The following is a 144,179-nucleotide window of genomic DNA, read 5'->3' on the forward strand; positions in this document are numbered from 1 at the left end:
CTTAAGCCGTTTTTACGATTTTTATTTTTAGTTAATTAAAGGAACACCCTGTATATGCATTCAGGCAACCAATAAATTGCTAACCTCTTAAAACAAATCATTTTTCTACCACTAGCGGACCTCCGTGTGTTTATTTAAGTACTAAATTATTTTATCAAAATTTCACCATATTATAAGTTTCCAGGCAATGGCCCTATTACCCCTACCCCAAGCTCTGCAGCTTACGCCCTGTTATACCAAGTCGGAACACATCGGCAACAGGATTTGGTATTTATTACCGGAGTGGTACTGATGCGGGTTCTGGCTTGTTGGGACACATAATCTGCAGATCTATGCCAATTTTGAACTGCTTAAATATTGGGGGTCCTTCCCTGTTAGTTTTACAGCGATGTTGAGTTGAAATGAGTTTTTTGCTGAATTACACCTGAAAATTTGACAATTTTGGACAAGTCGGGATTTTAAGTAATTAAGAGAACTGATAATTATTTTTTTTAATTCAAAGCTGAACAGCACATACCAAAACAGCGTACATGTCACATGCTTAAGTTGTCAAACCCTACGATTTTAGTTCATTGATCAGAATTGTTACTTTGTCCTTGTTCATAGATATATCATATATATATACTTCTTATCTAGTATTTACCTATGGGTGAGTATCCGAATGCTTTTCTGTTTTTATAGTAAACTTGTGTGCGATTAGGCAAGCCGTAAGTACAGGTCGTCCAACTGGTATTCGGGAAAACTGTCGGCAGCACGATTCTGCACCATTACGATAAGTAAGTTGCATATTAATATGTTAACGCTTTGTACAATTTTTATATTTAAAAAACTTAGTTTTCGAATTAGGGTTTTCAGACATTTTTTCCAATAATTTTTGAAAGTACACGTTCAATTTTGAATGCAATTGCTATTTTGATGATGATTTTTTAATTGAGAATTTGAATTTTTGATGTCCATATTGACTTGCTATTCTCGCAGTGGGTACCTATGTACGTATTACCTATATTTGTTTTAACTTGTTTTTGAAAGAATAGAACTATTTCGTCGTACTGCTATTTTTAAACTACTGGAGGTGTAAACCATACATTTACCACCTTATTTTAGCGTAAACAACACTGTCTTTTGGTCAATTATTACATTTTCCGTTATTTTTACCGTAGATATTTCCTTGGTTAAAATGCTCACGAAGGCAACGGGCAAGCCGTCTCATATATTTTAGAATCGCTCTCACAGCTAATGTCCTTGTTTTGCAGAAAAATAAAAAATACAAAAAAAAAAAAAAAAAAAAAAAAAAACTTTTTATTTTTTCTTTAAATTAAAAAAAAAAAATTTTTTTCTTCGAAAAACTGATGATATAATTTAAACAGTTTTGTGTTAAACTTTGGCACAAAAACATTTCAAATTTATGACGTCAGTCCAATAACTATTATTTAGTAAACATGTTCAATTTTTGCCAATAAAATGAAAAATAAAAAAAAAAACTTTTTTAATTAATTATTTTTACTTTCAGTTACTATTCTGTTTATATAATTACTTTTAATTTTACAAAAAAAAAAAAAAAAAAAAATTGTATTTTAAATTGCAGTGATATTTTTTAGTTTTTTAAAATGATTTTGTATATGTATCAGTCCGTAAGAACAGTTCTTACGACAAATTTTATTCGTGTTTTCTAAAACCGATATTATACAATGTTTTTATACGACCATTTTACCTTACCGAACAAATTTTATTTTATAATAACATTATGTACCGCTGTTACCATCGCCACATTAAAGGTCATTTCGTTTGACGGACATATATCAAACTTTTGTTTTATTAAAGTTTTTTTTTTTTTTTTTAAACATTATTTTTTAATTGAAGTTTCTTTCTGATATTCTTGCCGCAAACGATATTTTACTCAAGGACATACCTTTTAAACAAACAATGGTTATTATTATTAACTTAAAATAAAAAAAAAACGTTAAACCTGAAATATTATAAACAAAAACATTCTATGACAAACAAGCATTTTGATAATAAATTTACTTTATAAACACGTATAGGAATTTTTGCACGGCCGTATACTTTACTCCTTAATTATTTTTGTCAAAATAAACATAATACTTAAACACAGCACATTTTTTCTAAGTAAAAAAAAAAAATAATTAAATACATAAAAATAAAAGGAAGATAGGTTGCGTTTTTACAGAGAGCGCGCAAAAAAGTGTTACCAGAATATCCTAGCTACCGAAGTTCGTAAAACAGTTGATCTCTCTGTAAAGGAAGAAGACTAAAGTCAACAAAAGGTTTTCTCCTCAATTGCTGATGAACCAAGTAGTTCCACTGAAAACGATGCTTTTATTAACGAGGTTCAGAAGAGAGATATCGAAGAGAAATAAAAATACCTGGGAATTTAGGGCTAGATGAAAATTAGTGAGGTATGAAGGAACAACTTTCTGAGGGCTAGTAGTCAATGCGAAAGGAACCCACTGAACCTGTAAAACAACCTATTTAGAAGTAAGGGGCTGTGTCCTTATTTACATTAAATCATGTTGGACGCTAGGGCCTTTATTATAAAAAATGATAATACTAATGATCGCTTCCTAATATGCTTCCACCGACCATGAACTTTTTAAGCTTGCAATGCTTTCCTTAAATTCCTAATGTATATAAGGTTTTCGGTCTTCGACAGTATGTTGACTAAAACACAATTTAGTTTCTTGTATGTCGCATTCTACGACATATTTATATAACGGTTACAACCGGAGCCATTAATCAACATAAATACTAACCGTTTTGTTAATGTTTTATAAGTGTTTTATATAAAACAATTAATTTGAATATGCGTCATATGGGCGACTATTTACTCCCGGGCTTATGCGCCACCTAAAGGGACGCGGACGTATGAAAACGAAAGCAAAAACCTATTGAGAGATATCAGCGCTGGAGTTAGGTAAATTTCTTTTACCCTTGACCACTATGTATATCTAAAATAGACAAAAACACAGGATATTAAGATGCAGTAAATTACGTACATACACGGTGTCCCATATAAGAATGCGCAGTGTGCATTGCACACTACAGGGATCTCATAAACCAGAAGAGTTACAAAGATGGTTAAATTAGAGAAAAGTTGCGCCTTGCTGAATCCTGCAATATGATGTTTTAAAATTTATAAAATTCCGAAGATATTTGGGAAACACCGAATTTTCCCGATTTCAATCTTATTTTTTGTTTCATTTTATTTGAAAAGATATGCGTCAATGCAAATTTCACATTCCCATTGCTACTTTTCCTGTTCTACAAGTTGATGTTATTAGATTTTCAATCTGACGTTTTGTTTTTTTCTTAGCAACCATCAAGGTTTGTTTCTTAGCAACCATTCAAAATAGACCTATCAACCCTTATGTCATTAAATTCGTCTCAACGAGCTCTATCGATATTCATCAAAATATACAGGGCTTTCTATTTAAAAAATTGAAGTATCACGTGATATCTTTTTTAATCTATCCGTTACTTTCCGGACACAGTGCATATTATGTACCTACTGTAATCAAATCACACCGAAAACTGTGCGATTTTTTATTCGTACGTTAAAAGGTAAAGAAAATGCCCGCATTTTTATATGTAATTATTAGCGATTTCAAAAACATATGCGAAATTTGTGGACTTTTAATTACGAAAAACAAACATTGATATTACATCAAAAACTTATTGGCATTTAGGACAAAAATAAGCATTACCATAGGAACATAGGAAATTTTTATTTCATTTTGTGAGTACGTTATCATTATTAGTACTGCCAATATTGCAACACGAAAATTGACACATGTCAAGCATTAAAAAAGTTTAATGATGTTAGTGCAAAGGCCCAATAAGAAAGTTTGTGAAATATTATTTTGAAAGTGGCGGCACGCTGTATGTCATGACAGATTCCTTCATTTTGTATCTTATCAGTATCAGTAAGGCCAAGACTTCAACTCGAAATTTGACAAATGCATAGAGTTAGTGCGAATATTACATAAGCTCTTTTATCTACACGTATATAATATGGTTATTTTTTTCTGAAATACGCCCCTGTTTAACTAAAACATTGCTTATAATTTAAATATTTTATAAAAATTTCTTAAAGATCAAAAACATTTTATACGAACACCGAAGGTGATAAAGGTATTTTATAACATGGAAGCCATTGTTTTCGTTGTTTCCACTTCACCTTCCGACGGCCATTTTTAAACGCATTAAAAAAAATCATTTTCCAAGAATAAAACGCCACAACTCTCTAGTCTAAGTATTTATATAGTGGTCTAGGATGGATCCTTTAGGGTATTTTATTACAGTACGGGCCAAATGAAAGAAAAACACGAAATAGTATTTTTGATTATTTCTCTTTAAACTCAAAAAGAGATAACATATTTAAGGCGCTTGAAAATTTTGCTATTTAAATACCATACATTATACAGAAAAATTTTCCTCGCAGTAAAATATCAATCCTCAGATGGCATACCGAATTTCTTAGCTAAGATTGGCTAAAATAAAAACACTAAATCACCACAATACACCAAAACACTTTTACTTTTACACTGGACGCGCGTTTCGCTAACCATGTTAGCATCATCAGCAGATGATTATAAACTTATTATATTATATTATTATAAACAGATATATATATATAGATTATAAACTAGTTTATAATCATCTGCTGATGATGCTAACATGGTTAGCGAAACGCGCGTCCAGTGTAAAAGTAAAAGTGTTTTGGTGTATTGTGGTGATTTAGTGTTTTTATTTTGCTGTGTAACACCAAAGGTTCCAACCCTCAACTGTAAGATTGGCTATTTATGGTCAGAGCTAAATGCAATATGGCTGGTGTACATTCAGACATAACTATATATTATGTTTTTAAAATTGTGACAGAAGACGCGATATTTAGCTTTTTTGTTCTCAGAACGATGATTAAAAAATAAATTATGCTCTGTGGGAACAACAAAAGCATCCTTTCATAGTGTTCTTCGAAGCAAAATCGGAACCGCTGGTATAACAAAACAACTTTTATAAAAGTGTTTTATTCTAGTTCGATAATTGTTGTATAATTGTCATAATTTTGTTAAACTGTTTAACTCTGTAACTGTTTTCAATAAAAGTGTTTGGTAATTGTTCCAAATAATATTTTATAATAATTTTGTTAATGTTTATGTAATTGTCCGGTAAAAGCTATGGAAACTATAATAAAACAAATGAAAGAACTAAATTGCTGCACAAAAGTGCGCCCTTTTTGGATTTATAAGCATTGTATAAACGTTGTTGAAATGTTTATCGCAATACTGTTATTTTATAAAAATAGTTCTGTAAACGTTCTTACGACATTTTTAAAACAGAAATTGTTAGTTGGGCAGGTATTGATAATTTTGAAACCAAATATCTTGAGAACTATTACTCGTAGCGATTTTTATAAAGAGACCTTTTTTTACGTAAAAAACGTCGTAAATGCATATTTTTTTACTCAATAGTTTTATACAGGTACAGAGGGGAAAGTTATTACTATTCATAGCAGTTAAAAAATATGTAGGTGGCGCTCTCTACAAGTAGGGGGGAGCATTAGCGTAACTAATGTTAACTAATAGCCCCCCCCCAATTTAACCTGGGGGGGGGGCCTGGGATTGACCCCGGGGGTCCTAGAGCTTTTGTTTTTTTTAAATAATTTTAAAAAACACATTTTTTAAATATAACACTTACATGAATTTCTCTATCAATAAATTTTATAGACTTGGTTATCAAACCGTGTTCCCGTAAATTAATTAAATACCTACAAATTTTCTAAAAAAATGAAAATTAACACATTTTTTGAACACAACAAAATAATATTAACTAAACAAAACTAGAAAACGTCATTTTTACTGCATCACAAGCAAATAAAAATTAATACGTAGCCAAGAGTCATAATTCAGGATTTCTCTGGGGGGTGCCCAGCAGCACCTGGGAGGGGGGCGGCGGCACCCCTGTAGTTACGCCAATGCCAGTTAGTAACCCACTACAGCTTTGACTGTCTTTCTGTCCTTGCTTATACTACCTTGCTAGGTCTACCGTAAATTTTGGCGAATGTTCTACTATGAACTTCTTCGCCTGTCTCTGCCGTGGTGAGTTTGTCCACCAGTCTAAAGATTTGTTGGATACCCGTCGTTCCGTGGCTATTCCCGTGATTCCTTTTGCAACGTCCTATGAATGGCATGGCTGTATAACCCGTAGCGCAAGAAAGAAAGGTCTTCAAAATTACTTTCAACATGAGAAGGACCTTATACAGGGTGCTACAAATTCGAGGTACGAGCATTAGTATCTCGGAAACCGAAATATATACAAAGATAGTTAAATTGGGGCAAAGTTGCGCCTTGAGATATTCACCGAGATGCCATCAAAAAAGTTTTAAAAATTTCAAGGATTGCTGAGTTTTTTGGTAAAAACGGATTTTTTGAAAATCAATTTTATTTTTTCATGTCGTTACTTTTTAGAAAATCAAAAAAAATAATTGCACATTCTCATAGCCACTTTATTAGGGCTATCTGATAGTATTTTTAGATTTTCAAATTAGGTGATAATTTGTGAGATACAGAGGCCAACTTAATTTTTTTAAATACGGAACTGCATTTTTTCTTTCGGGTTTTGAAAGAACTCGATCTCCTGAGTACAACGACATGCCACACTTTTTTAATTTTTTTTATTGTGAATTTGAAATCTCAGTGTACGATCTAATAATATGCATAATATTAATCGTCGTTATTATAAATAAATCAACTTCTACAAACTACTTTTTAATGCTCTACATGTTTGAAAGGGTTACCACCCTTCCTATTGCACAAATTTATTATTCGTTCAATTTTTTTTATAGCTCTTTGAACCTATCTTCTTCTTATACTTCCGAATGCATTTTGTACTCTTTATTGTAAATGTTGAAAACTATTGATTTGGTTTGAATTTTTTATTGCATTTGATTTTCCGTATTCAATGTTTTACTCCACGACATTGTAAAGTTTGAAGGCTTATCAATATTGTAACAATGAATAGATTAAATATTTAAAAAAAAACAGAACCGGACTTGAAATTAGTTTAAATAAATTGTGTTCAAATGTCCGAAACAAAAAAAAGTATAAAGTGTGGCATATCATTGTACTCAGGAGACTGAGTTCTTTCAAAACTGAAATAAAAAATGCAGGTCCGTAGTTAAAAAAAATCAGTCGGCCTCTGTATCTCACAAATTGTCAGCTAATTTGAAAATCTAAAAATACCATCAGATAGCCCTAATAAAGTAGCTATGAGAATGTGCAATTAGTTTTTTTATTTTCTAAAAAGTAACGACAGGAAAAAATAAAATTTATTTTGAAAAAACTCAGCAATCGTTGAAATTTTGAAAACTTTTTTGATGACATCTTAGTAAACATCCCAAAGCGAAACTTTGCCCCAATTTAATCATGCTCGTACCTCGAATTTCTAGTACTCTGTATAGCCATGAAGAGAATAAATGATGTTGCGTGCCGGTTTCACAAGGCAGCCCTAGAAGAAAGTAGTTTATCTGGACCGTAATTTCGATCGAGACGATCAAAATTAAGAAGGGACCAATGTTAGCAAGAGAAAAGCGACATCTTTCGGTGGAATGAGGAAGTGCGCCAGTTCATAGCAAAGTGAGAAACCCCAGACGAATAATAAAGAGAATGACATACAAATTTTAATTGTAAACGAATTTTAAAGGTCATAATTACTTATCTCCATCCTCGCTGATAATAAAGTTTGTTTAGCACTATTATTAACACATAAACGAATCAGATGAAAGATTTCTGTGACACTCCTGTGATTTTTTTATTGTTTTTTCAGAGTCAATCAAAGAATGTAGCAGAAATACAAAAGTTATATAATACATAAAACACCTAAAAGGGGAAAATAATGGTTCACCAGATAACCACAGTGGCGCTAACAAGATACATAAAGTGAAGGTAGTCAAAAAAGAGTGATAATACGCGCCTTCAGAAATCGCATATTACATATCATATACCGGGTGCGTCTCAAAGTGGCTCACCCCTATAACTTTTTTATTTTTATTTTAGATAAAAAAACGAGATTTGGTATGTTAGTATATGACATAAATTAGGATTGATTGACTTATTAAATTGTTTTCAGTCACTTCCGGTTTCACCGGAAATGACTACAACTATTGATTTTTAAATGCTGTTTATGATTTTTAAATGCTGTGATTTTTAAATGCTCGGTATTTTGTTAATTTATTCCATAGAAAATGGCACTCAGAATCGAATGACATATCCACATGTCAACTTTTGGCATATTCGCTCAAATAAAAATTGTATTTTGATTTTCAATCTAGAGTGCCATGGCTGGGTTAAAAACACTAATTTTTAATCAAGGAGCCTTGGAAAAATAGATTTAATCGTCTAATGTTTGAGTGTCTTATCCTGGCCAGTTAAAAGATGTAATCGTAATTTTAATCATATCTCAATTTTTTCAAATGGAACATTTTTAAATGCTGTTTATGATTTTTAAATGCTGTGATTTTTAAATGCTCGGTATTTTGTTAATTTATTCCATAGAAAATGGCACTCAGAATCGAATGACATATCCATATGTCAACTTTTGGCATATTCGCTCAAATAAAATTGTATTTTGATTTTCAATCTAGAGTGCCATGGCTGGGTTAAAAACACTAATTTTTAATCAAGGAGCCTTGGAAAAATAGATTTAATCGTCTAATGTTTGAGTGTCTTATCCTGGCCGGTTAAAAGATGTAATCGTAATTTTAATCATATCTCAATTTTTTCAAATGGAACATTTTTAAATGCTGTTTATGATTTTTAAATGCTGTGATTTTTAAATGCTCGGTATTTTGTTAATTTATTCCATAGAAAATGGCACTCAGAATCGAATGACATATCCATATGTCAACTTTTGGCATATTCGCTCAAATAAAATTGTATTTTGATTTTCAATCTAGAGTGCCATGGCTGGGTTAAAAACACTAATTTTTAATCAAGGAGCCTTGGAAAAATAGATTTAATCGTCTAATGTTTGAGTGTCTTATCCTGGCCGGTTAAAAGATGTAATCGTAATTTTAATCATATCTCAATTTTTTCAAATGGAACATTTTTAAATGCTGTTTATGATTTTTAAATGCTGTGATTTTTAAATGCTCGGTATTTTGTTAATTTATTCCATAGAAAATGGCACTCAGAATCGAATGACATATCCATATGTCAACTTTTGGCATATTCGCTCAAATAAAATTGTATTTTGATTTTCAATCTTGAGTGCCATGGCTGGGTTAAAAACACTAATTTTTAATCAAGGAGCCTTGGAAAAATAGATTTAATCATCTAATGTTTGAGTGTCTTATCCTGGCCGGTTAAAAGATGTAATCGTAATTTTAATCATATCTCAATTTTTTCAAATGGAACGAGGGTGGCTCATTAGCATATTGAGAAAAAGCATTTTTTACAAATAATTTGGTACCACACACGTGGTATTTCGAATTTCGAGTCAAATTGTCGGTATGAACCGCACGTTAGAATTTCAAACAAACCATATGCGAAAATGTTGAAAGTTGACATATGATATGTCATTCTATTCGGAGTGTCATTTTCTATCGGATAAAGTAAAAAAATACCGAAGGTGCCATTTAAAAATTAAAAGTTGTAGTCATTTCGTGGAAAAACCGGAAGTGACAGAAAACAACTGAATACGTCAATCAATCCTAATTTATGTCATACACTAACATACTAAATCTCGTTGTTTTTTCTGCAAAATAAAAAAGTTATAGGGGTGAGTCACTTTTGAGATGCACCCGGTATAGTTCTTCTCCAAAAAGTATTTACTTCCAAATATTACCTCTACATTTTACGCCATATTACCTCTACATTTGCTTTATATTTGAATATAAATCAGTGTATATGTAATCTATATTTATTTGATATTATGTTATTTGATTAAACTACTAATTATACGATTCTTAATAAGACAATGATAAGGTTGCCATTCATTCAGTAGTACATTATCTTTTAGAATAGGTAGTGTGAAGTTAGAACAATATTTTTGTGGACAATTATGGACAGTTATAAAATTGGAACAGGGAAACCTTTTAAAAACCATCCATTTAATGAAGCAAACTTTATATCGAAAATATTTTTCCTGTAAGTTGTATTCCAAGCTTAAGAGGTCATTTCTTAGTGTTGTAAATGTACAAGTACTTATACGGAGCAATTCAAAATGATTAAAATAATTAGTTCAACATTTGGTTGGTAATAAATTTAAAAAATTCAAATATTTATCAGCTGTTATCACAAGTGGCAAAACAAAGGAAAAAGTAAATAATACGATTATTTTTAAATGATATTAAATTAGTTTTCCATGAGAGTGAGTCAAGACGAGATTAAAAATAAATGGATTTAATCTAAAGGTTTTCTAATTTAATTTTTGAATAAAATGTCTCAAAATAAATGAAAAATATAGGTTATATAAATTATAAAGTTTTATAAATCATAAAATTTTATAAATTGGTTTTAGTCCAAAAAAATGTTTGTTAGAAAGTATCCAATATAATAATCTGATAAATCTGAATTTAGTAATAAAAAAGTTCTACATATTTTTTTGGAATTTATAAGGTAAAAAGGTACATTTGGCCGTCGATATTTTATGTCCCATGAATACTATAAATAATTATTTTTTAATTTAAAATAATAACTATTATAGGACTAAGATCCGACTGCATAATTATTATTTAATAGCTAATCGTATTTTTTTTGGTCACTTCCGGTTTTACCGGAAATGATTACAACTTTTGATTTTTAAATGCCACCCTCGGTATTTTTTTACTCTATTCGATAGAAAATTACATTCTGACAAGAATGACATATCATATGTCAACTTTTGACATTCCCGCTTAATAAAAAATCGTATTTTAAATTTCAATCTAGAGTGCCATGGCTATGCTAAAAACACTCAATCTTAATCAAGGAGCCTAGCCTTGGAGAAATAGATTTGATCGTCTAATGTTTTTAGTTTCTTGTCCTGGCCGGTTAAAAAATGCCCAAATCGTATTTTTAATCATATCTCAATTTTTTTCAAATAGAATCAGGGTGGGTCACTAGCATATTTGGAAAAAGCATTTTTTATGAATAATTTGATACCACACACTTGGTATTTCGAGTCAAATTTTCGTTAGGAACGGTTAAGAAAAATATTCCATAAGTTATAATTTCAAATATTTGTCAGAAAATATGCTCACTGATAGTTCATTTTAGGTAGAATTGACTGCCGCAAACCGTTTTTCGATATCTGTAATAGATCTTGGGTTATTTGAGAAAATCTTCAAAAGAAATATACCTATTTATGAATAGGGAGAATACACAGGGTGCCCATTTTAGGAATTTTATATAAGTGCCAACCTAAAGTATGTTAGGATGTATTTCAGGAGAATATTTTAACTTCTACAGGCTGGCTCAAAAAAGTATGGGTGGATCGGGATGAGATTTTTTTTAAATGGAACACTCTGTATACTATTCCTTTGTTACATGGAGAATTAAAAAATGAACATTTTTTATATTTAAAGTATTTCAAAATTTGTATCTTGTGTCAATATCAGTCTGGTATTTATCATTGAAAGAGCTATATACCGGGTGCGTCTCAAAAGTGGCTCACCCCTATAACTTTTTTTATTTTTTCAGATAAAACAACGAGATTTGGTATGTTAGTATATAACATAAATCTGGATTGATTGACATATTCAATTGTTTTCGTTCACTTCCGGTTTCACCGGAAATGACTACAACTTTTTTTGATTTTTAAATGGCACCCTCGGTATTTTTTTACTTTATTCGATAGAAAATGACACTCTGAATAGAATGACATATATTATCATATGTTAGCTTTTGACATTTTCGCATATGGTTTATTTGGCATTGTAACCTACGGTTCATAACGAAAATTTGACTCGAAATACCAAGTGTGTGGTATCAAATTATTCGTAAATAAATGCTTTTTCCATATATGCTAATGAGCCACCCTCGTTCCCTTTGAAAAAATTGAGATATGATTAAAAATACGATTTGGGCATCTTTTAACCGGCCAGGACAAGACACTAAAAACATTAGATGATCGAATCTATTTTTCCAAGGCTCCTTGATTAAAAATTAGTGTTTTTAACACAGCCATGGCACTCTAGATTGAGATTTAAAATGCAATTTGTTTTTGAGCGAATATGTCAAAAGTTGACATGATATGTCATTCGATTCAGAATGTCATTTTCTATCGAATAAAGTAAAAAAAATCATAATTCATAGTCATTTCCGGTGAAACAGGAAGTGACCGAAAACAATTGAATACGTCAATCAATCCTAATTTATGTCATATACTAACATACCAAGTCTCGTTTTTTTTATCTAAAAAAATAAAAAAGTTATAGGGGTGAGCCACCTTTTGAGACGCACCCGGTATATGTAATTAAAACTTGAATATTTGCGAAACCGTTAAAAATTTTCAAATACCTTAAATATTAAAAATATTCATTTTTTAAATCTCCATGTAACAAAGGAATAATATACAGGGTGTTCCATATAAAAAAATCATCCCGATCCACACGTGCTTTTTTGAACCACCCTGTAGAAGTATGTACAGGGACATCATTTTAAGTGTCTCACTCGATTTATAATTTTCCTGTTTGGTATTTAAAGATAGTAGAAAGATTTTCTAATGTAATTTTTCGCGAGGATGCCGATTCTCTATACCAAAATTTTTTAAAACGTCAATTTTGACCGATATGACGCCATCTTGATTTTTTTTAAATGGAAACCCCTACATATTTTAGCATGGTCCGGTAGACATGTTTCAGCTAATTTCAAAAATATATAGTTTAGTATACTTTGCACTTACCGTTTTCGATATACAGTGGATTTAAAAATGAATTGTTCCAGAATCATTTTAAGTGTCTCACCCATATTAAAATTTTCCTCTTTTCTATTTTAAAATAGTAAAAAGATATTTTAATGTAATTTTTCGCGGGGATGCCGATTTTCTACATTAAAATTTTTTAAAACGTCAATTTTGACAGATACGACGCCATCTTGATTTTTTTTAAATGGAAACCCCTACATATTTTAGCATGGTCCGGTAGACATATTTCAGCTAATTTCAAAAATATATAGTTCAGTATACTTTGCACTTACCGTTTTCGATATACAGTGGATTTAAAAATGAATTGTTCCAGAATCATTTTAAGTGTCTCACCCATATTAAAATTTTCCTCTTTTCTATTTTAAAATAGTAAAAAGATTACTAAATGTAATTTTTCGCGAGGATGCCGATTTTCTACATTAAAATTTTTTAAAACGTCAATTTTGACAGATACGACGCCATCTTGATTTTTTTTAAATGGAAACCCCTACATATTTTAGCATGGTCCGGTAGACATATTTCAGCTAATTTCAAAAATATATAGTTTAGTATACTTTGCACTTACCGTTTTCGACATACAGTGGATTTAAAAATGAATTGTTCCAGAATCATTTTAAGTGTCTCACCCATATTAAAATTTTCCTCTTTTCTATTTTAAAATAGTAAAAAGATCATTAAATGTAATTTTTCGCGAGAATGCCGATTTTCTACATTAAAATTTTTTACAACGTCAATTTTGACAGATATGACGCCATCTTGATTTTTTTTTAAATGGAAACCCCTACATATTTTAGCATGGTCCGGTAGACATATTTCAGCTAATTTCAAAAATATATAGTTTAGTATACTTTGCACTTACCGTTTTCGATATACAGTGGATTTAAAAATGAATTGTTCCAGAATCATTTTAAGTGTCTCACCCATATTAAAATTTTCCTCTTTTCTATTTTAAAATAGTAAAAAGATTATTAAATGTAATTTTTCGCGTGGATGCCGATTTTCTACATTAAAATTTTGTAAAACGTCAATTTTGACAGATACGACGCCATCTTGATTTTTTTTAAATGGAAACCCCATCATATTTTAGCATGGTCCAGTAGACACATTTTAGCTAATTTCAAAAATATATAGTTTAGTATACTCTGCGCCTACAGTTTTCGAGATATACAGTGCATTTAAAAATGAAATGTTTAGCATTATTTTAAGCTACTCATCCAGTTTACAATTTTCGAATTTTAAAATTCTTGAAAATGTCAAATTTGACAATTACGACGCTTAAAATTTTTTATTTATTTATACTTTGATTCTTCTTCAATATGACCTTTATATACGGATTGATTTGATGTCAATATAGCTCTAATTTCTAAGGGGCGCCACATATATGTGTTTTAACTGTTTTGAAGAGTAATAACTTTTCGTCCGTACGTGTATAAAACTACTGAGTAAAAAAATATTCATTTATAACGATTTTTACGTAAAAAAGGTCTCTTGTAAAAATTGTTACGAGTAATGGTTAGCTTAGGTTAGGTTAAATCGAAATTATCAATACCTGCCATCATTGACATAAATTAAACATGTGGACTAAATAGTTACTAGACTGAAATCATAAATTTGAATTTTTTTTTGTCAAAAGTTCAACAGAAACTGTTTTATCATCATTTTTCCGCAGAAAAATTTAAGATTAATTTAAAAAAATAAAAATTTCCCACCATTTATTTCAGCCAAATATCTATCTACTCAACATGTTTATTTTTTTGTCAATAATGACATGTATTGTCTATTTCCATTCGAAATATCTGGAGAAAGGTTGCTCGTACCGATTTTTACCAAGAGACATCTTTTACGTAAAATATCAAGAAAATGTATATTTTTTACTCAGTAGTTTTATACAGGTATGGGCGAAAAGTTATTACTTTTCAAAACAGTTAAAACACATGTAGGTGGCGCCCCCTACAAATAAGAGTCATATTGACATCAAAATCACATTTTTCATGTCAAAAAACTCCCAGATATGAATTTTCAGCCAAATATTGACGTTACTTCAGAAATTAATTGGAAAAAATCGAAATAAAAATGAAACTTCTACACCCTGTATCTCCGAAACTAAGCAGTGTAGGACATATATTTATACGAACTTTTTTACTTATTTTTGTCTGCAGAATATGCTGCCGAAGTTTCCGGAATACAGTTTGGACCACCCTGTATATAAAAAATCTTTTTTGAAAATTTAGTTTTAAACTGCTAGTCATTTATCATAAGATTTTAAGCTCAATTATTTTTTTTTAAGCTCAAATATTTCAGCTCAATTTATGTAAATTTCGATCATTTCAATACGAATGCCACTCAGTTGTACCGGGCGGTGTTAAAATTTTTTGGGTTTCCATTTAAAAAAAATCAAGATGGCGTCGTATCTGTCAAAATTGATGTTTTAAAAAATTTTAACGTAGAAAATCGGCATGCTCGCGAAAAATTACATTAAAATATCTTTTTACTATTTTAAAATAGAAAAGAGGAAAATTTTAAATTGGGTGAGACACTTAAAATGATTCTGGAACAATTAATTTTTAATCCACTGTATATTGAAGATGGTAAATGCAAAGTATACTAAACTATATATTTTTGAAATCAGCTAAAATATGTCTACCGGACTATGTTAAAATATAATGGGGTTTCCATTTAAAAAAAATCAAGATGGCGTCGTATCTGTCAAAATTGACGTTTTAAAAAAAATTAATGTAGAAAATCGGCATCCTCGCGAAAAATTACATTAAAATATCTTTTTACTATTTTAAAATAAAAAAGAGGAAAATTTTAAATTGGGTGAGACACTTAAAATGATTCTGGAACAATTCATTTTTAAATTCACTGTATATCGAAAATGGTAAATGCAAAGTATACTAAACTATATATTTTTGAAATTAGCTAAAATATGTCTACCGGATCATGTTAAAATATAATGGGGTTTCCATTTAAAAAAAATCAAGATGGCGTCGTATCTGTCAAAATTGACGTTTTAAAAAAAATTAATGTAGAAAATCGGCATCCTCGCGAAAAATTACATTAAAATATCTTTTTACTATTTTAAAATAAAAAAGAGGAAAATTTTAAATTGGGTGAGACACTTAAAATGATTCTGGAACAATTCATTTTTAAATCCACTGTATATCGAAAATGGTAAATGCAAAGTATACTAAACTATATATTTTTGAAATTAGCTAAAATATGTCTACCGGACCATGTTAAAATATGATGGGGTTTCCATTTAAAAAAAATTAAGATGGAGTCGTATCTGTCAAAATTGACGTTTAAAAAAAATTTAATATAGAAAATCGGCATCCTCGCGAAAAATTACATTAGAAAATCTCTCTACTATCTTTAAATACCAAACAGGAAAATTATAAATCGAGTGAGACACTTAAAATGATGTCCCTGTACACGCTGTAGTATACACGTACCCTAAATTATGTAAATACCGTATGATCGAAAAAAAACGGCGTCAAATACTGCTGGAAAATGAAAATCCATGATAATTTTGGCGAGGTCAGTCTCTAAACATAATTTACTAAAAATTGACACAAAACTTGTCGAAAATTAACATAAGTACAGAAAGATTACAGAAAAAAGGATAAAACGTTTCTTACAAATCTATTTCCAAAAAAATATTTTTTCTCGAATTCTAAACTACACCATTTAATAATAATTTTTACTCAATATAAAAATAAATTACAACCTTCTTAGAGCCAACTGGCACTAATAAATGGTGCCTAGGGTTTGACCTGGCCAAAATTAACGATTGTCATTCTCCCGTCGTCTTTGACGCTATTTTGTTTCGATGCGTAGAAATGATAAATTTTATTGAAATGTCACTTCTAAACGCGCGCTGGGAATAAAAATTCAGGCGGTAATACGACACGCGACACACCCCCCAGGCGAGGGGAAAAGTGGTAAGGACAGCCAGGGCTTTTTTTCAATATCAAGGGGCCGTCCTCTGCCGGAAACACTGCGACCTGTGAGCCTATTATGTTTGTCCCCTTTCTTATATCTGCACTCATTCTCCTATCCCTGTACCCTACACTATCAGCCCACGGCCACACAGAAAGCGTTTTTAGCGTTTTGCGTCTCAAGCGCTTTTTGCGATTTTACCGTTTTAAGGTTTTTTTTTCGATTTGTGTCCATTAAAAACACGCAAAAGACGCGGCAGGTCTGCAGTTTCTATCAAGATGTCAATTAGTAACGTCGCAAGCTCGTGGATTCCCGACCCATTCAACAATCAATCCTGTGAAAAAGAGAGGGGCGAGATCGGCGCGGTTAGCGTTGAAGAGACGAAGATAAAAGATGCTGGGATTGAATTGTGGACGGGCCGGGGCATATATTCGGCGACAAACACAATCTACTGCTAATGCCAGTGGTGTGTGTAAAAATATTAAATAGTATTTGCCATTTATTTTACGAATTTTAGTTTATATGTGTATAGTTTTTTTATATTGTAGTGTTGTGGTTACTTGTTATAATTATAATATAATATAATAAAGAGAATTTTATAATTATATAACAGAATAGTAAATATATACTACTAGTTGCTAACGCAATTTTAGTACATGATTTATGAAACTTTTTGGAGTGAAACTTCTTTACGCGCGCTGGGAGTAAACATTCAAGGCCGTGACATACGAGCTATTGAGACGGCCCTGACACACGAGCTAGTTGTAACGAAACGTGTTAACGGCTTAGAACTACGTAGTTACGCGACGTGTATTTGTGCGCAGTCCTCGTGTTTATCAAAAATATTGATATTTTAATACAAATTTTGTAAAAGTGAATCAAATTATTACGTTTAAAAAACCATTACACATAAAAAAACTATTTTTATTATTTAGGCGAATAAAACTGTTATACGTATAAAACTATTTTTTACGCGTATAAAACTATTTGTTACTGGTAGAAAACTATTTTTTACGCGTATAAAACTATTTGTTACGTGTAAAAATCGATTTGTTAAACGTAAAAAACAATTTTTTTACACGTCAAAACCTTATTGTTTCTGGTAAAAAACCTTTTTTACGCAAAAAGAAAGATTTTTTGTGTAAAAAACTATTTGTTAGACGTAAAAAAATTTTTTTTTCGCGTCAAAAACTTATTGTTTCTGATAAAAAAACTTATTTAGGTACACAAAAAAATATTTTTTACGTGTAAAAAACTATTTGTTACGCGTAAAAAAACTATTTTTTTACGCGTCAAAAACTTATTATTTCTGGTAAAAAACTTTTTTACACAAAAAAAATATTTTTTACGTGAAAAAAACTATTTGTTACGTGTAAAAATCTATTTGTTACACCTAAAAAACTATTTTTTACGCGTCAAAAACTTATTGTTTCTGGTAAAAAAAACTTTTTTACGCAAAAAAAAATATTTTTTACGTGTAAAGAACTATTTGTTACACGAAAAAATTAATTTTTACGCGTCAAAAACTTATTGTTTCTGGTAAAAAAAACTTTTACGCAAAAAAAATATTTTTTACGTGTAAAGAACTATTTCTTACACGTAAAAACCTAATTTTTACTCGTCAAAAACTTATTGTTTCTGGTAAAAAACTTTTTTACAGAAAAAAAATTACGTGTAAAAAAATTATTTGTTACACGTAAAAAACTATTTTTACGCGTCAAAAACTATTTGTTTCTGTTAAAAAACCTTTTTTACGCAGAAAAAAACACTTTTTACGAATAAAAAACTATTTTTTACGCGTAAGAAAATATTCCTTTAATTTATGACTTTTTCAACATTTCAAACTACATTTTTTCAAACATTTCCTTGAAATTTTTGAATTTAAGACAATCTTCCTAAACAGTAGATGTTCTCTATAAAAATATTTTTAGATAATATCCTAAAATGAAAAATGCTATTAGTAATTACTATTTAATTTATTTTTATTGTATTAATAAATATTACGTTCGTCTATGACGGGGTCTCATAGAAAACGCTAAAGACTACAGAAAACAAATTGATTTGTTTTCATTTGCGTTTTTTGCGAGACCCGCCGAGCGCTAGATGCTTTCGATGGGGCCACTCCTATATAATCCTATTATTTTGTTTTAGGCGCAAAAGTCGCTTCACGCTAAAAACGCAAAAAACGATTTCTGTGTGTCCGTGCACTTATGCAGATCATTGATAGAATGGGAGCATAGTTCCTCCGGTTCTAGCCTAGCTGTTACAAATAAAAAGTGTCGCTTGCGTTCTAGAGCCTCGCATTTAGATCTTGATCGCAATGTCTGCAGGAAAGACTTCCTTGATACAGGTTGAGCTTGTTCAGGTAACACTTGACAGCCATGTGCCCTGTCGAGGGGCCTGTTGTAATGCGCACTTTATTCCTGGTAAGCATTAGCAGTTCTTCTGTAGTTTTAGAGCTAGGTACTTGGATAAAGGCCTTGCTGTGCCTGTGCTCCTGTCTGTTTCTTCAGTGGACATTCTGCTTTTCATTTATTCTTTCCCTGATCCAGAGTTTTATACGGCTTAAAAAAAATCTTCTTCTTCTATGGAAAGGATCAATAGCAAACAGATTCCGTCTGCTGAATACAGCCTATGACTCTGGAAACTTCCCAATCCGGTCCAGATATGGCCACTTGCCCTTACGGCATTCAGCCAGCACTACATTAGAAAAAATCCGCCGATTTAAATGCAATTTCGTATGTCGATAGATTGGACCAAGGCCAACTTGACCGTGTAAGAAAAGTGTCACTATGACAGTTAGTTTTGACGTAAGAAATGTTAAAAATTGACGTCGTCCGATCGCGACCAAATTTAGTGGGTAGGCTAGGTGAGCGACGACGGTGCACACGGCCCCACTCTGCAAAAGTTCGATACGATAGCTTCTTTCGTTTTCCTGTTATTACCGATTCTGAACCATCCTAGAACTGTGATGCGTATGCGCAGAAGGAAATATGAAGACATTATTTCATTTGCGCATGTCCTGCAGAATTCTAGGACGGTTCAGAATCGGCAATAACAGGAAAACGAAAAAAGCTGATGTTTCGTTTACTTTTGATTTCGGCATAATTGGGGACTGGCTACAGGATGGCGCCCTCAACGTATCGAACTGATGCCTCCAAATAGACGAAATTATCCGATTTTTTTTTTTTAATTATGGGTCGATAGAAACAAAACTCGGCACGTGGATAGATGTACCCGAATGGAGTCCTTAGACGGACAGACTGAGACAGACGATCATTTTAATACAAATTTTGTGGAAATGTATCAAATTACCTATTTATTAATTTTTAATTTTTTTACAATTCCAAACTTCAAATCCTTCAATTTAATAGTTGTTCGTAAGAAGTTTCACTTCAAATATGCATAGTGCACACACAATTTTTTTCAGATGGACATTTCCCCTATTTATCAAAGGTTTCAAGAAAGACCTCCTTGAAGATGATCTTTATCCATCTTTGAAGGAGCACGATTCAAAAATTCTTGGAGACAAACTGGAAAGGGAATGGCATACAGAACTGAAGAAGAAACCGAATAATCCATCGTTATGGAAAGCCTTGGCAAAGGTTTTCGGAAAAGTTCTATCTATTTTAGGCTTTTGCTGTTTGTGCATGGAAATATTTGTAAGGTAAGAAAATTATACAATTAAAAAAGTAGGAAATTTACGATTGATTTTGGTACACCCACTGTTCTTAGTTTGGTTAAAAATGATCTCCATAGTGCTATATGCAGAGATGTACAAGGTGGGCCTAATTGGACACTTTTAAATGGAAACACTCAATTTTCTATAGGAAATAGAAGAAAACTAATATCGATGGCTGGAGCTCAATTTTTATCAAAAACTGTGATGGTAAAAACCGCACATCGATATCTCATCATAAATCGCTGTAACTTTTTTGCTATGGAAAATTCTGTATTTTTATGGAAACATTTCCAAAGCACCTTTTTACGTAGAATTTAATGGTTTAAATCTATTTTTTTTTAAATTAATAATTTAAGAGTTATCAACCGAAATTTTTTTTTTATTTGGGACACCCTGTATATATTTTTTATTCACTGGAAAGAGATCAAAATTACATTTCGAAAAAATTTAGCACACTTGATATTTTGTTCGAGTCCCCTTCGAAATACCGAATTTTTACAACTTCACGACTTTTAACTAGTAGGCTTTGGATCTGCCCCTAATGGAACTATATTTTCCAGGAAGACAAGGCACCGCCTCACAATGCTGAAATAATTGAATACCTAACCAAGGCCCCTACCGTTGGCCGGCAAAGCCGCAGGACTTAGCGCCTATGAATTTTTATCTTTGAGGAAGCCCCAATTTTTTTTAAATAGCCTGTATACTCTAGACAAGAATTAGAAGTACTTAGCGGTTATGCGAGGGTATCTTTCACCCCTACTAAGTTAATGAGTTCCGCGAGAAATGTTCAGAAACGGTCCTGTCTTTGCATGAGAAGGCAGTCGACATCTCGAACACCTCCTGTAGCAAAATCTAATATTATATTATGTCTCTTAAAATCCCTATATTTCGAAGGTGAATCGAGCAAAATATCAAAGTATGCTATATTTTTGGATAGGTAATTTTAAATTCTTTTCAATGAATTAAAAATATACGGGATGTGCCATATAAACAAACGAATTTTCTGTTGATAACTCTTAAATTATTAATGTAAAAAAATATATGCTTAAACCATTAAATTCTCAAAATTCTTCAAAAGCCGATGTAGCCCGTCTCTTCGCCTTGCGTACCCTGCTACGCCAGAGAATGTTATGGAGCGGTTGGCAGTACAGGCATTCTCCGACGGCTTACGTGATAACGAGACAAGACAAGCACTTCTCCTAGCCCACCCAACGCACTTGGTGGATGCTTAGCACGTGCCCTAGAATTCGAGGCCGCGAAACAAAGTTCTCGGTCTTTAGGAAGAGTACGGGCCATCGACGAATGTTCCGACGAATCCGTGGAAGGGATTGTTCGGAAAGTAATGGACCAGTACATGGGCAAGAAGGGACTGATTCATTGCTGGAACTGCGGACAGGTAGGACACGTGCGAAGCCGTTGTAAGGAGAAGAACGAAGAACCGGCTTCGTCGAGGTCGGAAAACTACTAAGGGTCGAAATGAAGGGGCACACGTCGACCTGTACCCAACATGCCCCAACGAAAACTGCTCGAGTCGCCTCGCTACAACACAAATTCAACAGCATGTTTGTGGATGGTTTTGTTGATGGAGAGTTCCGGACTATGCTGTTGGATACAGGAGCGACGAAAACTATTATCAGACCGGACATTCTTAAAACATCGAAGAAGGTTAAAACAACACAATGGCGACTACGTACTGCTACGGGGGGCTCCGCTGCTGTCCATGGAGAAGTAAACCTTAATTTTGTTATTGGGAGCACCAGTTTTGAACATCCAGTGTTAGTAGCAGATATCGAAGATGATCTTATTCTCGGAATGGACATCATGACCACTAGAGGTTTTGAACTAAACTTCAAACAGGGAATTTTGAAAATAAATGAAGAAGAAGTGGTTCTACATCGAAAATGTGAGGAGACGCTTCGCGTGGTGGTAGCAGAAGATGTTTCGATCCCTGAGCGCTGTGAGATATTTTTGGATGGTTGCCTGGAAGGTAAAATGAATAATGGGAGTATTATTCTGTTGGAGCCAAGGAACCATGACAGCGAAATAGGACGGGGGATCGCTGTTGGAAAAGCCCTGCTACGAGCGAAGAAAACTGTACTGGTGAGAGTAATGAACACGAATTATTATTCTGTATCCTTGAAGAAGGGAACCCTTTTAGGGTACTGTAGGTAGCTAGATGGATGTAGGTAGCTGTAGGTAGCTAGATGGATCGAACGACTACAAGAATTTGACTTCGACACGGAACATCGAGCTGGGGCAATCCATCGAAATGCCGACGCACTTTCCAGAAGACCTTGCGATAAGGACTGTAAGCATTGTTCCCGAGCAGAAGAGAAAGAAGCGAAATTCATAAGAACAACGGTGATTAATGATACTTGGCAACCCGAAGATCTTGCAAATGACCAAATCAGTGACCCAGAATTAGGCTTAGTAATTAACTGGAAAAACGCGGACCAAAGACCAACGTGGGAGGAAGTTTGCAGATATTCGCCGAACGTGAAGTCGTACTGGGCTCAGTGGAACTCCTTGGTAATAGATAACGGATTACTTCGCCGTGTGATCGAGAGACCGGAGGGACAAGAAGAGAGAAGGCAGATCGTCATTCCAAAGAAGAGGGTCCCGGAAGTCTTGGAGGAAGTTCACAGTGGAACCAGCGGTGGACATCTTAGTGTTACCAAGACACTTGGCAAGCTGCGTGAACGGTTCTATTGGGTGAACTGCAAAGAAGATGTGAGGGCCTGGTGTAAGAAATGTGATATTTGCGCAGCCATCAATGGGCCACAAAAGCGTGGTAAAGCCCCTATGCGCCAGTACAATGTAGGCAGTCCTTTCGAACGAATAGCGATCGACGTGGCTGGTCCTTTCTCGGAGACGAACGATGGCAACAAATACATTGTGGTAGTTATGGATTACTTCAGCAAATGGGTCGAGGCCTACGCGTTGCCAAATCAAGAAGCGTCCACCATTGCTGATGCCCTTGTTAAAGAATGGATCTGCAGGTTTGGTGTTCCCATGGAGCTTCATTCAGATTAGGGAAGAAACTTTGAGTCCAATCTGTTCCAAGGCGTCTGTGAAGTCCTTAACATCCGCAAGACCAGGACGACTGCTCTGCATCCACAATCCGATGGGATGATTGAACGCATAAACAGAACTATCAATCGTTATCTGGCCAAAGTAGTCTCTGACCACCAAAGAGACTGGGACAAATTCCTTCACCTGTTCCTGTTGGCCTACAGCTCATCCGTCCAAGAATCCACAGGGCAAACTCCAGCCAGCATCGTTATGGGACGGGAAGTGCGCCTACCTTGTGATCTGAAATTTGGTTGCCGACCGGAAGAAGAAGTCGCCGGAGAAGATTATGTCCATAGACTACGCCAAAGGATGGACGACATCCGTCAGCGAGTCCGCCTAAATATTCAAAGCGCTAGTGACCGAATGAAGGAGCACTACGACATTCAAGCAGAGCATGGGGAATACCAACCAGGGAATTTGGTGTGGCTGTACAACCCGCAGAGACGTCGTGGATTATCTTCGAAGCTACAATACTGGTGGGAAGGCCCACACGAAGTCATGGATAGGATAAATGACGTCGTATACCGTATCAAAAAATTGCCAAAAGAAAAACCAAGGATAGTTCATTTCAACCGTTTGAGCCCTTACCAAGGCGAAATAGAAGATCGTGCTGGAACCGTGAGAACCTGCAGCTTTGATCCCCCTGATTCGGAGATGTCCTTTGATGATTTCATAGCCCGATACAACAGCAGTGAGAAGGCTCGCTATGGTGTAACCAAAGAAGAACAACGAGACCTCTTTTCCGTGCCTCCTGATTATTCGCTCGCTCACTGTGTGGCCCGAGATTTGCGGATGTCCAGAGGAATCGCTGCGATGTTCAATGAGAAGTTTGGGCGTGTCGGAGAACTACGCCGACAAGATCCAGAGGTTGGAAGCGTCTTGAGGCTAACCTGCACATGGTCAAGCAAGACAATGCACATGGTCAAGCAAGACACATCTTCTACCTGGTCACCAAGGAATGGTCCCCGAGTAAGCCGACCTATCTCAATCTATGGAAGACCCTGATTAAACTGAGAGAAGCCCTGCTAAACAATAACATTACACGATTAGCCATTCCGAAGCTGGCGTGTGGACTGGATTGAAGTCTTGTTTAGATTTACGGGAATCGAGATCCTCGTTTGCTGCTATAACCCAAAGCTGAGATCGGGCGAGAAAAATGTAGACTGCTTTTTCTACCAAACTTCTCAATGCACCAGGGGCCAGCTTTGCAAATACCTTCATTCACCGTGTACATCTCGGAACGAGCATGGACCTAAGAAGGGGGCAGTGTAGCGGACCCGTACCGTGTGAACTCGGCCTTAGACTTGGCCACTCGACTATGACTCATACGCCCACCGACGTTCGAAGAACGCCGCTAAGAATTTTCGAGGTAAGTCTGGATTGTCTGTTTCTCACATATATAAGCCGATGCCCGAAACCTGAAGAAGATAGAGAGAAAATAACCGATCGACGCGTACAGTTACAATCGCCGCGCTAATTCAAAATAAATTGCTGTTAGATAAATAATTAGATAAATTGTAAATAAGTTATAAATAGTTCTTTAAGTTTTCTTTTAATCGTTATTGTTTGTTAATTAGTGTTAAATAAATTGTGTTTAAATAAATTGTGACTTTCTATCCACACGGAACCGACGAAAAACGTAACAATATCAAAGTATGCTATATTTTTGGACAGGTAATTTTAAATTCTTTTCAATGAATTAAAAATATACTGGATGTGCCATATAAACAAACGAATTTTCTGTTGATAACTCTTAAATTATTAATGTAAAAAAATATATGCTTAAACCATTAAATTCTCAAAATTCTTCAAAATTTTCCATAGTAAAGAAGTTAAAGCGGCTTGTTAAAAATGCACATTTTTAAAAACGCCCCGTAGCACCGAATCGTTAACAGCTATCCATGTGCGTTCAGACACCGATATTAGTTTTTGCCTATCTCCTATAGAAAAGGGTGTTTCCTTTTAAAATATTCCAATTTTCGTGTGTTTTACAGGATTTCTCGCTTATAAGTAGAGGTATAAAGGTACGGTTTTTACTTACTGCGCTACCTTTTGTGACCTTTTGCTACCTTTTGTGGCCTGAAATACAGGGAGAATTTGAAAATTTTGCATTTTCGTATTCCGGATATCCTATAACATATCGAAAAGGTGAAAACTGAGTTCCATAGGGTTTTTCACGTGGAATTCAGGGGCGTAACTTGTTTTTCGTTGGGAGCTGTCATTTTTGAAATATTACCCAAACATATTTTTAATGGGATGGCCTATATATTATTTTTTTTATTTTATTTACATTACTATGAGTTTTCTAAAAATAAAATATTCCTTATACTTAATTTTATAAGCAAGTGTAAAAATGCATTATTCAACTTTTCAACATAGGCGGCTGGTTTAAATTAGGCAATGAAAACAATCGAATAATTTATTCGACGTCAAATTTTGGTTATTGACTATTCCACACTAGTTTCTGCGTGTGAAATTATTGCACAAGTGCATCGAAATATCAATAACTCTGATTTACGCGTCTTATCTAAAAACAGAACAAGTTCATTTTCAGTACCCTTTATTGAGATAACACGATGTTTTCTGGTTAAATTAAATAAAATAAAATAGTACCGTTGATTGATGAAATAAGAAGATGCGCAACCTTATAGGCGATTTCGTGACATAAAACATGTCCGAGATGTAGCTGGCGTTACCGTTACATGTCCAAGATTTAGTCTAGCTCTGCGCCGCGCCGCCGCTGCGCTCTGATAGTCGTTTACAGCCCAGCGGATAAAGAATACTGTACCGTAGTTCTGCTTTCAGTCGACAGAGTGGATATTTGCCGGAAATGGTGTTGCCAGAACTACGGATCGATCCGTAGGTTTACGGATTTTGAGTACATCACGTTAATAATACAGATTTTCTCTCATTAAACAATTTAATATAATATTATACGATTAAACAAAGATCGGCGCGGCGAGTTGGGTTGGAAATGAAGATCGCTGTTATTTCATATGGAAAATATTATAGTAAATATAAATAGTCGTCATTTCCAAGCCAACTAAACAACTTTTTTGGATGATACGAAATACTCAGTACGTATAAAAGAATTTTTATTTTTGTGGTTTATTGTATATTTTAAAGGTGCTATAACTTTTAAAGGTACCCGGTGGCGTAGAGGTACAGCTCTCGTCTAAGTTGTGGGTTCGAATCATACAGCCGGCATTTCACCAGCCGACTATTTTTAATAAATAAATATAGTTTGGGTACCTAGGTCAACTCAGCCTTAAAATGAGTACTTGAGATTTACAAACCTGAGGTAATAATAGGCGGTTGAAGCGTAATGCTAGCCACATTACCTTCCTTGTATATACCGAACGGCTCTAGTATGGCAAATTGTACCTTGCTACTCCCAAGGCGTTAAACGCTATATACGGGAGCTATTATTATTATTATTATATTGTATATTTAACACGAATAAATTTTCAATACATAAACACGGATTTTTCATCCAAAGATATTTTCATCAAACGTATTACAGACACATTTTAATATGGCAACACTGTCGCTTTCAGTTCCTCACCGTCTTCGATATGTCTTCGCTAGCCGGATTAGAGAAAATGAGTGTTTTATGCGTTGACCGCAGAACGAGTAGAGGCTCGACCGTTCCACCGTACAGCACTTGAAACGTAAGGAGAAATCAAATCAGCCTTGTCATGAATTTGCCCATTAGCTCCCAGAGAAAAACTAGTTACGCCACTGGATTCTACGTGAAAAACTCTATATGTATAGTGATGTTGGAAACTTTTTAGATTAAACTCTAGATTCTGCAAAAATCGGGACATTGTAACTATCCGAACAAAAATAAAAGCAACGGAAGTCCTAAATCAACATTTTATTAGTTATATTTATTACTTTATCAGCTTTCAAACGGCATAATTAATAATTTTAGACTGTCACAACCACTGCTTCTTTCCCAACTTCTTTTATACTACCATCCAAACTCTACGATGACCAAACGAGAAGCTTATTATTACGCAGCTGGTATTTGTTTAACATCGTTTCTATCAGCTGCATTTGAACACACTTATATGTTTCATATTTTTCATTTAGGTAAGTGTATAGTGTGAATCCACTATTAAGCAAATATATAACTGTACTGGCTCAACAATCGCTGGCGGTATTGTTAGTGCATACCAAAAAACGTATCGCTTACGGAGGTATGCACTTATCCTGGCTGATAAAAGCCGTCCAACGGCGCCGGCGGCATACTGTATTTTAAAAGTCAAATACCGCCGAAGCTTTGCGCCGAAGTGATAACATAACCTAATATCTTTGCATTCTTAATTTTTGACTTGATTTGAACTGTTATTGATATTTAATAATTATTATAAAAATTGTAAAATATTTAATTTTAAAATTGCAATATCCAAAGCAATCGGAAAAAACAGAGAGAAATGACACAGGGAAAAACGAATAAAAAATTGTGAAATCAAGCAATAAAAACACGCTTACAGCGTGTTTTGTTTGCTAGAGTTATAGATGTATAGCTCTATAGGACCGCCCAATCATTACGGTTTTGAGTTTTCTTGGGGTCCCTCCATTATGACAAACTCATTAATGAATTATCATTATTTTTGCATTTCAATTAGATAATAAAAAAGTTTAGTGTTTTCGTGGTTCTTATTCTGCATCTAACAGTTCAGAAATGTTTATTTTTGTATGCAATAAAATGTAGTTTTATTTTTACAACAGTACCTAATCGCGGAACTTAGACTGGTAAAGACAATTAGTATTATATAAAATTTGGTAATACACAAAATTTGGTAAAATACAGGCGTTGTTTCTGTACTTAAAAAAGTGTACCGCTGAATGACGGTATTCTTTATACAGGGTGGCCCATTAGTGCGAGGAAGTCCAATATCGTCGTCGTTGTTGAAGATATGAAAAAAGTTGTATACAAATGTTGCATGTTTATAAAAGGGCATATGCTAAAAAAAATTGTATATTGTGTGCCAAAAATGTTATATTTTAAACGTTTTATTTTTTTTAATTACGCTCACTATTTTTCTGTAGAGATTTGGATTCGGCATAAAATTCTGCATACAGGGTGGCCCATCGAAAACGTTCCGCAAGGCATAACGGCCAAGGTATTTTTTTTTCAAAAAATTCAAAAACACGTCAATTTTGCTTGTGAGAGGGACAACTTTTACCCCCAAAATGATTGCAAAATCTTCAACCCTCTAAGCGGGGCTGTCATCCCCCAACTTTTTTCAAATGGGAAGGGGGTCAAGTGGCGCCGCAATAAAAAGAGCTTTCTATTCTCTATATTTCCCCGCTTCGTTTTTGAAAATCGATGGAGTCATTGAGAAAATATGAAGGATTGAAGTTTGAAAAGTTTATTTAAACATTTATCAGAGTAAATGATGAGGATAAATTCTTTCGACCAATTTGCTGTTTTTTCTTATTATTTCTAGATGTTTACGCATTTTTTCACTTGCCACAAGTAACGATTAGGTGTGGTAGTTGCTAGATAGCTGTTCTATGACTTGTGCGTTGAAGTTCTTCTCAATATCGTTAAACTGACCTACAATAGAAATTCCAAAAATACCAGCCCACACGTTCAATTTCTGAGGGTTTTGTGTGCACACCTCGTGAAAAACCCTGGGGTTGTCCTCAGCCCAGTACCGACAGTTGTGCCGATTAACTATACCGTTCAAAAAGAAAGTACACTCATCCAAAAAACACACATTAAATAGGAAATTATTATCATTCGCCACTCGTTCACTCATAGTTTCACAAAATTGCAAGCGACGATCAAAATCGTCTTCGTTGCGTTCTTGAACCAACTGAATTTTGTACGGGTGGAATTTGTGTTTTTTTAATATCCTTTGGACACTTGTACGATTCACGCCGGTCTCATTGGCTAATTTTCTTGTACTCAGTGTACTATCCATGGCAACTTAGCCCAATACGATTACCTCCATAGCTTCATTTATTACAGGATTTTCCCTCTGCCTCTTTTTATTCATAACGGAACCAGTTTCGCGAAATTTTGCTACTAACTAGCGAACAATTTTGCCATAAAGGTGTTTGTCAGGATGGCATTCATTGAATATCTGCGCAACCCGATACATTCATTATTTTTAAAATAAAGTTCGATTATTTCCACTTTTTATGCCAGTGAGTACACCATAATTGTTAAAAAGTTTAACGATATTTAGAAGAACTTCAACGCACAAGTCACAGAACAGCTATCTAGCAACTACCGCACCTGATCGTTCAACCTTGTGGCAAGTGAAAAAATGCGTAAACATCTAGAAATAATAAAAAAAAAACAGCAAATTGGTCGAAGGAATTTATCCTTATCATTTACTCTGATAAATGCTTAAATACACGTACTTTTCAAATTTCAATCCTTCATATTTTCTCAATAACTCGACCGATTTTCAAAAACGAAACGAGAAAGTATAGAGAATAGAAAGCCCTTTTCATTGCAGTACCACTTGACCCGCATTCCCATTTGAAAAAAATTGGGGGATAACAACCCCGCTTAGAGGGTTGAAGATTTTGCAATCATTTTTGGGGCAAAAGTTGTCCCCCCCACAAACAAAATTGAAGTGTTTATGAATTTTCTGAAAAAAAAAATTACCCTGGCCGTTATGCCTTGCGGAACGTTTTCGATGGGCCACCCTGTATAGTATGATATTTTTATTTCCAGCAATATGCAGTGTTCCCATAGTAAAAGGAAAAGAGTAGTTGCACTCTCCCAAATATTTTCTGTCAGTTTTTACAATCTGTCGAATATCGGCAGATTGCAGAGCGTTTCAGTTGAGTTCTGTCCGTCGACCAGCGAGGTTCGAGCGTTGCGTCCCAGCACAGAGACGGGTTTACAAAAAATGAGTGCCTTACTGTGTGCTGCTATCAATTGTAGTAATTATTAAAAAAATTGTGCTTTGAGTTTTTTTAGTCATTTGTGATCATCTTTGTGTTCAGGTTAATTTTCTCATGACTGATTATCACTTAATAATTTGATATTATTTTCATTTAAACCTCAATTTTTTATCGATTTTACTTTTGACAACCATCCCTTGCTAGCTGATTAACGAACTGCACCATCATTGAATAAAAATTTACTAGTACCGAAAAAAAACTGGAAATCCCGGTTCCTTAGAGGCATGGTACCGAAATTACCGGTTCCGAAAAACGGCTCCGGTTCCGGAAACGCTATAACGTACCATAACCGTGAATAGCCCTATACAGGGTGAGTCTTAAATTGGTGCAAATATTTTTAGAGGTAATATATTTTGACCCTAGAAATATGAGGATTTTTCTGCGCATTTTTTTTTGAAAAAAACCTGGACATTTTTTTAGTTTTTAGTTAAAAAACATAATTTCTTGATAATATGGTAACTAGGGTTCAGAACCGGAAATTCCCGGTTCTTTTGAGATATCAAAGAACCGGAAATCGAAATTATTAATTCCCGGATCTTTCGGTACCTTCGGGACTCTGTAACAATAACTAAAAAAATATTCTTTTATTATGTGAGAAAGTAGTGATGCTATTTTTCATTGTTCTTGCTTCTTTTCTCTTTTGAAATTTCTGTAACGTTTATTAGCAATTATTGAAGTTTAAATATGTTATTTTATTATTTAGTACAATGTGTTGTTCAATGTATTAGTTATCCAATGAAAATCACCTAACCAATATATTCCTACAAAACAAACACCTTAATGTTAAAATTAAACTTGTAAATTAAAAAAAAGTTGCAGAAAATCTTTGAAATAGATAATAATATAAAAATATGTCATTATATATTTTTTCAGCATTTCTTCCCATCAGAAGATTTTCAGATACAGTAGAATTTTTACTTACACGAAATGTGAAAATATCCTATTTTCAAGCAAATTTTTACTCGATGATCAATTTTTTTTATTTTATTTTATTGTGAACTCATATTTTCCTAAATACATCTCTGTGAAACTATGGCGAGTGCCACGACTATACTTTGTTGTACTAGTTATAGAACACGACTATACAGCTACGTAGTGGTCAAGGTACGCGAGAACAAGGTCATATAAAGTGGCAGAAAAAAAACAAAGGATTTGACAAGGAGTAATTCTACTATTTTCCTTATATTATGGTGTTGCCATTCTATTGATAATTTACTGAAATTTTGGTTAAAAACATTATATCCGAAAAGTGTTTAAAAACTAGAGTGAATTTAACTTTTATTAATAATTAGCTATATTTTCCTAGACATCAAGGGTAACAAAATTATCTCGCGAAGGAAAATTTACATTAATCTTATACAATGTAATTTTTATGGTGTCATTAACATCGCAATATTTAAAATGCATATCTCCAATTTTTTCTATATAATATAACCTATATTATTTTCATTTTAGATGCAGAATTAAAAAGTAGACATTTTTTGTATTTAATGTGTTCAAAACTTTTAACGGTTTTTCAGAGAGAGAGATATTCGATTATTATTATTAAATATGGCTCTTCCAACAGTAAATATAATACAGAGAATATCTGCAAAACAGCTAAAAATTTAGGAACAATTTAAGTACAAAACATGTTCATTTCTTAATTCGGTATATAAACGAAAAATAATATACAGGGTGCTGCATTTAAAAAAAATCGAGATATAGCGTTTTAAATATTCCGATTTTGGTGACGCCATAAAAATTACCCTGTATAAGATCATTTAATTTTTCTTCGCGGATTTATTCTGTTTGGTTAGATTTATTCTGTTATTCTACTTGGTGTTTAGAAAATATATCTAAACTTTTTGATTATAGTTTTTTAACCAAAGTTTTAGTAAATAGGAAATGAAATGGCGACACCGCATAGTGCCTCAAATAAAAATAGAGTAGAAAATGTAGAATTTTATGCTGAATCCATTTATATACAGAAAAATGCGGGGTGCAATTTAAAAAACTTAAAACATTATCATAACTTTTCTTGGGGCACCCTGTATACAACACAATATATTTTTAGCTTATACCCTTTTATAAACTATGTAACATCTGTATAAATCGTTTTTTCATATCTTCGACAGCAATGACGATATTGGACTTCCTCACACTAATGGACCGCCCTGTATATTCAGCAGGACCCGCCGTACTTTATAAATTTACCCCGTTGTTCGGCGGTATTCAATGCTAATAAACATGCAAAATCGTCTACGCGGCGGTCTTTCTTTAGTCAACGGTAGTCCTTTTTTTACTATAACGCTAGCGATAATTTAGCCAGGGCCCGAAATCTGGAACTTAGACACGTTACGCTTTCAAAGCGGTAAGCGAAAGTATTCGATTAGCGGAACGCCAAGCAGTCGATTTTGGTATTCTCGTTATATTAAAAAATGTTTGTCGACTGCCTATTATTGACTTGAATTATTGTGTACGGTGCTTTTGGTTGCTAATTTCTAAGTCTAACAAGGAGGAGATATGGATAAGTATTAATTTCGGTTAAAATTTGGAACAATTAATTCTGATTTTCAATATGGATAATCTTAATCATACAATTTATGCGACGTATAAATACATTCATACCATTTACAAGTACTTCGGTTGAGAGACATTTTTCATGTTTGAAACGCATTAAAAATTACACTAGAAATTCAATGAAAAATAAAAGTTTATCGTCACTTGCCTTACTTTGAATAGAAAAAGATATTTCCATAGCCCTTCAACAATCTGATAACTTTACAAATATAATAATAAATAAATTTTCTTTATTAAGAAATCGGCAAATCAATTTAATATATAAAAAGTAATTATTCTTTCCCTTTGTTTATGAGTCTCGAAATATGTATATGAATAAGATAATCTGTTTTTCTTTGTAAATTTATTTGTCTATATATTTACCTATTGTTAAGTTACGTAAATAAATAAAAATAAAATAAAATCCTATGATGAACTGCATGGTACTATCATCTACTTTATTTATCAACCCAACCAGCATTTGGACGTCGGGACAACGTTGTGTCACGCGACCAAACGTCGGGGCGCAACATCGGCACAACCTCGTGCCAACCCTAGTCTGCACTAGTTTGGAGAATAATTTTTGGGTCGAAACGACGTTGGATACCGACGTTGGCTAGAAGCCTAATTTAGTACAAACTGCAACGTTGTTTAAAATCCTAATTCACAGAAATACAAAACTAATATGGCGTCTAAGTCGCGTTTTATCCTAAATTGGGATAATTATAGTAAAAATATTATATTTATAATTTAGTTAGAGACATATGTCAGATGGCAGTGAAGGAAAACAAAACAAAAGTATTTAAGTGTGGAGGATGTTTGAAGATCATAATTATTGAAACACTTTAACCGACTCTGTAACTCGTTACCCAAGGTAAAAAGTTAAACGCAAACAACTTTATTGATAAATGTATTGTTTCTACTTTAAAAAATACTAATGGGCCTTGAAATTAAAGAAGTTTTAAAAATTTTCTTGAATTTTTTTTTTAGTAAAATGAGAATAATTTATTCGCATTCGAAAAAATTGTTTCCGCGTATTTTTTAGGGTCAAATATTTCAAGTTAATGTATTCAAAAAGCAGGAATTGCTATTTTAAGAACGAAACATTTTCTTATTTAACAACATGGCGGCTTTAACTTTGTTGTTTTGGAGATTAAGATGGAGTAGTTCGAGTAGTCGCATACTGGACTAATAAAGTCGCAGTTCGGCCTTAACAGGTAGTATACTAGTCGCAAGATTGCCTAATTTAGTCATTCTAGAGTCTAGCTTGTGCCGCCCTCTATAATCTAAATAAACGAGGAAGTGTCGGTAATATATGTCGATGTATATTTAAATTTAGTTTTATATGTACCTTTCTTATGTCCCATTTTAATTAAGTTTTTTTTTTATAAAAACAAAAACAGCACTGAACTGTCTGACTGAACAGAACAATGAATTGAAAATTTAAGATTTAAGGTTATGGTTCAATACAGTTGCAAAAAGGTAGTGACTCTACGTCCTACCAACGTAAGAATAAGGAAATCTAAACAACGTTGGAATTAGTAAAACAGACGACGTTTGCATAACGTTGGAATAGGTCCTGAAACTGACGTCGGAAAACTCTATATTATCCAACGTTGTAACTACGTTGTCCAAATCACCTAAAGATCACTTAAGCAAAAAAGGTTACAAGACAACGTTTATTCGACGTCGCAGAAGCTTCTACTTTGCTGTAGTACTAGTCCAACGTCGGCACAACGTTATAAAAACGTTTAAATTTATTTTAATACCCATGGTAGGGAGCTAACTATTTTTTGTAACTAATCCAACGTTGTGTTTAGTAAACATGTGGTCGCAAGTCGTGAAAATGCTACTTGGGAAGATATAAAGGAAAAAATCAAGGTATAAAGGAAATAAATAAAACACACATATACATTATGTTAATCTCATTATGTTGAATGCTGTTAGTTTAGTTTTATCCTAAATATTCTTAAGCTAAGTTTTTAACCCATAAGCTAACATATTGGTTTTTACGAACTGGGTTAGGATATTATGTATATTTTGGGGGAAAAATAGACGCAATTAAAATTTTGTCGCCTACCCAGTCCCACAGGCCACGAGCCGCCACTGTAAGGTAGTCGTTTTCAAATCGCTTAGCTCAATGGGTAAAGACGCTAAGCGCGTCAGATGGGAATACCCAAATCGGTAGTTAAGTGCCCAATAAACGAAAACTAACGTCAGATAGGTACGCCGAGCGTCTAAAAGCGCTTAGCGTTTTCTAAGTTACAGAATTCGGGCCCTTGTTTGATTAAAAAATGTAAAGATTGAAATGTTATTAAGTAATTTTTTAAGAATATTTTTTGCTGGTAAAAATATGTAGGGCAAGCAAATAGTGCAAGTATATAACGCGTTCGAAAAGATGGCAATAAAATGTGACAAGGGAGTTTTAAAGTTTTTTAATATACATTTAATGTATTTTTTCCGCGTCTTCTTCCGCATAAAATTCGAATCTCTTACTCATTCCCATTATTCTCAGAACAAAATAACAGGCATTCCGAATTTCATGCCTTCTTACTGTAAATTTAAAAAATGAACAACGTTTATTTTAATCTGGAAAATCGTAACTTAATCTATTGGCGTTGCTAGGTATATTCAATTAGTTTCAATCACTTTCTCTTTCACTGGAAATGACTACAAGTTTTAATTTTTAATTGGTACCCTCGGAATTTTACTTTATTTCAACTTTTGACCTACCAATTTAAAAACATAACATTCTAAATATCAATCTAAAGTGCCATGGCTGTATTAGAACCATCAATTTTTAATTAAGGGGCTCTGGAAAAATAGATTTGATCGTCTAATGTTTTTAATATCTTTTCCTGCACGGTTAATAAATACTCAATTTTTTATGGAATGAGGATGGCTCATTAGCATATTTCGAAAACGCATTTTTTACCAATAATTTGGTACCACAATTTGTTATTTCGACTCATAAAAAACTTCAAACTACCATTAACATACTATTTTTTAAGTAAAAATGTCAAACGTTGACATATACGATATGTCATTCTATTCAGAATGTAATTTTCTACGAAATAACCATTACCATGAAATGGTACCATTTAAAAATCAAAAGTTGTAGGTAGTAATTTTCTGTGAAAGAGGATGTGACCGAAACTAATTCAATATAATAACTAATTAATCATATATCCAGGTCAAAAAATACGTGTGGCGACGTCAACTTTAGTCTACAGGAAGGCCTTGAAACTAAGTAAAAGTGCATTGGCTGATACAACCGTCGGCCAAATGGTGAATCTGATATCAAACGACGTTGAAAAATTTGAACTTGCAATCACACATATACATAACTTATGGCTGGCACCAGTTGAAACTATGGTTGTTTTGATATTGATGTATTTTTATGTTGGCTTAAGTGGAGTAGCTGGCATTGTATTCATGTTATTATTTATTCCAATTCAAAGTAAGTTTTCGATAATATAATGGAACGTTTATTGAATGCTCAAGTTACTGTTAATTTAAGTTCTTACACAATTGTAAGAACTTAAATTAACAGTAACACTATTGCGATTTGTCGAAAAGTTCTTTAAAATAGTTGGTTGTGTAGCTTTTCACTGGTGACTATATAATATACAAACGTGTAGTACACCGATCACTTATGAAATTCACTTAATAATTAGTGTGAAATTTAATGTAATTCACTTAATAAATAATTAAAATTATCCCAACTTTTTCAAGTCCGGAAAATAAAGAAAATTATCCTTCGCGTTCATTTTCCCCTTAGACGCGCTTAAGGAAACTTTCTCCGCAGCACGGCGCGAAAAGTTTTCCACTCTGTGCGCAAGCGCGGGGCAAATCAGTTTTACCAAGTTTTTCCGAGGAATTTCCTGCTTCGGCTTTAAACCGCAGTTAAGTCAGCGGTTTCAGAGATATATTTTAAGCATAATTTATTTAAATATGATTTGCCTTTCTTTAATTAAAATTCACTTCCTCAAGATTTTCATTGGATGGCGTATTTTATTAGAGAAATCTATGTATATGTTTTCTTTCAAGAAATTACAAAAATCTATCGCCAATACCCCCAAAAACATTACTGAATGTTGTGTACATAATTATATTAACCATGAGTCGCATTTCTTTCATTTCAATGAATTTTTTGTAAAGTTTTCAATGGATGAATTATAACATACATGAAAAGAAATTAAACGCCATTAACTGATAATTATATATTTTTCTTGCTTTTTTACGTCAATGCAAGATACATTAATTTGACTTACCTGTTTCAGTAGCTCTTATCCGATGTTTGTGTTATTAAAAATTTATTATAACTTCTCTATACAGGGTGAGTTTTCTACGATGTTCTATATGGTTATCTCGGAAACCACTGAAGATAGAGAGTCGATTAAATGGGGAAAGAATTACAGTTTTGTGGGGTCATAAATATGCGCCTTTCAGATTTATGAAAAAGTTCATGGCATATTTTAAAAATTGTCCCTAATTCCATTATAATCTATTTTAGACAAAAAGTTTTCAGATAAAAGTTGTAGATAATCACATCCTTAATGAGATTGCGTCCTCAGTTTTTTTCTAAAGTCTGTCATTTTTGACATATGACACAAACATATGTTATTTTTTTTAATTGAAATCATATAGTTGGTCATGACATCATAAAAAGCGCCATTTTTTAAGCTTTTCAGCAATATAAGTTATAATATGTTTTTTTTTAGAAAAATTACTGAGTTATAGCTAATTCATATCATTTTGAACAATTTCACTTAATTAGCCATGGAAACAAGCTCAATCGTCGTTGCCTTCAGAAATGCAAAACTGTCACATCCAAACTTTGTAAATTAAAATGAACAAAAATTTTAAATATGAATTTTTTAAATGAAGAAAAGCGTGTAGAATTATTGGTTCAACTTTTTTTGACCATACATTTTTGAGGATACGTTGGCCGGTGAACGTTACTTACGTTTTTTAGAGAACGGTTTTCAAGACATATTAGAAAAAGTTAAATTTAGATAGTCGCGCATCAATAGAATGGTTCGAACATGACTTTCATTATGACACCTCCCCCTCCTAATGAAAGAAATGTTAGAAATTATTTATATCATAATTACGCCAATTCAGGGATCGGAAGAGGTGGACCGATAATTGCATGGGCCTCCTCGATGAAATAAGAGAGGCACTCGAAGAGGCGGTACGGGAGAACATTTTCTAAAATAAATTAAAATAGTAGTGATATTATTTTTTTAAGTTATAAATCATAACAGAATAAGAATACCATACCAACTAAGTGAAATAGACAAGAAAGATAAGAATTGGCTATAACTCTCAGTAATTGTTCAAAATAAACATACTATACCTTATGTCGCTGAAAAGCATAAAAAATGGCGATTTTTATAATGTCATGTCCAACTATGATTTCTATTTAAAAAACATATGTTTGTGTCATATATCAAAAATGACAGGCTTTAGAAAAAATCAGAAAACACAAACTAATTAGGTATGTGATTATCTACAACTTTTATTTGAAAACTTTTTGTCTAAATTAGATTATAATGGAATTAGGGACAAATTTTAAAATTGCCAAAATTTGTTTTTTTCAAAATATCTAGTAAGCCATGAACTTTTTCAAAAATCCGAAAGGCGCATATTTATGACCCCACAAAACTGCAATTCTTTCCCCAATTATCCGACTTGAACTAGTAGAGGTAGTAAGTAAGGACATCGTAGGAAACTCACCCTGTATCTTTTTATTAGAATTATATATTTTTATAACAACTTTAATAACTACCAACATAATTTATTGACAAGTTAAAATAAAACAACAAATTATCGAGTCTACCCTACATTATATTTTAACACGTTTTGAATAAAATTAGAACGGCACTAATAAACCGGAATTTAAATCGGCCATTTTAGGTCCCCAGAAGTTTTTTGATGTGCTCCTTCTTTAATATTTTTATTCACAGGCTGCACGAAACATCTTAAATTAATAGAAATATATATTTTTAAGTGTGGATGGGCAAGAAGACTTCTAAATATCGTTTAGCTACAGCCATTGAAACTGATGAAAGAATTAGGTTGATGAATGAAATCATATCTGGAATTCAAGTGATTAAAATGTATACTTGGGAAATTCCCTTTGCCAAGCTTGTTGAACTCAGTAGAAGGTGAGTTGAGTAAATTTTGCATCAAATGAACCTAGGTCTAGCATGATATACAGGGTGTTACAAATTCGAGGTACGAGCATTGGTATCTCGGAAACCGTAATAGATACGAAGATGATTAAATTGGGGCAAAGTTGCGCCTTGGAATGTTCACCAAGATGCCATCAAAAAAGATTTAAAAATTTCAGGGATTGCTGAGTTTTTTGGAAAAAACGAATTTTTTTAAATCAATTTTATTTTTTCCTGTCGTTACTTTTTAGAAAATGAAAAAACTAATTCACACACAACATATTCTCATAGCCATCATATTAGGGCCATCTGATAGTATTTTTAGATTTTTAAATTAGCTGATAATTTCTGAGATACAGAGGCCAACTTATTTTTTTTTAAAAACGGACCTGCATTTTTTGTTTGAAGTTTTGAAAGAACTCGGTTTCCTGAGTAAAATGGTATGCCACACTTGATACTTTTTTTTTTGTTTTGGGTACCTTAACATGTGATGAGACCTTGTGGTGACACACATCAAAAGTACATGCCAGAGGTAGCCGACGGTCTATATAGAGTATGGTACCGTAAGAAGAACTCCCACTCTGTTTTTTTAAATTATTTAATCTGATTATATTCATCGAAATAATATTGACCAGCGCTAATTAACATTAAATAAGGAAAATGATACAGAGGCCAACTTATGTTTTTTTTAATACGGACCTACATTTTTTATTTGAAGTTTTGAAAGAACGCGGTCTCCTGAATAAAATGGTATGCCACACTTGATACTTTTTGTTTGTTTTGTGTACCTTAACATGTGATGAGATCTTGTGGTGACACACATCACAAGTACATGCCAGAGGTAGCCGACGCTCTATATAGAGTATGGCACCGTAAGAAGAATTCAGACTCTGTTTTTTTAAATTATTTAATCTGATTATATTCATCGCAATAATATTGACCAGCGCTAATTAACATTAAATAAGGAAAATCGAGCCTGATAGATAATAATATCCAGGTCAGCAATTTAAAGATATAATTTTTAACTTTTCTTATTATGAAATTGAAATCTCATTATACGATCTATTAGATCGTATAATGAGATTAATAAAAATATTAATCGTAGTAAATAAATGAATATTAATCGTAGTTATTATAAATAAATCAACTTCTACAAACTAGTTTCTAATGCTCTAAACGTTCGAAAGGGTTACAACCCTCCCTAATGTACAAATTTATTTTTCGTTCAATCTTATTTATAGCTCTTTGAATATATCTTCTTATGAACGGCAAGAACCTCGCAGGCCATTATGATGTTCTATATACCATTTCCAATCCATCTTCCGGGGAAATGATTCGATTGTTTATATTATATTATATTTATATTATTAATTTTATTTGATTCACCGTATTCAATGTTTTACTCCACGTCATTGTTAAGTTTGAAAGCTTATCAGTATTGTAATGATGAATAGATTAAATATTAAAAAAAAACAGAGCTGGACTTGAAATTAGTTTAAATAAATTGTGTTCAAATGTCCAAAACAAAAAAAAAATATTAAGTGTGGCATATCATTGTACTCAGAAGACAGAGTTCTTTCTATACTTCATATAAAAAATGCATATCAGTATTTAAAAAAAATAATATGGCCTCTGTATCTCACAAATTATCAGCTAGTTTGAATATATAAAAATACTATCAAATAGCCCTAATAAAGTGGCTATAAGAATGTGCAGTTATTTTTTTTTATTTTCTAAAAAGTAACGACAGGAAAAAATAAAAATTATTTTCAAAAAACTCAGCAATCCTTGACATTTTTAAAACTTTTTTGATGAACATCCCAAGGAGCAACTTTGTCCCAATTTAACTATCTTCGTATCTATTCCGCTTTCCGAGATACCAATGCTCATACCTCGAATTTGTAACACCCTGTATATTTGATACCAATTAAACTTTTAGCAAAGAATATTATAGTTTTAAGAACTCTCGTGTGGAAGCTTTAGTGATTTGTCACACGGTGGCGCTTTTGAACATAATCGAAGCCTGAAAATGCTAATATTTTAAATTTTGAGAACTACGCGCCGATATTTCGTACGGTGTTGCCAAAACATATTTTATTTCTCGATATTTAAAGAAATATGTATTGATTATATATTTCGTATTCGTTAGTACATGCGGCATCGTAAGGCTATAAAAACGTAGCTATGAAAATATAATTTTAGATTTTTAATTTTTTTGTACCTTCTAATAAAAATTACTTCTACTCCAATAAAAAATTAACTAGTATGATTATGTGTTATCTGCTAGCTAGTATTAGGAAACTGGAGTAAATACGGAGATATTAATTCGTTCTCTAAGATGAGCACTACTAAGTAATTTTTAAAATTCGACCCATAAGGGGATGTAATTAGATAAAAGGGTGTAATTATACAAAAAAATCTGTACCTACTAGGAGTATGAACTTTTGCACAGATGTAGCGCATTTGAACATTGATAAGCAATTTTTGGAAATGTATAGCTTAAGGGTAGTGAAACTGGGGGTTGAAATTTTGTACAAAAAATGTTAGTTCTAGGAATATGAAATTTTCTACAGAGTTTCCTTAAGTGACGAAAGTGAGTACCTAGAAGCTAATTTTTGACATTCATCCCCTAGAAATAAGGGATGAAAATTTGTACAAAAGTTTGTTACAATCGGTTTTAGAAGTATGAAATTCTGCACAGACGTTCCTTATGTAACGTAATTTAGCACTAAGTAGCATTTTTTGGAAATTCGCCCTCTAAGGGTGTGAAATGAGGGGTGAACGTTCTGAAACAATTCTGTTGAAGGAATATGAAAATTTGCACAGAGGTTCCTTATGTAGTGTAATTGAATAATAAGAGTGATTTTTGGAATTCATTCCTTAAGGGAGTAAAACTAGGGGTGACAATTTGTATAATTTTTTATGTAAAATCCGTTCTAGAACTAGGAGTATGAAATTCTGTTCAGAGGTCCCTTAAATGATGAAAGTGAGTACCTAGAAGCGAATTTTAGGCATGCATCCCCTAAAAAATAAGAGATGAAAATTTGTACAAAAATTTGTTAAAATCGGTTTTAGAAGTATGAATTTTGCAGACGTTCCTTATGTAACGTAATTTAGCACTAAGAAGCAATTTTTGGAAAATCGCCCTCTAAGGGTGTGAAATGAGGGGTTGAACGTTCTGGAACAATAAATTCTGTTCAAGGAATATGAGAATTTGCACAGAGGTTTATTATGTAGCGTAAATGAATAATTAGAGCGATTTTTGGAATTCATTCCTTAAGGGGATAGAACTAAAGGTAAAAATTTGTATAATTTTTATGTAAAATCCGTTCTAGGACTAGGAGTATGCAATTTTGTACAGAGGTCCCTTAAGTGATGAAAGTGAGTACCCAGAAGAAAATTTTGGACATGCACCTAAAAAATAGGCACTCCCTATTTTAACAAAACAATTAAAATAAAAAATTTTATCTAAAAAATAAAAAAAAAGTTGGGGTAGACCACTCTTATCACTTAGGGGAATAAAAAATAGATAACAACCTAGGAATAGGTTGTGACCAAACCAAACCAAACCAGACCTACTGAATATACATATAAAATTTTATCAAAATCGGTCTAGCCGTTTCGGAGATGGTAACAAAAAATTAAAAAAACAACCCCTATTAAAAAATAGGGGATGATGGTAGAACGTTGAAAATTTAGGGTTGTTTATATTTTTTAATGCCAAATAAAAAAAAATATATTTTTTTAATAAAAAAATGGGGGTAGGCTACCCTTATCACTTAAGGGTATAAAAAATAGATAACAAACTATTTTCAGACCTACTCAATATACATAATAAAATGTCATCAAAATCGGCCAAGCCGTTTCGGGGATGGTAACAAAAAAATAACCCCTATTAGAAAATAGGCGATGATGGTAAAACGGTGAAAATTTAGAGTTGTTTGTATTTTTTAAGGCCAAATAAAAAAAATATAATATACATTTAAAATTTTATCAAAATCGGTCAAGCCGTTTCGGAGATGGTAACAAAAAAATAACCCCTATTAGAAAATAGGGGATGATGGTAGAACGGTGAAGATTTAGAGTTGTTTGTATTTTTTAAATCCAAATAAAAAAAATATAATATACATATAAAATTTTATCAAAATCGGTCAAGCCGTTTCGGAGGTGGTAACAAAAAATTAAAAAAACAACCCCTATTAAAAAATAGGGGATGAGAACGGTGAAAATTTAGTGTTGTTTGTATTTTTTAATGCCAAATAAAAAAAATAAAAATATTTTTTTTTACAAAATAAAAAAATGGGGGTGGACTACCCTTATCACTTAAGGGTATAAAAAATATATAACTACCTATTCTTACACGTACTGAATATACATATAAAATTTCATCAAGATCGGCTAAGCCGTTTCGGAGGAGTACGGTAACCAAAACTCTAACACGGGAATTATATAAGATAATATTATATTATGTAAACTGCGGAGTGCGGAGTGCGGAGAACGGAAAGACTGATTATAGCAATAGATAAAATTTAAAACTATAATTTAAAACTATTCAAGAAAGTACACACAAAACAAGGCAACGCCGCGCGTTTATTCGTTCAATTCCGAGCAAAATAGCGAGGCCCCACGAAGTTGGGACCTCGCTCGCCAAAGCGAGGCTCCATCGACAGGTCAGATTTTGAGGCGAGACGAGACTTCTAGCTTTTAGTTACGTAATCGAGGACGCGATTTTTAAATTCATTGTTACCCACCATAGACGTGTGGTGACGAAAAATACGCACTTATATTGAACATTGGGTGTCTTGACTTGACAATAAAAACCAAAAAATATAAACTTAAGTCACACAAAGGTCTTAAATTAGAAGTTATATTAAATATTGATTTAAGTCTTTACGAAAATTATTTGGCTAAAAAGAAAATGATTTAAGTCAAAGACTTAATACTCAAATCATTTAAACATTATGTTGAAATTTCCTTAAGATTTAAATCTTTCTGATTTTAGAAATGATTTAAAACTGAAGATTTAAATCTTTTTGAAACTGACTCTTGCAGCTCCGATTGTCATTCCCAAGACGTACATAAAGTCTATCTTTCTAGTTTTTATGCTAGAAATGACGTTATTATTTTATCGTAATGAAGTGCGATAAAAATATTATCATTCGTTCAGTTATACGAATTCAACCTATAATTACCTAATTCTGATTTCGCAGACCCGATTGTTATATTTTAATTATTTCTTTAATAACGTTATTTAAAAACATATCTAGGTCGACGTCATCCAGCTGGTTTACTGAAATTATATTTTACATGATTTTTTCCCAAATTGAGATAAACCCAAGTCGTCCTAAATTGAAATATTGACAGTATTAATACAACATTTTTGTTTTAGGAAAGAAATTCAACAAATCAAGAAAATATCTGTAATAAGAGCCATTATGATGTCCTTTAATATGTTCTTAAACTCAACTACCATATACATATGCGTTTTAGTATATTTCTTTACCGGAAACGTACTAGATGCTCAGTACGTCTACGTAGTATCCTCATTTTATGGTATTCTGAGAAGTACAGTAACCACGTTCTTCCCTCAAGGGGTCACTCAGTTTGCCGAGGCAAGTATATCAGTAAAAAGAATTAAACAATTCTTGCAGCACGACGAAGTCCAACTTGACTCAAGTTCCACATTTCTTAATGCTTTTCGATCTAGTGAAAAAACTAACAAATCAGTTGGTATTCATCTAAAGGATGTTTCTGTAAAATGGACCAAGTCACTTGAAGAGAATGCTTTAGATAACTTAAATGTTGAGGTGGAGTCTGGTCAATTAGCCGTAGTGATTGGTCCTGTTGGAAGTGGTAAAACAACTCTATTGCACACAATTCTGGGCGAACTAGAGCCAGTGTCCGGTATGGTGGACGTGGGTGGTTCGATTTCGTATGCCTCTCAGGAACCGTGGTTATTTGTGGGCAGTGTACGTCAGAATATTATTTTCGGTCAACGGTTCGACGCTCGACGATATTACGAAGTGGTAAAAGTATGTGCCTTAGAAAGAGACTTCGCACTGTTTCCTCACGGCGATCGAACTATAGTCGGTGAACGTGGTGCATCAATTAGTGGTGGTCAAAGAGCTCGTATCAATCTTGCCCGTGCAGTTTACAAACGAGCGGATATTTATCTGTTAGACGATCCGTTATCTGCAGTCGATGCCCACGTCGGAAAACAACTGTTCGAAGACTGCATAACCGGTTACCTTAAAAACAAGTGCGTTGTTTTGGTTACTCATCAGCTACAATATTTGAAAGACGCCAAGAAGATTTACCTTTTTGGATCAAAAACAATCGAACATACGGGCACTTATGAAGAAGTACAGAATTCCGGCAGAACATTTACGCAACTTCTTAGTGAACTTGAAGACGTTCTTGATGAAGAAGATGCTGAAGAATACGAAACGGAAGAAAATGAAGATATCAAACCAGCCAGAAGAAGAAGAGTGTCTACCAAGGAAGTTGTGCCAACAAATGTAAAGATGGTAATACAAAACAAACTGGCTAAATTACCACCGGAGCGGTAGTCTAGACTAGAAAATTGACGAAAGAAATATTATTTTACATATTTATTAACATGAATACCGTCGAACAAGCAGGTAAATTTGTCAAGCACGGCGGTTGTTGCTAAATATTTACCGGGTGTTTCTCACAAGTGGCTCACCCCTATAACGTTTTTATTTTTTCAGTTGATTTTTAAAAGACACCCTTGGTATTTTTTACTTTTTTCGATAGACAATGACATTCGGAATAGAATGACGTATCATATGTCAACTTTTGACATTTTCGCTTAAAATCGTATTTTAAATTGCAATCTACAGTGTCATGGCTGTTTTAAGACTAATTTTTAATCAAGGAGCCTTGGAAAAATAGATTTGATTTTCTAATGTTTTTTCGTGTCTTATCTTGGCCGGTTAGAAGATGCCCAAATCGTATTTTTAATCATATCTCATTTTTTCAAATGGAACGAGAGTGACTCATTAGCATTTTTGGAAAAAGCATTCATTAAGAATACCTAATTTGATACAATACTTTTGAATTTCGAGACAAATTGTCGTTATGAACTGCAGGTTATAAAGGTTCAAATAAACCATATGCAAAAATGTCAAAAGTTGACATAATATATGTCACTCTATTCTCGTTCTATTCAGAGTGTCATTTTCTATCGAATAAAATAAAAAAAATACGGAGGGTATCATTTGAAAATCAAAAATTGTAGTCCTTTCCGGTGGAACAGGATGTGCCCGGCAATAATTGAATATGTCAATCGATCCTGATTTCATATATACTAACATACTAAATCTCGTGCGCTTTGTGCGCATACTTGAAGTGACTTCTTACTAACAGCTGTTATTATTCATGTTGAGGATTTATTTTTAAATTAATGTTAATCGTTAGGCAACCAGTAAACTCATAGAATATGTATTTCTTTTGCATAATCAAAATTGTCACTCTAAATTTTACATAACCAAATTGTCACTCTAAATGGGTCTTTTTTAGACAGATGTCAATTGTCTTGTCATTATTCAATTTATTATTCGAATTCTCATAATGTTGTTAACAAAGTTTCATCTTAAAATGACATCAGAGTTGTTTATCACTATATAGCTCAATCACAGTTGTTTATCTCCATCATTTATCACTATAAATAATTCATTATTTATAGTGATTTACAGTAATTTTATTAAATTATACAAATATTCTCATTGATTATTGGTTTGAAATAAATATGAAAGTGTCCTCCAATGAAAATGCGAGTTACTAACTCTAAATTCTAATTCTGAGCTGGCAAATGAGCTAGATGCTTTACCTAGACCGTTATTCAGAATCTACAAACCTATCGATGAAAATATGATTGAAATCAAGGTTAGTACAGTTTCAAGTTTATTATAGTAATTTTCTAAGCCGCGTATATCACAGATCGTTACCCAATGTTACCACAAGCTTCTTCGTCGGAGTAGATTATCACGAGATAATGGGGTTAAATTGTTTAACAAAGAGGTAGATCTACCCCGAAGGGGACTTTCGTCCGTCAGATTAATTGCATGCCGCCGTCATTCAGCGACAAGTCAATTCAATTTTCCACCGGCATTTATAGATAGAGGAATATCATGCCGCCCGATGACGGCATTTTTTGTATATACTAACAATACCGCCGCGCCGGCAGTTGTTTAGCCAGTGCCAATACAAAAATCTTGAAAAGTGCCCGTAAATTATATAATTTTTAGGATCCTCAAATCGAAAAAGAATCAAGAGGAAGTGGTACCATTGGCTGGACAGTATACAAGTCGTATTTTGTCTCTGGAGGTCACTGGTGTAAAATTTTAATATTGTTTCTAATATTTGCCATGACGCAAGCTCTGGCAAGTTTATGTGATTATTTTTTGACATTCTGGTAATATATTTTTCAATATACTGTACAGGGTGAGTCAACGATAGAGCAAAGTCCATTATCACATTTGTTTGAAGGTTTACAAAAAAACGTTAAATATAAAAGTTATAGCGTTGATTGAAAGAATTGGGAAGATACGCAACCCATGATACAAAGAATACAAGGTATGATATTGCGCAGGTTGGTTACTACGTCACAGGTGATAAACGACACCATTGGTCGGCAAGCTCCGCGCGCCAATTTCAAATTGTCAAACAGATGACACAATAAACGCGAAAATAATTTTTCAAATGTCAAGCTCGATAATTTGACATAACTTTTGGGGTTATGTCCTGATTCTTCCCTATTTTAGGTCTTTTTTTTATTAGTGGCAATTGAACAATATGGATATTTTTCTGTATGGCGTATGACGTCACAGGTGGTATGCGCAAACTTAACGAAATTGGAGCCGCTATCGATCATACCTTGTTTTCTTTGTACCATGTACGCAACCTAATGTGCGAATTTGTGACAAGACTGATTTGATTTCCCGTTACGTCTCAAGTGCTGTACGGTGGAGGCACCAATACTTCTGCGGCCAACGCATAAAACGCTTTATTTTCTCTAATTTGGTCAGCGAAGGCATATCGAAGATAGTGTAGAACTGAAAGCGACAGTATTGCCATAGTAAAATGTATAATATCTGTAATTTGCTTGACGAAAATATCTTTGGATAAAAAATCCTGGTTTTTGTATTGAAAATTTATTCGTGTTAAACATAGAATAAACAACAAAAATTAAAATTCTTTTATATGTATTCAGTACCATGTCGAATGATTCGTATGAAGTATATTCGTATATATTCATACAGCGTATGAAGTGAACGCCGTTCTTTGTTTAATCATATAATATTATATTAAATGGTTTAATGATATAAATCCGTATTATTACGTACTGTACCCAAAATCTACGGATTTGTCAGTAGTTCTGGCAACACCGTCTCCCGCAACCACTCACTCTGTCGACTGAAAGCAGAACTACAGTACAGTATCCTTCATCCGCTGCGCTGTAAACGACTTGATAGTCGTTAGCGTTGATGCGCGCAGCTAAACTAAATCTCGGAATTCTCAGGCTGACGGTACATCTCGGATAGGTTTTGTGCCACGAAATCGCCCATAAAGTTGCGCAATGGTATTAAAAATATGGGTAAAAATAGAAAATATTATAAATCGCAAACTATTAAAAATAGGTATATGACATACTTAATAAAAGTTGAAGAGTTTTGTAAAATCTATCAGAAAAAATGATAATATATAGGGTGTACCATTTAAAGAAATTTGAAATTTCTTAATTTTAAATAAGTAGTTGAAATTCATAAATATATTTTGAACACCCTGTAGCATCTTACTAAAATATCTTTAAATACATCTTTTCCTATGTCTCTATAAAATTTTCCTACTAAATTTTAGTTGTCCAACTTCAGAAACAATGAGATCATCGAGAAATTTTTACCGCACGGCAATCTAACATTTGTTTAGACAAATTTAAATATTACACAAACTATTAATTTTAGGTATAAACATTATATATAAAAAAAAGTTATGGAATTTAACGCAGAATCTGAAAATAAAATAAAAAATAGGGTGTTGCATTTAAAAAAAATGTTATATTCGCCACACTTTTTTGAAGCACCCTGTATCCTCTATAATAATTTTAAAATATGTATCTTAACCGTCCCTATAACTTTTATATTTAATATTTTTTTGTAAACCTCGAAACAAAGGAGATAATGGACTTACTCTATCGTTGATTCACCCTGTATATTCATATTTATTTTTTTAATTAGAACCCAGAGTATATTAAAAAACTGCGAACTATAACCAAGTTTATTGCTAATTTATTGTAGGGTAGAAATAGTAAAGGGTAGTTTTATTTTAGGGTTAATATGAACCAAATCAAGAAAATGGAAGAAAATGAGACGTACCTTAAAAACCAAGAAATATCTAGAATCGTCGAGCATGGAACTTTCACCGTTGATCCTAACACATATAATGGTTCAAGGATTCTCTCCAATAATAATTCCATTATAACTGAGCATACACCTTTTCAAGAATTCTGGCTTACACACATGACTGATCAGGTTCTCGCAATAGCATATACAGTGATAGTTTTGATGCTGATATTAATGACAATAACCAGATTATTGGTTTTCTACAGATTTTGTAATAAAGCATCAATTCGATTGCACCATAATATGTTTTATAAGATAGTATACGCTACAATGAGATTTTTTACTGTTAATCCTTCAGGAAGAATTCTCAACAGGTTTTCTAGAGATATGAATCAAGTAGATGAAGCATTGCCTGTTACTTTACTTGACACTTTGCAGGTTTGTATAGTACATTTTTTTTATAACGAATAGTAGAAATTGGTTTATATTTTATTCATAAAACGTAATAAATTTTGAATTTTACTCAGAGTTGAAGTCTTAAAAAAAATTGTGTGTGCACTATGTGCGCATATTTGAAGTGAAACTTCTTACTAACAGCTATTAAATGAAAGGTTTGACGGACATGTTTGAAAAAGTGTAGTTTGAACTGTTGAAAAAGTAATAAAAAAATTGTGTGTGCACTATGTTCGTCTGTCTGCCCGTCTGTCCGTCTGAGGACTCCATTCGGTTACCTCTATCCACGTGCCGAGTTTGGTTCCAATCGACCCATAACTAAGAAAAATCCTGATGATTTCATGACATGTGTCGTACACGGTCAAGTTGGTCTTGGTCCAATCTATCGACATACCAAATTCCATGTTAAGGTTGATTCTCACAATACCTTCCGTTTCCATTCGGAAGGGTATCAGAAACAGCGTTGTCAAGTTCTTACATTTGTACTGTACCAGCTCTGTTAACATTTTGCTGATATTTATTTATTCTTTTACCTCTTAATTAAATCTATTACCTATTTCAAAAGATACAAATTTTTAAAATAATACTTTCGTAATGATATAAATTGTACAATAAAAAGTATGGAACTGATACGGAATGGCAGCTTACGTATAGCGTGAATGCAATAAAAATACGCAACGGATATGGAATGGAAGAATCAACCTTATAAAGAGAGAGAATCTTTGAGAATCAACCTTATAAAGGTTGATTCTCACTATACCTTCCGTTTCCATTCCATATCCATTCCAAATCCGTTCAGTATTTTTTATTGTATTGACGCTATGCGTAAGCTTCCGTTCCGTATCAGTTCCAAACCTTAAAGATTGATTCTGGAATGGATATGGAATGGAAACGGAAGGTATAGTTAGAATCAACCTTATAAAGGTTTATTCGTTCCGTATTTTTAATTCTATTGGCGCTATACGTAAACTTCCTTTCCGTATCAGTTCCCAACCTTAAAAGTTGATTTTGGAATTGATATGGAATGGAAACGAAAGAATCAACCTTAAAGCTTGATTCTCACGACACCTTCCGTTTCCATTCCATATCCGTTCCGTATTTTTTATTGTATTGACGCTATACGTAACCTTCCGTTCCGTATCAGTTCCATACTTCTTATCGTACAAATTATATCATTACGAAAGTTTTATTTTAAGAACGTGTATCTTTTGAAAAAGGTAATAGATTTAAGTAAGAGGTGAAAAAATAAATAAATATCAGCAAAATGTTAACAGAGCTGGTACAAATGTAAGAACTTAACAACGCTATTTCCGATACGCTTCGGTCCGTCCGCCAAATAAATGTATGGAAGGAAAGGATATGGAACGGAAGGGAAACGGAACGGATAGTGTGCATTGTCCTATTCATTTACATGACATAATATTTTATGTAAACGGAAGGGAAACGGAAGATAGCTGATACGGAAGCTATAGTAAGAGTCAACCTTTAATCGGACGATTTTTTCTAAGATGTGGGCTGTCGTTACCAGTTTTCCTCTCGCCTGTTGTGTCACGTGTCGTGTCACCGCCTTGAATTTTTATTCCCAGCGCACGTAAAGAACTTACACTTCAAAAATTCATTCAATTCAACATTTGTTATTACAGTTGGAGGTTGGAATCTTTGGTGTTACAAATAGCAAAATAAAATACTAATTCACCACAGTACACCTAAACACTTCAACACTTTTAAACACTGAAGAAGTGTTTTGGTTTGTTATGGTGAATTAGTGATTTATTTCTTTAACATTTGTTATTATTAATATATATTTTTATTATTTATATTTTATTAATTTTATTATTTATTTTTTTATTATTTATAGGGGTGTAAGGGGTATTGAAGCGATACATATAACCTAGCTTACCCAAAAGTCAACCTCACCTTCACGTGGTGCACCCTGTTTTCACAAACGAGGCTCTGACGTCCGAGTATAGGCGGTATAACGCTATACAACCCTCAAACCTACCATCGTTCTGGGGAAGAGGAGAAGTAGACTACTCCTACCCGGCCGAGCACGTAGCACAAGGGAACTATTGTCTCAGTCCTCACTGTGCCATAGTCATCCCGTGCTACAGTTGCAGCCAAACTGTGCGGCAGCGTAACCGTCACAGTTTAACCCCTTTACGCAGCTAACACTCATCAAAGATGGAACATTCGAGTGGGACAAAATCATCGTCCGGAGGTAAAATACCCCCTCGATCGGATCGCCGGGAGGGGGTGCCTACTCGAGCGTATCATCGGAGAATTAAGCAGCGTCAATGTTGCACGTTTGCGGCGTGGAACGTCCGCACTCTCCTGGACAGGACAAACTCTAATCGATCAGAAAGAAGAACTGCTCTGGTCTCACAGGAACTCCGCCGGCTAAGTATAGATGTTGCCGCTCTTAGCGAAACCCGCTTTGCAGATGACCAGTCTCACGGGGGAGCATTCCACCTTCTTTTGGAAGGGTCACCCTGCCCTACACAGTAGAATTCATGGCGTAGGCATTGCTGTCAAAGACGAAATCGCCACCAGTTTAACAGAAGTGCTCATTGTGGTCTCCGAACGTCTCCGTTGGAGTCTCCGAACGTCTCCATTGGAGTCTCCGAACGTCTCATGACCCTAAGGTACCCCATATCAGATAAAACTTACCACAATATCATTAGTGCCTACGCTCCTACCCTAACCGCTAAGGTTGAGGAAAAGGATAAATTTTACCAAGATCTACAAAATGCTCTCCAACGAATTCCAAAGCAGGAGCGAATCATCTTGCTAGGTGACTTTATTGCACGTGTCGGCAATCAGCAAGAAATATGGCCAGACGTATTGGGAAAACATGGAATAGGAAACGTAAATAGCAATGGTGAACGCTTGCTAACAACATGCACAGAGTACAACCTTTGCATCACCAATACATGGTTCAAGCTGAAAGACAAGTTTAAAGTTACCTGGAAACATCCCAGATCAGGCCACTGGCATCAATTGGACCACGTCATCGTTCGAAGGAAGCATCTGAAAGATGTCAGACTTACAAAAGCCAGAACAGATGCCGAATGTGGTACTGACCACCAACTTGTAGTTTCGAAAATGAAACTTCAATTAAAACCCAAACATTCACACTGCAAAAAGCAAAACAATATGACCAGATTAAACGTACGGAGTCTAATGAACAACGACACCGCCAACGCCCTCCGGGAAGCCATCAGAAAAGCACTTCCACCGATAACCTCAATCTCCGAAGCTGAACAAGGCTGGACACAATTGAGGGATGCGATTTATAATACCAGCGAAGAAATACTGGGAAAATCCAACAAAAAGAAACAACCAGACTGGTTTAACGAAAATCAACCACATATACATACAGGCTTTGTTGGAAGAAAAGCATAGAGCACATCAAGCAGTCACTGCAAATCCACACAATCCAAGGCTGGGAGACAACTTTAAAGCAGCCAACAACACGCTTCGAAGAAACCTGCGCCAACTAAAGGATAACTAGTGGTCACAAAAAGCAAATAAGATTCAAGAGTACGCCGCGCATCACGGCTATCGTAAATTCTTCGAGGCTGTAAAAGAAGTATACGGCCCAACTAAGAACGTAAGCTGCCCAATCAAGGCACAAAACTGTGAACTTCTAAAAGAGGAAGAGCAAATCAGAAATCGCTGGAAAGAGCATTTCAGCCATATCCTTAACCAAGACAATATCCCCAATATGCAAGCACTAAACACAACACCTCAGTATAACAGCATTGATGTATTAGATATCCCAATAACGGAACAGGAAATAAGGGCCTCCATAAAACAACTTAAAAACAACAAATCGGCTAACTGTGACGCGATTCCAGCGGAAATCTATAAGTGTGCAAGCAAAGAACTTATTGGTCATCTTAAGACTCTCTTCGATGTCATATGGGAAAGCGGAGAGGTACCTCAGGACTTTCGCAACGCGAATATAGTAAATATATTTAAGAACAAAGGAAGTGCATCAGATTGTGGAAACTACCGAGGAATTTCACTACTGGTTATCGGAGGTAAAGTTCTGGCAAAAATTATGTTAAACCGCCTGCACTCACATATAGAAAAAATCCTCCCAGAATCGCAAACGGGCTTTCGCACCAACCGCGGTGCCATTGATTCCATATTTTCCGTCCGCCAACTACAGGAAAAAGTAAAGGAACATCAGAGTAAACTTTATGTTGCATTCATCGACCTAACGAAAGCCTTCGACTCTGTAAACAGAGATACGCTTTGGACAATTATGCAAAAGTTCGGAGTGCCCAACAAATTTCTTAGTGTGTGTAAAAGCCTCCATAACAACAACAAGTCGAGAGTGTCACATCATGGATCACTGTGCGATCCCTTCCTGACAAATACAGGAGTTAGGCAGGGATGTGTTCTAGCTCCTCTCCTATTCAACATATTCATGGCAGCGCTCTCTATTATAGTGGACGGCAAACTGCAGGAGAGAGGAATGGGTGTTAGATACAGGTATGACGGCGGTCTGTTCAACATAAAAGACTCAGGGCAAAAACACGTATAAAATTCATCACAGAACTCCAATACGCTGATGACTGCGCTCTAGTTGCAAATACGTTACAGCAATTACAGGAAATGCTGAACACATATACCTCGGCATACGAGACTTTGGGCCTTAAACTGACGATAAAACAAAAATCATGTGCACTCCCCCGGAAAATCATAACAGCGCTATAAAAATCGGAGAAGAACTGTTGGAATATGTATCGGAATTTAATTACCTCGGCAGTTTGATTTCGGAAAAGGCTCTGAAATTCAGCACAGTATCAGCAGCGCCTCGAGAGTATTCTGGAAACTAAAAGACAGGGTTTTCTACAATCATGACTTGAGCACTAAAACGAAACTTGCAGTGTATCGAGCAGTAATAATCCCCACCATGTTATATGGAAGCGAAACCTGGGTGCCGTACCGCCGGCACACGAGCGCATTAAACAAGTTGCAACAGAGACACCTTAGACAACTTTTAAGAATCAAATGGTACCACCATGTCTCAAACGTATCAGTCACTAAAAAAGCAAGCTGCGAGAGCGCTGAAGACATGATTACTAAATCTCGCTTAAGATGGGCTGGCCACGTATGCAGGATGCAAGAAAACCGCCTACCGAAATCTCTTCTTTACGGTGAACTTGTAGAGGGTAAGAGGAAACCGGGTAGACAACTCAAAAGATACAAGGATGTTGTTCATGAAAACTTAACGGGGATAAGTATGCAGCATCAGTGGGAGGAAGCAGCGCACAATAGAACGCAATGGAGGAGAATTGTAACTTCAGTTAATAACGACAACCAAAAAGTAAAGAGGCAACAAAGTAATGAGATTTTTGAATGTCCGGAGTGCGGAAGAGAGATAAGATCACGTAGCCGGCTTTTCAGTCACAGAAAAGCTCATGACAGGAAACGCCTTGCGTAACCATCTTTTGATGCGTGTCAAATACTCGTCAGCGAGTAATGGCAGTAGTAGTAGTAGTAATAGTTTTATAATAAAAATAAATTTAATTAAATTATATTACTTTATGTGTACTTTTAGAGAGTGAAATGAATGATAAAAAATCGTTTTTTCTACAAACGTCAGTAAAAATGTAATTTTTAACGCATGCTGTCAGTGCCTAAAATGTGACATTATGTCACTGATGGTAAAAGTAATTTACTTTTAACACTGAAGCGAATCAATTACCATAGCAACCATAAACTTCATACCTAATTAATTTGATTTCAGAATGACATATTATGAATTATTCATTAACGTAAAAAGTAATAATACCTTGATATATACGAGCATAAACTTGTTTGTAGAAAAAATAGTGTATGATAATGTGTGCTAAAAGTGATTTTATTTTGTTCGAATGAATGGACACACGCCGAAGGCTTCAATTCAACAAGACAAGCTTCCCTTCTCGCAAAATAAAATACCACTTTTAGCACTTATATCATAAATAACATTATAGGTCTGCATTAAAATCGGCCCTGACACCATTCTTGCCGATTCTTATATAAAATGACCCCCTCAATCCAAATATGACCTGTTTCTCCCCATCACCCCCCGTTTTTGGGGAAGACCTTTTTACCTATTTTTACTGAAAAGTGGTAAAAATATGATAAAAATAAAGAAGGGGTGCCTAGAAGAAAGGGGAAGCTAAAATCAGCAGGAATGGTACCAGGGTTCGAAAAAAAATTTGCAGTCCAGTGTTATTTGAAAAAAAGTCAGGACGAAATTTTATTTAATTTTATTATTACAGATATCGCTGACTGTTGTTGCTATTACAACGGTAGTTACTACTGTAAATCCTTGGATGTTATTACCAACAATTATAATGCTGACAATATTCTATTTTATGAGAGTGGTATTTTTAGCTACCAGTAGAGATATTAAACGACTAGAAGGAATCAGTAAGTAGCTTTCATTTTTTTGCATAACACACTCACCGTCACGAAAAACCGGCACCTTAAAATTTTCATGTATTTTAAAGTTTAATATATTTTGTTCTAGTGGGCCGATTTTAATGATTTTTTAAGCAATTTATAGCTAAATTATTTGACATTTTAATATATTTTTCTAAATTAAAAATGAAAATTCATAATATCTGTCAATTATACGAGGGCAAACAAAATATTGATAATTCGGTGAAAGTTTGGAACACCCTGTGGAATATGTTAAGACAGCAAGAAATTTAAAAATAACTTTATCATCTAGATACACCCTTCCGCGATAGTCTGTTTTTAGTTTATTTCAATATCTTTATTTTTGTTGAAAATATTCGCTTTTGAAAAAGACACTAACATGTTTTCGTAATTTTTCATTAAAACTATGCTTTTGCTATTGTTCCTAGTCCTAGTCCTACGTTTAAAAAACGGTTAAATAAATAATATCTAAAACTTTGGGGTGGGTTCATTTTACGAAGGAATTCTGAGTATTTTTTCAAGAATTTTTGCCCGTGGTTCAATTATTCAGTTTTGTAAAGATAGGATTTGGTTTTCGATTTGGCAAATAGGATATACCTAAGCAGATAGCAAAATACAAAGATGTTTTATAATCATTTTGTTATTTGCCACGGCACTTAGCAAATGACTAGCCAAATAACCATTTGCCTAAAACTTTTATTATGCCTTATTTACTATGCTTTATGCCTATACAGGGTCGATGTAATGTATAGAAACGGTCGATTATTAGGTAAAATATATGAGGTACCGCAAAAAATTAAGTATAAAAGTTAGAGAGTTTTTAAATATCTATTAGCGGGTAATTATTGAGGTGTGGAGATCATATTGCGAAGATTTATACAAAGACAGTGAGTAATATAACTATGTCGACCACCACGAAAATTCAGAGAAAGAACCGGACATCCTTAAAAGTGAAGTTGAATTGGCCATAGATAAATTAAAATACCATAAAGCACCAGGTTCAGACCTAATGACAGCAGAAATAATAAAAGCCGTTAAAGAACCTGGATTAGAAATGCTTCATCTGATCTGTAATAAAATATGGCACACTGGAGAATGGCCCGACGACTGGACACACTCCACCATTGTCACTCTCCACATGAATGGGAGCATACATAAGTGCAGCAACTATCGTACAATTTCCCTCATCTCACATGCCAGTAAAGTAATGTTGCAAATTATAAATGAAAGACTGAAAGCTTTTCTAGAAAGAGAAATTCCAGCAGAACAAGCAGGTTTCACCAAGGGCACTCGGGAACATCTTCTGAATATGCGCCAAATCATAAAGAAAGCAAGGAAATTCAATATCTCTCTTTATATTTGTTTCGTAGACTATAAAAAAGCTTTCGATAAAGTCGGATGGCATCACCTGTGGAAAATCTTACAGGAAGTGGGGGTACCGCAACACCTTATTTCACTTATCATTCAGTTGTATCAGCATACTACAGGATCAGTTAGAATACTGGATTCAGCTTCAAAGGAATTTTCTCTCGAACAAGGAGTCAGACAGGGGTGTATATTGTCTCCTCAACTATTTAACATATACGGAGAATACATAATGAGAAGGTCGCTAGAAACATGGGAAGGAGGCATTTCAATAAATGGCCAAAAAATAAATAATCTACGCTTTGCAGATGATACAGCACTACTCGCTAACAATCAAGAAGAGTTAATCAATTTAGTAAATAGGGTAGAAAAAGAAAGCAATCGGCTCGGTCTGGAACTAAATACGCAAAAAACCAAAATTATAATAGTTGATAGGCAACATAACAACCATCCAAATATAAGTCATATCGACCGCTTTGAAGTCGTTAAGTCATACGTATACCTGGGGGGATCACTATTGACAAATACAGGCACATCGGAAGAAGAGGTGAAGCGTAGGTGCAACATGGCAAAGGTAGCTGTTGGGAGACTGACCAAGATCTGGAAAGATCGCCAGATTTCAAGAGCCACCAAAAACCGGCTAGTCAACTGTTTGATACTCCCAATATTGACGTATGGCTGCGAATCGTGGACTCTCAGGTAATGGAACGTAAGAAGATCGATGCTACCGAGATGTATTGTTATAGACTTATGCTCCGTATCCCATGGACTGAACGCCGTACAAACGTTTCCATTATAAATGAACTTAATATTACTAACAGGCTTTCCTGTAAAATCCGACTAAAACAACTAAAATATTTTGGACATATAATGAGGAAAAGTCCGGACAATATGGAAAGACTCATAATTCAAGGCAAGGTGGAGGGACGTAGACCACGTGGCCGCTCTCCAAATCGATGGATAGACCAGATCACGACTAGCTGTAGCAAGCCAATGCACGATGTCATCGAGATGACAAAAGACAGAGGCGCATGGAGAAAAATCATCCATGATGTTACGCTGACCACTACACTCCCTAATGGGGGTCAGGACTGAAGAGAGAGAGAGAGAGAGAGGGTAATAAATTTAAGAATACAGGGTCGGTCATTTCATTCTTTTAAATGGAACCCCTTGTATATTATTGCCATATTTCGGTTCTTCTTTCAATTCTAAGCAAAAATCGGGATACACACAATATACCTCAAATCAACCGTTTTCGAATTATTGACTATTGAAAATATCACTTAAACAATTCGATTTAATTAATTTCGATGTATTTGGTTTCATTTAACGATGCCATTTTGCGGAAACTGTGATACTTAATAATATTTGACATTAGTTTTCCAGTTAGCATTTATAGATGTATAAAATGAGAGATTACTTATATCAAGTCTGGACAATACAAAATTTTCGTTTAACATTTCAAAATCAAAACTTCTTAATTCGGAACTTGTTGAATTTAGGTACATTATGTGTATTACGATTATGTACCTCAATTCAAAACTTAATTGACTTAAATCGACTGTATTTTAGCAAGAAGCCCAGTTTATTCCCACTTGACTGCATCACTTCAAGGCTTAACAACTATTCGAGCATTTGGTGCCCAGGAGATACTAAAAACTGAATTTGACAACTACCAAAATTCCTACAGTTCGGCCTATTTCATGTTCCTGTGCGCTAATCGCGCGTTTGGATTCTGGCTTGATATGCACTGTGTGGTTTTTATCGCTTTAGTCACACTTAGTTTTCTATTTTTTGATACAGGTAGGTGCTTTACTTAAATGCATTATTATTTTAAGTAATTAAATGAACTAGTGATGGGCAAGAGACTGGACTTGGTTTTGGTCTTGCACAAAAAACAAGACCAAGACCAAGACTCGCAGCTTATCTGCAAGACCAAAACCGATCAAGTTGTCGTCAAGTAAAGCCCCTTGGCGACAGTTCCTGGAACCTCGCTGGCCATTATACTGCTCCACCATTTCCAATTCATATTCCAGGGTAATGATTTGATTGTTTATATAAGGTGGCGCCTCTCATACGTCGCGGAGGCTCCAAGGAAAACGACAGTTTGTATTGAAATAAAATTGTGTGAGCATATGTAGATTAATTCAGAGCACTTTTTAAAAATATAGAGTTCTAGGGTGGCCGCAAAAAAAGTTACATATCAAAGTTGTGTTTTTTGTAATGGAACACCCTATATATTAATTGATTTTCGGATTCTGGGAGAAAAATTAAGGTGAGTTTTTTAAGAGAACTATATGACTAAAATGTAAGGTTTTTGACATATTTAACATTTTCTAGAAATAAAGAGCAATTTTTAAATTACAATAAAAGCTACATAAATTGGAGTTTACCCGGCATAGCCTAATATGTAGTTAAATTAAATATTGTACTTTAAATCAAACTAAAACTTGATCCAAAAAGTTATACAGGGTGAGACAAAATTAATATTGAACATTGGTCACCTTTAAAAGCATGTTACTTTTTTATTTTAAATAGAACACCCAGTATATTATTCCGATATTCAATGGAGAATTCATGTCTCTTCAAAATACTATTAAGGTTGTGTACCCCTTAAACAAAGATTTTCCTAGATATTTTCATTTACATGATATGATCTGGGTAGATCTTTATTATTTGATAAAATCTAGGGTAGTTGTGATATGTCTAACGTTGTAGAATGTAGAATGTTTAGAAGGGGAGTTAATCACCGCGACCTTATAGATCTATTGTGTCTGACGTTACTTCAACATAGCTGTCTAATTAGTCCAACTTTAACAACTAGTTACAATATCATTTTGTGTCAGTTAAAATAAAAAAATAAATTCTAAGAAATTTGGCGAAAATGCAAATTTATTTTACATCAGAGAGAATGATAAGATTCTATTAGTTGGTGAATGCAGTGTGCATTCACCGAGGCATTCACCAATTAATAGAATACTTAAATGCTCCTGATTTTATCTAGTCTGGTTTTTTTTATGGGGATATGTTAAAGACAGTGTATAAAAAACTCGACCAACTATTGTCGACAACATGAGAGAAATTATTGTAGCTGCTTTTCGAGGTAGAACTCTACATTAGCCTTTTAAAATGAAAATATCCTTTAAAAAGACAATCATTTTATGCAGTTAACAGGAAAGGAAGCATTTTGAGCATTTGATTTCATCTAGCTAATTTTTATCACATAATTATAGATTTATATCTAGTTTTAATTGTGTAATAATTAAAATATGTTTTAAACATGTATCTTTTTTTACCGTTGTGTATTTTACTCTACATTATTTAATTTTTGTTAAATTAACAAAAGGTATATCACAGCCACCTAGATTTTAATCCTAAACATTAAAATATCTAGGAATCTAAATATCTTTGTCTGAGGGGTAGGCAACCTTAATAAAATTTTGAAGATATATAAATTCCCCATTGAACACTGAAATAATATAATGGGCGTTCCATTTAAAATAAAGGAGTAACTTGCTTTTAAAAGTAACTAATGTTCTATATTGATTTTGTCTCACTCTGTATAACTTTTCGAGTCAAATTTCAATTTGGTTTAACATACAATGGTTACTGTAATTAAATATCAGATTATACAAGGTCAACTAAAATTTAGGTAGCTGTTATCGAAATTTACAATTTACTCTTCATTTTTCACAAAATGTGAAATATGTCAAAATCCTTAGATTTTAGATATATGCTTCATTAATAAAACTCACCTTTATTTTTTTTTCTAGAATCCGAAAATCAATTAATATATAGGGTGTTCCATTAGAAAAAACACAACTTTGATGTGTAACTTTTTTGGGGGGACACCCTGTATAATACTATATATTTTTTTATGCTTTCAGTTAACCTACATATGCTGCCAAAATTTCATTTCGATATAGACTACCGTTCTCCTTGGAGCTTCCGCGGCGTATGAGAGGCGCCACCCTGTATTATATTATTTTTTATTATTTTATTGATTTTACTATTATACATAAATATATTACATATTTTTTATTATATGATTTTCCGTTCAGTATTTTACCCCACGTCCTTATTAAGTTTAAAAGCTAATTTAATCAATATTGTAACGATGAATAGACTAAATATTTAAATGTTCGAAACAAAAAAAAATTGTGTGGCATATCATTGTACTCAGGAGACATTATTATGTCTCCTGAGTACAATGATATGCCACACTAATACTATACTTTATTAGGACTGATATGGTATTTTTAGATTTTCAAATTAGCTGATAATTTGTCAGATACAGAGGCTAACTTATTTTTTTTTAAATACGGATCTGCTTTTTTATTATTATTTTATGTTTAAAATAATAATAAACAAATTCATCAGTCCTAATAAAGTAGATATGAGAATGTGCAATTAGTTTTTTGATTTTCTAAAAAGTAACGATAGGAAAAAACAAGATCGATTTAAAAAAATCCGGTTTTTCCAAAAAACTCAGCACTACATGAAATTTTGAAAACTTTTTTGATGGCATCTTGGTGAACATCCCAAAGCGCAACTTTGCCCCAATTTAACCATGTTCGTATCTATTACAGTTACCGAGATACCAAGGCTCGTACCCCGAATTTGTAGCACCCTGTATATTTTGAACTGGTTTGAAGGGTAATAACCAAAGACATTATAAAGATAGACCGAACATCTCATTCATAAATACTCGTTGGTAGTGTATCAAACATTCCAATGTGTCAAACAAGGACACAAGAGACAGAGAAGTCTAAAATTTCCGACCCCGGCAAGCATTTGGATTGTTCTAATGGCCAGTGGCGTATCGTTTTTTGGAACGAATTTAATTAGTAAAGTAAAAGTAAAGTAATTAGTCAAATTTTTACTCCATATTAATATACTACATTAACACTTTTTCGTTAGATGAGTTTTGTTATAAGGTCTAATATAATAATATAATTAATATCCCACATATACTTATGTTGAAACGTTAGTAGGTAGTTTTCGAAAATCGCTCCAGCAACGTCGATATTCAATTTAAACTTTCAGTTACTTCTATATAAACTTTCAGTTACTTTTGAATATTTACAGGGTGACTCAGGCTTCCGAAACAGTTCTATATTAGGTTTGTGGTTGGTGACTTTTCTTTCAATTTTTTTAGAACATGGAGGCAATGGTAAAGCACATTTTAGACATTTTTGTAATCATAGGTGGCCGGAACATATTTTCAAACTAAAGTTGTAGATTTGCCATTAAATTTCCATTCCAGAAATACCTAGGGTTACCACCTGTCCTTTTTTGGAATAACTTGTCCTTTTGACTTTTTTTGACTTAAAAAGTCATTTTTGTTTACGTATTTTCCCTGAGACAATTACCTACAGCAAACAGAAATATTCTTTTCGTCCAAATTTAATTAGATATGTTATAAAACTTATAAATAAATTTTTCTTGTTTAGAACTTCCCGTTTAATCTCAAATGATAGTTTAGGTTTTAGTTTTACCTTTTTTGATCTTGAAAAGAAATTTTCAAAATTAGTAATTAGTAACGATTTAGTAGTAGTTGTTTAATCTTGTATTATTAATAACTTCCTATACCTAAAATCAATATTTATTTTAATGAGAAAATTGTGTTTTTTTGAAAATATAAGACAAGATTTGACTTTCGGTCTTGTTCTCGTATTATGATGGCTCTGATACAAGGCAATTACATTTTAGTCTCTCAATAGAGGGCATTTATCACTAAAAGTATCAAATCTGTGTGCTACACTATGGGATTTCTGTCGCATAATAATGAATATTACGTTTATTTACAAATCCATTACTTAGGTAACTTAATCAGACATTCAAATTTTAGTTAAACGTCCCAATCTTCATGAACTGTATTAAGCATATGTATTGCGGTTTGAATCACCCTGTATGTTGACAAAAATATTTTGAAAATGTGCGTTACGATGGTTCCGATCTTATGTAAAGATTGAAATAAAAATCATAAACCAAAAACGTAATAGGTAAAAAGTTTTTTTGGAGGCCTGGGTCACTCTGTATATAGATATGTATAAAACTAGTAGCCTAAGAATTATTTACAGTTCGTCCCATTCTAAAAAAAGGTAAACGCACCATACAAATAACTCTAGGAAGAGGTATTTGTATTGTACGGTGGTAAAAACTTGTCTAAACAAGACCGAAGGGGCAGATATAAGACATAATAAAGCAATAAAATGTAAAAAAAAGGTCGGGTAAACTCCTTTGTTTATTTGTTGAGCAAAATTCCTTTAGAATATCGTATATAATGACCAAAATATGACGCAATTTAAAAAAATGTCACTTTCTGGCTTATAATCAATTATAATAAAGTTTCAAATATGCAACGTTTATATTCAAATTTGTTATGATCTACAACAGTTAGGTAGTAATTGAGACGAATTATAATTCAATTACCGGCTACTACGTTCTTGTTTTAATAGATCAAAATTCAACAAATATAATTAGAAATTATTTTAATTGTGAGAGGCTCCCTTGTGGAACGCCTATGTACGATTACGGTGGAAACAATACCTACCTATGAAAAGACAAATTCGGGTAATTTGAGCTTATTTTTCCACGCATTTGACACTGTCCTACCATATTGAAAATTCGCAGATTCAAAAGTACGTTAAACAAAAACAAAAACAAAAACTACTGAAAAACATTGAAAAGTTCACTTCGGACTTGATTCCGACTTCAAACACACCGTAAGCTAAACATAGTACGCTATAACGGACCAAGAGCCGTCGCGAGGGGTGGTGGGACGGACGGCTCATTTCATTCTGGAAGACTAGCGCGACGTTGCCAATAGTTCTAGACGTTTCATCACATTAAACAGTAAACATGTCTTTTAATAGTAACGCATATATCCTCTGGTTAATAACATATTATTACACATGCTTCTTTAAAAATAAACTATTAATTTAATTAAGAAATTGAGATTTATTGATATCCGGTGAAGGTTTTAAAGTCACCTTTTCTGCAAATCAAACTAAGTAGACAGGCGCAAATTTGAGATGTGGCAATGTCGCCTTCTCTATCTCAGTTGGTTTTTACGGTACGTAGTCAACCTCCGGTTGTTTGATCGGGTTAAAATGCACAATGTGATATCTGTTCTTACTAAATCTATGATAATAACTTTTCGTCCGTACCTATATTACACTACTGAGCGAAAAAATGTACATTTCCGCCATTTTTTACGTAAAAAAGGTCTCTTGTAAAAATCGTTACGAGTAATGGTTGGATGAACACCAGGCGATCAAGTCTTGATCATTTGCTCATCACTAATCAGCATGTCATTAAGGAACATCCTGATATTTATTTTTTATGTTTTGTTTTTAGAGACCTTTGGAGGTAGCGTGGGTCTGGCGATCTCCCAATCCCTAAACTTAACAGGAATGTTCCAATGGGGAATGAAACAATGGAGCGAACTTGAGAACACTATGACTTGTGTGGAAAGAATAAAGGAATATGCTGACGTAGTTCCGGAACGCGACGAAAAAAGACGAGACCCTGCAAAATCGTGGCCTGAGAAAGGAGACATTACATTCGAACACTTGAATTTAAGATACGTAGCCGGTGAAGCGCCGGTTCTCAAAGATTTAACATTTCGTATCCAGAGTTCAGAGAAAGTTGGTATTGTGGGGCGAACCGGAGCAGGAAAGTCGTCTATTATTATGGCTCTGTTCAGATTAGCTATTAACGAAGGAAAAATAGTTATAGACGATATAGATACGGCTACTATTTCTCTTAATCGTCTGAGATCGGCTATTTCTATTATACCTCAAGAACCGGTGTTGTTTTCGGGAACACTAAGGAAAAACTTAGATCCATTTGACGAATACACTGATGAAGTAAGCAGCTATATTATTTACTTACGATTGCCCTTTTGTTACTCCTATTTTACTATACAGGGTGTTCAAAAAAAAACATTTGCCATCTCTCATGAGGAGATTACTCACGTAAAAATAAGATTTATTTTTCATATCAACATACTGGCACGAAAAACGGACACCTTAAAATTTTATATACCGGGTGCGTCTCAAAAGTGGCTCACCCCTATAGCTTTTTTTATTTTTTCAGATAAAACAGCAAGATTTGGTATGTCATGACATAAATTAGGATTAAATGACATATTCAATTATTATTTTTGACCACTTCTGGTTTCACCGGAAATGACTACAACTTTTGATTTTTAAATGGCACCCTCGGTATTTTTTTTTACTTTATTTGATAGAACATGACACTCTGAATAGAATGACATATCATATGTCAACTTTTGACATTTTCGCATATGGTTTATTTGAAATTGTAACATGCGGTTCATAACGACAAGTGTGTGGTATCAGTAGATCTTTATTTGATAAAATATAGGTGGCTGTGGTATGTCTGACGTTACTTTAACATAGCTATCTAATTTTAGTCCAGCTTTAACAACTAGTTATCATGTTGTGTCAGTTAAAACAAAAAAAATTCTCAGAAATTTGCCGAAATTGTAAACTTATCCTACATCAGAAAGAATTAATAGAATACTTAAGTTCTCCTGATTTTATCTAGTTTGGGTTTTTTTATATGGATATCTTAAAGACAGTGTTTACAAAACTGGGCCAACTAATGTCGACAACATGATTGTAGCTGCTTTTCAAAGTAGAACTCCACATATGCATTTTTAAATGAAAAGATCGTTTAAAAAGACAATCATTTTATGCAGTTAACAGAAAAGAAGCATTTTGAGCATTTGATTTCACCTAGCTAATTTTTGTCACATAATTATAAGTTTATATCTACTTTTTAATTCTGTAATAATTAAAATATGTTTTAAACGTGTATATTTTATTACCGTTCAGTATTTTACTCTGAATCCTTTAATTTTTGTCAAATTAACAAAAAATATATCACAGCCACCCCTAGATTTTTTCAAATAATAAAGATCTACTGACGCAAAATCATAAAAATTAAAAAAGAATATCTAGGAAAATCTTTGTCTGAGTGGTAGGCAACATTGATAATATTTTGAAGATATATGAATTCATCATTGAACACCGGAATAATATACTGGTTGTTCCATTTAAAATAAAAGAGTAACTTGCTTTTAAAAGTGACTAATTTATATTCCATATTAATTTTGTCCCACCCTGTATAACTTTTTGGGTCAAATTTTAATTTGATTTGGTCAACTAAAATTTAGGTAGCTGTTATTGAAATTTAAAATTTACTTTTCATTTTCACGAAATGTAAAATATTTCAAAATCCTTACATTTTAGGTATATGCTTTTTTAATAAAACTCACCTTTATTTTTTTCTTAGAATCCGAAAATCAATTAATATATAGGGTGTTGCATTACAAAAAACACAACTTTGATATGTAACTTTTTTTGGAGACATCCTGTATAACTCTATATATTTTTATAAAATGCTTTCAGTTAACCTACATGTGCTGCCAAAATTTCATTTCTATATAAACTACCGTTCTCCTTGGAGCCTCCGCATCGTATGAAAGACGCCACCCTGTACTACAAGAAATTTTATTCTTTTATTGTTTTAGTCGATTTGGAATGCTTTAGAGGAAGTCGAACTAAAAACAGTCGTTACCGACTTACCTCAAGGGTTAGAAAGTAAGATGTGTGAAGGCGGAAGCAACTTCAGTGTTGGCCAGAGGCAACTAGTATGTCTGGCCCGTGCAATAGTCCGAAAAAACAAAATCCTAGTTCTCGACGAAGCAACAGCAAACGTAGATCCTTACACCGACGCGTTGATTCAAACGACAATTAGAAGAAAGTTCTCCAGTTGTACCGTGCTAACTATCGCTCATAGATTGCACACTATAATAGACTCAGTCAAGGTGCTCGTGATGGATGCTGGTAGAATGGTTGAATTTGGACATCCTCATGAATTGTTACAAAATACAGAAAATGGAGTTTTCTACGAATTAGTACAACAAACTGGTCGAACTATGGCAGAAAATCTAATAGGCATTGCTGAAGAGGTATGGGTTGCTATGGTAAAATATTATATTGTATCTGTTATACTTAAATGTTTTTTTTTCTGTTATAGAGTTACAATAATTCTATAAGTAATCAACACTAACGTTTGTATCGAAGAAAATTGGAAACTCGAAAAGTTTAATCGAAACAAAAAGTGTAACCCCCGTCGTAAACACTTCAATTCAATTAATATATCTACAGGGTGTCCCACTTAAGATGGATACAAGCCAATATCTTGATTGTTTGTTGAGAGATCTTTTTCATTTTTGGCGGGAGGCTGTATGGCTATAAGACGTACATTTTGCCCTGGGTAAGATATGCGATACCTCATAGACGTACGTTTTAATGGGGTTTGATATTTTTCGAGTCAAGAGTAAACTACCCTTAGGACAGTATTTATTTCAAATCTGATAAATTACATTGAATCCTCCTTACCTAAGATACTTAAGTTCTAATTTTGATAAATATTGATACAGGGTGTGTTATTAAAATAAGACATTTTTATTTTTATTATTATTTTTTTAAGTACTTACGACGCCACTGGATAAACAACTGGTTTATTATCAATAACCAATTATCAATACATAATCGATTTAAGTTTTCAGATAGCTTCCATAATAATTAAGATACGATACAAAAAGTAAATATTTTCAATTTATTTCGTTTTTAAGTTTGCTAATACAAAAGAATAAAATGAGTTACAAAATAATTTAAAAACCCAGTTTTCAATGGAATCTGAAATGTGATTTTTATTCGTTTTATTGGGGAATATTTTAAAAAATCCAAATAGTTATTTAAAACAATCACTATTAACTTTGAAAATATGCTCTAAACGTCGTACAAAATAAAAACCGTTGCATGTCATCGAGCACGTGCGTTGATTCTAGACAGCATTGTTGCCAGATTGTAATCGGAAGAGAAATATTTTTGAAAAATTTACTATATCTAATTTAAATATCTATTAAAAATTCTAAAATAAACTTTAAATTGTTAACAGTTTTAAATAGTTTCAAGCAGCGCTGAAAAAAAATGTTTTTAAACAAAAGATGTTTTTTTTATTGTTTAAAACAAATTTTTATGGTTTTAAAGAACATTGTAAATAGAAAGTTGAAAATATGTTTACAACACTTTTATACTCTGATTTAAACCATATAATATTGAGTAATGATAAAGCCAAAGGACAAAACTTAAATGGATTTTAGAAACCTTAATGGTGCTCCTCCAAGTAGTAGTACAGAATTAACAGTTTATTTAGACAATATTAAGTTGAGCTGATTACTATGTTTTTTATTCCATTTGTATTATAGTTGTTCTTTTATTTTGAAAGAGTTTTTCTCATTTTTTATTGAAATAAACACCTACATACCAAACCTATTTAATACTCTGTTTTAAACAAATATTTAAAACAAGTGATGGTGTCTTAAAAACATTGTTTTAAACATTTTGTTCAATTAATAACAGTTTGGGTTTCGGCCAATTCAAAATATTATCTATTATAAAGAGTTAACTAAGAGTTAAATAAAAAAAATATAAAATATATAGGCAACTTTTTGAAATATTTCAAGAATTAATAAGTATTTTCCATAGAAGATTAGTAGGTTTTGTTTCACAAAATAAAAAAAAAATCACTTCACTGGTCTACTTTAATATACTTTATTATAATATAACGGGCCGTTATTGTCCCTTTCTTTCTCAAAATGTTGTATCAGAGATGACACTAATTCTTGGCACCGCCTATTTAACTGCTTAGGCATTTTTCAAAGAAAAAACTAACAACTACTACACAAAATATTCTGAAAACAACAGTTTTCGATCGATAGATAAAGGTTTTGGTTTGGTAAAGGTTTTGAAAGATACAATATACACGAGACACAGCTCTCAAACTAACGTTCAGAAAATTCTGGCAAATGTCAAATAAACGTTGCACCGCTGCAACCGCTTCCTCGCCGTTGCCAACACAATATCGAGTGGGAGATTTAAAACTCATTGAAAACGTCCCATAAGGGTCATATTTGTGTAGTGGTAGCACTGCACACATTTATTAGCCTAATCGATAGCCCGCAACGGTTTTTATTTTGTACGACGTATAAACAAAGATATATAAAACTATAACGAACTAAAAGTCAACATCTTCGACCATCTTCAACCATCTTCAAACTTAAATCGATTATTAATTGATAATTGGGTATAATTGGTTATTGATAATAAACCAGTTGTTTACCCAGTGGCGTCGTAAGTACTTAAAAAAATAATAAAAAAAATAAAAATGTCTTATTTTAATGACACCCCCTCTATCAATATTTATAAAAATTAGAACTTAAGTATCTTAGGTAAGGAGGATTTAATGTAATTTATCAGATTTGAAATAAATACTGTCCTAAGGGTAGTTTACTCTTGACTCGAAAAATATCAAAACCCATTAAAACGTACGTCTATGAGGTATCGCATTTCTTACCCTGGGCAAAATTTACGTCTTATAGCCATACAGCCTCCTGCCAAAAATGAAAACGATCGCTCAACAAACAACCAAGATATTAGCTTGTATCCATCTTAAGTGGGACACCCTGTATAAGTCCCTTAATTATTAATATGTAACTTATGATTTGTATGCATTAATTTATATTATCATTAAATAATTCAAAACGCGTGTTTATATATTTACCTAATTACATTCAACACAACATTCAACATACGTTAATACGTACTATTAATAATAATTGTGTATAGTCCAACCGCAACTATATTCGATACCAAATAAACTTTTAGTTACGTCATCGAGGGCGCGAAAATTAAATTCATTGTTGCCAACGATGGACCCAAATCCGAATATGTCCATATGTCGCTGGGCTGACTAACTGGAATTTAAATTTCCTGCTGGCGACTCAGGTGGCGAACTCTTTCAAAATTTCAAATATTTGGGAGCTACGATCACCTCTGATAACAACATAACACAAGAGATTAACAACAGAATACCAGGACGAAATCGCTGCTTGTTTTCACATCACACAATAATGAAATCGAAAAACGTATCCCACCGTACGAAAATAATAATCTATAAGCAGTTATAAAACCCATTGTCGCGTTTTATTTAAAATTCACATAATTAATATAAATGTACAGAATTATTTTATTTAAATAATTCAAGTTTAAGTCCTCGCACCGAGATGGCGTTCTAAGTATTGTTATTATCTATTATTTTTTTTCTTCAAGTTTATTCCTGGCGAGATTTTTGAATCCGGTCGAAGTTCGTTCGTCACTTTATTTCTGACGTTATAGGTATAGACATACCTCGTGCCTACCTTCATCGCCATATTGGTGGCCAAAGCCTGAACCCCAACTGAACCCGATATCGGCGCGGCGTTTGTTGGCATTTTGCCAATTTTGTTTGGGAAAACCCTCTGAGCAGAGGTAAGACTCTTTTTTAAACGTAACGTTAAGTAACGTTCCTAATACCTTTTTTTTCTTTGTATAGGGTTTTATTTTATAGTACGCATTTTATTTTATGGTAGCATTTTCTGGTGCCATTTTGTCTTTTTTGTACCTGACATTATTTCGTCCACGTTTGTACCTACATTTCACACCGGGAATAACGAAGCAATCTCCTGAAACCATCTAAATTTTCGATCCTGCCTGTTCAGAAACATCTTATACCACAATCCAGTTCCAGTAGCAGTTCACCACAACCAGCTTGTGACCAGAGCGGATACAAATGCCAGATCATTTAATTTTATATTTATATAATTTAAATTCACTTTAATTCATTAAGCCCTTCAGGCATAGTATACAGGGTGACAATTTGAAAACGAACAGTATTTAATATTGCCTCTACCGATGATAGTATGAAAATTTGACGAAACAGTCAATTTACATATCAAGGGGGACAATTTTTGAGGCATTTGTTGTCGTGTTACTTTCAACCCCTTGACCCCCATGCACCTACCTAAAATTTTAAATAGCAACCCCTCTTTCTTTTTACCATTTTTGTGTTTCTTATAATTCTACATAAACTACATTATTTTTTTAAGAATTTTATAAGGAACACAAAAATGGTAAAAGAAATAGGGGTTGCCATTTAAAATTTTATGCAAGTGAAACATGGACGATGACGAAACAAAATGAAAACAGACTAAAACTAGTAGAAAGAAGAATTCTTAGAGGGATATACGGACCAGTAAAGGACAACGCCACACAGCAATATAGAATAAGAACAAACAGATAATTGGAAGAACTATACATCAGGGTCGCTGTTATGTATGGAAACGGTCGATTATTAGGTAAAATATACGAGGTACCGTAAAAAGTAAAATAAAAAATTTATTAGGCCAGTAAGCGAGGGTTTTAGGGTCCGAATTCTGAACACCTGCACCGATTGACGTGAAATTGTAACAGTCAATAAAGATATATGTAAGAAACAAAAATTACATAGTAGCGATGTGTGCTTTCGCCCTGGGGGTGAGTACCACCCCTTCTCGGGGGTGGAAAATAAGTCACTCATTTTAATTACAAAAATCAATAAAGGGATGAATTCTAAGCAAAAAATGTTCTATAACATTTTTTCAGAAAATTAATATTTTCCTAGTTATTTAATTCATCTAAAAAGTGCATATTTTTTTGCCAATTTTTATAAATAACTCGAAAACCTTGCGTTTTATCGCAAAATTCATATAAAGCAAAAATGAAGCTTTTAGAATAACTAAACGATCCATTTTTTGATGATTACCGTAGGTGTAATAATAGCCGAGTTATCATTATGTATACGTGATTTTTTATTTTTCGAAAACTAAATTGCAACCTTTTACCGTAAAATAATGGCGAAAGAACACATTTTTCGAAGAAAATGAATATGACCGTTTTTAAAGTGCATGAAAAGACCTTTTAAGTGCTTTCTTAAAAGTTCGTAGCTTAAAAACTCGCGGAGTTATGATAAAAATAATATGGTTACCTCATTATTTCGGAAAAAAATTAACAACAAAATCTATGACTAAAATCATAAAAATAAAACTAAGCGTAATACATGTACAATTGGCTATATTTAGGTCCTAGCAATTGACCCTGCAAGTTCAAGCGGTTTAGAATGCCTAAATTTGGAAAAATGTTGAAAATAATGAAAAAAAATTATTTTTTGTTTTATAAAAAATATTAATTTTTTTTACATATCTCAAAAACTAAGCAAGATACGTAAAAAATGCAGCAGAGGAAAATTGAAGGTCTTTTTTTTTGTAATATGTTTGCTCCCTTTTAATTTTTCTATAGATCTCTTTTTTATTTCGTAGATATTACGTTTTTTTTTAGTTTGACTTACATGTAAGGACCACCTTCTTGAGCCCTTAAAACCCAAAAATCTCGTGAAAATAAAGAGTTCAAGAGTGTTCAACTATCGAGGTTAATTTGTAGCTGGTGTAATTTCCTACAAATTGATAGTTTTATTTTTTCTTACATATATCTCTATTCACTGTTAAAATTTCACGTCAATCGATGCGGGTGTCAAGAATTCGGAGGTAATACCCTATTTTTATCCTCGCTTACTGGCCTATATAGGATTTTTAAATAATAAATAATAATAATGTCGGTAATAATTGCCCTTTATGTCCCTTAAGTGCTCATAAAGAGGTGAGTTTTGCTGATGTTAATAATGACAGGTGTATTTATACAGGGTGGTCCGAACTGTATTCCGGAAACTTCGGCAGCATATTTTGCAAATAAAAATAAGTAAAAAAGTTCGTATAAATGTATGTTCTAAAATGCTTAGTTTTGGAGGTACAGGTTCATGGACGAAACGTGATTACTCTTCAAAACAGTTAACACATGTAGGTGACGCCCTCGACAAATAACAGTCAAACTACTGACATTAAAATCAAATTTCTCATGTCAAAAAAATCCCAGTCCAAATATTGACGTCACATCAGAAATTATTAGGAAATAATCGAAATAAAAATTAAGCTTCTAGACCCTGTATCTTCAAAACTAGGCATTTTAGGATACATAAACTTTTTTACTTATTTTTATTTGCAGAATATGCTGCTGAAGTTTCCGGAATACAGTTCGGACCACTCTGTATAATTATCAATAACCGATACTAATGGAAATGCTATCATACTATTTACACAGAATACAACAGTACTTACACAGGTAAAGTAAACGCCACGAATGTTTGGGAGTGATTCATCGGTCGCTACCATGTGAACTAATCTGTTCAAGGTCACATAAAACTTAATTCCAGTGCCGTGGTGTTTCAAGTAATATAATAATCAATATATAATCTGTTGTTTTAACTGTCAAAGTCTTGTCAAAACATATATTTGATTATAAATATAAAATGGAATGCCCCATTGGTCGCACTGCAAGCACACCAATGGACTGACGCACAAAAACGAATCAATCAAAGAAACGCGATATAATATGGTCTTTGTCAATCATGCTAACATTTTACAATAAGTAGGAGGAGCGCAGGTAGATGATTAGACCGGGCCTTTAAAAACCTACGTCTGCGGTAAAAATTTACGTTTTTAAAGCAAAAATGATAGCGCGCGTGTCGATTCTAACTTCATCAAGCGATAAATCACTCCCAAACATTCGTGGCGTTTACTATACTTATATGTATATGGGGAAAAACCCCATCCTTAATTCTGACACCTTTAGTAAGAACAAAGTCATATTGTTACGTTTTGGCTTGATTCGGTGTGGATAATCAAAAGTCTAATTCAACTAATTAAGTTTATTAACACAAGAGAACACTAAAAACTATTTAACCCTATTTACAACTTAAAACTAATACTTATATGACAAAATGTCTATTTTATTCGGACTATACGAAAACACTAACGTATCGACCCCGCGCGATGCTCGAGATACTCTTGTCTTCTACCGCAGCGATCAGGGACAGGTACATTTATAACACCTAGAACGTGGTGATGATTGAGGCCCATTTGAAAAAAGATATGATTAGATTCGTGACCTTCGCATAAAGAAATATCACGTAGGTTAGGTTAGGTATTAAAACAAACAAGAAAAATAGGTAATTATTTACATCACAGTATCACAGTTGGATTAGAGTATCACAAGGCGAGTATCACAGTTGGTGGTATATATTAATATCTTTTATAAATTTCAAAATATTTTAAATTTTTTCTTCAATTAATTTTTCACGAATTTCACCACGTATATCGAATCTATTTCTTTTTACCGTATATTGAGGGCATTCACATATAATGTGAGTTACTGTCAACTCAACATCACAGACTATGCACATTGGAGGTATTTCGTTTATAAGCAGATATGCATGAGTCACCGCAGTATGCCACGAAGACGATGCACTCTGGATTCATCAGCGGATGAATATATTAAGAATATTAAGTAAATATATTAAGTATGATTAAATATATTAAGTAAATACAACTCTAAAAAATAATTCAAGATGAACTTATTCGGTAATCGTTAATACAAGAAAATTTATATTATACAGGGTTGTTCACCACATACAACACGGAGTATTGTGGCTATACGATTGGATTTTTGCAAATTGTAAGTTTTGGGTTCGTTGAAGGACTATTAGAGCTACAATTTAAAAATATTTTTACAAAGTACAGAGTGTCCCAAATAAATAAAAAATATCAAAGTTGTATTTTTTTAAATGGAACACCCTGTATATTAATACATTAAGATTTATTACACTTAAACCTTACCGTTTTTAAAATATTTTCAATTTTGTGAAATTGCAGTAAAAAATTTAAAGCTTCATTTCTCCAAGGGTATCAAAGTTTTTAATACTAAATATTTACTGAAGTTTATTTATTAATCAGTTATTGTGTTGCAATAATAAAAATAATACTACCTCATACAGAGTGCCTAAAAAATTATTTTAAATAATTTCTAGCTTTAAACGCCAATAATTTCTTTAATTTAAATAAAACGCCCTGTATATTTAGGAGAATCAGATGCACAATTTAATTGTCTATCAAATTATATTATACCATTTTTTACCTATCCCTTCAAGTTTTCGTAGAAAATGCATTTTCTTATAATTTAGACCTCATATATCAATATACCCATGGAATATTGACATTTTAGATTGTTTTTAAAGCAACAAATGTACAAAATGTACAGGCTAGTAATATTATCGTTTTTAGCAAAGCGATAATATTATTAGCCCATTTGTATGCAAAAAAGAAACTATTTAAATCTTTATAAAAGAGTATACCATTAATTAAATGTAACACCATTATTTCCGCCCAAATACTAATTAATTACATACTTAATTGTGTTCATTAATAAATTTTTCTAAATAAATGTGGATTTGAATCAGAAATCAATATAATAATAAGTTATGAAAATGAACGTCTCTGTTGTTATAAATAAGCATTTATTAAAAAATGAAATATCATTTTTAAGGTGTTACTTTTTACCACACTGTCTAATACATATACAAAACTCAGTTTTTTAGTATTTGGGGCAATTATTATTAAACAACGCAAACAGTCAGTTAATGTAGTTTGAATACTGGAATTATATTAATTGGCCTCTTTAACAAATATTTAAAGTTTTTTTTTATTTTTTAATGAAATAAACGAATTATATCGACAATATTAGTTTATCTGTACTCTTTAAAAATTTGGTACATCTTTAAAAATAATCTAAAATGTCAATATTCCATGGGTATATTGATAAATAAGTTCTAAATTATAAGAAAAGTAAAGATTTCAGTTAACGTCTCCTTTTTGCTGCCAGGGATAATCTGGACGGGGCCTACTTTGTTTACGCGGAATCCGAACCGCGGTCCTGGGCCATATCGTGATCAATCGCCTACCGACTTGGAAAGTGTCTAAATCGACTCTTACTCACGAGATATCCGATCTCATCCGGCCTCAAACCGGCGTGAATGATCAGTGTGTGACAACAGCACAATACAGAGTTTCGAACCGGTCACCCGTCCATCCACTAGCATCGCCTTACATCGCTTAACTTCGGTGTTCTAATGGGAACCGGTGTTTCGACATAGCTGGGCCGTTGCCTTAAATTATAAGAACATGTTACTATATATTATAGATATATTATATCGTCGTTATAGATAATGTTAATTATATTAAATGTTATAAAAATTTACGGAAACTTAAACAGATAGGTAAAAAATGGTATAATACAATTCGATAGACAATTAAATTGTGCATCTGATTCTCATAAAATATACAGGGTGTTCCATTTAAATTAAACAAAAAAAGTTTAAAACTAAAAATTATTTAAAATAAATTTTTAGACACTCTGTATAAGGTAGTATTATTTTTATTATTGCAACACAATAACTGATCAATAAATAAACTTTGGTAAATATTTAGTATTAAAAACTCTGATAACCTTGGAGAAATAAAGCCTTAATTTTTACTGCAATTTCACAAAATTGAAAATATTTCAAAAGCGGTAAGGTTTTAAGTGTAATAAACCTTAATCAAATTTTTACCTTTATTTTAATTGTAGAAACTAAAAATGTAATAATATACAGGGTGTTCCATTTAAAAAATACAACTTTGATATTTTTTATTTATTTGGGACACTTCTAAAAATATTTTTAAATTGTAGCTCTAATAATCCTTCAACGAACCCAAAACTTACAATTTGTAAAAATCTCATCGTTTAGCTACCATACTCCGTGTCGTATGTGATGAATAAACCTGTATATTAAGATGGCTGTACTTAGACTGCCGTTAAACGGTAGCTTACTAAAATGCCGTTAATAGGTATGACGTCGTTGATGTGACGCACTTACGGCTTTATCAAATATAGAAATTTTATAAGGACTAATAAGGCTAGGCATTACTTTCCGCCGACATGAACGACGTCACAATATCTATTAACGGCATTTTAATAGGCTACCGTTTAACGGCTGTTTAAGTACATCGTATTAAGATTATAGATACAATCCCATGAATCATTACATCTAAACACAAGTATTTTACTCAGTGTTCATTCTGCAGTAAATTTCTTGCATTAACAATATTTATGTATCTAAAAAATGTTCTGCAAAATAGAAAAAACAATATCGGGTTGATTAAAAATTAAAGAAACTAAAACATGGGTATGCTTTGTAATCATGAGTGATCATGATGGGCAAACACCAGGTATATTGAAATTTGGCTAAATATCCAAGATCTTATATGTGTAGTACGCAACTATAGTTACTTTGTTAATTTAAGGTATACTGTACCAAATTTTAACAATTTGTTGTTAAGTTCAACATTGTAACATCTAGGAATAAATGGTCAGAAAATCACCAGTTACTCAAAAATAAAATTCCATGAATCCCTCGACAGGTTTATCATTTACTACATAATGAAAAACAACGGATAATTATTGTGAATGGCAACTTGTTACGTCCACAGCTTCAGACCTCTGCAAGAACTCAATGAGCTGCTGACTACAAAGTCAGTCTTGAGCTACGAGTGGTAAACATGCTCCAAATGAACTTGACCATACCCTATTTCTAAATGTAGCAGGGTACGCGAATATGGAATGTGTGTTGTGTCTTGTGGAACAGGGCGGTTTGGTTTGGTTGGCGGGCTATATCAGCTTCAGACCTCTGCAGGGCTTCATTGGGCTGCTGAATACGGTTCTTGAGCTACGAGTGGTAAACATGCTCCAAATGAGCTTAACCGTACCCTATTTCTAAATGTCGCACAAGTTGTTGATAGACTCCTTGTTCTGTTGGTGACAGTGTTTGCTATATATCACTCGTCCACTCGCAGTGCAATCGTCAAAGTGGTAGCTTTTTTAGCGTGGGACCAGCCGGTCGCTTTCGCAGCAGCTTGAAATTGACAAAAATAGTTGGTCCAAACGGTTTTTCCATCATACTGTGGAGGCTTCATCACAATTTTTGTGATAGATTTTCAGTCGGTTTCGGGTCATCAATAGTCATTCAAAAACCTCACTAATTATTTCTTAAACTTGGGCTTAAAATCAGGCTATATCTATATGTCTCTCATTAAACGAGCACATTTAATTCTATACATTTTAACATTTTTAAAATTTTTGGGCAACTCCAAAAAATATTTAAAGTTAACCGTATTAATATATGATTTTTTAACTGCACGCTTCAGTTTTTTAAGTATATCTTTATATACGCAGTTCCTTCGTGAAAAAACAGCTATAAACGCTCTCCGCATAATAAATTTGATACCTTTAAAAGTAATTTCTGAACGTTGCTTTTTGCCACTGTTCTTTTGTAGTCTCCACTTTATTTTAATTAAGTATCGGTTTAAGATGGTGTCTACGCAATGCTCAATTACCTTCGACCGGTGCTGAAAAGACGAAAAGGTGTACGAAAGTGTCGAAACTACGCTATCAAACCTGAACGCCACAACACACATTCCGTCATAGAGATTCTTCATTACACTATCTTTACTGTTGAACTCTGTATTCAAAACAAAGTTTGAAAACAAAAAATTCATGTTTACAAATCTGAAATATTAAAAATGTCTATAAAAACTGAATTACTTAACTGAAATAAAAACTTACTTCATGCAGTTCATCACAAAATCGAATATTTGGTCCTGGTCAATTTCCTTCTTTAAGTTCCATATTTTCATTCTTTCTCTAATTTCGGTGTTATTGTCATAATTATAATAATTGGACACCTCCCTCGTTTCCATGTTAAACATTTTACCACAATAAATTAGACCTTGTCCATCATAACATCTTTGGGATTTAGTTTGGTGTATTAAAAACGCATCCATTGCAGCTAGTTCAAAATTTCCTAATTCATCTGAATATGGGGTTACGAATAATATATCGTCTACAGTTCTGTGCATGAAACAATATGGTTTCAAAAATTTTGATAAATGTTTATTACACAAATAACTAATGTACAGTTCTGACAATAGTGCCGATAAATTCCAACCTTGAAGCAATCCTGTAATGCAAAAAAACAAATGTAAAACAACACTACAATCAGCATACATTGTAGGATAACAGTTCTGGTGCAATTTGGGACAGTATTATCTCCGTTATTGTGAAAGGTATCGAGGAGATAAAAAGTTATTCTTGTAAAACTTTTTACGTATTCTTGTAAAACATATGATCCGTCCTGGTATGACCTTTCCAAAAATGTATAGCATTATATTTATTTTCACTATTTACTGTAATATTTTATTATTATTTTATTTAAAAGATATCATTTTCTTATTAGTAGGCCGTGATAGATAACAAAAAATCAAAATGGTATTTACTAAAATAGTCAACACATTAAATTTTTATTTGGGACTGAAATATTTTACTTTTAAACTGCTACCACTGATATCTCTGAATATATTTTTCTTCTTTTTTTATAACGGGATGAGTTTGCAAATACCGTATGATCGAAAAAAAAGGCGTCCAGTTGGCTGGGAAATGAACATCAATGACATTTCCCATATAAATTTACATATAAAATGACAGCGATCTTCATTCCATAGCCATCGCTGACGCCGTTTTTTCTCGATCATACGGTATTTAAAGGCTTGGCTGATGTCATTTTCCAAGATTCCAGGTCTTCGGCATTGTTGTAGTTGCCACAATCATTTTCATATTTCAAAAATCCCTAAATACAGAAATTGAAAACGGACAAATCCGGGAATCAGGGAGGCCATCGTCACAGAATATCTAGCTACGCAACAGAAAAATACTCGGAATGAAAGAGCTAAAATTGCACAAATAAAATACTAGATGGCGCGACAATATCATAATCAGACTATAATTGGAAATTTTGAAATTTCGGTTTTGGATCGACGACACGTCGGCGTCGATGGCCTAGAAGCTCGGCTAAATGTGCATAGTTGCCAGATTCAAAAAGACTTTAATTGGCATCCCATTCTTTTTCTGGTGTATAATAGTTTCTTTCTATTCTTCTTTTCTTGTCGGACACACTTATATTAATTATTCGTTTGGCTTTCAAAATAGTTTTAAGTATATTATTACAAAATATATACTCACAAAATATATTTTTAATACCTATACACTACCTTATATTGTTAACTAAGAAAATACCTTTAATTACCTTTAAAATTAATAATATACAGGGCGATTGATAGTGATATTTATTAATGCTGGGACGTTAGTAATAAAATATAAGTTTAATAATAATGGAAATAATTTATTAAAATGCAGTACAAAAAATGTTAATTGACTAAAAAAATACTACTATAACAAATTTCTTCTGTTTGTCATTTTATTTCTTTATTTATATAGACCTAGGTAGATTTTAAAAAGTGACACAGGTACAATTAATAATATTATCATAATCGGCATAAAAGTTGCTGTCACGACATCGTACAATAAATTAAAATTCGTAAAATATATTAAAATTATTAATTAAACAAATCTTTATAAAGAAACGCAAGTATATACCAAATTTGGGCCCAATCGAAATCCAGGAAATGATATAATAATATTGTACTATATTATGGTACCACTCGATATGCTTCAAGGTACCATAATATTGCAAGGTCACCGAAGATCCGTAGTATACCAAGTTCAAGCCCAATCGAACGCCAGGAAATGGTATCGTAATATGGTACTACATTATGGCACCCCTTGATATGCTTCATGGTACCATAATATTGCAATGTCATCAAACATACGCAAGTATATATTAAATATGATCCCAATCGAACATCAGGAAGTGGTAACATATGGTACTATAGAAGGTACCACATTATATGCTCCATGGTACCATAAAATTACGTCACCGAAGATACGTAGTATACGTAGTAAGCCCTATCGACCTCTATGTATCTAATATGGTACTATATTATGGTATGGTACCACTTGATTTGCTTCATGGCTTCATGGTACCATAATATTGCAATGTCATCAAAAATACGCAAGTATATATCAAATATGAGCCCAATCGAACGTCAGAAAATGGTATCATAATATGGTACTATAGAAGGTACCACTTTATATGCTCCGTGGTACCATAATATTACAATGTTACTAAAGATAAGTAGAATACCAAGTTTAAGCTCAATCGAACGCCATGTATCGTAATATGGTACTATATTATGGTATACTATTTCCGATATAAATTTACATATAAAATAACAGCGATCTTCATTTCATAACCATCGCTAACGCCGTTTTTTTTTCGATCATACGGTATAAAGTATAAACACAATTGAACGTCAGGAAGTGGTATCATAATAGTAGAACAATGGCTATTATATTGTCGCCGGAATTACAATCAAAATTCAGGATTCAATTACAATCAAACGTCAGGAACTGATTGTAATTCAGCTCGTAAGATTTAACTCCAACTAACATGGCAAGTACTTAAACGTTTGAAAAAAGAGCTTTGATCTATTTTAATATGTTTAAATGATGTAGCAAATTTGAAGGTAGGCTTTATCAGCAAGTATTACAATATGAATTACACAATGGCAACACTGTACAAAATTCTTTTAAATTTCGTTTGTAGAAAACTGTTTTCTCTTAAGAGTTTATCGCCCTCTATTATGTAGTAGCGAAACTACCGCATCAAAATATCTGATTTGGAGACACTGTCTCCTTTTGATACCTACAATTTTATACATGTAACGAGGCTTCTGTTGCGTAGCTAGATATTCTGTGCCATCGTACTGGGCTACTGGTCCCAATTCATTGATTTGGGAAAGAGTCATTTAACAAAATTTTAATATTTTCAGAGTTGTGAGTAGTATATTTAACGTAAATTATCTAAAGAAATATCTAACAGTACCGTACGATAGCTTCCAAAATTTATAAATAACGGTAGAGAGTTAAGTTTCCCTCATATATAAATATATTAGTGGGTCCCCAAAATAAAACAAGAGAAAGAGACATTAGTAAACTTTTAACAATTCTTTAGTTTCTTTTATTATCAATCATGGCGTACTAATAAAAATGATCTTTTAATGAAAACTTTTAAAAATTGCTGTAAATGGTGAAAATAAATATAGAGTGATATATATTTTTAGTTTACAGAGCTTAGTTTCGGAGATGCAGGAGTGTAGAAGTTTCATTTTTATTTCGATTTTTTCCAAATATGTAATTTATGAAGCAACGTCAATATTTAGATGGAAATTGGTGTCTGGGAGTTTTTTGACATGAAAATTTGATTTTGATAGGTCTAGTTCAAATAAGTTGTAGAGCGTCAAATTTTACATAAAATGATCTCTATACTTGTTTTAGTCAAATCAAAATTAACCGAGATAGGGGGCTAGAAGCTAGGGGATGACCATCTAAAGTAAATACCTAATATAGTTTTGATTTTCTTATATTTATAATATTTTTTTAGTGAAGGTTGAAAAATATAATTAATATTTTTTTTAGAAGGGTTGGAAAATATATATTTTTTATTTATTTATTAATATCTCTGAAACTATCGAAATATATTTACCCATATCTTAGGATTATGTAAAATGAACTGAAAGGAAGCCAAAAATTCAATAATATACAGGGTGTTCCGGGTGTTACACAGGAAAACACAACAGGGTGTTAAAAAAAATCATCCTAATCCACTCACTTTTTTGAGCCACCCTAAATATAGAAGTTAAAATACTTTCCTGAAATACATCCTCATACATACTTTAGGTTTACACTTAAAACAAAATTCCCAAGTTTTTTATTCTAGGAGCTACAGATGCCCGACGCATTATTGCCGGACCCTGTATATTTTTGAAAAAGTGGAATATAGGTTATTCAAAAATTGATGCAATCTACATAAGCAACCTATTCTTCTTGAAGAGAGGCTTTTTATTCCTTTAGGTTGTCCCAAATAGATGTATTTTTCCATATTCAAACGCCGCACCGGCGCGGCGCCGCTAAAGCAGAAATAAACTGAATTTTCGTTCCGGTAAAAGCGAGAACGCCGATGAATGCTAGTTGACGGCGCCTACCTGCTTTAACTGTGAACTAGACGATTTGGCAACATGCTCTAATTTTTCAAGGTTATAAGCGCCAGACGGCGCTGGTTGCCGGTAAGCGGAAACCTGCCTCCGCTATGTTTGTACTTTGTACCCTTAGGGTACACTCACACGGACGACTTTACAGCGACTTTTGAAACACGAAAATGTAGTCGCCTCTGGAGAGTAACGATTTTAAATGGAAATCCGGTGAAGCGCTCACATGGGCGACAAACTGCAGTCGGTTTCGGCGACTGTCGCCGGGCGTGGTCGATACCGTCCACAAAATTGTCGCCCGCTCGTAGTGAATCCAACTCACACGGACGTTTTTCCGACGACGGCGACGCGACAACAACACAACTGAACCAGATGATGACCAGACCGACTTTTATTATAGTAAATTATATTATAGTATCTTATCTATGACACCGACTCCAGCCATACCTTTGCATTACCTCTGTTTCCTGCGTATTGAACGCTTCTTAAAAAATGGATGAAGATTTCGACACGGAACTCTTTATAGAGGAAATCCGCCTTCTTCCTTGCATTTGGGACTATACAAAAGATACATTCGCCTTCTTTTTCGGAGCAAAAGCCACAACAGTGCTTCTTCAAAATTCATCTTTGACTGAATCAAAAATTTAGTTGTGGTTCGGTTGTCGTCCATCAACTCACACGGGCGACTTTTCGACGACATTTTTGTCGCGCAGTTGTGGTTGTAATTTCAGGACCGGCACCGGCACCGATTTTGCCGGCGTGTGTGAAAGCGCTCTAAAGCTTCAACTTATTATAACCTCACCTCAAACCTGCCTCAAATCTTTGATATAAAAAGTGACATACATATGTTACATAAACTACATTAACTACATGTAATGTAGTTTTTAAGAGTAACATGTAGTTTTTCGAACCCTGGATGCGAGCGATATTTGCAGATGCGAGCGATATTTGCAGATGCGAGTGGTCAAGAATAGGTACCCTGAGACGGCGCTGGTTGCCTGTAAGCAGAAACCTGCCCCCACTATGTTTGTACCCTTAGTCGTAGCGATTTTTACCAAGAGATTTTTTTACGTAAAAAACGTCGCAAATGTATATGTTTTCACCCAGTAGGGTACAAACGAAAAGTTATTACTCTTCAAACAAGTTAAAAACTATGTAGGTGGCGCCCTCTACAAGTAGGAGTCATATTGACACCAAAATCAAATTTCTCATGTCAAAAAACTTCCAGACACCATTTTTCATCGAAATATTGACCTTACTTTAAAAATTATTTGGAAAAAATGAAAATAAAAATGAAACTTCTACACCCTATATCTCCGAAACTAAGCATTTTAAAAGATACATTTATACAAACTTTTTTACTTATTGTTATCTGAGAATATATGCTGCAGAATAAGTTACGGAATACAGTTCGGACCACCCTGTATATGTAGAGGTCCGAACTGTATTCCGGTAACTTCGGCAGCATATTCTGCAGATAAAAATAAGTAAAAAAATTCATATAAACGTATGTCTTAAAATGCTTAGTTTCGGAGATACAGGGTTTGGAAGTTTCATTTTTATTTCGATTTTTTCTAAATAATTTATGAGGTAACGTAAATATTTGTATTGTGTGTAATTGAAACCACTAATTGGAAGGTTCTGAATGAAGCTTTATTCTACTCACGATACACATAAACACGGTACGTCCGCGCGCAGGCAGGCTGGCTCGACATCGAATTCGTGACGTCACCTACGCTGCAAAACGAGTCGCGCTTATGAAGAATCCGCATAAATAACGCGCGCTTCTTTAGAAAATACCGTTTTACATATGCAATTTTGAAGATTTCTAAAATTTGTTATGACTTATTGAGAACATTATTTAAGTGACAAATAAAACATGATTCAAATAACTTAGCTACTACAAGCATGTCTGTACAATAATAATTACAATATAATTATTCAGGTGAATATAATTATAATAAAGGTGTAACCGATTTTCTTTCTACTGATTACAGATAAAATAACAAAATGTTTACAAGTAAATTATTATATTATCATAATACTTTTTTTGACACCGATTGCCTTTATTAGGTGTATTAGGTGTTTTTTACTAATTAAAATTTAAAATAAACAACAGGAAATTATAAAAAATTTATTTCAATTATTTTTTTAGAAGTGACATACTTAACACATAAAATAAATAGAGTATGAACGATACATGATTGTTTTTTTTTATTATATATTGTGAAAATGATACAGTTTATTTTTTAGAGTTTAAAAATTTAGATATTTTCTTATCCAATCGTTTACGACAATTTTCAAAACTAATTCTTCGGTTCAAGTCACGTAGTCTAATGTAAGTTCGTGTCCTTGCTAAGCATAAAATTACTTCTTGTGGTATTGTTGCTTTTAAATCATTGGTTAGTTTTGCAATCGTTCTGTTGCATAAATTTGTAAACAAATGTTTGTCATCTGCCAAGGAAGTACCATGCATTTCTTTACACTCACACTCAAGTACAGTAGGCACACGTAACACATTTTCGTTTGGGTACAGTAGATTTCCGCGAGAATTAAAATTCAGCCAACAATGTGATGCTCTTTTAACTTCTATATTTTTAGTTGCCACTCCCAAATCGTCGTATTTGCCTCTAAATTTATGAGCTACATATCCCGCAATGTATATTAAAGCGTCCTTGTTAACTCTGTCTTGAATTTCATTCCGAAAATATTTAATATTGGATCCTTTTCTGTCATAGTTTTTACATCCGGTCACAGCACAGTTTACCATTTTTAAATAAAGTCTGGGGTATACTTGTTATTAATAACAACAGCACAATAAATCCCTAATATTTTACAAACACGCGTCTCTTAAAGATAACACAAAATAATTCGATGCTAAATGCAAATATCGTTTGAACAAGCAACCAGACGCAGCGTTTAAAAAGATTATGTGTCGTATCGGCCATCTGTATCGGCTTGCAGCGCAGATGACGTACGTGCGCGGAGTTGACTAAAATGCGTCTTACTATCGGACATACCGTGTTTACGTGTATCGTGATTCTACTAATTAAAAATATCTACCACTACTTTTGACGTTCTAAATACTTACATTGGAATTAAAGAAACAAACTTCTAGGCTAATTAAAAATTGAAACCACTAATTTATTTCACTAATTGTGGGGTTCTGAATGAGGCTTAAATATTAGACTGAAATTACAATTATGCCAAAAGTTTAACAAAAATTGTTATCATAATTTTCTTGCAGAAAAATTTATAATTATTTTAAAAAAATTAAAATTTTTCAAATTTATTATTTCAGCCAAATAACTATATTTTCAACGTGTTTATTTTTTGTTAATACTTGTATTGACTATTTCCATTCTAAATAATATTTAGAATGGAAATACTCACTACAACATATTATGTTGAGAACGGTTGCTCATAGCGATTTTTACCAAGAGACATTTTTTACGTAAAAGTCACGGAAATGTATATTTTTTATTCACTCAGTAGTTTAATACAGGTACGGACGAAAAGTTATTACTCTTCAAACCAGCTAAAATATGTAGGTGGCGCCCTCTACAAGTCAGAGTTATATTGACATCAAGATCAAATATCTCATTTAAAAAACTCCCAGACACCAATTTTCATCCAAATATTGAGGTTACTTCATAAATTATTTGGAAAAATCTAAATACATAAAAATGAAACTTCTCCACGCTGTCTCTTCGAAACTAAGCATTTTAGGGCATCCATTTATACACACTTTTTTAGTTATTTTTATCTGCAGAATATGCTCCAAAGTTTTCAGAATACAGTTCGGATCACCCTGTATACGAAACTATAGTATATTTCTACTGAAATGGTTTAATGTGCACCCAGCGACATAAATATCAAACAAGAACCACAAATCCTATAGTATTATATGGGTATACAAATTAAATAATTTAAAAAAAGTCCCAAATAAAAACTATTTAGCCATATTCTGTGGAAGACTACTTTAGTATTGTATGTAAATATTGTGGAATGTGCAGGGCTAGAATTTGTAATTTGTGGTAATGTTGTATATTATTATCTGATATTTTTGTTTTGACGTTGTCACTTTGTTCGTAAAATATAATTTTGAAATAGAGTTTATCTATATATTTACCACAATTCCATTTGTAAACGGTGTTCCTTGCATAAACATATTGATTGTGAATATTGTGAGCTAAAAATTGTTTCTCTGCATGCGTAAATGTGTTGTTGTCTTTAATTATCATTATTAATTCACCTATGTCAGTGGAACCAAAGGCATTCACAATATCCAATTTAACAGCTAAAAGCAACGTGAATGTTAAGAATAAGACAATACCATGTACCAATGGGAATTACCATAAAGATTTCTTTTTTGTTTATGATCTGATAAATATTTACACCATCCTTTATAGAAGGACCCTTTGCATCCAATCAAATATGTTTTAGTTAATTTTTTAAGTTTTCTTTGGATTTGTTTACAGTGGGTACCCCCACTCTGAATTATTAAAGGTCTGTGGTCAAGAACAGATGATTTTTTTGGAATAAACATTAACCTGCCATTTACATTAATATTGTCATTAATGGTAATCTTTGAAAGAGTGCCCTCTTTTAGATATTTTGTGATTCTCGTATCTATGAAGGAATCCATTTCATCTAAAAAAAAATCAAATTTCAAATAATAAGGTAGTCCTCATATTTCATCCATACTTACTTCGACAGACAAACAACAATTTTCTAGTTTTAAAATCGCTTAAGTAATAGTAAAAGTATCTTAAAAATGGTTTAACTATGGTATCAAGAACAAGTATATTAATTTCGCGTAACTCTTCTAACATACAATGTTTGTCCTTCGATTTCGCAAACAACCAACCGATTTGATCAAGTTCGTAATTGTTATATAGATATTTTGTATGTATGCATTCTCCCTTTGTTTGGGACAAAATTCGTTTAACAACGAAAAAAAACTTCTTCCTATTGACTGTTGATCCAAAAAACTCCATTGGTATTATTCTATATAAACACCTTAACTCTACAGACTTATGAGATTTAAAATTTTTACGAAAAATATGGGAAGTATTTTGGTCTAGATTTCTGTACATCTCAGTCAGCAAATCGTTTAGCTTATTTTCAGGGAAGGTCTTTTTCTTCCATGTGTTTTTATTTATCCCCGGTATATTTTGTTTCCAAGTAGTTAAAGCCAGCGGATAATACATTTCAAATGAAATATACTTTCAATGTCCAACGTCTAGAAAAACTACACTAAACTCACCAAACTTTAGACTTAAGACACGAAGTAACAAAAAATCAAAGATATTCAAAAAATACTGGGGATGACCGTAGAAATAAAAAAGAGTTATTCAAGTTACAATCACGTTACAATACGCAGCACGCCGACAGGGCATATAAACACAGCCAAAACACAGCATATAAAATATAAAACAAAAACCAAGAAAGAGGATTTACAAGGACTTACAAAGAGGAAAGAGGAAAGACAAAAGACAAGAAATAAAATAGAAGAGGAGAACACTAGCACTAGCGTCCTAGCGTCTATGTCCCACTAGTCAACTCGGGCACCCAACAATGTTGCCAAGTTGTAGTGGGTTGTTCAAATGTTATTCTGTTATAAGCAGAGATATGGAAGTGGGAGAATGAGCTTCGACGAGTGCGCATCAAGTCCCGTTCTCAGAACTGCGACTGTCGCCAGCGACACGACAAAAGAACCAATCAGATTTGTGCAAAATTCAAACAGCTGTCAATTTTAAATTTAGTACAGCTCCCATTGGTCGTTTGAAGTGTCAATCAGTGTCGCTGTCGACACGACGCAGTTCTGAGAACGGGGCTTCATAGTTATAATTCTATTCTAATGTTTACAAGATACTTAGGTATTTAAAATTTGATTCAAATTTAAATTCAAATATTTTTGTTGATACTTTAATAAAAAAAAAACTTTTGATAAGCTACTAGATCTTAATTTTCACTGCATTTTATATTTTATTCAAAGTGAACTTATTCTTATCATCTAAAATTATCAAATCATCTAAAAACATTGTTACTGAATTTTGTCTTGTTTAATTTACATTCAGTAGAAGGGCAATTGCACATGTTATTTACGAGAAAAATGGAAAAACATCACTTTACTGAAGCAAACTGAACCGCTCCCGCCTCCCGCCAAACAAAATTTTGTAACCTTAATACCATAAAATACTTAATATATTGTAATCATGTAACATTGAAACCAATGACTAAAGAATATAAGGACATGTAACGCCCCTATACGGGCTGCAGCAGAATTTGTGACTAAACTTTATTACAATGGTGATTAGTTGTTCAGCTTTCAAGTGTAAAAGGAGCAGCGATAAGAAAGAGCCAGGAGTTACGTTTCATAGGTAAATAAACAGTCCACTCCAACTTTTTAGCGTTTTCTTATTGAATTCGATAATTATTCTTCAATTTCCATTAACATCTATATCGTCCCATTGCTGCCAAAAGTCACTAACGTACTTTTTATTACTTCCGAGAAAAATGCGTCTAAAGAAGAATTGCATTGCATAAAGATAGTTAGTAACAGAGCCATGTAAGTGAAATATTAAAAATGGTTCCAGCAAAAGTTCCCCAATTATGACGGATGATGGCGCTGATCGTCAAAATGTTTGGACAGGGATTTTGCTTACCGACAATACGACGTGAGCTACGACCGGACCAGGACCAATCAGAATGATCAGTCCAGGGCCATGTAAGTGAAATATTAAAAATGGTTCCAGCAAAAGTTTCCCAATTATGACGGATGATGGCGCTGATCGTCAAAATTTTTGGACAGGGATTTTGCTTACCGACAATACGACGTGAGCTACGACCGGACAGGACCAATCAGAATGACATTGATGTTGATCAGTCTTTCTTGGACATTTGCCGCGGGAGTGTGTGTTAATTTCTGTTGTGATAAGTGTGGTTGTGTTTGCAGTTTGATTTTTGGGTTTTGATATTATGTTAAAATTAATTTTGAAGTATTGTATCACCTGTTTTTATGTAATAGTACTTTTTTTAGTTCTATGATCTGATATGTTATGATTTGTTAATGTTTGTTTAACAATGTTATACCAAAGAGGTTATACTTAATATACTTATCAATTTGCATAGCCTAACTTTTTTGTTTGTAATTTTATTTTTAAGACATATTATGTGATTGTTTCACATAATATGTTTTAAAAATAAAATTGCAAATAGCGAATAAAAATAAAATAAAAAAGTGTATTTTTCCCCCCGGCCCCGCACCCCTTTGGCTAACCTATAATGTCAGCTATGTCGAGAGATGGCGTTACGAAAATGGAACCGATTTATTACAAGGAACTTGGGCTTCTTTTTCGTTAGTATATTCTATGGCCAAATCCGTAGCTGTGTCCGTAGACTGATCTGTTAGATTAGAATTATTGATCTAAAAAACGATCGAAGGATAAAGTTCACGGACTTGTGTAACGCTTTATCTATATAAAAACTGATATAAAACGTAGAATTTGGTCCCTGTTTTGTCCCTGAATTTGTTGGATATCGGATATCGGTAATGGTGTGGATCCGGTGGCTGACCTTGAAACGAGTTTTTGCTGCATATAGTCACAGATACTATGCATGCGCACATCGTCGATGTTGCCAGAGTGCAAGTTATTTTGGAATTATTTTCAGTAGAAAACAAATAATTTTAATTTTCCTTCATATGTGCTTTTCAGTGTTTTTTTGTCAATATATACCGTATGATCGAAAAAACGGCGTCCAGTTGGCTGGGAAATGACGATTGAGGACATTTCCCATATAAATTTACATAAAAAATGACAGCGATCTTCATTTCATAGTCATCGCTATTTTTTTCGATCATAGTACCGGTATATTATTTATATTATTATTTTAATATTTCGCACAACACGTGAACGCTTATTATGTATTTTCATAGTCAATAGAATTAAATAGAAATAAAACTCTAAATTCCTATAATTAATCTAATTGCTCTAGATTATTATGCTACGTTTAAAAAGTGCTTTATTAAAAATTCGGTAAATTAAAAGAGACGTGTCCAAGTTTTTTCGTTTTTTTTTTAATTTTTAAATGCTGTAGCTCCATATCATGTTCATAATAGTTTTTTTAACATTCCATCAAAACTACGGAGGCCTTAAAAAGGTCTTTTAGCCTCCGTAATTAAAATTGTAGAATCAGCTTCAGCAACATTACAGTTACCTTGTTTAATTCTGCTTATACATATGTATATTGAAATAATTTTTCTGCTACCTTAAGATTTCTCTATTCTTACACCTAATTTATGTGATTTTCTTAGCATACATATATGATTTTTAAACCATATTTTTCCTAATGGAAGGATGGAAGGATATGCAAAATTAAGATATTATAACATTTATTTTCCAGACAAAGCATAATATAGTATTAAGATTAAGACATAACAAAAAATATTATAAAAAAGATCTTAATATAAATCACAAACTAACTAATAAGTCTTAATTTGGTCTTGTATAAACACAGGTATAAAACTAATAAGATCAAATCTCAACTTTCACCATATTGTCAAGATTTGGCATTATAGGAAACAAGAAATGACAGTAAATTAAGAAAAGAATATCAAAGTACACGGTATTAAATACTGTAATTTGACTGTAATGTATTCTACGACACAAAGCATCTCCCTTCTAAAGAGAAAAAAATAAAACATAAAGCTTATATTTTAGTCTTATCAACACTCTTCGATAAAATATATGTCTAAAATTGCTATTAATCCACTAACTTGACATTTTTAAGAAATTATGATACAAACATTATAATCAAAGTATATTATATTTAGTAACATTATAGGTAAAATGTTACCTCTATCTCCCATTGACGTGTATTTTTCTATAAGACTCGTCATGGTAGTACTTCAATACATCAATACATATAATCAAAACTATATTGTTGCCTGTAAATAACTAGAAATTATATATCTTGAAAGAAAGAAATTAATTATAATAAGTTTAAAACTATTAAGAAAAAATCCGTAAATGATAATTTTTAATTCTAATGTAAATATATTAATAAATGTTATTATTATTACAATTTTATATATTCATAATACTTTCATTTCACAATCTTCATTATCCTTCTTACACTAATTTTGGATATTAAGATAAATCTGAAATTATAAAATTAATTATAGAATTTGTATTAAAACACTTAAAAAAAATTTCAACTGCAAATAATTCGAAAATAAACTGCAATTTGGCAACATCGACGATGTGCGCTTGCGTAGTATCGATGATCAAATGCAGCAAATATGGGCTTCAAGGTCAGCCACCGGATCCACACCATGGTACAAAGAAAACAAGGTATGATCGATAGCGGCCCCAATTTCGTTAAGTTTGCGCATACCACCTGTGACGTCATACGCCATACAAAAAAATATCCATATTGTGCAATTGCCACTAATAAAAAAAGACCTAAAAGAGGGAAGAATTAGGACATAACCCTAAAAGTTATGTCAAATCATCGTGCTTGACATTTGAAAAATTATTTTGACATTTATTGTGTCATCTGTTGGACAATTTGAAATTGGCGCGCGGAACTTGCCGACCAATGGTGCCGTTTATCACCTGTGACGTAGTGATCAACCTGCGCAATATCATACCTTGTATTCTTTGTATCATGGATCCACACCAGGGGGGTGACAGTGAAATAAGAAAATTGGAAACAGTCATTATTGTCATTCCTGTCATTCTCCTCACGACAAGTATGGCCGCCTAGACAAGAACAGCATTGTTTTTGTCTAACTATTGTCTAACTTCACAGTTTAGAATTGACAGATTTCAGTTTCAGAGACAACTTCAGATTTGTTCTAGAACAAATTCGAAAATATTCGACGCCATTTTAATTCATTCCGTTTAGTTGTGTTTTGAAAGTTCAATTTAATATTTCGGCTGAAATTTATAAATATAAAGGTAATAAAGTATATAAAATATATATTACATGAAGAATCCTGGGGAAAATGACGTTTCTGCAGTAGTAGGTATGTCCCATGCATATGAAAAATAGGTAGTAAATAAACACTGTTTTTACATTTTTTAGATGCAAGAAAATGATGTTATAATCTCTTTGATCGGCGATTTTTTTGAAAATGGAAACAATTTACAGCAAGGTAAGATCATTTTTAACTATAGCCAACATTAGTTATCTCCAATATGTGCGATTTATTATCAATAATGCAATAAATCGGACTGATAATCTGATTATGTTATCCGACTAAAAAGTCTCTTTTTGCTTCTTTTTGATTTATAAGCCAGGTCTCTTTGGGAATAATGGACGCATTTTTTAAACAGTATATTTATATTTTATAACTATTGATATTTTTACATTGTTAATTTTAGTATAAAAAAAAATTGTTTTTCTGTTTTCAGGTTTTTGTATAAGGCTCCCGTTTTCATGTTCTTGTGTCCGTTTTCTGTCCTTGAAGTCTGCGAATACGTGTGTTTATTTACAAATTACTGTAAGTCATGCTTATACCTTAACTAATTTATGTTAAAAGTGCATATAATTAACTAATTGGTATTGAAACAATACTATCCTCTATATATTTATATTTATTTAGTCACGTTGTTCCATATTTCAAATAAATATATGTGAATAAATTATTTTTTGGTTTTATTTATGAAAAGAAAAAATACAAAATACATTTGAACTGAAAGAGGGCCCGCCATTGAATAACCGGAAACGGAAATGAAAATTAAGCCATCATGTCCTTATCATGTCAACCTGTCAATTGGAAAATTAGTTCTCCAGACGACAACGAAGGCTTTCGGTGGCGTATCGTGTTTCCACATGGTGTTTCCACGATTTAACACAGAGTTGACACTTCTTTCTAGTTAATTATTTTATGATCCACACCTTTACCCGGATATCTAATGGGCAAAGATCTAATCAACAGCCCAAGTCCGCAGACGAATATACGAGTTTTGGTACATGACAGGCTGCGGACTAAATCCGCAAACCAAATGTGCAGGAAACTCTTCTAGTGTATAGTGGGTGTATGTGTATGGGGCAAATGGGGCTTAGATTGAGATATGGGGGCCTAATAGGCGCCATCGCCAGGGCAAAATTTCAGTTCCAATGTCCAATATCGCTCCTAGACTAGGAGCAGAGAAGAACAAACGTAAGGAGTCCTAGCGAATTCTAACGGTTTTTATCATGTTTTTATATAGGAACTCGATACGAACCATGATACGAACTAGCGGTTATTCGACTTCGAAAGTTGGCAATCCTGCTAGTGACTTGGAGTTTGGAGGCACCACTCCCTCCACTCAAGGCTAATCAACATGATAGGCGCAAGGCAAATATGGCGGCGAAGACAGTGCATTTTAAAATTGTTTACCTTTAAAACTGAAAAGCCGTAAGTGGTTTCTCGTTCCGATTGCATACCAGAAATAATTAATTATCTCTAGTTTGTTGTGCTTCTGCAATACGTTTGTTTAGTTCTTAGTGTGGTGTGATCATTTTAGTGTGATGTGCATGGTGTGATCAGAAAATTGTGATAAAATAAGAATGTAATAAAAATCCAAACCAGACATTCCACATATGCTGTCGTTCATTCGCGAATTTCAAGTTCCAGAGCTTTACGCCCTGGGCTACTCGAGAACGGTTCTGAAAGGAGCTGTGCGCGATAGCCTGGTGTCTCCATAAAGCGCGGAACAGTTCTGAACTTTATGACTCAATTGATTGGAGTGAGACTTTCGCTTTCTTGAATAGTTCAGAGTTGCACAACTGCGTGAATGGAGGACAGTAATAGGGAACTTCAAACTTTTGTGCTTGTCGTACTCCTGTATTATTAATGATTATAAGGTAATAACTAGAAGTATTTATTAAGATATTACACCTAAATGAGTAAAAAGCCTTCACCGCCACTATAAGTAAAAAAGACATGTCTGCCCTGACAAGTGCAATTTCCTCCTGATTTACAAAATATTGCTAGCATAGAGGAATGGGAAATTGAAGATATTGGTGATAATATTTGGCTAAGGGATATATTTATCATATGCTTTAATCAAAAATTTAAAATGTGATTACTGCAAGGTGTTTCTGTTACAGCAGCAAGATGATAGGACGTTATGGTGCGTTTAGACTTGAACACGCACGAGCTGAGCGTGCGCGCACCGCGTTCGTTCACACTCTCGGCTCCGTTCAAATTAAAAACTTATTTTTCGACGAATGAAGTGCTCCACTTGTGCGCGCACAGTAGAGTTGTGTTGGCGAAAATAATGGACGACCAAGAAATAGTCGGGGCTGCAGTCATTGTTATGCACAGCTTAATTATTAAAAAGAAGAAAAATCGAAAACGTCGTCGCTGGTGGCAAACCCAAAATTTTAGAAATCGATATAATTTACTACAACAACTTACGTACTACAACAACTAACGTGTCTGAGGAGGGCTATGATCAGTTCAAAAACTTTACAAGAATAACCAGGCCCGACTTTGAATACACAAAACTTACGAACAAAAGATACAAATTTTAGAATAGCAATTTAATTAATATTGACATATTCAATATTAATTTTATTTACAAGGTCTTGCCATGCGATATTTTTTTGGTTTTTTAATAATACGAAGAATGTTTAACATCCCATAATATAGGCAACTTTTCATATTCTTCAATTAATAATAACCAAGATTCATTGATCCACTCCATAATTTTAATAAAGAAATTGAAAAAAAACACACACGCACGCACGAACGCAGACAAAACAAATTGCTGATGCAAACTGAGCGTTCGCGCACATATAAAATCCCTTTGAGCACGGACCAAAAACCGACACCAGACGGCTCACGTTCGCGGCTGCTCGCGCACAGACAGATTCAGAGTGAGCGTGCGCGCACAGCCGTTTACACTTGAGCATTCGCGAAGAATCAGTGCGTGCGTGCTCAAGTCTAAACGCACCATTAGATTTTAGTCTTATCACAACCAATAATAATAGTGAGGATATAGTTATGGATACTGCTTACACTTACCTTACTATAAGTAAAATATTGGAAGAATAATCAAGCTTTTTACATCAAAAAGATCACAGAAAGATATTGACAACATTGACATTTGAAAATATAAATGGCCTGGATGTAAGTCTTTTTTTAGGTCATAATTGCCCCTCAGGGTGCATCCACACTATCCTAAAAACGGCGTAACGGCGTAACGACCTTGATTAGATTTCCAGTAATTCTATTGGCTGAAAAATCCATCTCTCAGAAATTTTATTTGTCAAATTCATCTGTCAAAAATTTCAGCCAATAGAATTGCTGGAAATCGATTCAAGGTCGTTACGCCGTTACGCAGATACGCCGTTTTTAGAATAGTGTGGATGCACCCTCACATACGTCAGAATTTATTATTAAATCCATCTTGTTCAGAATATCCAATATTTTATTGAAGAACTATGCAAAAAAAAGGAATGACGTCTTTACCACAAAGACAATGCCCTATGTAAAGAGAAAGAGTAAAGAAAACTAAGCTAAGGCGTAAATTTTACTTACGAACCCCCAAAAAGGTATTTAGTTTTTAAAAATAAAATCAATTGATTGAATTAAAATAAAATTCTGAAACACATATTATATTTTTTAGTTATCCTCGCCTATTATAGTTTAAATTTATTCCCATTTGTGTAATGCTGCAAAACATAGAAAAAACATTCCATATTTCTTGATCCAAGCCAGTGTAATTTATAATTCCAAGAGCATTTACCAAGGCTTTTACTCTGTGCTTTTACTAAGACAAGTAACTTCCTATACTGTCCATAATAAAAATGTCCATGATAAATGTCTATTAGGAAATAAAACAAGGTTTAAAATACGCGCCAAATAAAGCACTTCTATCTCCGCCATATTGGAAAAGGTTGAATGGCTTTAAGTGGAGGGGGTGGTGTTGGAGGACTGATGACAGATTGTGGTTATGTTTGTTTGTTTGTTTATATCTGTGTTTGTATCTTTCTTTATTTATTATTTACCTCACGGTTTACCGGGTTTACCTTGTAAGAATTTAGCCGTTCTTGATCATATTACATTGTCGTATTAAATCACGTCATTTGAATGATGAATTTCGATCATCAAAAACATTTCAAAAATAATCGTTCCAGGTCGGGAAGTTATCAGCAAAAACTCGTCGTTTTGAAGCGAATGATTGTAGAATATGTTCACGTAATTTTATAGACACCATTGACACTTAAAATCAAATTTGCCTTGTGTTTTTTATCGTAGGAAAATGCGGCTTTAGTTGATGAGTTGGAAGAAGTTCAAGCAAAAATAATAATGCGCAAAGAAGAAAGAAAATTTTTGCTTCGAAAGCTCTGTGAATATGAGCCACAAGTTGCTGTGCAAGTACAGAACGCAGCTAGAGGGGGTGTACCACTGTCAACTATTGTAAGTGATACAAAGAAAGCTAAGAAAAAATCGGAATCTTCAACTTTAGAAAGACGACCATCCACGTTGAAACCAAGACGGCCCAGTATTAAAAGTAATAAGAAGAAATTTGTTCAGCCTATTCCTTTGGATAATAATGGGAGACCTATATTTCCAATTGAATTAGGAAGGTAAAGCAATCCAAAAAATTATATCAAAACACCACAGTAATTTCCATATATTTTTAGACTTACAATTCACTCTCTTGGAGAAGTAGTTTTTGATCGGCAAGAATTTCACTCGGAAGATGCTATTTATCCAGTTGGATATGTGTCCACAAGAATTTATGGCAGCTTAAAAAATCCTACTGTGAAATGTGTATACACTTGCAAAATTTCAGATGATGGTGAGACACCAATGTAAGTTCTATTTAAGCTGAAAACTTACCTATCTTTTAAAAATTATTCTGAAAAAATAGCTTTTTACAATTTTTTTCTACAGTAAACTTACTATTTTGCTATTAATCTAGTCATATTGTACTAAAAACAGCCTTTTGGAGGAAAGTTTTGGGGTAGTTCAAATTTCTTCTGTTTATTATATTTTTTGATGTGCTGAATTCGAATCTAAAGTTTGCTAATAAAAATTTGAATATTGTTGCAATAAAGAGCAACCAAGGTAATTAGAATAGAAATAGTCAATACATGTTATTATTGACACAAAATAACAGAAATTTTTCTTCGAAAAAATGATGATTAAACAGGGTCTGTTGAACTTTTAGGACAAAATTATTTAAAATCTATGATTTCAGCCTAATAACTATCTAATCCACATGTTTAATTTATGTCAATGATGACAGATGACAGGTATTGATAATTTTGGTTCACAAAACATCCCCCTTTAGAACTTTGTCTGCCATGTTAAAAAATGAAAGTAAACAATAAAGCGCCTCTCGTGTTTGTTCGCACTCAAAAAATTTCAATTAATGCCTGTATATATTTTTAATATATTTTATAAATTTACATTTTTTTAATTGTAAAGTAATATATTACATTTAAATGGAATATATTACATAACAATTATGTCAATTACAGGATTAGAAGCTTATTTTCTAACATTTTTTAAATAAAACGAATTATAAAATTTCAATATATGTATATTTGTCGTAGGTATGAAAAAAGTTAAATATAAAATGGACAAACGCTTACTTACATTGCAATAAAACTTCCACTTTTAGTTTTGTAATCCAAACGCAATATTTCTATTTCACAAATAAAAATATCCGACAACACTAAAATCACTGAAACTTCCGCGGCTGACAACGAAAACTGATAAATATAACGGCACTTTTTGTCTTGGACCTGCATATCAACATTACGCTGTACTATTATGTGTTTGTTGTTGAAATAATATAAAATATCTAATTATAACTTGTAAATTTTAATATTTTAACATGATTTTAACTACTTTTGACAATAACTAACTTTTTGTTATCAAGATGACATTTTAGACGGCAACTGACATATATGTCATGATATTTGAATCTTTAATATGTATGTAATATAATTTGAATATGTAATATAGTATGTAATATAATTTGAATTACTATAATGCAACTTTATACTAAGAAAACATTTATACATTCACAAAATACAACAAAGTCTAATAATATAGTTTGAAAACAATGTGTCAAAATTGCTGCCCTTGTGTCAAAATTAGATGATTAAATTTTCGCAATTTTTACACCATTTGATGACCGGTGGCGCCTCTAGTGTTTGTTCGGGCGGTTGGGCTTTTACTCCCGCTTATGTCCATTAAAGAAATAGTTCTAAAGGGGGATGTTTTGTGTTTTGGTTCCAAATATCTCGAAAGCCATTGCTTGTAGCGATTTTTACCAAGAGACCTTTTATACGTAAAAAACGTCGCAAATGTATATTTTTTTACATAAAAATCAAATTTTTCATGTCCAAAAACTCCTAGGCACCAATTTTCATCCAAATATCGACGTTACTTCAGAAATTATTTGGAAAAAATCTCGAAATGAAAATGAAACTTCTACACCCTGTATCTCCGAAACTAAACATTTCGTTTCTGAAGTAACGTCAATATTTCGATGAAAATTTGTGTCTGGGAGTTTTTTGACATGAGAAATGTGATTTTGATGTCAATATGACTCCTATTTGTAGGGGGCGCCACTTACATGTGTTTTAACTGATTTGAAGGGTAATAACTTTTCGTCCGTACCTGTATAAAACTACAAAGTGAAAAAATATACATTTCCACAGTGGCTGTGGTAATCATTAAATTTGACGCTTAGGCTATACACATATTTTTAACAGGTATTTTTTTCGTCCAAAAATGTTAAATATTTTTTTCTCAAAAACGGTTAATGTTTGGTATAGAGTGCTAATATCAAAATTCATAATTTTTTACAGAGAATTTAAGTATGTAATCAAAAATGGGGGCACCCATTTAAAATAAGAAACTTGTTGTCAACTTCCAGTATTTCCGGAAGTGCCGCCATATTGAAAATATTTTTAATCGATAGATCTCATTGTAAAACAATGAGGTGTAAAAAATCTCCGATCTAGATATTGTGGTTCTCTAGAAACTTCTAATGCTCGCTCAGCCTGGGACACCCTGTATACCAACATAGGTACTACCTGTATACCAACATACTAACAATAGGTATACCACCTGTATACTTATACGGGGTAGCATTCGTGCAAGGAAGTCCAATATTATCGTCGTTATCGAAGATATGAAATAAAGTTGTATACAGATTGATGTAGCATGGTTTATAAAGGGCCATATCCTAAAAATATTTTGTCACAAAAAATATATGATAAAGTTTTAAGTTTTTTTTTAAATTGCACCCCCCATTTTTCTGTAGATAATTGGTTCAGCATAAAATTCTGCATATAGTACACTATCTTTATTTGAAGAATTATGCGGTGTTGCCATTCTATTTCTTATTTACTAAAACCTTACTTACAAAACTGAAGTGAATTTAATTTTATTAATATCTACATATATAAAATGCTAATGTTTATCTGTGTCGTCTCTACTGAAGTAACGACTTGCTCTAGAAAGTTGCTTTTTTTACTAAAAGATAGCTAATTGGCTCTTCTAAAAACTGTCGTCGCCGGATTTTTTGTTTTTCATTTAATTAAAAAAAAAATAAAAAGTATTTTCTTTTCTTGATGTCGTGGCGGATGCGCCAGACTTCAACTAGTTTATATATAGATATATTTTCCTAAACACCAAGGATAACAGAATACACCTGCGAAATAAAATTTACATTATCTTATACAGGGTAATTTTAATGGTGTCGCCAACATCGCATTATTTAAAATGCTATATCTCATTTTTTTTAAACAACACCCTGTATATTTTTTTTTATTGTAGCTGCAGAATTAAAAATCGAACATTTTTTGTATTTAAAATGTTCCTAAATTTTTAACGGTTTCGCAGATATTCGCGGTATTATACAATAGCGGCTTCCGTATAGCTCTTCCAACAGTGAATTTTTATCAAAGCCACCTAATGCCGCGACCGCACATGGGGCATTTGCATGTGCGGTCGCGGCATATGATCTCTGTCTAGCATTTTAGCGTTGAAAACACCATATGTAAAACAGGATGGCGCACCTCGTTCGCCTCGATTAATTATACGAAAACGGAAAGATGTAGAAACAAAACATTTTATGGGTATATGTGGGGAGACAACATGCACAATTTAAAATTATTTTGAAATATACAAGGTGTTTCAGAACTAAGATCCATACCAAAGTTATATTTTTTCTTATGGAACACCCGGTATTTTATAATTCTTGGGCCCAAAAAACGGCATTTATTATAAGGGTTAAGTATGTTTAAAATCTTTGGTTTTTGAGATATTTAAAGATATTTAAATTTGCATTCTACAATAGAATAGATTATTAACACCCTGTGTATTACTTTTCAGAATTAATTCTTGTGCTGAGTTTAAAGGTAGAGAAATAAACTCTACAGAAAAATGTTATTGCTTCCTTAAATTTATACAGGGGTATCAAAAATTGCTGATATATTTTAAGAATTTATTTTATATAAAAACTTCGTTATTTCAAATACAACACCCTGTATTTTTTAAAATAAATCCAAGGAAATTAAAATGCTCTTTCAAACTCTATTAGGCTTTCCTATATTTATCGAGCTCAGATTTTGAATAAAGAGCAATTTTTCAATACAATGGCAGCCAAGAGGGCTAGTGTCATGATGGCAAGTTTCTAGTGACAGTTAGTAGCTATTTTCAAAATCGAAATTAGTTTATGGAATTATTTAAATTTATACCAGTTTACTTTTATTTAATTTACCTACAATAGTTTAATAAATAATATTTATTAACGTATTTATTATTATTTAATGTTATTATATTAATGTATTTATTATTCTATCAAGAAAAACGAAGAAGTAGTTCTTTGATTTATTTTACGATTTATTTTATTTTTTTATTTAGCGTATGGCTTACATCACAGTATCTTAAGTTATAGGACACAGAATGGTATAAACAACAAAAAAAATGTATATAAAAAAACTGCATAAACAACAAAAAAATATGTAATCCAGTCTTTGTATATAATCAATTGCCTCCTGAGTAGCCATAAGGAAATCTTCTGAGTTGCCCGTATATGCTCTTATTGGGCAGTCTTGCACTATATGTTTGACAGTCTGCCTGTCAGCTCCACAGTCGCATGCGGCTGAAGGGACTTTTCCCCACCTATTTAGAGAGTCGGCACATCTTCCGCAGTTAGTTCTGATGCGGTTAAGAGTTGTCCCTGTTCGACGGGGAAGGTCGAATCCTGCAGGTTCATTAATAACGTACGGTAGACCATGGTACATTAAAGCTGCCTCATTTTCCCATTTCTCTCTCCATTGCTCATTTATATCAAAATTATTTTGGTGCAGCTCATGTGCAGTCTTCAATGGAGGGTGTCTTGATCGTAGTCGATTTCCCTGGATGTGTGGTACGTCATCATGGACCTGCAGCTGAGGGTTATTCATTATTTTAGTAAACTCTCTGACCAAGGCATGTTCTCGGCGCAAATTGGGAGGAGCTATGTTGCTAAGAGTGGGCAGCCATATTGTAGGTGTTGGTCGAATTGTCCCTGATATAGTGCGCATAGTTTGGTTTAATTGAAGATCAACCATACGGGTGTGTTTGCTATTAAGCCACACTGGAGCACAGTATTCTGCTACAGGATACACCAAACCCAGCGCAGAGGATCTCAGGGTGGATGCTGATGAGCCCCAAGTTGTGCCACATAATTTTTGAAGTATGTTGTTACGTGTTCTCAACTTTGCCGTCATTCTTGTCAAGTGTTCTTTAAATGTAAGCGTCCTATCCAGAGTAACTCCGAGATATTTTGGATGTTTATTGTGAGTTATTTTACGATGACTTGTAGATATATGGATTTTCAATAAAAAAGCCAATTACGGCAAATTCCTTTTTTTGTCACTTTCAACGACAGGTTTCTGCCTAATAGGTTTTTTATAAACTACACTACCAGCTCTGCGAAACTCGAAATAATGAAGTTTTTATATAAAATATATCCTTAAAATAGATCAGCAACTTTTTATAGCCCTGTATAAATTTAAGGAAGCAATACCAATCTATTCTGTATTGTAGCATGCAAATTTAAATATCTTTAAATATCTCAAAAGCTATAGATTTTAAACATATTTAAACCTTATAATAAATGCCTTTTTTTGGGCGCAAGAATCCAAAAATGAAATAAAATACCGGGTGTTCCATAAGAAAAAATATAACTTTGGTATGGATCTTAATTCTGAAACACCCTGTATATTTCAAAATAATTTTAAATTGTGCACATTGTCTCCTCACATATACCCATAAAATATTTTGTTTCTACATCTTTTCGTTTTCGTATAATTAACCGAGGCGAATGAGGTGCGCCACCCTGTATAATAGAGAATACAGAACATTTTCATATGCGGCTACTCTAGTATGACGATAGTGTATTGTGAGACATACGTCATTACTTGTATGTTTTTAGATTTGAAATAGCATGCGATGATGAAAGTCCATCTATTGTCGGTGACACACCTGATATTTGTCATACACTGCTTTTACAAAAAATCAACGATTCTTTGTCTCTCAATGTTGTAAGCACCAGACCAAGAGGAAATGAATTCTTTGGTTTAACACATCCCACAGTTTTGCATTTACTACAAAGTTCTCCAGGTATGTAATGTATTTAATGTTAGAGTTTCATAATTTTTCAACCTAAAACAATATGGCTAATTTAACCGGAAATTCGTAAAAAGTTTCAACGATGAACCGAATTTCGACCGATTTATCTAACAGGTATTTTTTTCTTCCAATAAATTGGATCCTTTTTCCCTAAAATAATTTGGATTCTTCGAAAAATGTTAACGATGGTTTTGACAATTTTTTTTATTTAAAATACCACCAGAAATATATTAAATGGAAAAAAGAAATACAATCTATTTTAAACACGGAATTGAAACAGTGACGTGCCTAATAATGTAAAGGGTAATATTACCGGTAACTTTGCTAATATTGCGTAATATTACCGCAAGATTGATAACATTGGAAATATTGCTTTTTCCCGCTCCCACACAGTAAGCCATCGAATAGCCATCGCTGACGCCGTTTTTCTTTTCGATCACACTGTACTATTTTTCATAGATTTAAAAAGGTAGCTTTTCTTGACATAACCTTGGTAGTAGTTATATCGAGAATATACGTCGAAACGTCCTAATCCTACTAACGCCATTTCATGTACCTTAATATTTTAGGTACAAGAAAATGTATTAATTATAAATGGACCAGATTTGAAATTTCCAAGAGTGCAGAATCTAGTCAGGACTATAACGATGCTGGTCTTAGTTATGATTATTTGCAAAGAAGTATAAATTTATGCAAATATAAAATGGCTCCAGATATTTTACAAAAACCCAGTGATTTTATGGATTAAATGTTTTAAATTATGATAATAAAGTTAACTTTAAGTTATGATGTACCTGTGATATTTACTTTTATTTCTAACTTGTCCCTCTCCCTTTATAGTTTTAAACCTTAGATTAAGAATAATTTTAAACTTTGTCGCCCGAGTTTTTGCAAATTGTAGTAATACCGGTGCCGGTGCCCGGTGGCGTAGAGATATATAGCTCTCGTCTACCAATCTAAAGGTTGTGGGTTGGAATCCTAGAGCCGGCATTTCAGCAGCGGACTATTTTTAATAAAACAAAAATAGTTTGGATACCTAGGTCGTCACAGCCTTAAATGAGTACTTGGGATTCATAATCCTGAGATAATAATAGGCGGTTGAAGCGTAGTGCTAGCTACATTACCTTAATTGTATACCGAACGGCTCTAGCATGGCTAGCTGTAACTTGCTACTCCCAAGGCGTTAAACGCTATACTAGGGCTGACATTTCTGACCTTGGGTGACGATTTTCGTGTGTACAAAGAGTACGGTCAACACGTTTAGCAAAATTAGATGTACTGAATAAAGACAGAAGGCAAGTATTTCCCAAGCGCATGGAATCTAGCGTCAGGTTAAGTGGTTATGTAATAAATACTTCGTATTTTTGCTCTCTCTGTAATTGCTATAGCGATTCACTCATATACATGTAAATACCAACACAAGGTTTTGCTTGCCAGCAGGGTATACGGGACCAATATTATTATAGATTGTTAATGATAAACACAAATTCATTAATTAGCAACATTCGGTATATTGCAAACTTGCTTCTAAAATTGTTTTAGGGATAACAGTTTTTGCCTCATTTTGTCTGAAGCTGCTGTGAAGATTTTTCTGGGCTGATCCATATTCCATCTTGTTATTGTAGAAACACTAATATAAATCTCCTTTGACTGTAAGTGAAGCCAAGAAACTTGTGAAACCTGACAGATGAGAATCATAACTATTCAGAAAGGAATGAAGGCATTCAACTTCTGGTGGTAGACTATGGTGGCGATTTATTTTGCTCTTGTAACACCTTCAAAAGAGTCGCAATTTTTACTTTCTATGGCGATTTTGACCGATAAGCCTAGGTCTCTGGTATAGTTTGTCCAGCGATAGAATTCATGACAGTGACTATTGAAGGGTAAGGGGAAAAACCAACGATGTCTACTTAAAGGTTGATTCTCACTATACCTTCCATATCAGCTCTCTTCCGTTTCTCTTCCGTTTACATAAAATATTATATCATGTAAATGAATAGGACAATGCACACTATCCGTTCCGTTTCCCTTCCGTTCCATACATTTTTTTGGCAGCTGAAGTGTATCGGAAACAGCTTTGTCAATTTCTTACATTTGTACCAGCTCTGTTAAAATTCTGCTGATATTTACTTATTCTTTCGCCTCTTAAATAAATCTATTACGTTTTTCAAAAGATACAAATTTTTAAAATAAAACTATATTTTAAAAATTAATTTTATTGTACAATAAAAAGTATGGAACTGATACGGAACGGAAGCTTACGTATAGCGTCAATACAATAAAAATACGGAACGAATATAGAATGGAAACGGAAGGTATAGTGAGAATCAACCTTTATAGGGGATTTTTAAGTAATAAACTTAATTTGTTGAGAACTTCAAGTCCCAAATAGTTGCTAAATTGTAATTGCATTTTTAGCAACATTAAATCAGTTTTATCTGTAAAAGTTTGGTAAAAGTTAGTTTTGTGACGTCCGTTTTTCTCCTTACCCTTCAATTATTGTTGTTTTTTTATTTCAACAGTAAATTGATATTTCTGTCAATTTTTATATGTCATTTGTCGAAATCATCCTTTTTCTAGTTGGATAGGGTCATAGTTTAAGGAAAAGAGTAGTTGCACTCGCAAATATTTTCTACCAGTTTTTGCAAGCTGTTGAATATCGGCAGCTTGCAAAGCGTTTCAGTTGAATTCCGTCCGTCGAGCTGCGAGGTTCGAGCGTTGCGTCCCAGCACAGAGACGGATTGACAAAAAATGAGTGCCTTACTGTGTGCTGCTATTAATTGTAGTAATAATTCAAAAAATTGTTCTTTGAGCTTTTTTAGATTTCCATCGGATGTAAATCGGCAAGCTGATAGTAATTATCAATAAACATTTAATTATATTTGTTTATTTTAGAAGCTGAGATATTATGTAATTAATTAAATGTTATTATTTTTTAGCATATGGGCAAATCTTAGAAATAGTTTTTTAGATATACAGGTTGTCTCAAATATGCGCATGAAAATATTCTTTGGTCAGGGGATTTCTCGGAAAGTAGATGGGGCTCGAAGAAGAATGGAATTTGGTATGTCGATAGATTGGACCAAGACCGACTTGACACGTGTCACTGTGATAGTTAAGAAACGTCAAAATTGACGTCGTCCGATCGCGACCAAATTTGGAGGAAAGGCAATCCGTGTGTACTAGGGGATTCAATCCCGGACAATTTTAGTTGTCGGGATCCCGGGATTCTTAACCCCGAATCTCGGGATCCCGGGATTTCAGTAATAATGTTACCAATGTTATTTTCAAAAAGAACATTTTATTAAAATTAACGTTAATTAATTAAAACAAAAACAAAGTCTTTGGAACACAAAAATAGGTAAATATTCTTCTTAAACAACATTAAACAAAAATTACAAATCTCAAACAAAACAAAAAAGGAACTGGACTGATATTATTCCATATTTTTAAAAAAATAGCGCAAAAATATAATATTGTCTATTGTGTCATCTCCCATAGCAGAACGAAATTTTGTAACTATCAAGCCTGCTGACGAAAAACACCTTTCCGTTCTACACTTGTAGGCGGTATTGTACTTAAAAAATCAAAAGCTAGTTGTAAGTTTATTCCATGTTGTCCACTCTTCTGGAACGTATCCATTTCATTTTTTATTTGAGCTTCCAAGTTTTCAGTTTTTGTTACTGGTGGCACTGTCATTCGATTTGACATTTTTTTGGTTAACGCTTCATCTAGCCTCTCCGAAAATGACACGTCATCATTTAAGGCCTGGTACCTGTTCTGAATAGTGGCAATTGGCAAATCTTCATCCGATTCCGAACTATCTGAACAATCTAATATGATTTTACTTGTTATATCTAGTCGTTTTAAAAGGTTTGGTACTTCTTGTTTCAAAAGTTTTTTTATTATTCCGGGAATCACCGACGTATCGCTTGTCGGCGGCGCTATAAGGAATTCAATTAAAAGAGAGTTTTTGCATATACAACCTTAAAAATAGCGTTTTACTATATTATATAAAATCCCGGGATTTGTTATTATTTTCCCGGGATCCCGGGATTGAAAAAATCCGATAAAAAACGTCGGGATCCCGGAATCCCGGGATTGAATCCCCTAGTGTGTACCGTCGCTCACCGGTGCACACTGTCCATCCCTGCAAAGTTGGATACGACATTTTGATTACATTTTTATCAGACTGGTACTAACGATTTGATATTGAAGAAAAATGCGTCTCAATTTCGGCATAATTGGGGATGGGCTACAGGATGACGCCCTCGACGTTTCGGACCGATGCCTCTAAATCATCTCTAAATGGACGAAATCATCGGGATTCTTCTTAATTATGGGTCGATTGGAACGGGATTGGATTGGAACCAACTCGGCACGTGGATAGAGGTACCTGAATGGAGTTCTCAGACGGACAGACAGACGGAAGAAGTTTCACTTCAAATATACTCACATAGTGCACACAAAATTTTTAATTTATGACTTTTTCAACATTTCAAAGGACACTTTTTCAAACATGTCCTTCAAATCCTTCAATTTAATAGCCGTTAGCAAGAAGTTTCACTTCAAACATGGGCACACACAATTTTTTTTATTCTAAATATTTTCAAAATTTTAATTTTTTTGAGAATAAGAAAAAAACGTGAAAATTTAAAATCAAATTTGAAAAGTAGACTGATTTTCCAACCTATTTTCTTTGTGCCAATTAGAAATTCTCGACATATGCTCGTATGTTATCCGTTTATTCTCGAGCATTTTAGAACACACTGTACAACCTTTAAAGCGTCTGTTCCATAAGCCCCTTGCGTCTGTTCCTTTGATGCCCTGACTGAGGGGATTAAATTAATAATATTAAAAATGGTTTAGATACAAAACTAAATACTATTAATGTAAAATAATTTTATTCAAGTAACAAAAAATGTAACCCATATTCTTAGTAAAATAAAGTATACCCTCTATCTTTAAGGTAAACATTTCGCTATATACGTGATGAGAAACGTGATTTTATACTTGAGATCATCATTAAAAAAAATATACATGTGTCTGTAAAAATAAATGAATTATGCAATATCGCAAAAATAAATTAAAAAGTATTTTTTAAGAGGCACAATTTATTTATCATATATGCAGGGAATTGCTTTTAAGGATATTGCTGTAATAGGTAAAAAAATACATTATTTTCTTGATTGGTTATAGTTCCCCGCATATATCTTTTAAAGAAATCAGGCAAAAACTCCTTTTCAGACTCTTAAAATAGCGAAATATATTACTTTTTATAACAATACTAAGATATTTAGCCAAAGGAAACAAAAATAAATAACTGAGCTTCACACACACTTCAGCGCTTCCCTGTACTATAAATTGATTTATTTTTCTTTGTGTATATATTTAATATAATTTTTAACTAATAAATTTATATTCAATTAAAAAGAAATTTAATAAATAATGTTAGAAAATATCGTATGGTGAAGAAATGGAAATGGGTGTGAAACCATTTGGCATTTAACCAAAGAACGAAATGATCTACCATAGCGTCTAAATTAAAACAAGAATATAACTAAAATAGACATTAAATAATTTAAAAATAATAAAAATGTACAAGATATACACAAAATAATACATATTCACACTTACTTTCCTAAATATATATAAAACATTATGCAAAAATAACAAATACCCTATTCTTTTATCATTAATATTTTAATCATCTGCACAACCTAAGTGTGAGATGTTTTAATTTGATTCTCTTCTATAGGCCTAATGTTCAGCGTTGTACAAATAGTAAATATATATTTATTTATAAATGTATATATAAACCTTTTCAATGCTGTTATATACAAAAAATATACATTATTTTCTCTATGTCTTATTCCTAGGTATATAGGTTTTCTCGTACCATTATGACATATGTAATTTTTCATTTTAAATATTATTTAAACACTATCAGTTTAGCAGAAAAAATCGTAAGTAGATAGGGCATATATAAGTACTCCAAATTACTTTAAATATTTTTAAAATTATGTATAAGTTGCAGTTTCACTGCAGTTTTAAGTTTCTTTTTCTTTTGGTACAAAAGTTTAATATGCTACATTGACCTATGAAAATATTGCTATATTTTACAAATATGCAATCAAATAAATAATAGTACTTTCACATTTTAGCCCATACATATCTTTATAAATATTGCTTTTAGAAAAAAGTTTAAAGTGTGAAAGTTTCAAGGATTTTGGGATTTCACAATATTATAGTAGGTTTAACTGGTCCCTACAAAATGTATACACTTTGCAGGGCAATAACCTGTTAAATCCTATGATATATGCCTAGTAAAAATATATATACAGGGAAAGAACCTAATGCCAACCACCAGCTGTCAGGGATTTCCTGTAAAATTAGTAAAATGGCGCTTTTATCCTGTTTTCCCATGCACCTTTCGAATATTACCTTTTAATGTAACTACATATTCCGATAATACTTTAGTTTTCGTTAGACGCCCATTAAAAACTTGTTTCTAAAGTCAATATTTAAAGAGATAGCTAGTGATTCAAACAAACGTGAGCTCCCTGTGTTGAGAATGTTTAGATATGTCAGAAATTACTGATAATTACTTTAGAACTTCAGATTTATTGCGTCAACTTTTGTCAGGGCAAATTAAAAAATTATATTACTGTGAAACATATCTAGTGTTTAAATACCGCTTTTAACTTGAATTACTTATATGTTAAATAGCAGAGTAGACCAGCAATTAAAATAGAACGTTGGAATTATTACTCTTAGTAAAGTGTTGTATCTTCCTAATATATTATGTACAAAAAATAATTAAACGTATATAGTCACGTCAAGATAGATTTCTTCACTTAGAAATTTAATTCTACAGTCACAAAATTGCCCTAAAACTTTTATTTATAAATCCTATATAAATTTTTTAACTGGTCGCACCTAAATCGGTCATACAAAACTATTAACTATAGTAGGAAAAACGAAGTAAGAAAGATGCACGTGCAATGTGCATCACCGCCGACTGGAATCCGCTTCTAGTCAAGTTCCCTTCCTATTTCATTGACTACAAAATTGACTGAATACAAGTCTTTGGCATATATATATGTCCAGAGAATCAATTTATTTGTAACTACTAGAAGAGGGCACTTGCTCGTTGGCTTCCTTTTTCAGCCTCCTGATTCCCTCCCGAACATACCGAACCAGCTCTATCAAGGAACTATGCATCGTCAGCGGTTTACAGTGTCTGTCCAGCATGATAAAGAACTCCGTGTGTTTTCCTTTAACTATCATGTTATCGGCTATGTCCCACAACTCTTGGAAACTCAGCATAAAGGAGAACTGAACGTTTTGCTTGACCATGGCGCTGTACACGGCCATGGGTATCCATGTCCCGCCAGCGGGAGAGGCGCCGGTTTGCTGAGGAGGAACTCCACCCTTGGTGGCCAACTCGCCACTGGAATAGCCGGAAGATTGGCTACCCACCGAACCGACGGAACCGGCTGGCGATGGCGTTGGCGAGAGCGGCGAGGGTGTGCCCTGACCGGGACACGGTTGGTCAGTCGGTATTGCAGCATTCTGTAAAGAAAAACAAAAAATAATAGTGATGACTCCATATAAAAGTGGATTTTCATGCATCCGTCATCCTTTGATACGATCATCAATGCACTGAGTGGTCATAGTGTTTTCGCGCCACTTTTCAACCGCTGTCCGTCAACCTTTAAATAAAAAGATTAAGGAAGAAGTAAACTGCTATCCCTGTATTCATGCATGGTAGACGGAGGTGGGAACCTAGGGTAAGGATCCTTGACAGTTCTGTTTGACGATTGATTTGATACATTTGAATTTGATTTTAAATTTTGTGGATTTTGTCTGTCTTGACTGAGCTTATTTTATGTTATTTATTCTACAACTGGTAGTTGTTTAAAGGTAGTAAATCTAGAGGAATTTTTTTTATGCCAGAACTTAAATTAACAGTGACACTATTGCGATTTATCAAAAAAGACTGTTGTATCACATATTATGAACTTTGTTTTTTCTTTATTGTTTTTCGTGGTCCCAATTTTCGCACCCCAAGTTTGCGCACATAGCACGTCCACTTATGGCCTCTAAAATTGTGCACAGCGCCTGACCGGCACAGTTATTAGAGAGATATCCGAAAACCGAATAGCGTCAGGCAGTATTTACGCGTACCTTATCATGGTTACGATATGCGCGAGTCAATTTTTAACGCAGCACCCGCTAATAACGTTACCGCCTGACGTAATTTGCGGATCAATTACACCAAGCGCTATTTCTAAATAACGTTTAAAAACTGCTTAAATGGGCATGTGCGGGTATTTGACAACCGGAGCCGGCCGGCGAGATCTTTTATTTAAGTTATGTTTGAATTGTTTTTAATTATTACTTTAGTTTTTTTTTATTAGGTAATTTGATATTTAAGTAGCTGGGATTAGTTTTAATTTAATAAATATGGCCCAAAATATGGATTCCACCTCTTCCTTCTTCATATTAAAGAACCTATAAAGAGGCTTAGGTTTACAGCAGATGACGACTTAGCCCTTCTAAGAGAATTTGTTGCTTGTTGCCCTAAACCTACTGGCAGACGTTGAACAATAAAGCACTGGAAATAAGCACTTTAGCCCTTTAGTTTTAAAATACCTAGTAAACAAAACAATTTCAAAGTTTTAAATTCAAAGTTAGGTTAAGTTTAAATAGCGGACGCGACGCGAACAGAATTCTTTCCGATCCGATAACTATAAATGAAGAGAGTTAATACCACCTCACGTAAAGGAAATAACACCCGGCCTTATTAACGTCCATGCACGCTATTCGGTTTAGCGATATCTCTCTATTACGCTGTTTATTGTTATTTTATGCGAGTTTATTTTTGCGCACAGGAAATTTTACTCGTTTGCACATCGTCATAAAAAACAGTTTTCGTACCACGAATTAGGGACAAGTTTTTTTTTCTGTATAATTATAGGATAGCTAATCTGTGGTTGTATAGCGTGCAGTAGATCTCGGTCAAAAATCGACGGAAATAATGGAATAACTTTTCACTAGTAAGTGATTAACATGGGTGAGTATTAAATAAGTGCAAATATTTTTAGGGGTAATATATTTCGACCCCAGAAAAACGTCTGATGTTTTTTTCGCGAAAAAAAATTTGGAAAATTTGGTATTTTTTGAAAAAAAATCTAACCAATTGAAACCTTTCAATTCAACCAATAAAATTAATATTGTATCGTCGGATATCGGGTGCGTGAAAATCCGCATTAAGGGATTGCGTCAGTTAAACATAAAGAACACGTTTTAATCCGTAATGAGTTACATGCACAAATCTCAATTTTGGGGTATTTTTTGAATGCAAATTTAATAAAAATATTAAATCCTTAATAAATTATTAAACAGTTTTAGACTCATAACACTCAAAAACGCTATTGCCGCTTTATAATTTACAATTAGTATGTAATCTTAGTTCAACGATTGTTCAACGTCACATTATCTACTGGCGAACTCTGTCTTTCACTTGACAAATAGATGAACAAGATTGGTGATGTCGTTACGGTATTTCTTAGGTTACTGCACATTGTTTCTGTCAATGACTAAAGAATACAAGGACCAATAACACTCGAGACCAAATTGTTACCACACCTCCAAACAATGTCTTGCCACATATTTTTCTTAACTTCGCTGCTTGAAGAGATATTTATATTTTTGATAAATGTTTTGACTACGCCTATGGTGTATGCATGTATTGTTTTGGTCATCTTAAACGTGAAAGTATCAAAGACTGAAAGAGCATACTAAACAGAATATCCCTAATTTTTTTCATAAGTTTATTTTTAAAGTAGGTACAATTTAGCTAGAAAGAACTGGCATATGTGCTTAAAATTTTGAATTAAAATAAAATTAAGATGAATAACATTCCTACTTAAAATTGAACTCGCTCAATTAATAATTTAGGAACGTACTTAAAATTTCAACAATATGAACTGATCTCAGACACACCCTAATACGCATATTTAAAAAACCATGATGACGTAACGTTGAACGATCGCTGAACTGTCTATTTTTGTACTTACCTTACTACAGTATTCACTAATAATTTTATGTATTTCCTTGCATTCCTGCTTTCTCATCTTACACAGTTTATAAAATAATAAGGCTTGGCATCGATAACTGTAATATAATAAAGGAAAATTAATATTTTTCTTTTTGTCCTAAAATTAGAAATCTTACCTCAAAATGGCTAATTTACTGTGCACACTCATCAGAGACGGCAAACTCTTAAACTTAGCGGAAATATATTTAATGACCGACAGTGTGTCTTTGTACATAGTAAAGGCCGCTTTTTCTGTTACCACTTCTTGTTCCATAGCATTTCCCGTAAGAAGAAAATACAACACAGCTTCTAAGTACAGCATGCACTGATTGATGGCGTCCGATTCCTTGTCGGCCATGTGTTTCAGGCGTTTGGCTTCGCTCAGGTACTGATTTTGATCCCTACAAAAAAAAAGAAAATGTTTATGTTATAATATTCAAAGGCGTTTTTTTAAAAACTCTTATACTTTCTATAGAGGGTTGAAGTTGTCGCCCTAGTTATTATACAAAATTTAAAAATTCCTACCTTAGCTCATTCTCGAGATTATCCTCAAAACTTTCAAAGTAAGAGTAGTAAGTGCGCATAAGAGAGGCATTGCTAGTGGAAGGAGAGGCTGAAGTATCAGCTGCTGGAGGTATGCAATCCCTTTCGTGATTGGTCGGTGGTGTGTTGATAGAGTTGAGGTTTTCACTTTGACCTTGAAGCTGCTGCTGTTTGGTGAGGCTCGCATCGTCTTTTTTCCTAGATATTAAAATAAAAAGTTAGAAATATTTTAATAAATAAAACTGTCATATAGAGAGAATGTTCAGAATCACTAATAAGAAAAACCTGAACCCGTCTATTTTAGTATGTGGATTCTTAAAAGTTATTTAAAATGGGATTAGGACATACTTTAGTGCTGATACATGAATCCATATAACATAGAGTTACGATGGGGGTTATCTTTTTCTTATTTAATTTTTTTCACATGTTCCCTATGCATTGAAATGTTTATTGCATTAGTACAATATGATCGAAAAAAAACGGCGTCAATATTTCTATTCCTATAAAACGAAGATCGTTGCCATTTTTTATGTAAAATTATATGAGGAATGTCATCGATGCTGATTTTCAAGCCAACTGGACGCCGTTTTTTTCGATCATACGGTATTATGTGTATTGTGTATACGTGTGATAATATAATGGTCATAAGTTACATATAAATATAAATCTTTTTCAGATAATATCTTTTTAATACTTATTTTTGCTGTCCAACGTGGGGCGCCAAAAATAAGTGCGTAACTATTTTTGTTACAAGAAATTTTTTTGAAAATCAGATTTAAAAACTTACCGTTTTGATTTATGCCGACTTTTCTCTTTGTAAGGTTCCTTATCTTTCTCTTTTTACTGGCATAAGATGGATTATTGCTGACCGCCGACACCGACGAGACTGAGCTGCCGCTGTTCTTCCTTTTCTTTTTTCGCTTTTTAGAATCGGCCGACTTTGCATCGGATGCACAGGCCTGAACGGCAACCGTTTTCCTACTTTCAACGCTGCTCTCGCGCGCCTTCTCCTCATCGCTAGGCTCCGTCTTGCATTTGTGCTCTTTTGGTCTAGCACCGAATGCTTTTTAGTTTCGATATACCGTTTTAGTATAGGAATCTCATCAATATTGAGCCGACTTAAGTCGATCTTAACTAAGAGTTTGGTATCGGCCTCTTTCTTAGCCTTTACCGGGCTTTCTTCAGTCTTTTGGAAATTGGGCGACAGTTTTACTTTAGGCTGTGGAGGAAAATATTTAATATTAATAATCTTTGCTAAATACAAAGTGACCCATTGTTCCAAAAGGCTCAATATCAATACAGAACTGGTTAGAATTAAATTACTAAGACACATGGTTCTCGAGATATTTGAAATCGAAATTATCAATACGTGTCATCATTGACATAAATTAAACATGTTGACTAAACAGTTAGGTTAGGTTAGGTTGATTTAAATTTGAAATGTTTTTGTGCCAAAAGTTCAACAGAAACTGTTTTACAATCATTTTTTCGAAGAAAAATATATGATTAATTTAAAAAAAAAATAAAAAGTACCCAAATTTATAATTTCAGTCAAATAACTAGCTACTCGACATATTTATTTTTTGTCAATAATGACATGTATTGATCGATTCTAAGTATCTTGAGAACGATTTTTTACGTAAAAAATCACGAAAATGTATATTTTTTCACCCAGTAGTTTTATACAGGTACAGACGAAAAGTTATTACTATTCAAAACAGTTAAAACACATATAGGGGGCTACCCCTACAAATAGGAGTCATATTGACATCAAAATCAAATTTCTCATGTCAAAAAATTCACATACACATCAATTTTCATCTAAATATTGACGTTACTTCTAAAATTATTTGGAAAAAATTGAAATAAAAATGGAACTTTTACACCCTGCATCTCCGAAAAATTGAAAAAAAAAATTTATAATCTAAAATTTTTAATCTAAAATTTTCATTTTAGATTTTAGGACATACATTTATAGGAACTTTTTTATTTATTTTTATCTAACTTTCCGCAGTACAGTTCGGACCACCTTGTATATCTGAATAGCTCGCTGAATAGTTTTTACCAAACATTTTATTTTGATGACTTTTATTTTGATTGACTAGTATGTGTATTTGTTTTAAAGAAAACATACTTTGTAAGAAAGATTGTAGTAAAGATTTGAAAATTTGTGGAGTATTGGACGTTTATATCACTTTTGTTATATGTATTGCACCCTGTATCATTTCTACATACCTGTACGCTAGATATTTTGTTGTCGTTGGTAGGAATGGGCGATAACAAATTGGTATTCGATATGGTAGGCATCGCCTCGTCTTCCACCGACGAGCTGGTCCTCTCATCGTTGCCATCAACAATTATGACGTTTACCCCACCTTTTCCTAATATAAATAAAGTATAACATTAGAATAAAATAATAATTATTATTGAATTAAATATTAATAATTATTAATAAATTTGAAATACCCAAACATAAATCAGAATTTTAAAGATACTAACAATTATTGTCCCCGGATTGTATTTACAAGAGGAAAAACTTTTTTATTATTATCTTTTTGAGAAAAATGCATTCTTTATAATAGTTTTTGCTTGTTCTAAAATGGTTAATCCCGCTTATACTTTTTCAAATTTCCATACAGTTTTAGAGAAAAATACAAAAATATGAAAATATAGTTATTACTACAATTTTTTTTTTACTCTCAAAAATCGAAATTAATAAATTAATTCTAATTAACGTATTGCCATTTTTTCTTATTTTATTAAAAAAACACAAAATTTATAATCACCTTTTCCGTGAACCAAATAACTTTGTGCTTCTTTAAAACCATATGATCAAAAAAAAACAGCTGAGGAATGACAATCGATGATAATTTTGGCGAGGTAAAGCTCCAGACGTCATTTACTGGGCCCTTACTCTTCTTTATTTTTAATGGCACTTACTGCCAGTTGGCCTTAAGAATTTTGCAATTTATTTTTTTATTGAGTAAAAATGATTTTTAAATGGTGTTGCTTTAAACTCGAAAAAAACATATTTGAGATAGATCTGTGTGTTTAGACACGTTCTAGTCTATATTCCTATAGTTAGTGTTAATTTTTGATAAGTTTTAAGCCAATTTTTTGTAAATGACGTCTAGAGATTGACCTCACCAAAATTTTGCTGATAGATGCATCGATTGTCGTTCACTAGCCGATTTCAGCAAAAAATATGATGTTAATCAGAATTAATGCTAACCATCTATCAATGAATGAAAACGATACGATATTAGAATAGAAACGCGTTTAGATTTTTGAGACTAATGCTTTATTCAGAACCATAGATAAATGAAACAAGTTTAGATTGGAAAGTGCCCATAAGGACAATGTAAACACTATTTGGCGCTATTCTTGCAACGGTCGCGACCCAAAACTTTTGAAAATTTCGGACCGGTTCGGCTTTTTCCGAAATTATATCGCCAAATATTTTCATTCAAATTTATTATTTTCTTTTAATTTTATTTATTGAAAATACAGTGTGTTGCATACAAGAAACTTTATTTTATATAAGGACATGTATGAAATACCTACGAAACATTGGAAACCGACGTTATGCCACGATCCACGATGTTTTTTGCAGTTCACAGTTCACAGCACAACTTTTAAAGTTTTTAATGCCATTTTTTCAAAATTGTCACGGGTTTCAATAAATAAAATTTAAATTAAACTCACAAGATATCAATAATTACTTTGAAAATGGACGCTTTAAACACTTTTCAGAGTTTTTTCAATGAGAGCGGTTTAGATTTTGAAAGATTTTATAATTTTTGAAGATTTTGACTTTGACAAGAGAAAATTGTTTCTGTTTTTGTTTGCGGTTGTTCTTAGCAACTAGTTCATAGCAGCGCCAGATCGCGTACAACGATGGCGACTCAAAACAATTTTGCGATCCAAAATTTTGTTGGGCATTCCAATCTAAATTTATTTCCTTTATCTATGTTCAGAACCTCACAATTAGTGGAATATATTAGTGGTTTCAATTACTCTTTATACTATTTAGTTTATGATCATTCACAATGTCTAAAAACCATAATTAAAATAATAGAATATCCTAGCAACAGCTTGCAGTAGTCAGTTGTATTCATAGAGAAAGCCTAATATTTAGCTTATAAAACAATAAACTTTTGATTTCTAACCTCAATTTCTCTTGAAGAATGACAATCAAAGGCCAAAATTACATTTCGAGCGAATTTTTAAATATAATAATTAGTAAAAGTTAAGAATTTCATTCAGAACCTCGCAATTAGTGGAATAAATTAGTGCTTTCAATTAGCGTAGAAGTTTGTTCCTTTAATTTCAATGTAAGCATTCAGAACGTCAAAATTAGTGGTAGACATTTTCAATTAGTAGAACAAGGTATAAAAGTTTTTAACGTTTCCACTAATCATACTTCAATATATGCGAGAAATGTCATTTTGGCCTTTGATCATCTTCCATCAAGAAAAATTGTTGTTAGAAATCAAAAGTTGATTATTTTATAAGTTAAATATTAGGCTTTCTCTATGGACTCTTTCTATAGTCTGTAAAACGAATAACTTTGAATTTGACAGTTCCCGCGGGCTTTTCTAGTGTTAATTTTATTAGGTTAGCAACTTGCGGCCATGCTGACGCAATGCCGTCTCTAATAGAACAGCCACGGAACGAGATTTATGACGTCACGCTAGTTAGATATTACGGATTAATAAATATGTTGTAGAGTACATGGAAAACATAATTATTCCTCGTATTTGTGGTTTGTATTTTAAAAATGATATAGTTTACATGAAATATACATAATATACAGTTAATAAATACAATATATATATATATATATATATATATATATATATATATATATATATATATATATATATATATAAAGAGATGGGAGTCTACGCGACTGACTAGTTGAGAAAAATATTCAAACAGGTGTCTTGGGGATGCAGTCTAATAAGAAGGCCGTTAGTTCAAGGAAAAACCCTTTATTGTTTAGTCAAGCTTTCGAGAATTCAGTTGTTCTCTTCTTCAGGACTCTTCTACAATTATAGTAATTAAATACAATTTCTATTCTGTAAAAAACTATTAAAATGCAACTCACCAAAGTGGGATTATGGTAAAGTTTACAACATTGCTCAACAATCAAAAGAATCCTCATTTCTCAAATGCAGTAGTAAAAATCAACTTTTAAAATACACGTGAAAACTAACTACAAAAACTTTATAAAAAAACAATACAACGTGTATGTGAGTACAAAGTCAAAGCACGAAAATTGCATGTCAAAAATCTTAAAATAAAATAGCAATTAACTTTGCTTCATGAACGATATAATTATTTTATTGTAAATACTCAAAAGACAAAAGAAACGAATTAATTTTCAAGATTTTCTTTACAGTAAAGTGCGTTTTTGTTAGCACCGCCGATCGTTCACTAACGAACACCATAGTTTCAAAAAAGATAAAATATCTTACTCCTGATAAGTAAAAAAGGACAAACTTATGCATATAATAAAAAGAGTGAAAGAGAAACAACTACATAGAAATATTTTGACACTTCTATGTAGTTGTTTCTCTTTCACTCTTTTTATTATATGCATAAGTTTGTCCTTTTACTTTATCGAGGAAGATATTTTATCTTTTGAAACTATGGTGACTAAGTTAGTGAACGATCGATATTGCTAACAAAGCTTACTGTAAAGAAAATCTGAAAATTAATTCGTTTCTTTGTCTTTGAGTATTTAATAAAATAATTATATCGTTCATGAAACAAAGTTAATTGCTATTTTATTTTAAGATTTTGACATGCAATTTTCGTGCTTGACTTTGCTCACATACACGTTGTATTGTTTTTATAAAGTTTTGTAGTTAGTTTTCACGATGTATTTTAAAAGTTGATTTTTACTACTGCATTTGAGAAATGAGGATTCTTTGATTGTTGAGCAATGTTGTAAACTTTACTATAATCCCACTTTGGTGAGTTGCATTTTTACAAGAATAGAAATTGTATTTAATTACTATAATTGTAGAAGAGTCCTGAAGAAAGAACAAACTGAATTCTCGAAAGCTGAACTAAACAATAAAGGGTTTTTCCCTGAACTAAACTTCTTATTAGACTGCATCCCCAAGACACCTGTTTGAATATATATATATATATATATATATATATATATATATATATATATATATATATATATATATATATATATATATATATATATCTATTTATAGTAATAAATACTTTGGCAGATAAACTATGAACCATACAAATGCAGCAAATGTTTTACAATATGGCTGAAATCGTACTCCATAGTCAATGTAGATAGTTTTGTGTTATGAATAATAATTTAAAAATATATGGTCATCTTTTGACAAGTTTATATTAGTTTATTAATTGCAGTAAACATTATAATATATAAATAAATTTTGTGAATGCCAATAATAATACATCACTATTAGTAGATATTGAATGTTTTTGTTAAATTAGATCGATTTTCAAACCCCAAAATTTAAAATATATATATTTTACATTTTACCCATTATCTTATGTACCACCTATTCATTATTTGTATATTGTAAAACATTTGCTGCATTTGTATGGTTCATAGTTTTATTTGCCAAAGTATTTATTACTATAAATAGGTATATATTATATTTTATTTATTAACTGTATATTATGTATATTTCATGTAAACTATATCATTTTTAAAATACAAACCAAAAATACGAGGAATAATTATGTTTTCCATGTATTCTACAACATATATATTAATCCGTAGTATCTAACTAGCGTGACGTCATAAATCTCGCCTGTAGCTGTTCTATTAGAGACGGCATTGGTCTAATATTTAGAAATGTCAAAAGCTGATGACATTTTACTTTTGTCAATTATGACATTTCGTGTTGATTTTTGTAAGAAGAGGAAGAACTGTCACTTGTTTTATTATTTTCCTTTTCTATTTCACGAAAGTAAAAAGAGTTACCTATCTGATTCGTTCAGGCACTCATTTTAAGGAATATCAGTAATTTTTTGGATAGAGGGATTTTATATTTGCCATGTTGGTAAAAAATAACGGTCAAAATTCAAAGTTATTCATTTTATAGACTATACAACTGACTAACGCAAGCTGTTGCTAGGATATTCTATTAATTTTAATTGTGTTTTTTAAACATTGTGAATGTTCGTAAACTAAAGAGTATAAAGTGTAATTGAAAAATTTATTCCACTAATTGCGAGGATCTGGATGAAGTTTAAGAAAAACATCAAGTATATTTTTATATATTTTTTTAAATTTTTCTCAAGACGGAATGGAAATTTGGAAGAGTATAAACGGTTAATTCCATTTTAGAACAAGCAAAAACCTTTAAAAAAGTGCATTTTTTTGAAACGTTACAAAAGTATTAATTTTTACGACGCGATTGACAATATAGAAAGTAATTTTGGCTGAGGCATAAAAATAAAGCACTTGTGCCTAAGCATAAAAGTACGAAAATATATTATTAAACTGGCATAAAGTGTCAAATAAACAACCATAACCAGTCATAACCATAGTTTCTCAACATATAATTACTTACGAGGTATTACATTTAAATATCACAAAACATTCCCCTTTAGAACTTTTTCTTTAATGGCCATAAGCGGGAGTAAAAGACCAACTGCCCGAACAAACACTAGAGGCGCCACCGGTCATCAAATGGTCATCATAAAATCATGTTAAAATATTGAAATTTACAAGTTATAATTAGATATTTTATATTATTTCAACAACAAACACATAATAGTACAGCGTAATGTTGATATACAGGTCCAAAACAAAAAGTGCCGTTATATTTTTCAGTTTTTGTTGTCAGCCGCGGAAGTTTCAGTGATTTTAGTGTTGTCGGATATTTTTATTTGTGAAATAGAAATATTGCGTTTGGATTGCAAAACTAAAAGTGGAAGTTTTATTGCAATGTAAGTAAGCGTTTGCCCATTTTATATTTTACTTTTTCATACCTACGACAAATATACATATATTGAAATTTTATAATTCGTTTTATTTAAAAAATGTTAGAAAACAAACTTGTAATCCTGTAATTGACATAATTGTTATGTAATATATTCCATTTAAATGTAATATATTACTTTACAATTTAAAAAAAGTAAATTTAAAAAATATATTAAAAATATATACAGGCATTAATTGAAATTTTTGAGTGCGAACAAACACGAGAGGCGCTTACTATTTACTTTCATTTCTTAACATGACAGACGAAGTTCTAAAAGGGGATGTTTTGTGTTAAATATTTTTATATTATTTGCTACGGCATGTTCTATTCGGAGTAAAAATGTCTTTTTTGTGCCTCGCCCGCAATGTCAAACATACAGCCTCGCCACAAAAGTATCATTTTAACTCCTAACAAAAACAAAAAAAATAAAACAATAAGTTTTTAACGACTTGTTTTGACAGATAAAAGGTTATAATAAGTAGACGGGGCTTTAGGCATAATGTAAATGTGTGATCAAATCCACACTTTAATAAATTTCCTAAAAAATAAAAAATAATGCGACCTCACTCTGCCGGAAAAAAAAATCTTTTAGATGAAACTGATGCTCATAGTTGGAATAATTTTCTATAGAATTATTAAATATAGACACTAAATACGTCATTATCAACATATTATTAAAGTTGTATGAATATAAGACCAGTTCAAACTTACAATGTAAAATTTACATGTTATGTTCATTTTATAGTTGATTCATAAATCGATTGATAAACGCCCGGAATTATAAATACCAAAGTAAAAAAACGAAGATGTTTCAGCTAGAAGCAAATTTGTTTCTGGAATAAATAAATTCAGCGAATTGTAAAACTAGGCAAGCTCGAAATTAACTATTCAATGTTTTATCGACCGAGTTAGAGTTTCCACGAAGTTTTAATATAAAACTTTTTGCTTTGTGAACGCAGTTATATCTGTACTTTGACATTTAGTCACGTTTCTGTAAATAATTATTTGTGTTCATATTTTGCCGCCTCATTGTGTAGATTTCATTAATATGTTCTTTATATATTAAAGATTAAAATTAAAACTTATTTCCCTCAAAATAGGAAAATTTAATTATAAGGTCAAAGAGACAAAAAGTGGGTTGATACAATTAATTACAGCCTTACAAACGAATCTGAAACAATGGAGCAATGGTAAAATATTTATATTCAGAACGTGAGGTGCTTTATTAAAAGTTATAAACTTTATATTATTTTACTTCAATATATTTACATTTTGTTTAGGATTTGCTAAAAATATAGTAATATTGCATGCAATAACGCCGCTACTGGGTATTTCAATACTAGTCAATATTTCTACTATTTCCAAATAGGGCATAAAATTGGGGTAGTACTGGCCAATAGGAGAGTATTATACGCATGGCTAACACCAGATGTAAGAAACCCCACCAATTAGATTATTTGAATGTAACATGCCATGATGAATTTTTTAGCGTTGCTGGCTTGCCTGAATCAGATATCTATGTCTTATAATAGACAGAGTAAAGGGAAACCAGTTAATTAAGTAAACATACAGGGTGAGTTTCCTACTATGTTCTCTATGGGTATGGGTATCTCGGAAACTACTGGAGATAGAGAGTCGGTTAAATTGGGAAAGAATTACAGTTTTGTGGGAAAATAAATATGCGCCTTTCGGATTTTTGAAAAAGTTCATGGCTTACTAGATATTTCGAAAAAACAAATTTTGACTATTTTAAAAATTGTCCTCAATTCCATTCTAATCTATTTTAGACAAAAAGTTTTGAGATAAAAGTTGTAGATAATCATTCCTAATAAGCTTGTGTTCTTCGATTTTTTCTAAAGCCTGTCATGTTTGACATATGACACAAACATATGTTTTTTTAAATGGAAACCATAGTTGGTCATGACTTCATAAAAAGCGCCATTTTTTAAGCTTTTTATCGATATAAGTTATAATATGTTTTTTTTTTCGAAAAAATACTTACTCTTAAATACTTATACTGAGTTATAGCCAATACTTATCCTTCTTGACTAATTTCACTTAGTTGGTATAGTATTCTTATACTGTTATTTATTTTTATTTAATTATTATACTTTATAACTTATAAAAAGACAGAATATTTGATTAAACGGTTCTTTACAATTTACATTACACAAACTAAAACTTAAAACAATAATATCACGACATACACTTAAAGTTATTTTAGAAAATGTTCAAAAAATATACTACATAAAATCTAAAATGGATAGATCAGTTGATCGAGAAGGCCCATGCAATTAGTCCACCTCTTCCTATCACTGAGTTTGAATAATTATGATATAAATAATTTTTAACATTTCTCTCATTATGGAGGGAGGCGAAGTGTCATAATGAAAGTCATGTTGGAACCACTCCATTGATGCGCGAGTCTCTAAATTTTACTTTTCTAACATGTCTTGAAAACCGTTCTCTAAACAGCGTATGTAACGTATCCTCGAAAATGTATGGCCAAAAAAAGTTGAACCAATAATCCTACACGCTTTACTTCATTTGAAAAATTCATATTTACAATTTTTGGTTATTTTAATTTACAAAGTTTGGATGTGTCAGTTTGATATTTCTGAGAGCAACGACAATTGAAATTGTTTCCATGGCTAACTAAGTGAAATTGTTTAAAAATGATAAGAATTGGCTATAACTAAGTAATTTTTGAAAAAAAAAAACCATATTATAGCTTATATCGCTAAAAAGCTTAAAAAATGGCGCTTTTTATGAAATCATGGCTAACTATGGTTTCCATTTAAAAAAACATAAATTTGTGTCTTATGTCAAAAATGACAGGCTTTAGAAAAAAGCGAAGAACACAATCTCATTAAGGATGTGATTATCTACAACTTTTATCTGAAAACTTTTTGTCTAAAATGTATTGTAATGGAATTAGAGGCCATTTTTGAAATAGCAAAAAATTGTTTTTTTTTCGAAATATCTAGTAAGCCATGAACTTTTTCAAAAATCTAAAAGGCGCATATTTATGACACCACAAAACTGCAATTCTTACCCCATTTAACCGACTCTCTATCTTCAGTAGTTTCCGAGATACCCAAAGAGAACATCGTAAAAAACTCACCCTGCATATCTATTAACATACATGGCGTATATATACATACAGACAATATACATGGCCTAACCAGGCCAGTATATTGTCTTCACTTACCTTTTCCACCTTTACCACCCTTGCCGCCACCTTTTCCACCTCCTTCGGTATCACGTTTCGGCGTGAACAGTTTCGACAACACGTTGTTTTTGTTCTTGTCAGCGATCGACTTGTGCTCGTCCACTTTATCCAGTTTTTTCGGCACGCTATCCAAGTCGCTGTCAGAATCGGAAATGTGGTGAACGTGGTTCTCGGAGGTACTGCTTCTGCTCGGTCTACCGACGCGCGGCGGAGGTTCGTCGCTGTCGCTAGAATCGGAGGTCTGGACGAACGCCACGCTTTTGGCATGTTTCCGTCTGAAGGGCGAGGTGCTTTCCTTCGGTTTATCGCGTCTGCGACGAACGGACGACTCGGACTCACTTCTGAAAAAGTATTATTTCACATTATACGTCCGGTAGACGCCTATTACAGCAGAAGTGTACTGTAATGGGATCTAACAGATGCGTAGATATTTTATTTCAAACAGTATTTTTAACTACAAGATTTTTTTTAATAATTAAAATTTCTGAAATCTTTGTTTCCAAGAAAACTGTAGATGATTTTGTTTCTTTTTCTTTGTCAATTTCATTCATACAGTCATGTATACAGGGTGTCATTGAAATGGTGTAAAAAAATCGGGGGGTGATATTACTCCTAAAAATAGTAAAAAAAGTTCCTATAAGTATAGGGCGGAAAATGCATATTAAGGGAGTTGGGGGCACTGAAAGGGTGAATTTAAAAAACGGTTGTTTTGAAATTGTAGGCTTAAAAAACAAGATAAAACTTCGAAAAAAAAATCCTCTGCCATAAATTTTGACCCTAAATTAAATGGCGATACTGGAAAATTATTTGGAAAAGCGGAAAGGGTAGTTTTTGCAAGGGTAGTTTTGCAATTTTTGGAAAAGCGGAAGGGTAGTTTTTCCTACAAAAAAGGTACTCTTGTTGTTGCATCGATGGTTGTCGAGAAAATTGAAAGCAAAGAGATTGCTCTGATGGGTTGCTAACTGGTTAATCAACATAAACTTATGAAAGTTATGGCGGTTCAAAAGTAACCATTGGAAAATCAAAATTTCATGATTTTTAAAACATCTTATTGCTTTAAAAACGAAATAAACTTTTTTGGTTTTAAAAAAGTTTGGTTTACTCTGTGCCGATTAATACTGAAGAGCAACTACGGCAAGGCATTATTGACTGTTCCAATCAAATTCGGACAACACCAAGGATATTCAACAGGGTACCTACGCAGATCGTGGAGAAGAAGATCAGATGTCTACATTGAAATAAATGGTGGTCACTTTGAACATTTACTATGAATGAATTAAGGAATGCATTATTTTAATAAGGAATTTTGGTAATTGGATATTTCATTTTTTAAAGCAATAAGATGATTTAAAAATCATGAAATTTTGATTTTTCAATTAATTATTTGATAACTACTTGGTTACTTTTGAACCGCCATAACTTTCATAAGTTTATGTTGATTAACCAGTTAGCAACCCATCAGAGCAAACTCTTTGTCTTCAAATTTTCTCGAAAATCATCGCTCTGGGCGATGTGCAACAAGAGTATCTTTTTGTAGGAAAAAGTATGTAGTTCTCAAAAAATGAACCCACGTTACAAAAAAAATAACCTAAAAAAAGTTATTCTCGAAACAACCCCCTACCCTTGCAAAAACTACCCTTTCCGCTTTTCCAAATAATTTTTCAGTATCACCATTTGATTTAGGGTCAAAATTTATGGCAGAGGATTTTTTTTTCGAAATTTTATCTCGTTTTTTAAGCCTAACATTTTAAAACAACCGTTTTTTAAATTCACCCTTTCAGTGCCCCTAACTCCCTTAATATGCATTTCCCGCCCTATACTTATAGGAACTTTTTTTACTATTTTTAGGGGTACTATCACCCCTCGATTTTTTACACCATTTCATTGACACCCTGTATACATACGGGTGCCACTATTCCGTAAACAAAGAACTATTACGAACGTATTTTGGGAATCAAAATAAGTTCATTGGACTAATTTACCTCTATATAAAATGTTTCGTTTGTCCGTTAGGGGCATCAAATTTAAAACAAATACATTTTAAAGATATTTAAGAACCGTTATTCCGATTTGAGTCAGATTTGAGCTGCCTATGTTTTGCCAAGTGCTTTAACATACCATGCTGGCAACTCTTACTTTTGGGTCGGTATTTACATGTGTGGAAGTAAATCGCATAGGGATCTTGTTAAGTCGGAGTGAGAGAAATGCGACGGTGTGCTGTTGCCACATTTCTCCGGTACGCCTTTCCCCATCAAGTAAAGTAAAATCACGATCGCAAACCGCTTATTTTTAAAGACTATTTTTTTCGAAAAGATAACAAGATAAAATCATTAGGTATGTTTCTGAGCATCTGAAATGGAATTATAACGATATCGTCCATTTTTTTATAACGAGAAAACGTCAGTAATTGGGATAATTTAAAAACTCAACTTTTTAATCTGAAGAACGGATCTTATACAAGATGTTTAAATATATGAAAAATTCAATAGGCTTGTTTTTTTTCCTTTCAAAAATTGTAAAAAACTCACCCATTTACTTTTAGCGCATAGCAATTTTCAGCAACAGTGTAACTTTTTTATTTATAAAGATTTTCAAATACTGTCTGCAAAGAAAATATAGCAGAAATTTTAAGAAAATCTTTGAAAAAAACTACTATCAATTATTTCTAATGGATTTGGAGACACCGATTTTTGAATTCAGAGTTGTAATAGCGCGACCACTGTCGAACACCAACTCAATTCCACTTATTTTTACCAAAAGTACCAGTGTTTTTTAATTGCACTTAAAAATTTACAAGCTATAGGGAAAATTACAACGGCTTGTTAATAAAAACAAATAAAGTACCAGGAGACGTAATTAAATCGTGAAGCTAAACACATGATGTACACCCTTCCCTAGAATTTTAAGTACTGATTGGATCGACCGATCGACCGCGACAAATCTACTATATCCCCTTCCACGTCTCTTAGCAATGTACACAGTTTCTCGGTTTATTTCATACGTTTGGCAACGTTTTTACTGTTCTCTCTTTGTTCAGTATAAACGCATTGTACTCTTCTTACATACGGAAATCTCGACCCAAAACTAACCTTTACTAGTCCTTAGTATATCATTTTCACAAAAATCAAGAAAAAGTATAGGAAGGGTAAAATCTGCCCCCACTCCTAGATAAATTTTAGTAGAAATATTTTCCAACTCCACTGAGCGTTGAAAGTAAAGTATATAAATAATACAAAATTAACCACTTATATACGTGGTGTATTTTTATAAGAAGTTTATTAAAAAAGTTATGTATGTTACCTGTCGGATCGACTATCTTGAAACAGGGCCTTAACGCGACTTCTCTTCCGTTCATTCCATTCATCATCAGAATCGTGTTTTGCATTTTTAAACTCGTCTGACCCACGAGCTGCTTTCGATTTCTTCTTAGAAGGTGAATAGGCTGAAGTATCAGCTGCTGGAGGTATGCAATCCCTTTCGTGATTGGTCGGTGGTGTGTTGATAGAGTTGAGGTTTTCACTTTGACCTTGAAGCTGCTGCTGTTTGGTGAGGCTCGCATCGTCTTTTTTCCTAGATATTAAAATAAAAAGTTAGAAATATTTTAATAAATAAAACTGTCATATAGACAGAATGTTCAGAATCACTAATAAGAAAAACCTGAACCCGTCTATTTTAGAATGTGGATTCTTAAAAGTTATTTAAATTGGGATTAGGACATAGTTTAGTGCTGATACATGAATCCATATAACATAGAGTTACGATGGGGGTTATCTTTTTCTTATTTAATTTTTTTCACATGTTCCCTATGCATTGAAATGTTTATTGCATTAGTACAATATGATCGAAAAAAAAACGGCGTCAGTATTTCTATTCCTATAAAACGAAGATCGTTGCCATTTTTTATGTAAAATTATATGAGGAATGTCATCGATGCTGATTTTCAAGCCAACTGGACGTCGTTTTTTTCGATCATACGGTATTATGTGTATTGTGTATACGTGTGATAATATAATGATCATAAGTTACATATAAATATAAATCTTTTTTCAGATAATATCTTTTTTAATACTTATTTTTTGCTGTCCAACGTCGGGCGCCAAAAATAAGTGCGTAACTATTTTTTGTTACAAGAAATTTTTGAAAATCAGATTTAAAAACTTACCGTTTTGATTTATGCCGACTTTTCTCTTTGTAAGGTTCCTTATCTTTCTCTTTTTTACTGGCATAAGATGGATTATTGCTGACCGCCGACACCGACGAGACTGAGCTGCCGCTGTTCTTCCTTTTTCTTTTTTTCGCTTTTTTAGAATCGGCCGACTTCGCATCGGATGCACAGGCCTGAACGGCAACCGTTTTCCTGCTTTCAACGCTGCTCTCGCGCGCCTTCTCCTCATCGCTAGGCTCCGTCTTGCATTTGTGCTCTTTTTGGTCTAGCACCGAATGCTTTTTAGTTTCGATATACCGTTTTAGTATAGGAATCTCATCAATATTGAGCCGACTTAAGTCGATCTTAACTAAGAGTTTGGTATCGGCCTCTTTCTTAGCCTTTACCGGGCTTTCTTCAGTCTTTTGGAAATTGGGCGACAGTTTTACTTTAGGCTGTGGAGGAAAATATTTAATATTAATAATCTTTGCTAAATACAAAGTGACCCATTGTTCCAAAAGGCTCAATATCAATACAGAACTGGTTAGAATTAAATTACTAAGACACATGGTTCTCGAAATATTTGAAATCGAAATTATCAATACATGTCATCATTGACATAAATTAAACATGTTGACTAAACAGTTAGGTTAGGTTAGGTTGATTTAAATTTGAAATGTTTTTGTGCCAAAAGTTCAACAGAAACTGTTTTACAATCATTTTTTCGAAGAAAAATATATGATTAATTTAAAAAAAATAAAAAGTACCCAAATTTATAATTTCAGTCAAATAACTAGCTACTCGACATATTTATTTTTTTGTCAATAATGACATGTATTGATCGATTCTAAGTATCTTGAGAACGATTTTTTACGTAAAAAATCACGGAAATGTATATTTTTTCACCAAGTAGTTTTATACAGGTACAGACGAAAAGTTATTATATTCAAAACAGTTAAAACACATATAGGGGGCTACCCCTACAAATAGGAGTCAATTGACATCAAAATCAAATTTCTCATGTCAAAAAATTCGCATACACACCAATTTTCATCTAAATATTGACGTTACTTCTAAAATTATTTGGAAAAAATTGAAATAAAAATGGAACTTTTACACCCTGCATCTCCGAAAAATTGAAAAAAAAATTATAATCTAAAATTTTTAATCTAAAATTTTCATTTTAGATTTTAGAACATAAATTTATACGAACTTTTTTATTTATTTTTATCTGCTGAATATGCCGCCAAACTTTCCGCAGTACAGTTCGGACCACCTTGTATATCTGAATAGCTCGCTGAATAGTTTTTACCAAACATTTTATTTGATGACTTTTATTTTGATTGACTAGTATGTGTATTTGTTTTAAAGAAAACATACTTTGTAAGAAAGATTGTAGTAAAGATTTGAAAATTTGTGGAGTATTGGACCTTTATATCACTTTTGTTATATGTATAGCACCCTGTATCATTTCTACATACCTGTACGCTAGATATTTTGTTGTCGTTGGTAGGAATGGGCGATAATAAATTGGTATTCGATATGGTAGGCATCGCCTCGTCTTCCACCGACGAGCTGGTCCTCTCATCGTTGCCATCAACAATTATGACGTTTACCCCACCTTTTCCTAATATAAATAAAGTATAACATTAGAATAAAATAACAATTATTGAATTAAATATTAATAATTATTAATAAATTTGAAATACCCAAACATAAATCAGCATTTTAAAGATACTAACAATTATTGTTAGTATATTGTATTTACAAGAGGAAAAACTTTTTTATTATTATCTTTTTGAGAAAAATGCATTCTTTATAATAGTTTTTGCTTGTTCTAAAATGGTTAATCCCGCTTATACTTTTTCAAATTTCTATACAGTTTTAGAGAAAAATACAAAAATATGAAAATATAGTTATTACTACAATTTTTTTTACTCTCAAAAATCTAAATTAATAAATTAATTCTAATTAACGTATTGCCATTTTTTCTTATTTTATTAAAAAAGCACAAAATTTATAATCACCTTTTCCGTGAACCAAACAACTTTGTGCTTCTTTAAAACCATATGATCAAAAAAAAAACAGCTGAGGAATGACAATCGATGATAATTTTGGCGAGGTAAAGCTCCAGACGTCACTTACTGGGCCCTTACTCTTCTTTATTTTTAATGGCACTTATTGCCAGTTGGCCTTAAGAATATTGCAATTTATTTTTTTATTGAGTAAAAATGATTTTTAAATGGTGTTGCTTTAAACTCGAAAAAAAAAATATTTGAGATAGATCTGTGTTTAGACACGTTCTAGCTTCCTATAATTAGTGTTAATTTTTGATAAGTTTTATGTCATTTTTTTGTAAATGACGTCTAGAGATTGACCTCACCAAAATTTTGCTAATAGATGCATCCAGGGGCGGGAAAGTGAAATAGCAAAAGCGGTTCCACCGTTTCCACGGAAATCTCAAATAAAATAGTTCCAGCCCTAGGCACTAGGTGGTAGTGCAATTAATTTTTAGGTTAAGAAGTTGCTACTAGTTATTGGCAGATGGCGTTAAATCAGTTTTTTTTGTAGTTTCCATAGCCATTGTCATATTATTGTCAAATTCTCAAAAAATATTGTCGTTGTCATAGCGCCAATCATAATATTATCAAATAAATGATTATCAAAACGTTTTTCAAACTATAATTTGTTATATGTGTTTTAATTAGACAATTCCTTTTGTTTGTGGCCCTAAAAATATAATGTAAGTCTTTTATTTTGCCATCATTTAAGTACCTATTTATATTTACTCCATTTACAAAACTTTGGGCGTATTACGTTGGTCTTGTTTTATTATAATAAACGATGTTTAGGTGAAATATTTGACTTATAAATAAAAACTTTAAATATATAATATTTCACATGTTTGGCTTTTAATTTTATTTAATAATTGTATAATTATACTGTTAAATCTTATTTTTACACATTACAACGATACTTGTTATTAGTATTGTTGAATTTGTGTAAAAAATAAGATTTAATAATCAAATTTAATTATTTTAGAGTAAAATTCAATAAATACGCTCATTTAAAAAGCCCGCGCTTCGATCCATTTAAAACAAGCCCTACTCAATAGATGGCGCCACTTATGTAGGACCATTGTTCAGTATGGCGGAGTCCATTCTTTTTCTAGCTAGGTATATTCTTTGGATGCATCGATTGTCGTTCACTAGTCGATTTCAGCAAAAAATATGATGTTAATCAGAATTAATGCTAACCATCTATCAATGAATGAAAACGATACGATATTAGAATAGAAACGAGTTTAGATTTTTGAGACTAATGCTTTATTCAGAACCATAGATAAATGAAACAAGTTTAGATTGGAAAGTGCCCATAAGGACAACGCAAACACCAAGTAAACACTATTTGGCGCTATTCTTGCAACCATGCTTGCAACGGTCGCGACCCAAAGCTTTTGAAAGTTTTGGACCGGTTCCGCTTTTTCCGGAATTATATCGCCAAATATTGTTTATTCAAATTTATTATTATATTCTTTTAATTTTATTTATTGAAAATACAGTGTGTTGCATACAAGAAACTTTATTTTATATAAGGACATGTATGAAATACCTACGAAACATTGGAAACCGACGTTATGCCACGATCCACGATGTTTTTTGCAGTTCACACTTCTTAAGTTTTTAATGCCACTTTTTCACAATTATCACGGGTTTGAATAAATAAAATTTAAATTAAACTCACAAGATATCAATAATTACTTTGAAAATAGACGCTTTAAACACTTTTCAGAGTTTTTTCAATGAGAGCGGTTTAGATTTTGAAAATTTTTATAATTTTTGAAGATTCTGACTTTGACAAGAGAAAATTGTTTCTGTTTTTGTTTGCAACATTTTGTTGTTTTTCTTAGCAACTAGTTCATAGCAGCTCCAGATCGCGTACAACGATCGCGATCCAAAATTTTGTGGGGCATTCCAATCTAAATTTATTTCCTTTATCTATGTTCAGAACCTCGCAATTAGTGGAATATATTAGTGGTTTCAATTACTCTTTATACGTTTTAGTTTACGATCATTCACAATTTCTAAAAAACATAATTAAAATTAATAGAATATCCTAGCAACACCTTGCAGTAGTCAGTTGTATTCATAGAGAAAGCCTAATATTTAGCTTCTTCTTCTTCTTTTAGTGCAGATCCATTAATGGACGTTTGCGGTAACATGTTCCGGGCGGTGTGTATTAACGACTGAACATCGAGTAGCCCTGTCCACTGTCTAATATTCCTCAGCCAAGACATTTTCTTCCTTCCGATACCCCTCCGGCCTTCGATCTTGCCTTCTATCAACAAATGCAAGAATTGATATTTGGGGTTTCGCATTATGTGCCCCAGTCATGCGATCTTTTTCTTTTTAATCAATTCAAATAATTCACGCTCTTTGTCACCGCGTCTGAGAACTTCCTCATTTGTCAATCTAGCCGTCCAAGGTATCTTCAGGATTCTGCGATATAGCCACATCTCAAAAGCCTCCAATTTGTTGATGGTAGCTGCTTTCAATGTCCAACCTTCCATACCATAAAAGAGCACCAAGCACACATAACACTTTACGAATCTTAATCTAAGACTAAGGTCAAAATCAGAACAGAAAAGTACTTTTCGAAACCTCAAGAATGCCTGCCGAGCTTGTTCGATGCGACATTTAATTTCCTTGTCTGATGTCCAATCTTCGGATAGCCAGATGACCAAGTACTTAAATTTATCTACTCTTTCTATGGGCCTTGAGTTAAATGTTAGGATGGAGTTTATACACATATCTGGGTTTCTTGATATAATCATAAATTTGGTTTTCTTGATGTTGATGTTTAAACCCATTGCTTTGCTCTGTTCTCCTACCTTGTTGACCAGTTGTTGTAGGTCGTGTATATTGTCTGCAATTAAGACCGTATCGTCGGCATAGCGGATATTATTTAGCTTATAAATAATAATATTTATTTTGCGTATAAAACAATAAACTTTTGATTTCTAACCTTAATTTCTCTTGAAGAATGATAATCAAAGGCCAAAATTACATTTCTAGCGAATTTTTAAATAATATAATTAGTAAAAATTAAAAGTTTCATTCAGAACCTCGCAATTAGTGGAATAAATTAGTGGTTTCAATTAGCGTAGTTTGTTTCTTTAATTCCAATGTAAGCATTCAGAACGTCAAAATTAGTGGTAGACATTTTCAATTAGTAGAACAAGTTATCAAACTTTTAACTTTTCCACTAATTATACTTCAATATTTGCGAGAAATTACATTTTGGCCTTTGGTCGTCTTCCATCAAGAAAAATTGTGGGTATAAATCAAAAGTTGATTGTTTTATAAGCTAAATATTAGGCTTTCTCTATGGAATCTTTCTACAACTGACTAACGCAAGCTGTTGCTAGGATATTCTATTAATCTTAATTGTGTTTTTTAAACATTGTGAATGTTCGTAAACTAAAGAGTATAAAGTGTAATTGAAACGACTAATTTATTTCACTAATTGCAACGTTCTGAATGAAGCTAAAAGCTTGTTAACTTTTTCCACTAATTGAAAATTCCTACCCCTAATTTTAACGTTCTGAGTGATTACATTTAAATTAGAGGAACAAGTTTCTACGCTAATTGAAACCACTAATTTATTCCACTAATTGAGAAGATCTGAATGAAGCTTAAGAAAAAAATCAACTATATTTTTATATTTTTTTAAATTTTTCTCTAAGACGGAATAGAAATTTGGAAGAGGTAAACGGTTACTTCCATTTTAGAACAAGCAAAAACTTTTAAAAAAGTACATTTTTTTCAAACTTTACAAAAGTATTAATTTTTACGATGCGATTAACAATATAGAAAGTCATTTTGGCTGAGGCATAAAAATAAAGCACTTGTGCCTAAGCATAAAAGTACGAAAATATATTATTAAACTGGCATAAAGTGTCAAATAAACAACCATAACCAGTCATAACCATGTTTCTCAACATATAATTACTTACGAGGTATTACATTTAAATATCACAAAACATTCCCCTTTAGAACTTTTTCTTTTAATGGCCATAAGCGGGAGTAAAAGACCAACCGCCCGAACAAACACTAGAGGCGCCACCGGTCATCAAATGGTCATCATAAAATCATGTTAAAATATTAAAATTTACAAGTTATAATTAGATATTTTATATTATTTCAACAACAAACACATAATAGTACAGCGTAATGTTGATATGCAGGTCCAAAACAAAAAGTGCCGTTATATTTTTCAGTTTTCGTTGTCAGCCGCGGAAGTTTCAGTGATTTTAGTGTTGTCGGATATTTTTATTTGTGAAATAGAAATATTGCGTTTGGATTGCAAAACTAAAAGTGGAAGTTTTATTGCAATGTAAGTAAGCGTTTGTCCATTTTCTATTTTACTCATACCAACGATAAATATACATATATTGAAATTTTATAATTCGTTTTATTTAAAAAATGTTGGAAAACAAGCTTATAATCCTGTAATTGACATAATTGTTATGTAATATTAATATTCCATTTAAATGTAATATATTACTTTGCAATTAAAAAAATGTAAATTGAAAAAATATATTAAAAATACATACAGGCATTAATTGAAATTTTTTGAGTGCGAACAAACACGAGAGGCGCTTACTATTTACTTTCATTTCTTAACATGACAGACGAAGTTCTAAAGGGGGATGTTTTGTGTTAAATATTTTTATATTATTTGCTACGGCATGTTCTATTCGGAGTAAAAATGTCTTTTTGTGCCTCGCCCGCAATGTCAAACATACAGCCTCGCCACAAAAAGTATCATTTTAACTCCTAACAAAACAAAAAAAAATTAAAACAATAAGTTTTTAACGACTTGTTTTGACAGATAAAAGGTTATAATAAGTAGACGGGGCTTTAGGCATAATGTAAATGTGTGATCAAATCCACACTTTAATAAATTTCCTAAAAAATAAAAAATAATGCGACCTCACTCTGCCGGAAAAAAAAATCTTTTAGATGAAACTGATGCTCATAGTTGGAATAATTTTCTATAGAATTATTAAATACAGACACTAAATACGTCATTATCAATAAGTTCAATGTGTGCATTACAACTGTGTAAAAATTTAATAGTTTATGAAATATTTGCTAGTTAATTATTAAATTGTGTTAATATTTAATATTATTAAAGTTGTATGAATATAAGACCAGTTCAAACTTACAATGTAAAATTTACATGTTATGTTCATTTTATAGTTGATTCATCAATCGATTGTTAAACGCCCGGAATTATAAATACCAAAGTAAAAAAACGAAGATGTTTAAGCTAGAAGCAAATTTGTTTCTGGAATAAATAAATTCAGCGAATTGTAAAACTAGGCAAGCTCGAAATTAACTATTCAATGTTTTATCGACCGAGTTAGAGTTTCCACGAAGTTTTAATATAAAACTTTTTGCTTTGTGAACGCAGTTATATTTGTACTTTGACATTTAGTCACGTTTCTGTAAATAATTATTTGTGTTCATATTTTGCCGCCTCATTGTGTAGATTTCATTAATATGTTCTTTATATATTAAAGATTAAAATTAAAACTTATTGACCTCAAAATAGGAAAATTTAATTATAAGGTCAAAGAGACCAAAAATTGAGTTGATACAATTAATTACCGTCTTACAAACGAATCTGATACAACAGGCAATTGTAACATATTTATATTCAGAACGTGCGGTGCTTTATGAAAAGGTATAAACTTTATATTATTTTACTTCAAATGTATTTACATTTTGTTTAGTGATTTGCTAAAAATATAGTAATATTGCATGCAATAACGCCGCTACTGAGTATTTCAGTACTAGTCAATATCTCTATTTCCAAATAGGGCATAAAATTGGGGTAGTACTGGCCAATAGGAGAGTATTATACGCATGGCTAACACCAGATGTAAGAAACCCCACCTATTAGATTATTTGAATTCAACATGCCATGATGAATTTTTTAGCATTGCTGGCTTGCCTGAATCAGATATCTACGTCTTATAATAGACAGAGTAAAGGGAAACCAGTTAATTAAGTAAACATACAGGGTGAGTTTCCTACTATGTTCTCTATGGGTATGGGTATCTCGGAAACTACTGGAGATAGAGAGTCGGTTAAATTGGGAAAGAATTACAGTTTTGTGGGAACATAAATATGCGCCTTTCGATTTTTGAAAAAGTTCATGGCTTACTAGATATTTCGAAAAAACAAATTTTGACTATTTTAAAAATTGTCCTCAGTTCCTTTCTAATCTATTTTAGACAAAAAGTTTTTAGATAAAAGTTGTAGATAATCACATTCCTAATGAGCTTGTGTTCTCCGATTTTTTCTAAAGCCTGTCATGTTTGACATATGACACAAATATATGTTTTTTTAAATGGAAACCATAGTTGGCCATGACTTCATAAAAAGCGCCATTTTTAAGATTTTTTTAAAAATTACTGAGTTATAGCCAATTCTTATCTTCTTGACTAATTTCACTTAGTTGGTATGGTATTCTTATACTGTTATTTATTTTATTTAATTATTATACTTTATAACTTATAAAAAGACAGAATATTTGATTAAACGGTTCTTTACAATTTATATTACACAAACTAAAACCTAAAACAATAATATCACTACATACACTTAAAGTTATTTTAGAAAATGTTCAAAAAATATACTACATAAAATCTAAAATGGATAGATCAGTTGATCGAGAAGGCCCATGCAATTAGTCCACCTCTTCCTATCACTGAGTTTGAATAATTATGATATAAATAATTTTTAACATTTCTCTCATTATGGAGGGAGGCGAAGTGTCATAATGAAAGTCATGTTGGAACCACTCCATTGATGCGCGAGTCTCTAAATTTTACTTTTCTAACATGTCTTGAAAACCGTTCTCTAAACAGCGTATGTAACGTATCCTCGAAAATGTATGGCCAAGAAAAGTTGAACCAATAATCCTACACGCTTTACTTCATTTGAAAAATTCATATTTACAATTTTTGGTTATTTTAATTTACAAAGTTTGGATGTGTCAGTTTGATATTTCTGAGAGCAACGACAATTGAAATTGTTTCCATGGCTGACTAAGTGAAATTGTTTAAAAATGATAAGAATTGGCTATAACTAAGTAATTTTTGAAAAAAAAAACATATTATAGCTTATATCGCTGAAAAGCTTAAAAAATGGCGCTTTTTATGAAATCATGGCTAACTATGGTTTCCATTTAAAAAAACATAAGTTTGTGTCTTATGTCAAAAATGACAGGCTTTAGAAAAAAAGCGAAGAACACAATCTCATTAAGGATGTGATTATCTACAACTTTTATCTGAAAACTTTTTGTCTAAAATGTATTGTAATGGAATTAGAGGCCATTTTTGAAATAGCAAAAAATTGTTTTTTTTTTCGAAATATCTAGAAGCCATGAACTTTTTCACAAATCTAAAAGGCGCATATTTATGACACCACAAAACTGCAATTCTTACCCCATTTAACCGACTCTCTATCTTCAGTAGTTTCCGAGATACCCATAGAGAACATCGTAAAAAACTCACCCTGCATATCTATTAACATACATGGCGTATATATACATACAGACAATATACATGGCCTAACCAGGCTAGTATATTGTCTTCACTTACCTTTTCCACCTTTACCACCCTTGCCGCCACCTTTTCCACCTCCTTCGGTATCACGTTTCGGCGTGAACAGTTTCGACAACACGTTGTTTTTGTTCTTGTCAGCGATCGACTTGTGCTCGTCCACTTTATCCAGTTTTTCGGCACGCTATCCAAGTCGCTGTCAGAATCGGAAATGTGGTGAACGTGGTTCTCGGAGGTACTGCTTCTGCTCGGTCTACCGACGCGCGGCGGAGGTTCGTCGCTGTCGCTAGAATCGGAGGTCTGGACGAACGCCACGCTTTTGGCATGTTTCCGTCTGAAGGGCGAGGTGCTTTCCTTCGGTTTATCGCGTCTGCGACGAACGGACGACTCGGACTCACTTCTGAAAAAGTATTAAAGAAAGAAATTGCTTTATTGTCATAAAAAAAATTTTTACAATCCATTTTATCCATTTAAATCAATCCCATTTTAAATAGTTGTCCACAACAAGGCCTAAAAATTTCACAGAATCAACGACGTCAATGATGGTATTATCAAGTTGAAAAGGTAGCAACGTACTTTTATATGATAAGACTTTAGTTTTAGAGACGTTGAGACACAGATAATTAGAATCGCACTATGTTTTTATGTTGATTAAGTCACTGGAAATGGTTCTATGACGTGCCGTGGTGTCCGGGCTGCTCCATGTGAAACAAGTATCATCCGCGAAGAGACAGATTTTACCACTGATGTCCAGACTAGCAATATCGTTGATAAACAACAGAAACAAAATAGGACCTAGCACTGAGCCCTGAGGTACTCCGCATTCTATTGGCTTGCAAGAAGACACAGTCTTATCAACCCTCACACGCTGGTTTCTGTTGTTAAGGTAGGACTTAAACCATTCAAGAGGCGTTCCCCTGATACCATAGTACTGCAATTTGTTAGTTAGGATGTTATGATTAACACAATCGAAAGCTTTCGAGAAATCACAGAAAATTGTTGCTGTAACGAGACGGTTGATCAGACTGGAGTATACATTATTAAACAGCGAAAACATAGCGTCATTTGTACATTTGTTACTCAAGAACCCAAACTGAAAGGGGGTGAGTATTTTGTATTTTAGAAGAAATGATACAAGCCTCTTTTTAACCAGTCTCTCCATGATCTTCGATAACGTGGGAAGGAGTGCAATTGGACGATAGTTGGAAGCTTGCTCTTTATCACCTCCTTTATGCAAAGGAATAATTATCGCCGACTTAAGGCAATTTGGAAAAGCACCATCTTCAAATGACATATTAATTAAGGCTGAAAGATGGTTTAATGTACATTCCGGCATACTAGAGAACATTTTAAGAGTAAGTCCGTCAGTCCCTGCTGAAGATTTATTTTTAATATCATTTAATGTATTGCGAAGCTCTGCCAACCCCACAGGCGTAAGGAAGAAACTGTGCAAATTAACATTATAGTCAGAGAGAAATTTCACATTATAATTATTTCACATTATACGTCCGGTAGACGCCTATTACAGCAGAAGTGTACTGTAATGGGATCTAACAGATGCGTAGATATTTTATTTCAAACAGTATTTTTAACTACAAGATTTTTTTTAATAATTAAAATTTCTGAAATCTTTGTTTCCAAGAAAACTGTAGATGATTTTGTTTCTTTTTCTTTGTCAATTTCATTCATACAGTCATGTTATACAGGGTGTCATTGAAATGGTGTAAAAACATCGGGGGTGATATTACTTCTAAAAATAGTAAAAAAAGTTCCTATAAGTATAGGGCGGAAAATGCATATTAAGGGAGTTGGGGGCACTGAAAGGGTGAATTTCAAAAAAGGTTGTTTTGAAATTGTAGGCTTAAAAAACAAGATAAAACTTCGAAAAAAAAATCCTCTGCCATAAATTTTGACCCTAAATTAAATGGCGATACTGAAAAATTATTTGGAAAAGCGGAAAGGGTAGTTTTTGCAATTTTTGGAAAAGCGGAAGGGTAGTTTTTCCTACAAAAAAGGTACTCTTGTTGTTGCATCGATGGTTGTCGAGAAAATTGAAAGCAAAGAGATTGCTCTGATGGGTTGCTAACTGGTTAATCAACATAAACTTATGAAAGTTATGGCGGTTCAAAAGTAACCATTAGAAAATCAAAATTTCATGATTTTTAAAACATCTTATTAATTTAAAAACGAAATAAACTTTTTTGGTTTTAAAAAGGTTTGGTTTACTCTGTGCCGATTAATACTGAAGAGCAACTACGGCAACGCATTATTGACTGTTCCAAACAAATTCGGACAACACCAAGGATATTCAACAGGGTACCTACGCAGATCGTGGAGAAGAAGATCAGATGTCTACATTGAAATAAATGGTGGTCACTTTGAACATTTACTATGAATGAATTAAGGAATGCATTATTTTAATAAGGAATTTTGGTAATTGGATATTTCATTTTTTAAAGCAATAAGATGTTTTAAAAATCATGAAATTTTGATTTTTCAATTAATTATTTGATAACTACTTGGTTACTTTTGAACCGCCATAACTTGCATAAGTTTATGTTGATTAACCAGTTAGCAACCCATCAGAACAAACTCTTTGTCTTCAAATTTTCTCGAAAATCATCGCTCTGGGCGATGTGCAACAAGAGTATCTTTTTGTAGGAAAAAGTATGTAGTTCTCAAAAAATGAACCCACGTTACAAAAAAAATAACCTAAAAAGTTATTCTCGAAACAACCCCCTACCCTTGCAAAAACTACCCTTTCCGCTTTTCCAAATAATTTTTCAGTATCACCATTTGATTTAGGGTCAAAATTTATAGCAGCGGATTTTTTTTTTCGAAATTTTATCTCGTTTTTTAAGCCTACCGTACCTAACAACCGTTTTTTAAATTCACCCTTTCAGTGCCCCTAACTCCCTTAATATGCATTTCCCGCCCTATACTTATAGGAACTTTTTTTACTATTTTTAGGGGTACTATCACCCCTCGATTTTTTACACCATTTCATTGACACCCTGTATACATACAGGGTGCCACTATTCCGTAGACAAAGAACTATTACGAACGTATTTTGGGAATCAAAATAAGTTCATTGGACACAATTTACCTCTATATAAAATGTTTCGTTTGTCCGTTAGGGGGCATCAAATTTAAAACAAATACATTTTTAAAGATATTTAAGAACCGTTATTCCGATTTGAGTCAGATTTGAGCTGCCTATGTTTTGCCAAGTGCTTTAACATACCATGCTGGCAACTCTTACTTTTGGGTCGGTATTTACATGTGTGGAAGTAAATCGCATAGGGATCTTGTTAAGTCGGAGTGAGAGAAATGCGACGGTGTGCTGTTGCCACATTTCTCCGGTACGCCTTTCCCCATCAAGTAAAGTAAAATCACGATCGCAAACCGCTTATTTTTAAAAGACTATTTTTTTCGAAAATATAACAAGATAAAATCATTAGGTCTGTTTCTGAGCATCTGAAATGGAATTATAACGATATCGTCCATTTTTTTTATAACGAGAAAACGTCAGTAATTGGGATAATTTAAAAACTCAACTTTTTAATCTGAAGAACGGATCTTATACAAGATGTTTAAATATATGAAAAATTCAATAGGCTTGTTTTTTTTTCCTTTCAAAAATTTTAAAAAACTCACCCATTTACTTTTAGCGCATAGCAATTTTCAGCAACAGTGTAACTTTTTTATTTATAAAGATTTTCAAATACTGTCTGCGAAGAAAATATAGCAGAAATTTTAAGAAAATTTTTGAAAAAAACTACTATCAATTATTTCTAATGGATTTGGAGATACCGATTTTTGAATTCAGAGTTGTAATAGCGCGACCACTGTCGAACACCAACTCAATTCCACTTATTTTTACCAAAAGTACCAGTGTTTCTTAATTGCACTTAAAAATTTACAAGCTATAGGGAAAATTACAACGGCTTGTTAATAAAAACAAATAAAGTATCACTAGACGTAATTAAATCGTGTAGCTAAACACATGATGTACACCCTTCCCTAGAATTTTAAGTACTGATTGGATCGACCGATCGACCACGACAAATCTACTATATCCCCTTCCACG

At 32.8% G+C, this 144,179-nt stretch overlaps 6 protein-coding genes across 11 annotated transcripts in view; 2 read left to right on the forward strand and 4 right to left on the reverse strand.

Moving 5' to 3' along the window:
* Positions 1-7,834: 7,834 nt before the first annotated feature.
* On the forward strand, positions 7,835-68,062 carry LOC115890595 (probable multidrug resistance-associated protein lethal(2)03659). Of its 4 annotated transcripts, XM_030910871.1 has the most exons (14): positions 7,835-7,961; positions 10,036-10,163; positions 20,294-20,530; positions 27,552-27,712; positions 36,288-36,554; positions 39,111-39,267; positions 44,663-45,800; positions 47,544-47,710; positions 49,625-50,075; positions 56,372-56,522; positions 59,472-59,702; positions 65,262-65,773; positions 67,465-67,905; positions 67,974-68,062. In XM_030910871.1, the coding sequence occupies exons 2-14, from the start codon at positions 10,078-10,080 to the stop codon at positions 68,004-68,006; spliced, it is 4,032 nt and encodes a 1,343-aa protein (XP_030766731.1). In that variant the 5' UTR covers positions 7,835-7,961; positions 10,036-10,077; the 3' UTR covers positions 68,007-68,062. The 4 variants fall into 4 exon arrangements, with proteins under 4 accessions (XP_030766731.1, XP_030766730.1, XP_030766732.1 ...); XM_030910870.1 differs by lacking the exon at positions 7,835-7,961 and having other exon boundaries at positions 9,998-10,163; XM_030910872.1 differs by lacking the exons at positions 7,835-7,961; positions 36,288-36,554 and having other exon boundaries at positions 9,998-10,163.
* Positions 68,063-77,705: 9,643 nt separating this feature from the next.
* On the reverse strand, positions 77,706-89,341 carry LOC115890601. The gene is made up of 5 exons (XM_030910880.1): positions 88,493-89,341; positions 88,138-88,434; positions 87,914-88,081; positions 79,406-79,799; positions 77,706-79,348 (listed from the first exon to the last, which is right to left on the reverse strand). Exons 1-5 carry the CDS (start codon positions 88,992-88,994, stop codon positions 78,859-78,861), a joined length of 1,851 nt encoding a protein of 616 aa, XP_030766740.1. The 5' UTR covers positions 88,995-89,341; the 3' UTR covers positions 77,706-78,858.
* Positions 89,342-97,643: 8,302 nt separating this feature from the next.
* LOC115890603 (transforming growth factor beta regulator 1) lies at positions 97,644-105,227 on the forward strand. Its single transcript, XM_030910882.1, has 5 exons — positions 97,644-97,984; positions 98,045-98,376; positions 98,434-98,604; positions 104,238-104,425; positions 105,004-105,227. The coding sequence occupies exons 1-5, from the start codon at positions 97,877-97,879 to the stop codon at positions 105,180-105,182; spliced, it is 978 nt and encodes a 325-aa protein (XP_030766742.1). The 5' UTR covers positions 97,644-97,876; the 3' UTR covers positions 105,183-105,227.
* A 4,097-nt stretch (positions 105,228-109,324) lies between these two features.
* On the reverse strand, positions 109,325-116,123 carry LOC115890586 (AF4/FMR2 family member 4). The gene is made up of 5 exons (XM_030910862.1): positions 115,870-116,123; positions 115,065-115,280; positions 114,677-114,940; positions 114,520-114,616; positions 109,325-112,009 (listed from the first exon to the last, which is right to left on the reverse strand). The coding sequence occupies exons 2-5, from the start codon at positions 115,121-115,123 to the stop codon at positions 111,554-111,556; spliced, it is 876 nt and encodes a 291-aa protein (XP_030766722.1). The 5' UTR covers positions 115,124-115,280; positions 115,870-116,123; the 3' UTR covers positions 109,325-111,553.
* Positions 115,909-131,021, reverse strand: LOC115890610 (suppressor protein SRP40-like). Its single transcript, XM_030910888.1, has 5 exons — positions 130,471-131,021; positions 129,609-129,878; positions 126,288-126,649; positions 117,318-117,463; positions 115,909-116,301 (listed from the first exon to the last, which is right to left on the reverse strand). Exons 1-5 carry the CDS (start codon positions 131,019-131,021, stop codon positions 115,909-115,911), a joined length of 1,722 nt encoding a protein of 573 aa, XP_030766748.1.
* A 918-nt stretch (positions 131,022-131,939) lies between these two features.
* LOC115890583 (AF4/FMR2 family member 4-like) overlaps positions 131,940-144,179 on the reverse strand; it is a 298,633-nt gene continuing 286,393 nt past the window's right edge. For all 3 annotated transcript variants that reach the window (XM_030910855.1, XM_030910854.1, XM_030910856.1), the window contains exons 15-16: positions 140,129-140,489; positions 131,940-132,079 (exon numbers count right to left, since the gene is read on the reverse strand). In XM_030910855.1, the coding sequence (XP_030766715.1) occupies positions 132,065-132,079; positions 140,129-140,489 (376 nt within the window). In that variant the 3' untranslated portion in view covers positions 131,940-132,064. The remainder of the gene's footprint in view (positions 132,080-140,128; positions 140,490-144,179) is intronic.

The sequence above is a fragment of the Sitophilus oryzae genome, unplaced genomic scaffold, assembly GCF_002938485.1.
Source record: "Sitophilus oryzae breed Bouriz unplaced genomic scaffold, Soryzae_2.0 scaffold_888_pilon_pilon, whole genome shotgun sequence".
Taxonomy (NCBI): Eukaryota; Metazoa; Arthropoda; class Insecta; order Coleoptera; family Curculionidae; genus Sitophilus; species Sitophilus oryzae.

Coding starts and splice junctions, on each gene's coding strand:
- LOC115890595 (XM_030910871.1), top strand. CDS start 10,078: ATGGACAGTTATAAAATTGGAACAGGGAAACCTTTTAAAAACCATCCA. Junction 20,531..27,551: donor TGCATGGAAATATTTGTAAG/GTAAGAAAATTA, acceptor TAATAATTTTAG/ACTGTCACAACCACTGCTTC. Junction 27,713..36,287: donor GTTTCATATTTTTCATTTAG/GTAAGTGTATAG, acceptor TCATATATCCAG/GTCAAAAAATACGTGTGGCG.
- LOC115890601 (XM_030910880.1), bottom strand. CDS start 88,994: ATGTATTATCCGCTGGCTTTAACTACTTGGAAACAAAATATACCGGGG. Junction 79,800..87,913: donor CGTTTACAAATGGAATTGTG/GTAAATATATAG, acceptor TTTGCATTACAG/GATTGCTTCAAGGTTGGAAT. Junction 79,349..79,405: donor TTTGTGATGAACTGCATGAA/GTAAGTTTTTAT, acceptor TTAATATTTCAG/ATTTGTAAACATGAATTTTT.
- LOC115890603 (XM_030910882.1), top strand. CDS start 97,877: ATGATGAATTTCGATCATCAAAAACATTTCAAAAATAATCGTTCCAGG. Junction 98,377..98,433: donor TTTCCAATTGAATTAGGAAG/GTAAAGCAATCC, acceptor ATATATTTTTAG/ACTTACAATTCACTCTCTTG. Junction 104,426..105,003: donor TTTACTACAAAGTTCTCCAG/GTATGTAATGTA, acceptor TTAATATTTTAG/GTACAAGAAAATGTATTAAT.
- LOC115890586 (XM_030910862.1), bottom strand. CDS start 115,123: ATGCGCACTTACTACTCTTACTTTGAAAGTTTTGAGGATAATCTCGAG. Junction 114,941..115,064: donor AATCTCGAGAATGAGCTAAG/GTAGGAATTTTT, acceptor TTTTTTTTGTAG/GGATCAAAATCAGTACCTGA. Junction 112,010..114,519: donor TTAGTGAATACTGTAGTAAG/GTAAGTACAAAA, acceptor TTTTCTTTACAG/AATGCTGCAATACCGACTGA.
- LOC115890610 (XM_030910888.1), bottom strand. CDS start 131,021: ATGTGTCTTAGTAATTTAATTCTAACCAGTTCTGTATTGATATTGAGC. Junction 129,879..130,470: donor AGTCGGCATAAATCAAAACG/GTAAGTTTTTAA, acceptor TTTAATATCTAG/GAAAAAAGACGATGCGAGCC. Junction 116,302..117,317: donor ACAAAATATCTAGCGTACAG/GTATGTAGAAAT, acceptor TTTCCTCCACAG/CCTAAAGTAAAACTGTCGCC.